The sequence below is a fragment of the Corapipo altera genome, unplaced genomic scaffold (genome assembly GCF_003945725.1).
Source record: "Corapipo altera isolate COAL_440 unplaced genomic scaffold, ASM394572v1 61553, whole genome shotgun sequence".
Lineage (NCBI taxonomy): Eukaryota > Metazoa > Chordata > Aves > Passeriformes > Pipridae > Corapipo > Corapipo altera.
In genome coordinates this window covers 4,980,158-5,119,711 of record NW_020884918.1, presented here as the reverse complement: position 1 = coordinate 5,119,711, position 139,554 = coordinate 4,980,158, and the positions used below count along the sequence as shown (strand labels likewise).

Genomic DNA, 139,554 nt, shown 5'->3' with positions numbered 1-139,554 from the left:
TGGCCACAATATTCTGCAACTCTTAATTGCAAACAGATGGAGCTACAACTTGTTACTGAGAGCACCACTATTTGTCTGGACATCACCCAGTGCAAACAGGTCCATGCCCGATGTCCTCAGGCCACTGTTTCTAGATTTTGCTTTTTCCCTATCCACAGGAGATTTTCAGATTTTTGGCTTTAGTATCAAACAGCTTCCAAAAGCTGAAATGTACAAAACACTTCTAAAATTGTTGAAGGCTGCTGTGGTGGTAGCATGGAAATAAGAAGAGGGCTCAGGAGACCCTTTTGGAAGATGACATTTGAGGTAGAACTGGAAAAGAAATCTATCTGCAAAATCATCACATCCCGCAGTGGTTCTGCAAAAATATTAATGCACTTTTAGGCATAGAAATGTCTTACCATAAGGATCTTCTTTTTTTTTTTTTTTTTTTTTTTTTTTTAAAGCTATGCATGCAGTATCCATAGAGCTATTTATCTGCTTTCATTTGCTTAGCCCTATTTATAATGGAAAGAGAAACAGCAAGTTGTCAACAGTAGACTGGTACCTCTCAAAGCCCTGAAAATGGGCAAACCTTACAGTTCAGTGCCATGGGCTTCCATTTTCTCAAATGACTATAAAACTATAGAAAATGAAGAGGTTGATGCTGCTAGGTCTCAGCTCTTCTGCAGGGCTGGACAACCCTTTCTGTGGAGAAATTCACCATTATTGAGGAGACTAAGTAGGAAGTGGCCAGAATGATTTCTTAATTGCTCTGTTCACTTTGATTAGCACACCAAATCCCTGCTGAAGACATTAAGGAGAAATTTAACTGTTTGCTTCTGTTTAAAAAAAGTGCTTAAACTAAGAGGCACTCCAGGTATGAGCCTACGACTCATCTGCACAAACTTGGCAAACATCAGACATACCGTGAGTACCTCAGAAAAAAACCTGTATGTCCCCAACCCTGGAATGGCAGGAGAAAACAAAAGAAGGAAGCAAAAGCCAATGATCTAGTAGACGTAGAGCCCGTCCTCAGACAGACCATCAGAGAGAGGACTCCACGAAAAAGCGTAACCCAGAGACTGAATACGGAAAGTGAAGAAAACCAGACTCCCCAATCAGTTCAATTCTAAGCAGTAATGGTCACCCAAACCCTGCAGGGACACGTGGGGAAGGTGCTGTCTGGAGGCCAGTCACAGGTGTGTATCACACAGGGAAAAGTAACAAAGACAACAGTACAGTGGCAGGTTATTTTATGAAAAATGGGTGATGTTTACAAACACAAGGCTACATGAGCCCCTAAAAATGAGTGTACTTGCTAGAAGATGTGTACCAGCCAACAGAGAGAAGAACAAGGCAGGAAGCTGCAGAAGTACAGTAAGAATTCCAAAGTGTAATACTAGCATAAATAAGTAGGCAATAGAGGGGAAATCTTCTTCCACATAGGCCACTTCAGGTGAACTGGAGTCTGCTGGGCTACATCAACTCAAAAGCCACGCTGTCAAGCTCCTTTGAGAGTTTGTCCTCCAAGGCCTTCTAGGGTGAGAGAAAACAAAGTGGAATCAGTGACCGTGGAACAGTTTTCATACATTGCTGGAAAACAAACATATCTACAATGATCACACCCTGGGAGGTTATTTGCACTGATTGATTAACCCAGGTGCTGAGCTGGAAGGACTCTCTACTGCAAATTGCAGGCAGCTACAGAGAAATCTCCAAATGAATGGCTAAATGAGTTCAGTTGCCTTTCTTTTGTGCCCCAATGCGATATTGGACACCTTCCAGCTCCCAGAGGTGGGTATTCTGACCTGAGAACAGCCTGGCTAAGGGGAGCTTGTATTCCTGAACCAAAAGTGAGTGGCTTACCAACATGGGCAGGCTCACCTGAAAACGCAGAAAATGCTCTCAGCTAGCTGTGATTTTTGATCACAGCTTGAAGGCCCAGCACTGAACAACTTGTGCTTTGTGAGCAAGCAGGCAGTAGCCCAAAGAAACGACGACAGGTTTTATGGGGCTCAAACAGGGCCCAGCTCACCCCGTAAAGCCACGTGTGAACTTCCCAAACAGCTTTATGGGTGTTTCCCAACAACCACACCTGCAGACGACACAAGCACGGAGGAAACGGGCACTGTGTTTTACAGGGGAAGGTCCCTGTAGACTGCAGTCTACAAGGCAGCTTGTTGAATAAAATCTGGGCCCCAGAGCTCTCTGAGAGTTCAGCAGCAGCAAGGAACGTTGTGAGACCAACGCAGCTGAATGAATAAACATTCCAAGAGGGGAAGCAGGCAAAATCCATAGGGATGCAGCTACTTAATCCCCACTGATACCACTATGTCCAACTGCCTTTGCAGCTCAGACATCATTTCTCCACCATTTCCCCTGAACAATATGCACAGTTTCTGCCTTACCAGAGTAAATTTCCCCTTGAGATCATTAAGAACTACAGTATGAGGTGGGTAAATCTGTAATCAATTAATACATGTAACTTCTGAAAGATAAAAATAACCCTTACCAGTTCTAGTTTTGCTGCTTCAACCACCACTTTTGCCAGGGGAATACTCTAATGAGAGAAGATGGCATAAAAATCAGTATTTCAGCAGGAAAGAGTCCCTGCCCCTTTGCAAGGGTCTAGCCACAGGTGAATTCAATGATAATAAAACTAGTTTTGTGTACACCCTTCATGTGCAGAAAGTACTGACATGAAAAGCCTCGTATTGGTTTGGTTTGGGCAATCATGTATTTTACAAAAGTCTTGTATGGCCTAAAGTCTAAAAAAAACCCCTCAATTTAAGCAGTTTTCCAAACCTGCCAATCAAGGGATCTGATTTTAAACATATTTGTGCATGAATTTTCCAAAGCACAATAAGCTTGCACAGATAAACTTCCCTCCCTCCTGCTGCCTGCACCAGAAATGAGGCGTTGGGCTCTCCCTGTCCCCACTGACAGCCAGACATGAGGAGGGAACTGGAGAACCTAATTTAGTTTGAATGTCGTGTTCCACTTGAGGGAAGGAGGCAGATGCCTTGGGAGGAAGATGGATTAAACAGAGGAACAGTCCCACCCTTCAGCCTTTTTTTCTAGGAGCAAGACAGCAATGGTTGTGTGAGGGAGATGGGAAAACTGTGTTTCCAGAGAGCTGAGTACCCAGCGTCCTAATGAGAAATCAAAGAAAATGATGGAGCAGCCATTTTAGGGGACAAGGCCTATATTTGGCTCTTTCTTCATCACCCTTAAAATCTTGTTCAGAGCTCTAACCTCTCCACCACGTTCTGTGTCCATACTGACAGCCTGATGACACATAAAGCTAATACACTGGTATATATATTACATTTTCTTCACATATTTCTTTGTCCAATTTCTAGCTAATTCACCTCAACACTAATTCGCCTGGTAAATCTGTTCACTTTGTTAGAACAAAGTTTGCCTGGCAAGCATACTTAATTTCTTGGCTTTTATTAATAAATAGTCTTTTGTTTAAGTTAAGTCTTTGGTTAATATCATTAATAGACCTGTAGGTCATCCACCTGTCCACCAAAGCATCACAATATCCTTTAAATTCTGAAGTTCATTAAAATTAATCTGATTTACAAATAAAATAGAACAGTAGAATGAATAATTACGAAAGGTAATTCCAAGTAGATCTTCTGTTCCTTCTTCAGAGACGCAACTTTTTTCTCCACCGAAACCAGTTCCTGTGAAGAGAGCCAGGCAGATTATATTCTAGAGTCTTAAAGTAGAGATTAAATCAGTGGAATAGATCCACAATTACCTAAAGCATTTCAGAATTCACAGACGTTGTCAAGAGCTTTCATCCCCCTCAACACACATGAAAAACTAACCTTTTGCAACAGCAAAAAAACCCTCCCTTACACTTGCACTGCTTCGCTTATTTTGGTAACAAGGGGAAATAATTTCTCTTTGGGGCTGCAAATTGAGAACCTTCCACAGTCCTCAACTCTTTTCAAATAATCAAGGTTAAAAAAAAAAAAAAAAGACAAAGTCATTTGTGCTGCCCATTTCATAGAGCTCTTGACAAAGCAGATCTAGAAATGTCAGGGAGTCAAACCTTACCTTATGCTAGGTTTCTAGAAGACAACAAGCCCAGAAAATTGCCTGTGGCTTTTCAGTTGTAAAATTTCAACAAAGTTTAGTTGTGGTCAGTATTCTCCTAAACGCTGTGCAATGTAAGCATTGCCACCCAGTGCTGGTTCATGAGAACGACAGCAGGGAAATCAGGAAACCTGCTTTCATTGTTCCGCTCAGAAACATGCAGGAAAAGACAGCAAAAGAAATCAGCAGAAAGACCAAGTTCTCACTACAGTGACAGCAAAACATATTAAGATGTGGTGAGTGCAGACAGACCAACACAAATGTCACATGTACAAACGTTTCAGCCCAAAGCTAGAGAATCTTTAGGTACTAACTCAAGAAACGTGTTTTTTTCTTTAATACATATCCCACTGGGCTTACAAAACAGCTGAAAAATGTTACGTTTAAGAACACAAGAAAAAAATAGCACACAGTTGTTGGGAATTTGGGTTTCACTTGACCTTGTCCTCTTGCTTGGAAGTGCCTGAAAGTAGGTTTATTTCACATGAAGTAGGAGGAATCGTGGGTCATTCTGTCAAGAAACTGCATACACAGGTAGCCACGTAATGGGATACAGTCCACAGAATATCCACTCTGTTTACAACATGGATCAAGTAAAGGAGGCAGAGCACAGGCTGCCAATTTGCTTTCAGTGGTAGGAAATTTATTCCATGGAAATTCTCCAATAGATGCTTCTCATTTCATAGGAGAGAGAAACCCATCCAACAGACCCCAGTTCATGGGTATCCATCTACAGGATTTTCATTTGTGCTTTTTCAACCATGAACATTTGTTCAGATAACCAAACAGCAAACTGCATTTCCTGAAAGGGAAGAACAAGCAAGCCTAGTCTGTACCATTGTAGAAACAGCCATCCTGTAACCAAAGACTTACCTCATATAATTGCACCAGTGCCATGTGTGTCAGGGACATGTCGAGCCCACGGACAGCAAGCTCCTTCTGCAAACAGGAGAGAGTTCACTTGTAACTGAGGACAAAACGTAACAAGGAGAAAGATTTCACCATTGCCTCTTATTTTGACCTAAACAGGCAAAGAAGAAAGCAACAGAAATGGGCAATTTGAGCCACAGCCAGAGCTGCTGTACGAAGGCAGTTGCTGCTAAAATTTCTATCAATAACAAGTCTTTCCAGAAAACTAGAGGGAGAAGAGCACTTGGCCAGGCTTGAAAGAGGCTTCTTAGTAAAATGTCACCAACTGTAATACAACACTTTCCATCTCATATTTGTCAAGTTATCAGACAGCATCTAAGTGTTAAACAAAGCATTCCCATGTCCTTCATCATTTAGGAAAGGTGAGGGAGCAGGCAGTGCAGCATTTGCTTTCTGCATTTAATCATCCATTAATTTCCAAACCTGGCTATATTCAGAATTCTGAGGCACAACTTAAGCTCGTGGAATCAGCTGCTCTACTGTATTCTCTTATATGACAGTACCTCACAATAACCACAAGGTAATCCTAGCTAACACAGTTCTCAGGAAAAGAGGAGAAAGGCTTGTATTGATTATAGGATGTGTGAGAGACCAGCAGGAACAACTGAACTGCAGTAACATATTGTTCTGTTAGCTCAAGAGTTCTTGGTCCGAGCCTAGGAGGCTCCTGGAATATCTCTGTAACTACAAATTTGGGCCTGACCAACCATGGCTGTGTCATCCCATCACAATGCCTTGTCACAAAATCCTTTCCACCTACCTGAGCATCCGTGATCCTGATTTTTAATTCCAAACCTTTATCTGTCAGGTACGTCATGGTCTTAAGTTGTCTCTCTACTTCGACACGTTCTTTTGCCTGACGTTCCTCTGTATTCTCAATATGCCTTAAAAATAACACAAAAAGAAAAAAACTTTCACATTCAAAGAGACACCAGCATACCAATACTGTTACTTATCTATGCTCAAGCTAAACCCCTTAATACAACCAACACAAGAATGGAGAACACAGAGAAAAACTTGCACTTCCCTGTGAGATTTCCCAGTGGAAACATGTACAGCTGCCACCTCCAGAATCCCAAAGGCCAGCGAAAATAATGGCTAAGGGGAAAGCCATCTGCCTAAAAGCAAAGGGTAATAGTCTTGTGCACAATTCCCTAACTGAGTTAGAGATGTGTTATACGAGCTAAACTTCAGATCACAGAGAAGGACCACAGCAAGCCTGCACAAAGCATACAGGTTTGGTATCTCTGCTACAAGCAGCACTACAGTTACCACTCGAAAACAGACACAAAAAAAAACCCAAACCAAAATAATTAGACTGGAAGAGAGCTGTGGAGATCATCTGGGCCAATGCCCATTCACGGCTGGGGCTGATCCTGCTGTGCTTGGCAAAGCACTTCAGATTACATCCTCCAGGGAATGGACTTGATACTGAATTTTTTATATATATATAACATTGAAGTACCTCACACACTGGTTAAGGGAAATTCTTACTTGGGAATGGTTTTTGTTTTGCCTGGCTCCTTCACTCCGGCTACAGAGCCCATGTTAAAAGTGCTAGGAGAATCAGGTTTGCCCTCAGCCTCAGACAAAGGCAACCTGTGGCAGATGCAAGCTCATATCTGAAAACTGCTTATAGACCATTTATGTGTTAAAATAATGGGTTTGATGGTATCCCAAATCTCTTCCGATCACTGAATGTGTCCATGGTACATGGCTTTTCATAGATACCTCCAACTATTTTGAATTGGACATGTGCCAAACCCCTGGAAATTTAGTTATCTTTGTCAGTTACCACAACCAGTGTTGACCACGGCAGAGATCACCAGTACTGCTTGCACCTTTCCCTTTTCCTCATCCACTACTCACTCCAGTGTCTGCTTGCTCAACATCAGGACTGAAGTCAGTTTTTTCTTGGCGTTGTCCAATTTCCGCTGCATTTCTCTGGTTTTTCGCCTTGTTTCAAACCGCTCCGAAGTCATATTATTGATGGCACAGAAGAGGCTGGTGAAGAGAGAATCAGTGGGAATGCTCAGGAGTCAGCTCTTCTGAAGGTCAGAACTATTGTTATTCTTTTTTCCACACTTTACACAAATGACTTAGTTTTCTCGTGATACTGTGATAGGAGGAAATTAAAGTAAGTCACTGGGGTAATTTGCTTTCCTTAACTAACACAGATTCCGAATGGAAGGAAAAATGGGGCAGCAATCTGAGTAGGAGTAAGTGAAAAACACCTGGCACCCCGGTGAATAAAACCACTGGGTTTGAAACCACCCCCAGGCTCCACTGCTGCCTTGCCAAATCGCCTTTGAGAGAAACTGTATTCAGCCCTTGAAAACACACGGCCCTGAGATGTGCCCAGCAGCATCTGAGCCTCTCCCTAAATGGTTCAAAGCTGCTTTTCCCTCCAGCTCAGGAGGAGAGCTCTAAGAGCCAAGATCCTGAACATGACAGAAGAACTGGATTCCAAGGCAGATTTTGGCCTTTCCTTACTGCAGTGGTGCTGTGTCAGGGGCCAAAGCCAGGCTAGGGAGAGGGACCCAGGAAGACCAGATTAACAGATGCCATTTCTCCATGGCTGAGGGAGTCTCCTCATATGAACCAAGGCCAGATGAGAGAGAAGAATGAGGAGCTGAGACTGGAAGACCAGTCACAGTTCCCCAGTCCTTGCCTAAGCAGTGTGAATGCTGCTCTAGCTTGGGCTACCTGGCACAACAGTTTAAGTGGCAGCACCCTGAAAGCCAGTGGTCACAAAAACACGAACAAAAAAGAGGGATTTAATTCTGTCTGAGACCCTTCTCAGGCTTCAGAGCTTTCCTTTGCTGGGCTAACCTAGAGTCAGCACTTTGTGCTCAGTTCCTGTGTGCTCCAAAGCTGCCCAGTGGTGCAAAATAAGCTGGAAAATAAGATTCCTGGGGTCAAAGTGAAGTTTAAAGCTGCTGTTGTGAGAAAACAGAGAGAAAGAGCACAGACCATCACCTCAGATGCAGAGTGTAAAGAATTACCTGGTAAGAGACGTGTCCTTTGTTTGGAGTATCACTGCGCTTTTTGCCAGACTAGAGAGGTCCCTGGAGGCTTTTCTGGACAGACTGGTTGGGGAAAAACCCAGGTCTTCGAAAATTTCCTGCATTTCCTTAGCTGGAAAACAAATACAACCCAAAAATAGATATTTTTTTAATATTTGTGTTCTTTTAAGGAACTCTCCAAAGCTAGAACCTAATCTCACATCAGAAACTTGCCTACCTCTCTGTTGTCAGGGAAAGAGACACTTTAAAAGAAGGCTTAAACACCCCAAACTGCTGCCACGTCCCCGTTTGTCAAATAAATTCAGTGCATTAAGGGAGAAAGCACTGCTCCACTCCTTCCCTGACCAGTCTGTCTGAACTCAGACGAACAGGAGTCCACCCTTGTGTTACAGCAGTGACCACAGGTAGGTCTTCTCCCCACAGAGCTCAGTTTAAGCCTGTTCCTAAGCATGCACATGCTTGTCACGGCAAGACCCAGGAGGTCTGTCTCCATCACTGTTTGTTTGATAGCAAGGCACTAGAGGACTTGAAGTAACAAAACCAAATGTGTTTTTTTTTTTTTTTATGAAATCGTTTTTGTGTGTAGAATCTTCTCACAAAGAATTAAAATTCCTTCCTGAAAAAAGCCAGTGAAGGGACAATCCTTTAGTAACGGAGTTAAAAATGTATTATGGTTCCCTGAACCACTCCCTTTCTCCAAAAAACCAAGACGTTATCAAATACTCCATCTAAACTGCTTGAGTGTAACTCAATCACCTCCCTATTCTTTCAGATTCCTCCAGTGTTTTCCTTAACAGCAGCTTAGCACCAGATGCAGGGTTGCTTCCCTGTCTATCCAGACAGTATTTCCATGCTGTGCTATCCAGCCCAGCAGGTTAAAAGGTTTTAGTAACTAATGTCTTGACCAGCCTTATGTCACTACATAAATTTTGCTGAAAGGATGCATTGCAGTAAAAACTGTATCAGAACAAAAGCTGAGTTTGTTTCAACTACATATATATATATATATATATATATATATATATATATATATTTCTCAGATTCTAAGAAATACAATACAATCTTCAGGATCCCTAAGAAAATCCTAACCTGGACGGAACTGAGAAATGGAGTTTCAAACTCACTTGCTGCTTCATGCACTGCTTCCTGATGCTTCATGTCCTCTATCAGCAAAGAAACATCCCTCTCGTTGGCTTCACAACATTTCATAAGATCATGGAAGATATCCACCGTCCCTTCATTCACCTCGTCTGATGGAATAAAGTGATCCCCATATATCTTCTTCAGCCATGAAGAAACCTGCCAGAGAAGAGAAACAAAAAACCAAGGAATCATGTGAAATGACAGAAAATAGCTGATATATGTGACAAGTGTGAACTGCTGCAACCTCTGAATTCCTGAAGAATAACTCCTACTACATCAGTCCAGGCATGGGTGGGAAAAGGGGAGAAAAATTCCTTTGTCTCTTCTTTAAACACCCTGTGTGGTTTAGAAAACAAATTGCCTTTTAATCTGCCTCAGTTCTCTGGGCACTTCCTTATCCCCATGTGATTAAAATTTTATCTTTTTATTCACATGACCTGGTGGGTATGGACACACTAACGATCCAAGAGATGTTAAATGTATGTTTGGGAAGCTGGTAAAAACTGTGTTAAAGCACCCGGAATAAAACTGCCCAAATCATGATCACTAGGAACAGTCTCTGTGGGATAGTGGGACAGAAAGAGTCACTACAGTGTGCAGGAATGAGCCCTGCAAAGCATTCCGAACACTGAAAACAAGATCAGAAATGAGAGACTAACACAGTGCTGTCTTGAAGGACTGTGATTACAGAATCGTAGAGTCATTTAGGTCGAAAAAAGCTCTCTAAGATCACGGAGTCAAACCCTTCCCCCGCACTGCCAAAGCCGCCACTAACTCATGTCCCCAAGTGCAACACCCACAAGGCTTTAGATCCCTGCAGGGATGGTGATTCTACTACTTCCCCAGGAAGCCTGTGCTAGGGCTGGACAACCCTTTGAATGAAGAAATTTTCCCTAATATCCAATGGAATAAGATTAGAAAGGTTAGATTATGACTAGAAATAAGTGAACACATGGAAGCTCTACACTGAGAGAACATAAATTCTTTCTTAACGCTGCCTAAGAAACCTGATGGAGAAGGGACACAGCCGTGTAACTTTAAAAGACAGCTTTTCCTAGCACGTCCTTTATGCTTGCGCGCAGCATCTCAGCGACATCCACACACACACAACAGAGCAAACCATCGCACCGCAGGAGCGAACACCCCTAATGACGTGGAAATTGTAACACAGCGAGCAAGCCAAGCTCGGCAACAAAAAAGGACCCCGCGACTCCCGTTACCTGGATGAGTTTCGCCACCCGTTCGGGATCGGAGGGGTTCGAATCTCCCGCCTCAGCCTCTGTCCCGGCCTCCGCAAGCGCCGCCGCCGCCATCGCGCCCGCAGCCCGACGGGAGGGGGGCGGTTCGTGGGGCGGGACCGGCGCGGCGGGAACCGGGGGGGGCGGGCGATGGAAGGAGGTGGAGTTCGTGTTTTGCAGAGAAAAATAAAGTTTAAAGTGAATCGGAGCGTTAAGAGGTCCGAGTTAAGAGAAGATATTTTATATATATACATAAATATATATATTAAAAAAAAAAAAAAAAAAAGAACCAAAACCACAAAACGGATGCGAGAGAATTTCACAAGTACAGATGACCGGCGGTGAAGGGCCCTGTGGGCGCTGGTGGCAGCGGCTGGACACGAGCCCAGGTGTGCCCAGGGGAGCAAGAGGCCAGTGCCCCCGGGGCTGTCCCAGCCGTGGTGTGGCAGCAGGGCCAGGGCAGTGCCCTCCCTGTGCTGGCACTGCTGAGGCACCTCCAGTGCTGGGGCAGTTCTGGGCCCTCAGACAGGAGAGACATTGAGGGGCTGGAGCGTGTGCAGGGAAGGGAACGGAGCTGGGGAAGGGTCTGGAGCAGCAGGAGCGGCTGAGGGAGCTGGGGGGGCTCATCCTGGAGAAAAGGAGGCTCAGGGGGGACCTTCTGGCTCTGCAACTCCCTGACAGGAGGGGGGAGCTGGGGGGGTATTGGGCTCTGCTGCCAGGGACCAAGGGACAGGATGAGAGGAAACGGCCTCAAGCTGTGCCAGGGGAGGTTTAGATCGAATATTAGGGAAAATGTCTCTACAGATGGGGTTGTCCGGCCCTAGAACAGGCTGCCCAGGGCAGTGGTTGAGCGAATGTGTTTCTTTTCAGGCAGGTTTACAGAACGTGAAGTGACTACTGAAGTAATCAGCATGAGAAACATTGCTGAAACATCACATTTGCTACAACACATGCCAGAATAGCTCAGGATTTTTCACTTAACCTTTTCAACTCCCAGAAAGGTCTTCCAGCATCTGTGACTTTACCAACCTCTCTGTATTTACCAGGGGGACATGATCATGCTGTACCTCCCTGGGTTTCAGCACTTTCTCACTGGCAGACCAAACCCTGCCTCACATACAGGACATACATACTGCATCCCCAGCAGCAGGTCGAGCAGGGATTCTGCCCCTCTGCCCTGTTCAGGTAAGACCCACTGCAGTGCTGCCTCCAAATCTGGGACCCCGATATCAGAAGGCCATGGAGCTGCTGGAGCAAGTCCAGAGAAGGCCATGGAAATGCTCGAAGGGTTGGAGCCCCTCTCCTTTGGAGACAGGCTGGGAGAGCTGGGGTGTCCAGCCTGGAGAAGAGAAGGCTCTGGTGAGATCTTAGAGCCCCTTCCAGTGCCTGAAAGGGGCTCCAAGAGAGCTGGAGCAGGACTTTGTACAAGGGCATGGAGTGACAGAACAAGAGGGAATGGCTTTCCACTGTCAAAGGGCAGGGTTAGATGGGATATTTGGAAGAAATTACTCCATGTGAGGGTGGTGAGACCCTGGCGCAGGTTGCCCAGAGAAGCTGCCCCATCCCTGGAAGTGTTCAAGGCCAGGTTGGATGTGGCTTGGTATGGTGTCCCACCTTTAAGGGGAAGGGAGCACCCAGTATTTTAGATTCTCATGGCCAAAAGGAACCAGTTAAAGAATTCACAAAAGTTTATTAAGTTTCATTAGTAAATTACACATTTGGCTGGAAATTAGTGTGTTTGTCCCTCCTAATACAAGCACAAAGCAGTGGGTTTCGGATAAAGGAGTAGGGTGAAAGGGAAGAGAGTGGGATAGATTAAAGAGGAAGAAAGGAAGAAGGGAAGAAAGGAAGAAAGGAAGAAAGAAAGAAAGAAAGAAAGAGATCAGCAACCCTGGCTCCAGCTGATGGGGTGTCCAGGGTCCTGGGGTGCATGCACGCTCAGTCTTGGTTGGGGTGGATCTTTTACAGTTGTTTCTCTGCTTTGGAGATGAGTTTCTCACTTTATGTGGAAATTTATCATGTGCAGTCTGTTCTTCTAGACCCTTCTGGAAATGGGTCAGAGGACTTCAGGGGTCTTTGGTGGTCTTGATCGCCCCGCTACAGTCCTAGACCAGTTCTCAGCCTCATTCTTGTGCTGTGCTGTGTTGTGCTTATCTCCAAGAACTAGAACAAGGATGTTTGTCCTAGAAAAGTGCTGCCCTATCTCTGCATGGCCCCTTCTCCCTTTACATATTGTTCTCTCTCACAGCGTGTTTTTGCCAAAAGGGTTCCTTCTTATCGTCTGGGCTTCTACACTTGGGGCAACCTTGTCTAGTGGAATGTGCCCCTGCTGATTGCAGGAGGATGGACCTAGATGGCCTTTAAGGTCCCTTTAAGCCCAAACCATTCTGTGATTACCTGACTTGTTGCTAGGCTGCTGCCCTTGCTGTGGCAGAGAGCTTGCCACAAAGCAGAGATCCCTGGCACCGTGAGCACCACTGCCTCTTGCATTAGGTTCTACTCAGCTTATGACACTGTCACTATCCTTCTGATTGTACCTGTAGGGCTTTCAAATTTCACTGATTATGAACAGGCTGGCTAAATGTAAGGAAACCAACACGACACTGTGCATCTCATCCCTTTTACCCATTCCCAGAGCACATATGTGCTGCCAGTACTTCTCTCCAGCTGCTACTTTCCAGACTGGAGCTCCTGGAAAAGGGCCCTAAATACCCCCTTCCTGAGACCACTGTCCTGTGCATTGCAGCCCCTCACATCCCTACTCCTGCCCCTGCCCTTTTCCCTGCCCTGTGACTGCCCCTACCTCCTTCCCTAACCCTGATACCGAGACTCTCAAGATTTGCGCCCCTCAAGATCTAAACAGGGGTTTGAGTCAAACTTTGTAATTTTTTTTTAAAAATTGTTATTCAGTAGCTGTAGCTGGACAGTTATGATTAAGCAGTTGCATTGTGAGCATTGTGTGCTTGGTTTCAGGGAAAAGGGAAGACAATTCCAAGAGGAATGGGCTGTCTTGAGTGAAGTCAGCAGGACTGAGCAGTACCTGGGGGTAAGGTAATTCCAGCAGTGGGAGATCATGGCCACTGACTCATTGAAAGTTCTGGAGAAGATTATTCTGGGAAGTATTGAAAAACACCTGAAAGACAATGCTGTTGTTGGCCACAGCCAGCACAGCTTGAGGAAAGTCCTGCTTATCAAACCTGATTTCCTTCTATGATATGGTGACCCACCTGGTTGATCAAGGGCAGCCAGTTGATGTGATCTTTTTGGATTTCAGTAAAGCTTTCAAAACTGTCTCTCACAGGATCCTTCTGGACAAAATATCCAGCCACAGCTGGATAAACACATCATGTGGTGGGTGAGCAACTGGCTCACGGGTCGAGCACAGAGGGTGACAGTGACTGAGGTGACATCAGACTGGTGACTTGTCACTAGTGGGGTTCTGCAGGGCTCCATCTTGGGCCCTGTGTTCTTCAACATCTTCATAAATGACTTGGATACAGGACTGGAAGGGACACCGAGGAAGTTTGCAGATGACACAAAACTTGGAGGAGCTGTTGACTTCCTTGAAGGCAAGGGTGACCCTGCAGAGAGACTTCGACAAATGAGAAGTCTGAGTAATCACCAACCATAGGAAGTTCAACAAGGGAAAAGTGCTTGATTCTGCACCTGGGATGGGGCAATCCTGGATGTATGAACAGACTGGGAATGAGAGGCTGGAAAGCAGTGCAAGGAAAGGGACCTGGGGGGTCCCGGTCAGTGGCCAGCTGTCCATGAGTCAGCAGTGCCCTGGCAGCCAGGAGGCCAACCCTGTCCTGGGGGCACCAGGCCCAGCATCGGCGGCCAGGCCAGGGAGGGGATTGTCCCACTCTGCTCTGACCTGGAGCGGCCTCACCTCAAATATTGGGGCAGTTTTGGGCACCACAATGTAAGAAAGATATTGAGCCATTAGTGTCCAAAGGAGGGACACGAGGATGGTGAAGGGCCTTGATTTGAAGCCGTGTGAGGAGCAGCTGACGGCACTTGGTGTGTTCAGCTGGAGAAGAGGAGACTGAGGGGAGACCTGGTGACCTCATTGCAGTTACAATTTCCTGGGGAGGGGAAGAGGAGGGACAGGCACTGATCTCTGCTCTGTGTGACCAGTGACAGGACCTGAGGCAATGGCCTGAAGTTATGTCAGAGGAGGTTTAGGTTGGATATTAGAAACAGGTTCTTCCCCCAGAGGGTGGTTGGGCACTGAACAGGCTCCCCAAGGCAGTGGTCACAGCACCAAGGCTGATGGAGCCCAAGGAGCATTTGGATGATACTGTGAGGCACATGGTGTGACTCTTGGGGATGGTCCTGTGCAGGGCCTGGAGCTGGATTTGATGATCCTTGTGGGTCCCTTCCAACTCAATATATTCTGTGATTCTGTGAAAAAGGAACCTCAGACTCAAATGGAGGGAAGAACAGCACTTGCAGACTAATTAGTATACCAAGTGAGAGACATAGCTATCAAAGAGGGTCTGAGTAGCAATTAATAGAAAAGTTACACAATTTGTAACCAGTGAATGCTGATACCTTTGCTTGTTAAAATGTATAAATAGCGTAAAGTTTTGGTGATCGGTGTGTGACTTATGTGGGTTAACACCCAGACCCCTACTTTGCGCAAACTAGAGTAAGAAATAGAAATATTTCGCCTCAGTGCGTATATTGGCGCAGCGCACCGGGGGACGAGCCCAAAGAGAGGACAACAGCCCTGTCCCTGATCCTGCCCTTGCCTTGTCCCTGTCATTGTTCTTGTCTCTTTCTGTGCTCCTATCCCTACCCTTGTCCCCGTTCCTTTCCGTGACCTCATCCCTGTCCCTACCTTATCCCTGCCCTTGTCCCCGTCCCTGTCCCTGAGGTCCCACCTCCGACCGTCCCTCACTCCCCACCCTCCTGTTCCTCTCAGCAACCCCCGCCCCTTCCGCCCGCCGAGGGCCATTTCAAGGGCACCTCTCGCAGCGGGCTATTTCCTAAAAACCCTATTAAGATTTTTTTATTATTTTTTAATTAATTTCATTGCATATTACGTGTGCCTGTGTGTGTGTATATATATATTTTTAAGTATACCTCAGGGGCACGTGGAGCGGTTCCGCGGTCCGCCCCGCCCCCTGGGCGCGGCCTCAGCGCCAAAAGGGGCGTGAGGCGCCGCCGCCATTTTGTGAGCAGAGCGCGGGGCCGGCAGCCCTCAGCGTCCGTCCGCCGCAGCTTCCCCGGGTCCCGCCGCCTCTGCCGCCGCAGCGATGCTGTCCGCCCGCGTGGCCGCCGCCCTCGCCCGCTCCCTGCCGCGGCAGGCCGGCCTGGTGAGCGCCCTGCCCGCCCCGGAGCCGGCGGGGCCGGGGGGGACGCGCTGCTGCCGCCATCTTGGTGGCCGCGGTGACATTGAGGGGGAACATCGGAGTGTGGGGAGAGAAGCGGGGGGTGTCCCTTCAGCGATGTGGGGCAGACCCCGCTGAGGGGCGAGGTGTCCTTCACCGGGGTCAGGGTAGTGGCTGAAAGCTGCCAGGGCAAGGTCAAGGTTGGGGGTGTGAGGTGCGAGGGGATGGAGAGTTTTGTCCCGTGTTTGTGAGGAGAGAGAGAGCATGAGAAGAGCCGTCAAGAGCCTCTCACGCCCTTGTCCTCAGTAGAGGTGAACGAGGGAGAGGCCTGCCCGGCGTACAGGGCATTAAATAAATTGCATTAACGGTGCTGCATGGGACTGCACTGGGAACCTTGCTTGGGGTGCAGGAGTGTAATGTACTCATTATCACAGATCTTTTTTTTTGGGCACTAGAAAGAAATTTTTCACAGAAGGGGTGAATAGACATTGGAAAGGGCTTCCCAGGGAGGTGGTGGGCTCACTGTCCCTGGAGGTATTTAAGAATAGACTCTGCCATGATTAGTTGACGTGGTAGTGTTCAGTCACAGGTTGGACTCAGTGATCTTGGAGGTCTTTTCCAACTAATTGATTCTGCAGGTCTGTTCTTTTACTGGAGTGGTTTGCTTTTTTTTTTTTTTTGCTATATGTGTTAGCAATACCAAAACCACTACAGTTAGATTTTTCTTAGGAGGCACAATCTTATTTCTCCCCTGTGCAGAACCCTGAGTGGTGCAGTGATTTCTGTATGCCCAAGGTTCTGATGTTTAGCGCAGAGGTGCCAAGCAAGAGGGGGTTTTGCTCTGGGAGCTGCTGTAGTGCTTGATGGTGACATCAGTGCACTGCAGAAAAACTCAGCGAGGGGTTGGGAGCAACCTCCTTCACCATTTGTCCTTTCTTGGTGGTGTTGCGGTTGGTTCTGGAACTCCAGAACTCGTTCTGTAATTGTGAATGAGGTGCTGTGGAATTCAGCTCAAAACTGAGACAGATCATAAGCTCAAAATGATATATCCCAGTGTGTTATCTCTTAGCATGTTTTTTGCATGATTAAGGAAATCTCATTGGTTCTGAAGCAATTGCTTATTTTAGGTTTCCAGAAACACCCTGGGTGCAGCATTTGTTGCTACACGAAACCTCCATGCCTCCAAACCATGCTTTCAGAAGACTGGTGAGTCTGAGAAAGGTCTTGAGTGTGGTTTAAGAACTTGGTCTGTCAGACAAAATGGGAATTTGAATATGATGGGTGTTATTTGACAGCACTTGAGGACCTTTATGTTCTGACAGTATTTAACAGTGAAATGTTACACAGTCACATCCTGCAAACTGCACTTCAGTTAAAATTCAAAACATGCCCTAACCGGGGGGATACCACATGTCAGCTGGCTTACACAGGTACCTGCTTCATGAGGATTCCAGTCAGCCTTCAACTCCTGCAGAACTATTTGAAAAAAATTGCCCCAAGTTGGAGTTTCCTGTCCTGCTTGGAACAGTATGAAGAAGCAGATGACTTTCCCAGGCCTGCCTGGGTTTGACCTTGTGTCCTTGAGCACGGCTTTTTTGCTGCCAGCAGTTTGGTGTTTAGAGAAGACAGCTGCTCTGCGTGGCTGTGTTTTTGGCAGCAATTCATGTACGTTATTTTGAAGTGGTTTAGGGCAATTAAAGGTTATTGAGAAGTAACAGTTTCACAGTGTTATTTACTGTTCGTTAGATGTGGAAATAAAAGACTGTTGGAGGTATGCAGCCAAACAAATTTGAGGAAGACGAAGGATGCATTTTTACAGTTTATATTGAAAAACTTGAAACTTGCTCCTTAATTTTTTGTAATTCTTTTAGGTATGTTTGGGTCTTGGATTACAAATCAATTGACTGGGTGTTTTGATGCATTCGAGCCTAAGTAACTGCTCAACAAGCAGAGCAGGCATGCCTGTTCTCTCTGAGCTAAGGCTAATTAATTAGTCTAATTGTTTTCTAGGGAGAGAGATTGATAGTAGTGTAGGACATAATCAAGAAAATTGATAACTAAACAGCCATTTGTGTTCTGGTCAAAACTGGCGTGTAATGATGAGTTCAAGCTGCTTTTATTAACTGGGAGTACAGAGGCTGTTATTCATCTTATGCATCCTAAGTAGGGGTGTTGTTTGCTAGACTTTGTGGCACATTTTAGGAAGGGCACCTTGTGAATTCAAGACAAGCTTACTGGGTTCATACTGTGCCTTAATTTGCTTTTAACCTCTCTTTCCAGGTACTGCGGAGGTATCCTCTATTCTGGAGGAACGTATTCTGGGAGCTGACACCTCGGCTGAGCTGGAGGAGACGGGCCGTGTGCTCTCCATCGGTGACGGTATCGCCCGTGTGTACGGCCTGAGAAATGTCCAGGCAGAGGAGATGGTGGAATTCTCTTCTGGGCTGAAGGTGAGCTGTCACTAAAGCAGTTCCTTCAGCCCAGGCACAGTAAAAGTGCTGGGAGGTACCCGTGGTGTCATTGTATCAGCTTCATTGCATCCTTAATGTGTAGTAACTAGTGAAAATTTTTTAATTTGTAACACTTGGCTTTCAGTATCAGTATTTGGTTCTAAGCCAGCATTTGAGCTTTTTTTGTCTTCATCTGAGAAGTACTAGGACTAACCTGGCACTGGATTTTCTTTTCTTCAGTTTCAGGGTGGCTTTTCTATTTCTTGTTGAATAACAGCCTCTCTTGTCCAGTACAGCACGCAACTTGCTAGCTTGTAGTCTTAAGAGTGGGTTAAAAACCTGTTGACTGTTCCAAGAGTACTGAAAGAGCTCTTCCAGCATTTTTAATGACCTATCTCACCTTGGGCACTGAAGAAGCCAGTGCTTTTCTCTTGTCCAGCTCCTAGGCAAGAGAAAACTCTTGTACTTGAACCCTGCTTATCCTTTCCGGTTTTTATAGAGAGATTCAGTGCTAGACTGCTGTGGTACAATTATGGGGTAAGTTGAAAGCTTAGGCACGTTTTTAAGCACTGTGGAGTTAAAGAGATGCTTTGTATGTAAAAAAGCAGAACATTGACTGTTGTTACAAATAAGATTGAGGTAGATTTTTTGGGATTTTGTACACTGCAAAAGAGTCACTGTCACAGTTCTCACATGTGTTGGTATGGGTTTTGTAAGGATAATGTGATCTCTGTCCCAGGGTATGTCCTTGAATCTGGAGCCTGACAACGTTGGTGTTGTAGTGTTTGGTAATGACAGACTGATCAAGGAGGGGGATGTTGTGAAGAGGACTGGAGCCATCGTGGATGTTCCAGTGGGGGAAGAGCTGCTCGGCCGTGTTGTAGATGCCTTGGGCAATCCAATTGATGGGAAGGTAAGTGTATCTAAGTGTTAACTACCTCTGCTTTTATCTATGTGTTACAGACCTCAGCAATTTTTTCTTCTCTTTAAAGGGCGCTATTGCATCCAAGACACGCAGGAGAGTTGGCTTGAAGGCCCCTGGGATCATTCCCAGGATCTCTGTGCGTGAGCCTATGCAGACTGGGATTAAGGCTGTGGACAGCTTGGTGCCCATTGGTCGTGGCCAGCGTGAGCTGATCATTGGTGACAGGCAGACAGGGTGAGTTAAATGCCCAAGCCTAAAATGTTCCTTAAGCGGGGACCACAGGGCTGTGTAGGGAGTGGGAGAACCCGGGGCAGCTCAGCTTACCTGCCTCTGTGTTCCACAGGAAAACTTCGATTGCAATTGACACAATAATCAACCAGAAACGATTCAACGATGGGACGGATGAGAAGAAGAAGCTGTACTGTATCTATGTTGCCATTGGCCAGAAGAGATCCACTGTTGCTCAGCTGGTGAAGAGGCTCACTGATGCAGGTACAGATTTTGGGAGATGGCACCCGCTGACATCCTGTTCTCATTATAATGCTGAGTACTGCTGTGCCCTCTGGTGGCTGCAAATGTAGACAGAATTCTTATTAAATGAGTGAATTACTTGGCTTTGTGGAGAAGAAGCCTTTCTAGGCAAGTGGGGAAAATACCATTCTGAGGCCCCCAAACTGCTGAATTGAGTTGAGAGCTTCCCCTTTGCAGTCAGGCAGGCCTGGTGACAAATATTTATGGACTTGACATTTGTTCCATGTGTTCATGTGTTCCATGTGCCAGTCGATGTGAGTGGCAGCTGCAAATTTAGTGGGGAGCCTTCACAGCCCAAACACATTAAATGTTAGCATCCCTTCAGAAAATGGTCTCCATGACCAAGGCTGCACATGTAACAGAACTTGCAAGACACCAGCACCTGACTTCCTGCCTGCTGATCAAGCACCTTGATCGGGGAAAAACTCCACATTTTAAGGACAGTAATTGGTTTGGGACTATAAAGTAAAGGGTTTTGCAACAGCCTTGAAGTATCCAGGAAACCATGGGCTTTCAGCGTGAGTTACTTCTAGAACAAAAGTGTGTCAGCAAAGGTTTAAATTTCACTTTAAATGGGAAAGAAGTCTGCAGGCGTTAGGTGTTAGCTGCCACGATTTGCTCTTGGGACTTCCTGAGTTAGTTGAGCAAACAGGCAGGTTCAGCTGGTGTGGTGAACTTTCCTGTAGCAGTGTAGTGACACTGCCTGGGCGTGCTTCAGCACTGGTACTTGACACGCGTGTGTTGTGTTTGCTGACGTGGGGCATGATGAGGTAGCACACTCAGCGGTATGTCTCCCCAATCCTTTCCAGATGCCATGAAGTACACCATCGTGGTGTCTGCCACAGCGTCTGATGCAGCACCCCTTCAGTACCTGGCTCCCTATTCAGGCTGCTCCATGGGGGAATACTTCAGGGACAACGGGAAACACGCGTTGATCATCTACGACGACTTGTCCAAACAGGTGAGAAACACTGTTTATAGGCCTCGTGGTCTGGCCTTGGTGTGTGTAAGTCCAGCATGTTGAGAGAGGTGCCGAACTCTGACAGCTCCCTTTGCACCACTCAGGCCGTTGCCTACCGTCAGATGTCCCTGCTGCTGCGCCGTCCCCCCGGCCGCGAGGCCTACCCAGGGGATGTGTTCTACCTGCACTCCCGGCTGCTGGAGAGAGCGGCCAAGATGAATGACTCCTTCGGGGGTGGCTCCCTGACCGCCCTGCCCGTCATCGAGACCCAGGCTGGGGACGTGTCTGCTTACATTCCAACCAACGTCATCTCCATCACTGACGGACAGGTGGGACTGCTTCCTGTCCCAGTACCCCTGTGCAGCTTACTGGCTGGTCTCTGAGGAGGCCTCCAGGCTTCTGACCAAGAGAATAAAACAATTTCCTCCTACAGATTTTCTTGGAAACTGAGTTGTTCTACAAAGGTATCCGTCCAGCCATCAACGTTGGTCTGTCTGTGTCCCGTGTGGGTTCTGCTGCTCAGACCAGGGCTATGAAGCAGGTAAGTGTGAAACTGCTGCTCCTCCTCGTGCTGGAGGTAATTAATGGGTAGGCATTACAATCCATTTGATTCCGAAGATCTGTGAACAGGGAGGGAATAAAGCTTTGGATTCCTTAGCGTTACGAAATTATAAAAGGACCAGCTTTGGAGAACTCTTTGCTGTTTCTCTTGCCTGCTGAGAGAGGTGGGGGAGAAAGGAAAATCGTATCTATATAAAGATGTAGGATTAAGTTTTGGTATGCTGAAGTGGGTACTATCAAGTAGAAATAGAGAATGCTCACTTAACCCCGAGCGTTTGTACAGGCATGGAATTAGAGGGGTTTAATATGAACTGTTCCCATATTAGGGAGAAATAGCATGCTTATGTTACAAGGTGGGATTTTTAGAAATGTGTACGATCTACCAGTGTTTGTAGTCACCTGTCTGGTACGCAGGGCAGAGCTGACTGCTGACAGCTGTCAGCTGCAGATAACCTGCAGACTCTGCAACACCCCTAGAGGTGACCCTGCAGGGTCTGACCTGTGCCCTGTGCCGCAGGTGGCCGGTACCATGAAGCTGGAGCTGGCTCAGTACCGAGAGGTCGCCGCCTTCGCCCAGTTTGGCTCTGACCTGGACGCCGCCACGCAGCAGCTGCTGAACCGCGGGGTGCGCCTGACGGAGCTGCTCAAGCAGGGCCAGTACGGTGAGTGTCTGTGTTCCTGTTGGTGCTGTGTGCCGCAGTGACTGTGCTCATTCTGCGCACAGGGTAAATGCAGGCTCGCTTGAACCAGGCCGTCCATGCACAGCTGGTCTTCCAAGGGCTCTGTGTAGTTGTGATGTGTCCTGTTGTCAGAGTTCTGATGGAATGAGTGCTCTCTTCCTTGCAGTTCCCATGGCTATTGAGGAACAGGTTGCAGTCATCTATGCTGGTGTAAGAGGTCACTTGGACAAGCTGGAGCCCAGCAAGATCACTAAATTTGAGAGTGCTTTCCTCGCCCATGTACTGAGCCAGCACCAGGCCCTCCTCTCCACGATCAGGTATGGGGGTCTACCATGCTTCATCCCCAGGGTATTGACTTAATGGCTGGAGTACAGAGTAATGGTCACTGAACTGTTAATTTAGTGTATCCTAGAACATCAGGCCTTCAGCTGCTTGTGCCAGAACTGGAGGTTAAATTAGCCTTCCTACCATCGACCTTCCTCAGATTGGTGTCTTCAGCTCCTAGGAAATGCAGCTTATGCTTAAAGTGAACCTACTTGCATGTGGCTCCTCTGATCTGTTCCTAAAGTCACTTGAGTCAGTGCCCATATTTCTGACAGCTTTATGCTGTGAGTTAAGTGCTGCTGAGTGGATTGTTGGGGACTGAGTATTTCCATAGTTCCATCCAGGGAACTGGTCCTGGCTTGGTTTGTCATGAGCCAAATCATGTGCCTTCTGTCTCTGAGGCACAGCTCTATAGAAGGTGGAGCATTGTTGGAATACATACGTCTGTTCTGAAAGTATTTGTGGACAGACTTCAGTTCTTGAACAAGACTAACATTTTTAGGAGAAGGGATGTTTTGTCAGTGGTACGGTGTCATACATCAAACAGAAATGTATTAAATCATCTACTAGTTTTGTTAGAAATGGGGAGGTTTGTTGTGAAGCTTCTGTCTTTGTCTCGGGTTGACTGTGTATCTGTTGCTGTGTCAGGAGTTTAACTGAACTCTTCCAACAGGACCGAAGGGAAGATCTCTGACCAGACAGAAGCGAAGTTGAAGGAGATAGTCACAAATTTCCTGGCTACTTTTGAGGCATAAACTCTTAAAACTGTTCAGAGACCAGGCGGTTGTGATCCAGTGCTCCAGCTCCATCAGTGACTAAAGTATGTGCGACTTGAATGTACAGATCTCAGTGAGAATAAAGGTTCCCTGTTCTGAACAAGTGCCTTCTGGCTGGCTGCTTGCATCTGTAGAACACAGAGCTGAACTCCCCTGGACATCAGGGGGCATCTTAACTGTTGGGTGAGCAAACTCCCCTGACATGGAGCAGGAGGGTGACAGAGCTGAGAGATGTTCTCAGGGTGTTCATCCTTGGTGCCAGGCAGCTTATCCTGGAGAAGGGCAGTGCAGCTGGGGAGGCACCTGTGCTGTCTTGTCACGAGGGTAATTTGCTGGACCTTGCAGGAATCTCTTTAACTGCCTGAAACTGTGACAGAGTATTTCTTGGAATTGCTGCCTGGTGACCCATCCTGGTGCCGGGCCTTTGGAAGACTGGTCCTTGTGTCTCAGGACAACTGCAGGTGTAGCTGTTACAGTAGTAACAGTTAGAGATTAAAATACTAGAATCCTACAGTAGTTCGGGTTGGAAGGGACCTTCAAGGCCATCTCATTCCACCCGCCTGCCATGGGCAGGGACACCTTCCACTAGCCCAGGTTGCTCCAAGCCCTGTCCAGCCTGGCCTTGAACACTTCAGGGATGGGGCAGCCACAGCTTCTCTGGGCAACCTGTGCCAGGGCCTCACCTCCCTCACAATAAAGAATTTCTTCCCAATATCCCATCTAATCCTACCCTCTGGCAGTGGGAAGCCATTCCCCCTGTCCTGTCACTCCAGACCTTTGTAAATAGTCTCTATCTTTTCTGTAAGTTCCCTTCAGGTACTGGAAGGCTGCAATTAGGTTAACCCGAAGCCGCCTCTTTTCCAGGCTCAACAATCCCAATTCTTTCAGCCTTTCCTTGTTATGAGAGGTTTTCCATCCTAGTAATTCGTGCCTCCTCTGGACTTGCTCCAACAGGTCCATGAAGAGCTGGAGCTCTTCCATTTCCTGACTGCTGTGTGAGGCACAGGATCCCAGTGTTGCACCGATCTGGGATGGGGGATAGTTCAAAGCCTCTCCATTTTGTGTGGTGTATTCAGTCTGGTACAGTGGAGCGTGGCCCTTAATCCTCGTGGAGCCTGCACACCCACTGTCCCCAGTTAACTTTCCTGCAGGGGAGCATCCTGCCTCCCAGTGCAAACAAGCAGCTGGAAGCATTCTCACACAGCTCCAGGCTAACAAACAGGCTCTGCTGTACTGGGGAAAAATTTTTAGTCCAGGAGTATCAGACACCTTTCTGGGAAGAGTTAGTGCTGTGCTCCAGGAGGAGGGATTTCTGTTTTGTTTATTCCGTGCACAGATCCAGAACAGGTGGCTCAGGGGCTTCACAGGCATGAGGGAATGTTGTGGAACCTTTTTATTCTGACCTGGCCAACATCATTTGTCACTTCCAGGATAAAGTTTACAGCTTGTGACTCTGTTCCTGCATGTTGGCTGAACGCTGGTTATCTCTTGGTGTTGCTGTGCCATCTTCTGCTGACGCAGCTGGAAAGCACCGAGCTCAGGGGTGCCCTAGTCCAAAACTGCACAGAGATGTATCTGTTTCTAGTAACATAAGAGAGAAATATTCCAAGGTTCTGGTTTCTGCCCTGTTGCTGCTGAGATGTAGGAAGGCGAGAACTTCCTCATGAAAGCACCGTGTGGTAAAAATGCACCAGTCGGGTCAGAGTGAAGGGTTTTGGAGGATGGGTCCCAGGTCCTGAGTGGTGCTATGGGCTGCCCTGGCCACGGGGTGGGGCTGGGAAGCTGGGAAATGGCCAGTGGATCACAGACTCACAGGGTGATTTGGTTGGAAAGGGACCTTAAGGATGATTGACATCCAAACCTCTGCCATGGGCAGGGACACCTTCCACTAGCCCAGGTTGCTCCAAGCTCTGTCCAGCCAGTCCTTGGACACTTCCAGGGATGGGGTAGCCACAGCTTCTCTGGGCAACCTGTGCCAGGGCCTCACGATCCTCACAAAGAAGAATTCCTTTCTGATATCGCATCTAACCCTGCCCTCTTGTCCCTCTAACCCCGCTGTTCCCCCTTGTCCTATCCCTCCATCCCTTGTTCCAAGTCCTTCTCCAGCTCTCCTGGAGCCCCTTTAGTTGCTTGGTGATGTGGATTCCTGGTGAGGGCTTGTGCTCTCTTCTGTCAGGAGCGTGCACAGGCTCAGTTTGCCTAAATCAGCCTCAGGTTACAACTGAGCGTTTTATTTCAGTAAGTGGAAAATGCCTCTTTTTGCGTTAGTGGACCGTTTTAGCTGTCCCTGTGTTCACGCAGAGGCAGCAGGTCAGGGCAGTGGATGTGATTCAGGCATTCCAGCACACTGTGTTCTACCTCCTATTTTCAAAGCACTGTTCAGAGGTCGCTCACGCAGTGCTTTGTCTCAGGCAGAGGCCCCCTTACAAACTGTGGGTAACACGGGATGGGTGTGGTGAAGGAGGGTTGTGTTTTATGAGGAGCGTCTGAGGGAGCTGGGGGGGCTCATCCTGGAGAAAAGGAGGCTCAGGGGGGACCTTCTGGCTCTGCAACTCCCTGACAGGAGGGGGGAGCCAGGGGGGTCGTGCTCTGCTGCCAGGGAACAAGGGACAGGATGAGAGGAAACGGCCTCAAGCTGTGCCAGAGGACATTGTTTAGGTTGGATATTAGGGAAAATTTCTTGACCAAGAGGGTTGTCTATCCCCGGCAGAGGCTGCGTAAGGCAGGTGGAGTCCCCATCCCTGGAGGGATTTAAAAGCTGTGTGGATGTGCCACCTGGGGACAAGAGTCAGTGGTGGGCTTGTCAGTGCTGGGGGAATGGTTGGACTCGATGGTCTTTGGAGAGCTTTCCCAACCTAAATAATTCTGTGGTTCCATGAAACCATCCCAGAACACTCCGCCAACCCCAAGCCGGGCGGGCAGGGCACTGCGGGTCGCGCGGTGCTCCTGCTGCGCCCCGTGTTTCCTCCGCGAAGCCGCGCGGGTCCCTGGTCCGGCCGTCACGGGTGGGCTTCTCCCACGGAGCGCTGACGCCGAGCTCCCTTCCCCGCCGATATAACCCAGCACGTCCCGCCGCCCGACCCACGGAGGGTGTTCCCGTGCGTGGGTGGGGACTCGCCGGGCAGGGCCGGGCGGCGCCGGGAGCGGCGGAGCGCGGCGGTGGCAGCGGCAGGATGCGGGAGGCGCGGTTCAGGGACCACTTCTGGGTGAGCAGGACCGGGGCACCGGGGTCAGGGCCAGCCGGAGCCGGGGGGCACAGCCGGGTCGCGGGGGTCACAGCTGGAGGTGGGGGGTCACCCCTCTTTGGTTAGAGTGGGCTCCAAAGCGATCGTGGTCGTGGGGTGACTTTGCTGAAAGCTCTGGGCATCCTGGAGTGATAAAACAGTGGCACAGGTTGCCCAGAGAAGCTGTGGCTGTCCCATCCCTGGAAGTGTTCAAGGCCAGGTTGGACAGGGCTTGGAGCAACTTGGGTTAGTGGAAGGTGTCCCTGCCTGTGATAGGGGTTGTTGGAACGAGATAGTCTTTAAGGTCCCTTCCAACCCAAACCATTCTGTGATTCTGTGATCCCCAGCAGGCACTGCCCACCCACACATGTCCTGGGAGTTGTGGCTTTGCAACCTGCTCCGTGCAGCCAAAATAATCCCAGCAAGCAGGCACTGCCATGCTGGAGGAAATCAATGCCAGTCCGAGGGTCTGATAACATTAACTGGCCATCAGTGAACTACTTGGAGACACTATAGCCAAAAATGGTCCTTTGATGTGGAGCTAATCCCAGACTGGATGTGCTGGTGCTCGGTGTGCTGCTGTCAGCTGCTGAGCCGCAGAGGAAAAGCCGCACTTTGGGGAAAACCACAATTTATTCTTCTGAGTGTGAATTGTGCTTTTCTGAAAGGAGAAGTGCAGAAAAGCCACATATCTGCTGTGAAGCGTCAGCTCTGTGGCCGCTCAGTTCCTCTTGTTGTGGTAGACCTTTGTTCCAGGTATCGGCAACCAGGAAGTAAATTACAAAATTGTGTCTTTTGGGGCTGAAAAACCCCATCTGTGAATGGTGCTCGGGGTTTCTCAGATGTTCCCTGGAAGCAGCTCCCATCTTGCAGGATGGGGGAGAGGAGCACAGGCCCCAGGAGGAGCAGACACCACGTTTGGAGCTCCTGTGTTTTGTGCAATAAATGCAGAGCACCAGTGTCATTAGTGTTTTAATTGGCATAGAGCTGTCAAATATGCAAATCCCACACAGGTATCAAACCTGGCACGGAGAATAAAGCCGACTTTGCAACTAGCAGCTGCTTCTCAGCTGTTTGTTGCCAAGAAGTTTTCCAAGGTGTGCTCTCTTTGCTTTGCAAATGTGCGGAGGGAAGGGATGCAAGGGTGGTGGCAGCTTCTGCCAGGCTGAGGGGAATAACTGTGATGCCAGGAGTGCTGAGCAGGGATGGTTTGTGGTGCCTCAGTGGCACATTGGGCTGAAGAAGATCTCCTTGCCACAGGGCTGACTTCGGCCATTTCTGCCTGGTTTGTCCCTCTCCAGCCATGGTGTGGAGCTTTTTGAAGGAGGATCCTGGAGGAGGGGGCTCAGTGGGAGAAAATACCAGGGCCAGAGTAGCACCAAACCCCCAAGTAAGGAGGGGATGGGGCATGCCATGGAGTACTCACTCCTACCTCACCCCTTCTGTTGCAAACATGGCTATTTACTGAATAATCCCCAACTCTTGCTGAGCCCAAAACCATTGGTACTGCCTGAGATTTTGCTTGGTTTCTTCCCTTCTAAGCCTCTGTGCTTCAATCACTCCCCCCACCCCCACCCCCTGGCCAAGGAAACGTGCCTGGGGCAGGAGCTGGGGTTCATGTTGGACAGGAGGGTGGTGAATGTGACTCAGTGGAGAGATCGAGGCCCTGCTGTGGTGGTTCGGCCCATGGAAAACGCAGGTACCACCCCCAGCAATCGCCACACCACGTACTGGTGACTGTGCATCAGCTGTGAGGGCTGGGGAGGGAGGGGGGAGCAAGAGATGGGAAATAAGAAACCACATTTAGATGAAGTGTGGAGGTCTGCGTGTCCAGCTTCCGTTTGCTGCTGGGTGCTGTGAGTCTGCACACACTTCCTCCTGCAATATTCCTCTTATATTACCTCGCTTGAGGCAAAAATGGAAGCAGAAGTCTTTGCTGCAGCAAGTGATTTCTTAGAATTATAGAACGGTTTCATTTGGAAGGGACCTTTAAAGGTCATCTAGTCCAATCCCCTTCCACCTTCCACTGTCCCAGGTTGCTCCAAGCCCCATCCAACCTGACCTTGAACACTTCCAGGGATGGGGCAGCCACAGCTTCTCTGGGCAACCTGTGCCAGGGCCTCCCCACCCTCCTCATGAAGAATTTCAACAATTTCTTCCTTCTATCAAATCTGAATCTCCCCTCTTTTAGTTTAAAACCATCATCCCTTGTCCTAGTGCTACAAAGAGCATGGTGAGGCACAACATTCATCTTGAGTAGGTTCTTGACCTGTCAAACAAGGTGAGATCAAGAGGACCATCTCTGCATGATCCTGGGCAGGTGGCAGATGCTGCCACACACACCCTGTTCCTTAATGGTGGTGCTGGCTCAGCTTCTTATCTGATGGTCCAACAAAATGTCTTTTTTTTTCCCCCCCAAATTAAACTCACCATCACACTCTACCTGCAGAAACCCTAAATACTGCTAAAAAAGCACTTTGCTCTGGTGAGGGGCAATTCTGTAGTGGTTAGGACAGCTCAATGAGAAAGCAAGACTTTGGCAGAGCTGCAGAGGAGGGGTGCCTCAACTGATGGGACAAAGTCTGAAAATAACCAAACCCTCCAAAGCTAGGCCAGTTTTGGTATTGGATCTTCCAGCTTTGGAATGTGACTGGTTGTGAGTGGTGACCACCGAATTTCTTTGTTGGGATAGTGAACTTTTGTTAGTTCTTTATTGTGAGGGTGGTGAGGCCCTGTCACAGGCTGCACAGAGAAGCTGTGGCTGCCCCATCCTTGGAAGTGTTCAAGGCCAGGTTGGACAAGGCTTGGAGCTAGTGGAAGGTGTCCCTGCCCATGGGAAACTAGATGGGTGGTTTTAAAGTCCCTTGAAACCCAAACCATCCTGGGATTCTATGACTCTATGATAAGCTGCAGCCCACCCTTTTCTCTGTCAGGGTAGCAGGGCTGTGCTTCCAGCCTCACCTGGGGACTGACTGAGCTTTAAACCACATCAGTTCTGGTTTCTTTGATGGATGCTGTGTGTGTTCCTGCACTGGAGCCTGGTCCCTGCTGGAGCTGACGACATGATGCCCATGATTTGGGAAGGCACAGGGCCACTTTGCTCTCTGCACTCGAGTTTGCTCATGCTCTTGGGTGTCAGCACAGGATGGTAAACTTCCTTAAATAACGAGTTTTGCTCTCTGCACCCTGCTGCAGCTCCTGCTCTCCCAGGGACTGAAGTCCAGACATGCCTGAAGCTGAACATGCATTGCCCTGAATGTCCCCACTCCCGTGTTGGTCCCTCCCACAACCTGTGCTTCCTGCATGTCTGTGAGAGAGCTGTGCAAAAACAAAAATACCCAAAAGCTCGTGTTTGTTTGCCCTTGCCTGGCCTGTAGTGATTGCCACACGTTGAGCAAGCATGAGGTTTTGTTTTCACTTGTTTTTGCAACCTGCTCTTCTTCTTTCACTATAGGAGGTCTTTTCTCACAGTTTTTTCCACTTTCTTAGTACACGTCTAGCTCTCCACAAGCCTGCTCTTCCACGTATTTCAGTTAACCCAAGAGCAAAGCTTTGGGTCTCATCAGAGCAATTTTGTCCTGTAAAACTGTGTAGCAAAAACAGAAATGACAATAACGCTAAAAACCACCTCAGTTCTGATCTGTGGGCTGACAGCTTGCAGCTTGGAGACTGAAATTTTGGTCATTTTGCTTTTACTGAGACAATGCTCTGCTCTCTGCAGTGTATTTAGTAGATGCTGCTAAAGCAACCCATGGCTGGGGAACTGCAACCCCAGGCTCCTGGATTTATTCCCTGGCTGCTGACTCATGGTGTGATGCTGGCTGGGCTGTTTCACTTCCCCTTTTCCCTTGTTGTCCTTCTCTAAACGGGGACTGGCTTGGTGGAACTAATCAGCAGCGTTATGAAACCCTCAGGTCGTCCTTTCAAAGGAACAAGGTGGGGTTTGTGGGGAGAGATAATTTCACGAAGGCGGGATAGTCCATTGCTGATGGAGTCTCTGGAATGAGCAGGAGAGGTGCATTGGTGTAGGGGAAGGAAACTTCAAAGGGAAAATTATTAATCAAAAAGTAATCCTGCTTTTTGCAGGGTGATGGTCTCAGGTGGGTGAATTTGCAGCGAGTCCTTTTCCTCCTCACGATGAGTTTTTGTCTCTCCTGTTGTGCCCACCTGGTTTTGGGGTGGGTAGGACCTGCAGCCTTGTGCAGCACCTCCTCACCCTGCTCCCTGCAGACACCAGCACAAGCATTTCTTTTTGTCTCAACCTCTGCAGGACCCTGAGCGATTTTGTGGCTATGCGGACTCTGAGCAAGGACAGCACAGCCAGCATGGTTGCACTGTGTTTCTGTCTGCTAAAATAGTCATCCAGCCTCTGGTGTGTTTCTCTAAGCATGTAAGGCTGAGGACATACACTGAGAGCTCAGCATAAATACATATCTTCCTAGAGATGGTCCATGAACAGTGTGTCCATTTGGGAAGGTTGGGACAGAGTGATGGAGGGCACAAAGTCTCTGCAGAGGGATCTGGGCAGGCTGGATCAGTGGGCTGAGGCCAACGGTGTGAGTTTCTACAAGACCAAGTGCCAGGTCCTGCCATTGTGTCTCAATAGATCCCTGCAGCTCCAGGCTGGGGCAGAGGGGCTGGAAAACTGGGAAGGGCCCTGTGGGTGTTGGTGGCAGTGGCTGGACCTAACCCAGCTGTGGTGTGGCAGCAGGGCCAAGGCAGTGCCCTCCCTGTGCTGGCACTGCTGAGGCACCTCCAGTGCTGGGGCAGTTCTGGGCCCTCAGACAAGAGAGACATTGAGGGGCTGGAGTGTGTGCAGGGAAGGGAACGGAGCTGGGGAAGGGTCTGGAGCAGCAGGAGTGGCTGAGGGAGCTGGGGGGGCTCATCCTGGAGAAAAGGAGGCTCAGGGGGGACCTTCTGGCTCTGCAACTCCCTGACAGGAGGGGGGGAGTCAGAGGGGGATTGGGCTCTGCTCCCAGAGAACAAGGGACAGGATGAGAAGAAACGGCCTCAAGCTGTGCCAGAGGACATTGTTTAGGTTGGATATTAGGGCAATTTCTTCACTGTAAGAGTTGTCCATCCCTGGCACAGGCTGCCCAGGGCAGTGGTGGAGTCCACATCCCTGGAGGGATTTAAAAGCCCTGTGGATGTGGCACTTGGGGACAAGGGTTAGTGGTGGCCTTGTTAGTGCTGGGGAAATGGTTGGACTCGATGGTCTTTGAGGGCTTTTGCAACTTACACAATTCTATAATTCTATGTTTCTCCAATGTCAATATTTCGTAGGGTGTGTGTCTGCAGGGGTTTTCCATGTAGAGTGGGGCAGAAGATGGAATTGTCAAGCTCAGCAACTTGTCTTTCAGCTGTGACTCAGCCATTTCATGTTTTCACATCCCCACTAGAGCATTTCAGCCCCTCTTTTGCCTGCAAGTGCAAACAAACCCCAAAACATTACAAGGAGCACTCAAAATCCTGCTCCTCATCAAGCCTGTTGGGAGGATGGTGCAAATCCAGGCAGCAGATCAGGAAGGGGGATGCACATCCTGTGGGCTTGGGAAACATCAGCTGCTGCTTTGTCACCTTGAAATCATCTGTTTGTAGTTTCCATGGGCTGTCCTGTAAATAGCACATGGGCTCAGAGCTCTGCCCAGCAGGAAGGACCAGGACAGCTGTGGGAGGGCAGGAGTAGAGATCCTTGTCCCTCTGCCCCACTTTGTTTTGGCAGGGCTAGGTGCAACCCCCACCCTCCATACCTGTCTTGGGCTTAGTCTGTTATGCTTTTAAATCTTCTGTGCCCGTGGCTCTGTGCTCTCCGTGTTGCACTTCCTCTTCCATTGCAGCAGCCAGCCCTCCCTTTGGGACATCCCATGGGCAGTCACAGAATCCCTGGATGGTTTGGGTTGGAAGGGGCCTTAAAGCTCATCCAGTTCCACCTCCCTGCCATGGGCAGGGGCACCTTTCACTAGAGAAGGTTGATCCAGGTCCCATCCAACCTGGCCTTGGACACTTCCAGGGATGGGGCAGCCACAGCTTCTCTGTGCAGCCTGTGCCAGGGCCTCAGCACCCTCACAGCCAAGAATTCCTTCCCAATATCCCATCTAACCCTGCCCTTTGGCAGTGGGAAGCCTTGTCCCCCTCGTCCTGTCCCTCCAGTCCCTTGTCCAAAGTCCCTCTCCAGCTCTCTTGGAGCCCTTTTAGGCCCTGGAAGGGGGTCTAAGGTCACCCTGGAGCCTTTTTTTCTCCCGGTGAACACCCCCAGTCATGCTGGTCCTTTTGATTCTCTCCGTACCAAACTTGTCCAGAAGGTGCTGTTAAGGCTGGTTTCACAGGATACAACCCTCCCCAGCTCCTTCAGAGTCAGGAGCTCCTCCTGCCTGGAAACAGCTCTTTTGGAAACCTCCCATGGAGGGATTTAAAAGACATGTGGATGTGGCACTTGAGAACATGGATGGGAACATACGTTGTTGCTGGACTGAGCTCTTCTTTTTTCTGAAAATCTTGTCCCATACATCGTTCTCATCCAGGAGTCTCTCCCACCCCTTAAAAAGAAAGATCTTATTTCATAAAGAGGCACTTGCACACTTGCTCTCCCTGAGCCGTTGCCTGAGCAAATGCCTCTGGAGGTGGCAGTGTCCATGGACTGCACTGATGAGGATGTGACTCCTGTGTTTTCAGAGCACGGATCTGACAAGCACCGTTGGCTACGACAGCATCATCCAACACCTGAACGATGGCAGGAAGAACTGCAAGGAGTTTGAAGACTTCCTGAAGGAAAGGTAGGGAGCTGCCTCTGATCACGGGTTGGGTTGAGCCTGGGAAGTGAGGCTGTGGCACTACTCCTACTCCTGGTACTCCCAGTTTGATTTCTGTTGTGTTTAACTGTCCACTATGTTAAAATGCTCTGCCATGAAGCTCACCTTGCTGTTCACCTTGCTGAAGATCAGGTGAGAACTTTGGCGTAGGAGAGGCAGGGCCTTGTCCTGAATTTGTCTTTGTACATTAAGAACAGCTCATAGATTTAATGCTAAAAAGAAGTAGCATTAGGTTTTGCCTTTATTAATCAGAGAATATGACTTAAGCAGAGGTTCTGTGGCTACAAAAACAACTGAGAGGGTCTGGCTTTATGGTTCACCTGGTTAGCAATGGCTAAATATGAAGAGCATTGTAGAACAACCCTGAATTAATGTAATTTTGGTAATGAGAACTGGAAAAAAACAACCTATGACTGGATGACTTGGTGCAGAGCAGCCTGAGGCAAACATAATGGGGGTGAACAGGAGGGGAACCTGCACTTAAAAGTGTCTAATGCACCTACATCTCTTTAGGCTATAATTTCATGTTCCAGGAAAATTTGGGCTTTCCAGCTGAGGAACTGGACCCTGAGAATCGTGTCCCCCTCATTTGTGACAAACGTGAGAGAGTGCCAAAAGCCTCCTCCACACCCTGTGTCCTCTTTGTTCTTGAAGTAGGTGTAGGTTGCCACCAATGTGTCTTTCCAGAAGGAGATTAGAGGCTGGACCTGGACTTGCTACTGGCACCTCTCTCTAAACATGGCTCAGTTCTCCGTGTACAGCAGGGCTGTTAACACAGTTCCAGCCATGGAGAACGTGCCTGTTGGATGCTTTGTCCCAAATGAAGTTCATGTGAATGTTGTTAGACAGAGGGGAAAAAAAAATCAATTTATGATATTTATCTTGTTCCCGTTTCTCTACAAGCTTTGGGAGCTTCTAAAGAGTTAAGCCGGGTGAACCTTCACTGCCAGACTCAAGAGTCGACAACACAGGTGTTTGCATCTGTGTTAGGAGATACAGGCATTTTAGGAAGCTATTTATTTTATCCAGTAGACCTTCTAATGCAGCTTTTAGCAGGACTTGTTTCTTTACACTGACTGCAGACAGTTAGGGTTGCCTAGGTTGAGATACCTACATTTGACCAAGCAAGTCCAGCCCTGGTTGTCTGTGCTGAACTTCAAAGCAGCTGCAGAAAGCTGGTTCTTGTACTGCAACACATAGACTCTCTTTCCCCCCTCTCATCCTTTCAAGAGGGGAGGACAAAAGGATCTCTCAAAGGTGATATTTCTGTTACCTCACAAGATTTGGCCTCTTCTTCAGGTGTTCTCCGTAAGGATCAGAGGCAGGTCCAGAGAGTACTTATTGTCTCATTCAAAAAAGCCCTGAAGGGCTGAAATGCCTGAGCTGAGCTTTGGGGTGCATGCCCAGTGGCCAAGCTGTCTTTGAGGTGCCCGCTCCCTTCCTGTCTCATTTGGTATAAATCAGCCAGGTCAGAGTCAAAAGTACTTAGTGTGGACAGACCGAGGGATCTCAAAAGCCCTGTTCCATAGGAAACTGAGGGGAAAAAACCTACCTAGGTGAGTCACCTGGCTGCATCTTCCAGCCAGGCACAGGCAGCTTAGTCCTCCATCACCTGTGGAGGTGATCCTTGAACCCATCAGCCCAGGGGAGATGGGCAGAGCAGCATATCGGGACCACAGACACAGCAAAGCCAAGTGTTTCCACTGGAAAACCTGGTTGGCACAGGTCAGGAGTTCAGAGCAGGTCTTGACCTCCACTGCTAACAAGTCTTAGTTTCTGAATTAGGAACTTTCTCTCACTCCTCTCTTTTCTCAACAGGGCAATTATAGAAGAAAAATATGGCAAAGAGCTCATCAACTTGTCGAAGAAGAAGCCCTGTGGGCAGACGGAGCTGAAGTAAGTTCACAATGCTGTGTGTGTTCTGCTTTTATGGGTGTCCATGGAACAAAGAAGGAGGAAGAGAAGGAAGGAGACTGTGAGAGACAAAACAGTGTTTTGAAATGTGATTGGGACGCCCAGAAGATGAGCTGAAACCATTCTCATGAATGAACAGTGCCCCAGCTGGGTACTGCTTTGCTTTGAGCCAGACTCCACCAAGTTCCCACCAGCCATAGACTAACCAAAGCATTGTGGATGCTCAGGTGAGGTGTGGACTGGTGGTTCAGCAGAAAGCCGAGGATCATGAGACCCAAGAGTTCACTCTTGACTGGTTTTGTAGCCAGGGGGAAGTACAGGTTGAGTCCAACCATGCAAATCTTCAAAGCCCGGCATGTTGTGACCACCGTGGCTCCATGAGTGGGTCTCCATTTCTCCAGTGACCCTCGGCACCTTCTGCTCCCTTTTTTTTTTCTCTACTTTATACATGCCGAGTCTGACATTCTCTGATCATTGTTTTTACAGTTTTGTGTCACATAAAATGTTTCTGAAATTAACAGGGAGAAAAGTTCTCTAAGTTTCCAACCACAGGCCAATGCACCATGTAGAAGGTGTTCGTGTGCCCAAAATTATGCTTCAGGAAGGTTGCCTGATACACTCATCATGAAACTTAGAATTTTGATAGCATCCAATGTTCAGAAAGATGTAAAGGAGATCTCAAAGCAAGCGAGCTGTGCTATACCTCAGAGAGAAAAAGCCAGAGGTATAAAGAGGGTAAATAAACCTACCTTGAGTTGCTTTGACTGTTTTGGGAGGGACTGTTTTGGGAGAGGTGCTCTGCTGATACTTGTGCCTGGCCATGTTTTTCCACTCTTTTCAATGCTCCTCCTGTGTTTTTCAGCACACTGAAGAGATCCCTGGATGTTTTCAAGCAACGTAAGTAATTCTTCATGCTTGTCAGGACACTTGGTTGTGCCAAAGCCTGAAGGCAACTTCTTAGGAAGAAAATGGCAGGGAAACCTCTAAAGTTGTGGTGATGGGGTCCGGCATAGGCTGTACTCCTGGACTGGCTCATCCCAGTGCATGGGGTTGGGACAAAGTGCTCCAGGGCACCCATGGGAGAGGAGACCCATAGGGTGTCCTTTTGGGGATCTCTTGGACTTTCAGGTCTGGCTGCAGCTCAGAGGTTGTGATTGTGTTGTGTATCAAAGCTGTGCATGGGAAGCTCACTTGGGGTTTATTGGATAGGCTTGTCCTCTTCACACACACACACACAGTAATTCACACTTTGAATCTTGGGGGCAGTTCTGGGCCCCTCAGACAAGAGAGACATTGAGGGGCTGGAGCGTGTGCAGGGAAGGGAACAGAACTGGGGAAGGGTCTGGAGCAGCAGAAGCAGCTGAGGGAGCTGGGGGGGCTCATCCTGGAGAAAAGGAGGCTCAGGGGGGACCTTCTGGCTCTGCAACTCCCTGACAGGAGGGGGGAACCAGGTGGGGTGTTGGGCTCTGCTCCCAGGGAGCAAGGGACATGATGAGAGGAAATGGCCTCAAGCTGTGCCAGGGGAAGTTTAGGTTGGATATTAGGGAAATTTCTTCACTGTAAGGATTGTCTATCCCAGGCACAGGCTGTCCAGGGCAGTGGTGGAGTCCCCATCCCTGGAAGGGTTTAAAAGCCATGTAATCGTGGCACTTGTTGACACTGGTTAGTGGTGGGCTTGGGAGGGCTGAGGGAATGCTTGGACTTGATGATCTTAAGTGGGCTTTTTCAGCCTAAATGGTTCAGTGGTTCTAATTGGAACATGTAAAAGATGATGCTTTGGCCACCATACACAGTCCCTTCATCTCCCTGTGTCACAGCCTGCCGGGGTACTGGGCAGACAGCACCTTAAAGGCAGACAGCACCTTAAAGGTGAGCACTCTGCTACCCTGTGCCTGCCAGCTTTGTCAGCTGCCCTTGTGGACATCCCTGACATGGCTCTGCCCTCACCACTGCTGACTATTCCAAGCTGTGGGTTTGGAACAGCTTTGGAATGTTGAATCACGAGCTGCCATTTGGCTCCGCTGCCTCGGTGACCCGGCTGGGGTGGCATTTCGTGGTGTGGCTGCTCACCTTCAGCAAGAGGAGCCTGAGATTTTTTTAGCCTTAGTTTTTCTGTGCCCCAAGTTGCTGCCTGCTGGCCTGGGGTAGTGCATCCTTCACTCAGCTGTGCCAGGGTGCGATGTGTTGAAACGCGCCCAAATTCACCCCCATGAGGGGGAGATGTGACTGTGCTTGTTTGAGTAACTTCTCTCAGCTGGAGTTTCCTCAGACTTGGGGGCAGGTCCCAGAAGGATTGGTCCTTACGTAGGTGAGCGCTGCTCCGAGGCTGCTTCAAACAACCTGCTGCTTTTTCATGTTTCTGAAAGGGGATGTGTGACGTGGGGCCAGTTTGATGTCAGTTGAATTGAGAAACACGGTCTCTTTAGGAATATGTATCTATATATATCTATATCTATCTATCTATCTATTTAAGTTATTTTTTCTTTGCAGAGATAGACAATGTGGGACAAGGTCACATCCAGCTGGCGCAAACCCTTCGGGAGGAAGCAAAGAAGATGGAGGACTTCAGGGAAAAGCAAAAACTGCATCGGAAAAAGGTCGGGTGCTGTGGGAAGACGTGCCTTCCCACAGGATGTTGATCCTGCCCCGGCAGTGGGCTAATCCCAGAGCTGTGTCCTGCTGTTCCCCAGCCCCCTCTGTGCCCCCCGTGCCTGCTGCTGCTGGGAAGTCCTGAGTTTCTTCCTACATGTTGCAACCATGTTGGTGAACTGTGCAGCAACCTCCAACTTCCTTCTTCTCATCGCCACATCCTCTCCTTTGGGTGGTTTTTGGGGCCAGCCACAGCAGGGGCTCAGTCCCGGGGATACCAGCCTCACCTTGGAATGGTTTGAAGCATTCATATACAGCACTGTATGATCTCCATAGGGTCTGATAAAATGGCCAAGTCTTTTAACTTTTTTCTTGAGATTCCTTTTTCTGGAAAATGAAGGAAACCAGGGGCTGGTTTGGACTAGCAGAGGGGAGTGGGCTTCCCAGCTTTGTCAGAGCCTGTGGAGATGACAGAGTACTATACATTGCTATATATTTAGTTTGTAGAGCTCCTTTGCATACACAAGTCAAGGCTTAGACAGAAGCATAAAAGATGAGTTTTGTGAAGATGCTTTGGGTGGATGAAGGTTCTTAAGCCCATCTCAGTCTGTTCTGTGACTCTTTCCCAAGCTGTGGTAGAGCTTTGATGGTCAGTGATGTGCTGATTCTGGGCCTGTTTTCTTCACAGATAGAGCTGATCATGGAGGCGATTCACAAAAACAGGAATGTGCAGTACAAGAAGACCATGGAGGTAAAGCAAACCTGCTGCTGTTTCTTGCCTTGTGGGTTAACACTGCTCAGTCACAAGCACAGAGCTGGGGCAGGCTTAAATGAGAGGGTTTTCCTCCTCTGCTGTGACACTGGATGCTGAGTCTGTGTGAGTGGTGTGCAGGGTGTGTTCAGGGCACACCAAGGACACAGAATCACAGAAACACAGAATATGCTGAGTTGAACGGGACCCACGAGGATCATCGAGTCCAGCCCTTAGCCCTGCACAGGACCATCCCCAAGAGTCACACCATGAGCCTCAGAGTATCATCCAAACACTGCTTGAGCTCTGTCAGCCTTGGTGCTGTGACTACTGCCCTGAGGAGCCTGTTCAGTGCCCAGCCACCCTCTGGGGCAAGAACCGGTTTCTAATATCCAACCTAAACCTTCCCTGACACAACTCCAGACCATTCCCTGGGGTCCTGTCACTGGTTGCTACAGAGAAGGCACGGCCAGTGGTAGCCTTTCAGGGCTGGATAAATGTGATTTAGAATGACAGAGTTGTTCAGGTTATAAAAACCCTTTAAGATCCTTGAGTCCAACCATTAACCAGCACTGCCAAGCCCACCACTAACCTATGTCCCAAAGTGCCATGTCCACACCCTTTTTGAGCACTTTAATGGATGATGACTGCACCACTGCCCAGGACAGCCTGTGCCAGGGCTTGACAACACTTTCTGTGAAGAAATTTTTCTGAATATTAAATCTAAACCTTGTCTGATAAAACTTGAGGTTGTTGCCTCTTGTCCTGTCCCTTGTTCCCTGGGAGCAGAGCCTGACCCCCACCCGGCTCCCCCCTCCTGTCAGGGAGTTGCAGAGCCAGAATGTTCCCCCTGAGGCTCCTTTTCTCCGGGCTGAGCCCCCCCGGCTCCCTCAGCTGCTTATCACCAGACTTGTGCTCCAGACCCTTCCCCACGCTCTCCTCTGGACACTCTCATGGACTTGGTTGCCATGAGCTTTCCATCTGTAAATGCCGCTTGTCTTGTGAGGCTTCCCCTAAGCCACAGGGCACCTGGGACCTTGTGTGCCACCCCCTGCTTCTCTGGCAGCCTGTGCCCACCTCTGCCCTCGTAGGCTGTTCTCTCCCCCAGAGCTCCCACCCGAGCTGTGTGCTGGTGTCTCTCCCAGGCCAAGCGTCTGTACGAGCAGCGGTGCCGGGACAAGGACGAGGCGGAACAGGCCGTGCACCGCAACGCAAACCTGGTGACGCAGAAGCAGCAGGAGAAGGTACAGAGAGGTGGGGCAGGGGGAGAAAGGGATGCCTCTTCTTGTCAGCTCTCCCGCCCCATGGCTCTTCTCCCAGCTCTGGGTTTTGGGGTGAGACAGGAGGGCTGGTGGTGTTCACCAGTGGGGCTGCAGCGCCCTCGGGGATGCACCCAGGCGCTCCTCCACCTTCCTTCTCTCTCCCATTTTTGGCAGCTGTTCGTGAAGCTGGCTCAGACAAAATCAGCTCTGGAGGACTCTGGTGAGTGGAAATGCCATGTTGGGAGGGCAAGGGACATGTTTCCAGGGGCAGGTGGTTGTGAAGCCATGGCATGGCTCGTGGGCAAGCTCCAGCTCTTGGATCAAGCACAGCTCCTCAGAAACACATGCCCAAGATACCAGCGATGGGCACCTGCCCTGGAGAAGCCTGCATGACACCACCAAGGCCATGTCCTTCCACTTTATCCTTGATGTCCTAGCCATTTCAGGCTTCACATATTACCTTCTAGTGAAGGGTATTTACATTAATGTTAATCATGGAATCAGTGAATGATTTGGGTTGGAAGGGGCCTTAAAAATCATCTCATTCCAACCCACCCTGCCCGCTGACCCTCAGCTGACACTGTGATTTCTCTTGCAGACAGGAGCTACCAGCAGAATGTGACCATGCTGGAGAAGGTCCGGGAAGAGTGGCAGATGGAGCACATCAAAGCTTGCGAGGTAAATGCCCCCAAACACCTTTGCATGGCAGTGTGGTCCTCTGGGTGTCCACCCCTGTCTGCAGGGCCCAGGGACGGCACAGATTTCCCTTCTGTGTATTCCCCTGGCAATGAAGCAGCAGGATGTGTTGCAGCTAACCCTGTGTGTGCCTAAAGCTTGGCTTCTTGATTCAAGGCCCCACTACTTCAAGGTTTCCACTATTTTTTAATTATTTTTATTTTTCCACCACCTTTTAAAATTGACAGAGTCAAGGTCATGACATTTTGCCCATTACCTACTTGCATGTTTGGCATGGCTGTCACTTTGAGCCATCCAGAGCTGCCACTCTGGATGACTCACCATCCAGAGCCATGGTTGCCTCTGGATACTCAGTGACTTGAGGCCAGTATGTCCTAGAGCCTCAGCAACACCTGGAAGACTCTGCCTGAAACTCTAAAAGACTTTCCATGGACAGGGACTGCAGAGACTGAGGTTCTATCCCAGGTTTGCAAACAGCCTTCCCATTCCCAGCTGTGCTGATTCCTTCCCAAGTTATTTCTGATCAGGGTGCGATTTTACTTTTCTGTTTTGAACTGGAATTTGCTGTCTCTGTTCTGTGGTGTGCGTGACTGCCTCAATGACGGTGTGCTTTTGGTGTCTGGGGTCTCTGGAAGCCTCTATGATGGGGACATTTCAAAAGGTATACCTGTATTCAGATTTCTGGTATGCCTGATTTCAAAAGGCTTGGGTTGAAACCTGCTTGGAAAAGGGCTGGGCAGGAAAGAGGGAGAAGGCCAACCAGTCAATGCACCTCTGATTTCATGCATCCCCACTGTTTATTTATTTCTCCATACCCGGAGCCTGGAAGTGTTAAAAAGACATGTAGGTGTGGTACTTGGGGCCATGGGTTAATGATCTCCTTGGCAGTGCTGGAGGATTGGTTGGACTTGATGATTTTAGGGGGCTTTTCCAACCTAAATGATTCTGTGATTCTAGGACACCTGTGGAAGGGAAGTGAGATGGGACCACAGGAGCGTGGGGTGCCTAGGGAACATGTACTGCCTTTAGGAATCTGGCTTGTTCTCCCCAGAGGTGCTGGGGGACCCCCTTCACATCGGTCCTGCAGACCTTCTGAGCTTAACAAACACTTAACACTCATCTGGGTGCACAAAGGGATAATTTCTCTTCTGGGCAATCTGGAGGATGCGCTGTTTCCTTGTTTCCTGCAGAGGACCAACACCATCTGCTCCTTGCAGTTGTCATTTCATGGCACCTGGCAACGAGAAGCAGTAAGGGTTAAGGAGATTTGCTCTCATTTCAAAGATGATGTGGCCGTTTTTGTCTTTTTTGTGTTGTTTCAGTTCTTTGAGACTCAGGAGTGTGATCGGATCAGCTATGTCCGTAACGCCCTCTGGCTCCACGTCAACCAGCTCTCCCTGGGCTGCGTCCAGAATGATGAGGTACCTCAACTGAAAGTCCTCGTTCTTCTGTGTGGAAAGCAGAGCTCAGTTTGTTTTCCTGTGCTCTGAGCTGTGTTATGTGTGAGTTGGACTGTGGCCCTTCGTTGGCCACCAGACATCAGCATGAGTGGGCAGGCAGAAGGTTTGGCCAAAACTCTGGCAGATGAGCTTTCCTCTAGGATTCACATATTTTTTGAGTGTGCTGAAACACTGGAACAGGTTTCCCAAAGAAGCTGTGGCTTGCCCCATCCCTGGAAGTGTTTGAGGCCAGGTTGGATGGGGCTTGGAGCAACCTGGTCTAGGGGTTCATGCCCCCCATGGCAGGGGGTGGAACAAGATGGGGGATGGGCTTTAAGGTCCCTTTGAGCCCAAACCACTCTAAGATTCTGTGACTGCCCTGTCACTGCAGCTTGTGCACTGGGTGAATTTTGGGATTTCTCCCCATGTCTAATAGACAGTTGGGAAAAACCCTCTTGTTTTTTGACCTGATGTAATAGAAATGCATTTTATTTCCCTTTTGCAGAAATATGAGGAAATCCGCAAGAGTTTAGAAATGTGCAGCATTGAGAAGGATGTTGATTTTTTTGTAAATTTGCGCAAGACTGGAAGTTTGGCTCCAGGTAAGATCTCAGTACAATCTCACAAAGTAGTGCTGACTGCCCTGTACTCCTCATGGAGCTGCTGCTCAGGTCAGCATCAGCTGGGGTGCAAAAAACATTGGTTTTGCAACATTCCTCCTTTAGTTCACTGCCATGCAGCACTAGTCTCTGCCAGTTTCAACAGTCCCTGAAGATAGCACTCCCCGTTTTAGTTTCCTGGTCAGGCATTTTCACAGAGAGGGGAAAGACATAGGAGCTGACCGCTGGTATGAGAAGTATTTAATGTCTATAAAAGGCCTGTACTTTACTACTGTTAACTTTTCCTAGCTCCTGTTGTTTATGAAAACTACTACAATACACAGAGAAATGTGACTCCTGCAAGAAGTCCAGTGCCTGTACCTATATCAAGGTAAGGGACATAACATGTACAATTGCAATTGCTATTGCAAGTGATGCTCTCCCCCTCCCTCCAAGAAAAAGGCATATTTTATTCCTTTTAGTCTATTGGAAGCTTGACTTGGGAGTATTAGAGGAAAATATTTCCTTGCATGGTTCTTGTTGTGATCTGTCCATCTGAGGAGTGCTAAAGGCATGTGTGGGGAGAGGGAGGAACTGCAGAGCTGAATTCACTCCCTTGGGACAGAAGCTAGGCTGGGAGGACAGGCTGAAGGGTGTTTCTGCCACGGGCCAAGGCAACAATGAGGGCCAAAGACTCGTGCTAAGGATGAGTGTGCCACTTTGGCTGCCACACTGGGAGAGGAGCCCTGTCCAATTATGGCTTCCTGATGTCTCACTCTGGGCAAAGGCATGTACAAAGGCATACCCTGAGGCTCACCTATGATTGTGATTTTTTTTCCCCCAGCTTAGTGATTTTTGGCTGCTTTTTCCTCTCCTGCACCATATCAGCTTCAATTCCTGTGTTTGCCAAGCAGGCTGTGGGTGGTGAGCCCACCATGTCTCTATAAAGCCCAGGTTGCCAAACCTCTTGCCTTCCCACCAGCTCTGGGAGGTCAGCTGGGAAGTGCAGAACCAGGGCAAAGGGAGTCCTGTATCCATGCAGATCCTCACCTCTGTGTTTCCTTTTGTGCAGGAGGGGACCTCTGCCCACCCCGACCAGTGCACCAGGTGAGTTATTGCTTTATGGGCTTTCTGGCCCCACAGAGGAACTATCACTCCAGGCCCTTGTCCCAGGTCCCTCTCCAGCTCTCCTAAAGCCCCTTTAGGCCCTGCAAGGGGTTCTCAGGTCTCCCTGGAGCCTTCTCTTCTCCAGGCTGAACATCCCCAGCTCTCCCAGCCTGTCTCCATAGGACACCTCTTTGAGACTCATTCACCCTTGCACCCCATCCCTTTAACATGGATGGCCAGTGTGTGAAGCCTTGTAATGAGCACTTCTCATGAGGAAACCTATTTTTTTTGTGCTCTCTGTTTCAGGGGAGCCTGATTACGCCACAGTTGATGGCTACAGCTTGGTACATTTCTAGCAGTCACAGTAAGTACTCACTTTTGATGAAGAAAGGGGGCTTATGGGAAAGAGGGAGAGGGATTTTTAACCTGGGCAGATAGTAACACAACAAAGGGGAATTTTAAACTAAATGAGGTTAGATTTAGGTTAGCTATAAGGAAGAACTTCTTCCCTGTGAGGATGGTGAGACCCTGGTACAAATTGCCCAGAGAAGCTGTGGCTGCCCCATCCCTTGGAAGTGTTCAAGGCCGGGTTGGATGGGGCTTGGAGCAACCTGGTCTAGTGGAAGGTGTCCCTGCCTATGCCAGGGGGGTGGAACGAGATGAGCTTTAAGGTCCCTTCCAACCAAAACCATGTTGCGAATCTGGACCTACCTGGAAGAGGGACAGTGGAGAAAGAAAGGCCACTGGTTAAAGGGTGATATTTGAGGGGGATCACTTCCAACTGGAAGTAATGCTCCTGCCCTGCCATCACTTCTCTGAGCTGGAGCTGTGGTTTAGACACTGTTGATCCTGTCCTGTAGGTTTTCCAGGCAGAAGACACTGTTGGTCTGACCAGCGTGGCACAGGTGGTGTTTCCCATTATTCCCAGACACTGAAGTGTCTGAAGTGCTTCTGCTTTTCAAAAACATATTTGAGGACTGATAATTATTTGTACATCCAGAAAGTGCCTACTAAAAAATCTGTGCCTTTGATCAGCAAACTTCTTGGATGGATATCCTATCTTCAAACTCAGAGGAAGAAAAGGACCAGACACAGGGGCGATTTGTGTCGGAAGAAGTGTTTGATTTGAAGTTCTTCTAAAGTGCAGCCACTGGGAGCGGCTGGAGCCTCCCACTCTCCAGATAACTAGCTCATATGTGCCAAAGGGAGTGCTGCATGATGCTTTGGGCACGCTGGCTTGTGTTCAGGGCACCTGCATCCCGCTCAGATGTCAGGTTACTCTTTCGCCTGTCTCTAAAGTTTCTCATTACTGGGGATGAAACTTGTAATTTAGGTTTAATTTTATTCTCATCTTTCGGGGATCTCACTTAGGGGAGCACCAACAGTTACACCGTGTGTCTGGCTTAGCTGTAGGTGTGCTCCAGGCTTAAGTGCCAACACTGGAATTTGATTTGTGTCTTGCCTGGTGCAGCAGTTCACAGCACGGCTGCCCAGTGAGGGGCTGTGCCACCAGAAACCTGCTGGGAGGTTCCACATCCCATGGTGTTGTTGAGGATCAGGAGGACATTGTTCAGATCTCCCAAATGCCTCTCCAATGAGGGGTTTGTGAGTTTCTAGGTTCATGGTACAGCTTGTCCCTGGAAGGCTCTGGGGACCAGGTTGGACGGGGCTTGGAGCAACCAGGTCTAGAGGAAAGTGTCTCTGCCCACAGCAAGGGGTTGGAACTAGATAGTCTTTAAGGTCCTTCCCAACCCAAACCATTCTACAGTTCTGTGATTCTATGATTTAATTAGCTTTTGACAATCTCTAAACTTTGGACTTGTTCTGACCATGCACCACTGGAAACAAACTTAGCTACTGCTGGAGCCATGAAACTTGTTTTCTGACCAGATCTCCTCAAACTTCCTGCCCTTTCTATTACCATATATATATATATATATGTATCTTATGATTATGACTTTGATTCAGAAGCTCACATGCTTCGGGGCTGCTGATCTCTCTGATGTCCCTGTGTGCAGTGCTGCTTGACCACTCCTCAGTGCCTTACGACACTGGACACAGGGACACAGGACATGGGGATAAACACACAATTTACCAGTCTAAACCCGGTGCCAGGTGACTGACCTGGAGCAGCAGGATTTGCTATTTGTATGACGTTTTTCCAGCTGAATCTGCACGGCTTCAGCGCGTGTCCCAGCCTGTCAGTCCTTGGGGCTTTTTACTGTGTTTTCTTGTGTGGGGAAGATGACAGTGAGCTCTGACATCTGCCCTCCTGCAAAGTGCACGTGCCAAGGAATCAGCTATCCTGTTTTATTTCTGAAAGACCAAGGACACAAGTATTATTCCGAAGGAGCCTGCTGTAGTCTTAGTTGTTTAAATACATATTTTAAAAAATAAATGTTGAGTCTCACGTGTTGGGTATGTGGGGTTTTTTTTAAAGATTGTCTTGTTCACTTTCTGTTGGGGCTGGGGTGGGACACCTTCAGAGCATATCCTCGCTCAGCCTTTTTTTCAGTCCTTGCTCAATACCAACACAGATGTGGCAGAAAACACCCCAAAAAAGACTGGCACAAGTACTTGCTATTAGGCATGCACAGCTGACCACGTAGGGCTGTTTGCCCTGGAAGCGTGTCTGCTCTGCAATACGTGGCATGGTTTCTTTATTGGGGCTTTTCTGCTGACTGAGCACAATAGTTGCTGTTAGGCTTTTCTGGATGCAGAGGTCCCCAGTGCACATTCATTAAATGCACAGAAGTGATACCAAAACAGGGGTGCTGGGGAAGGGTCTGGAGCAGCAGGAGTGGCTGAGGGAGCTGGGGTAGCTCATCCTGGAGAAAATGAAGTTCGGGGGGACCTTCTGGCTCTGCAACTCCCTGACAGGAGGGGGGAGCCAAGGGGGTGGTGTCGGGCTCTGCTCTCAGAGAAGAGGTGATAGGGTGAGTGGAAATGTCCTCAAGTTGTGCCAGGGGAGGTTTAGGTTAGATATTAGGGGAAATTTCTTCCCTGAAAGGGTTGTCAAGCTGTGGCACAGCTGTCCAGGGCAGTGGTGGAGTCCCCATCCCTGGATGGATTTAAAAGCTGTGTGGATGTGCCACTTGGGTTAGTGGTGGCCTTGGCAGTGCTGGGGGAATGGTTGGACTTGATGATCTTGGTGGTCTTTTACAACCTCATTGGCTAGGATTCCATGAAAACACCAAGTGTTCGCACAGACCTAGGCCAAGAAAACCCAGCTTTGAAGAGGAGTGGCCAGACATGGAGCTACTGGGAAACAAGTTTATGTGTCCATGGGTGCCAAAATGGCTTTTTGTCCTCATAAGCTCCCCTTCATCACCTTCCCTTGCCTCATGGCTTTCCAAGTGGTGCAGAAGACTTTAGCCTCCTCCCAGGCCCCTGTGGAGGAGCCCAGCCTGCCCCGGAGCCCTTTACTGAGGGTGAGATGACTCACAGGGGGGTCTGGTGTCTTCCAGACCCTGCAGGAGTGCCTGGCCTCCCTACAGACCCTGGTAACCAGTTGTGCAGTTCCTGCCTTCTCTCCTCAGGGTGCGAGAGACAACAAACGCCTTAGTAAGGCAACAGCTTTTATAAGACAGAATTAAGTGAATAGGACAAGGTGGAACAGCTTCCCACTGCTAGAGGGCAGGGCTAGATTGGGAAGGAATTCCTCCCTGTGAGGGTGGTGATGCCCTGGCACAGGTTGCCCAGAGAAGCTGTGGCTGCCCCATCCCTGGAAGTGCTCAAGGCCAGGCTGGATGGGGCTTGGAAGTGGAAGTTGTCCCTGCCCATGGCAGGACAATTGGAACTGGATGAGCTTTTAAGTCCCTTCCAACACAAACCACCCTGTGACTCTTTGACTTACACGGATTGCAAACAAATCTGACATCCTTCAGGTGCTGGGCACTCTGCCTGGAGGCAGAGTCGACAGATCTCTCTCCTTTTCTGATCCTGCAAGCTAATTCAGAAATTATCACAAGGAAACAGCTCTGTTTGTAAAGGAAGTTCCCATGAGGACTTCTTGCTGGATTTCCAGCTACAGACAAGGCCAGGAAGGTGGTCAGGATCAATGCATCCCCCCTATACCCACAGATATTACACATTCCAGGTTACACTAGTAATGCAGGGGCTTCTCAAGCCCCAAGTGCAGGATCCCACAGAGTGAACACTGCCTGTTCAAGGCCATTAAGTCGACTGTGATGTCGAGTGAACCTTGTGAGGGCTCATCCATCTGGGCACTGGGAGAAGTCACTCCTCCTCCCTGTGGAGCCTGGGCTCTGCTCCAGCCGTGGCTCTCTTGGGATGGCTGGGTGCCTGGGCTGGGATCTGAGAGGCAGCAGTTCCTGGCCCGGGGTTGAGCCAGCATTTCCACTGTGCTGGAGGTGCCTCAGGAGCTGAGACAGGTAGATCTCACACCTGCCATCCTCGCTAGTGGGGGTTTGGCTTCTCATCTCACATTCCTTTGGGCAGCAGCCTGGGCTCCTCCCAGCCCCTATGGAGGGTCTGTCGGTCTGTACAGGGGACCTTGGCCCTATAGTGGTGTGTGGGTCCAAATGGACAGTCTGTGTGTCCCTACTGTGGACCCTGACTTCCCCCAGACCCCTATGTAGGACCTGTGGCTCCTTACAGCAGACTCCAGCTCCCCTATGGAGAGTCTGTGGATTCCTTTAGTGGACCCTTCTCCCCTATGGGCAGTCTGTGAGTCGGTCCCATGAATGGTCTGTAGGCCCCCATGGACATTCCGTGGGTCCCTATAGCGCTCTGAGGGTCCCATGGATGGTCTGTGGGTCTCTATGGATGGTGGTTCCCTGTGGACAGTCTCTGGTTTCCTAGAGCACTTGGAGGGTCCCACAGTTGGTCTGTGGGCCTCTATGGGCTGTCTTTCCCCGTGGGCGGTGTGTGGGTCCCTACAGCACTCCGTGGGTCCCTATGGCAGTCTGCGGGTCCCTATAGTGCTCCGTGGGTTCCTGTGGACTGTGTTTCCCCATGGACCCCATGTGTGGGTCCCTACAGCACTCCGTGGGTCTCTGTGGCAGTCCGTGGGGCCCTACAGGGCTCTATGGGTCCTATGGACGCTTGTAGGTCCCTATGGCACTCCATGGGTCCCTACGGCAGTCTGTGGGTCCCTACAGGGCTCTATGGGTCCTATGGACGCTTGTAGGTCCCTATGGCACTCCGTGGGTCCCTACGGCAGTCTGTGGGTCCCTACAGCGCTCCGTGGGTCTCTGTGGCAGTCCGTGGATCCCTCTGGCAGTCCGTGGATCCCTAAAGGGCTCCGTGGGTCCCTATGGCAGTCCGTGGATCCCTACAGCGCTCCGTAGATCCCTCTGGCAGTCCGTGGATCGCCCTGCCAAACCGTGCGTGCCCACAGACACTCTGCGTAGCCCCTCTCCCCTCACGCCCGCCCCGCCCCCCTCGGGGCCCCGCCCCCTTTCCCGTACCGCTCTCCCATTGGCCGGTGCCCGCGGGGGCGTGTCCCGGGCCCGGTCCGGTGCGGGCGGAGCGCGGGTGCAGCGGGGCCATGGCCGAGGCCGTGCGGGCCCCGCGCCGCGCCCGCGGCCGCGCCAAGGTAACGGGGCACGGGGGGAAGGGGCGAGGGGGAGAGAGGGGGGGGACGGGGCGGTGAGGGGTGTCCCGCGGCGTCCACACGCCCTGCGGCCACCGGGGTGGGTCCCGCGCCCGGCGGTGTCCGCGCCAGGCCGTGTTTACATCCGTGTTCACATCCGTGTTCGCGCGGCCCCTGATGGTGGAGGAAGGGAGGTGGGTGGGTGGGTGGGGTGGAGGGGTGCGCGTGTGTGTGTTGGTGTGATGTTGTTGGTTGTCGTTTGCTGTTTGTGTTATAGAAAGGGTTTCTGCTGCTCTGCGCTCCTAGTAACGCGCGTTTGGAGTAGCCGGCGGTGTGTGATAGGCCCTGCGCTGTGGCAGGATGTAAACAGGGTGTTTACTCTGTTGTCCCGCGGCCTCCTCAGGTGTCCCGTGTCCTGTGGGGCGGCGGGGGGAATGGGCAGCCGTGGAACTTGTCAGCATTGACGGGGTTTTAGTGTAGTGTCCTGCTGAGAGAGCTGGGGGTGTTCAGCCTGGAAAGGGAGGAGACTCCAGGAAGGCCTTGGAGCCCCTTCTAGTGCATAAAGGGGCTCCAGGAGAGCTGGAGGGGGACTCGGGACAAGGAATGGAGGGACAGGACAAGGGGGAATGACTTCAAACTGCCCAAAGGGCAGGTTTAGATGGGATATTGGGAAGGAATTGTTGGCTGTGAGGGTGCTGAGGCCCTGGCCCAGGCTGCCCAGAGGAGCTGTGGCTGCCCCTGGATCCCTGGAAGTGTCCAAGGCCAGGTTGGAAAGGACTTGGAGCAACCTGGGATAGTGGAAGATGACCCTGCCCATGGCAGGGGGTGGAACGAGATGGTGTTTAAGGTCCCTTCCAACCCAGACTATTCTGTGATTCTGTGGTCCTACATCTCATTTGTATAGAGCTGTATTTGAAGTGCTGAGAACATGAGGCCATGTGTAGCACATGAGAATGCTGCTTCATCATCAGTTGGTGCTACAGTTTTTGAGGATCACTCTTCCTAGGCTTTAATGCTGTTTTAAGTGTGTTCCCTGCTCATGGTGTTAAGTGTGTTCCCTAACAGCTTTCTGAAGGCTTGATTTTCTTTACACAGAGTGTCAGTAGTTTCTTGGGAATGATCTGAGCTGAAATATCTCACCTCACCCTTAGCTTCTTAGCCTCTTTCTTGTGAACTGCACATCATAGAGCAAGGGCATTAAAATAAAAAAAAGTTCTGTGAAAATGATTAATTTGTTGACTGGTATTGTGTAAAAAAAGGGTTAAATTTAAATGGCTGTGATTCTTGAACCAAAGGCAAGTTAAAATTGGAGGGAAAAGCAGTCCCAGGAGAGTGAGTGTGCAATTGTTTTGGTTTTGATTCAGCCCCGTGGAGTGTACAAGGCAGTCAAACCCTAAAACTGCTGCCTCAGAGAATTGCTTCCCTGCAGGAAGGCAGTGAGTCATGGGTGCCACTGGTAGTTCATTAAGGATGTGTGTGTGGTGACTCCCATCCTTAGCCCTCCCTTCCAGGTGGAATTCACCGTGAAAAAATTCAGTGGCCGTGTCACATGTGAGAACCCATAATACTCCAGAGCTGCACATGACCCATTCCTGGTGTTTCTGTTGCTATTACTGTGCTCACCTCTGTTCGTACCCAGGCATGCCTGAGGATGCAGTTTGGGGGTCAGTCACGTTAAGGACTTTTCCGTTCCCATGCCTCAGAAACAGCTGTAATCCTCTGAAAGGCTGGAATTCTTGCGAGCTGGGAGAAAGGCTGGCTCAGCTGCGGAGCTGCCAAGTGGTGGAATGGAGCCCAGGGCTTTCTGAAAATAGGAGCCCCAAAGTTAAGCTTGTGCAGCACCAGTAGCACCAGGCTGATTGAAACACAGTGAGGTGGCAAAGCCACCTGGAACTGGTGAAGAGGAGCCTTTGTGTCTGCTTATTTCTGTGGGTGGCACTCAGTTACTCTGGGTGTGTTTCCTGAAAGGTTGCTGGTGTCCTCAGAGCTTGAGATGCCATTGATGATGTGCAAGGAGAGGAGAGTTGTCAGCCATGGGACAAGGCTAATGAGCCTAGTCATCTTCCCACCCCTGGAAGTGTCCAAGGCCAGGTTGGATGGGGCTTGGAGCAACCTGGTCTAGTGGAAGGTGTCCTTGCCCATGGCAGGGGCATGGAACGAGTTGAGCTTTAAGGTCCTTTCCAAACCATTCTGTGATTATAAGCCATTATTTCTTTTTAGCTTTCTTATTTAGTCGTGCAGTGCTGAGCTCATCACCTAAACTCCCTCCTACCGTAGCCAGAGAGAGGAAGTTCACTCTGTGATTCTTTGACGTGTGACTTAAGGGTAAACCTCAGCATTCTGGTAGAACAGCAGGTTTTGCTTCCATGTTAGTTCAGAACCTGATTTCTCCCATCTTCGTCCTTTCTCAGATGAAATCCCTGTTAAGGATTATGGCTTTTTTTTTTTTTTTTATTGCCTTGGAAAGTGAGAGCTGAAAGGCACTCCGTAAAGTTTAAGTTGTTCTATCAAACAGCAGCGTTTTGGAGGAATACAGGATACTGAGAGATAAAGGGAGTTTATTTTACACAAGGACTGCAAGAGGGAACTTTGAGACTGTAGAGAGGAAAGCACCAGCACGTATTTGTGGAGTATGTGGGTTGGTACACTGTCAGAAATGTGATTCAGTGATACAGTATCCTGTGGATATTACAAACTTCGAGTTAATTGTCAGGAGATGTTTATTATGACAAGTCCCAGCTTTAAAAATTGCGCTGATGTATTTTTAACCTCTCGCTTGCAGCTTTAGCTGGCCTTGGAGTGAGTCAGAGCTGTTTTGTGATCAGAACTGCTTAGAGGTTTTGATACACTGGAGAACAGTCTGAAAGCAAAGCCGGAGTGTTTCTGTTTTGTAAAGGAGCAGTGAGCATCTGTGTGGAGTAAAATTAGGCTTGAGATCAAGGTTGAGCTAGTGCCTTGTTTTGAGCTGTTTTCATTTATGCTTTCTCTTAAGGCAAAGGTGTATCAGATGTTCGGTAAAAATATATGTGACACTGTCAGCAAGTTTCTAAAACAGTCATCTTTTCCCCAGTCATGAAGGGATATTAAGAGCTTGTACTAGTTTCACCTTAGTTCTTTGTCGCATTATCTGGGCCATCCAAAACTGGAGCACTGTGACCTAACTTGTCAGTTTCACTCCTAATAAACTGGTAGGTGTACAGACACAATTTACAAATTTTTTTTTTGTTTTACAACTTGGCAAATGATTTATGAATTATCAACATTTTTTTGGATTTTCTGTGCTGCGCTTTGGGAAGGAGGCTATTCTACACCTTGGACTAGGTTTATGGGAATTACTTACACTACTCTTAATTTAAAATTGATTTACAATTTCAGTGGCATTACTAAGTTTTTCATCGTCTCTAGGGTGTATTACCTATTGAAAGTAGGTGTTTCAGTAATTGTTCAGATGTTGTGATGGTTTTAGGATGTAGTTAGGGGTTATATTGCAGACTTTGTTCTGAAACTGCTTTTTTGAAAATATTTTTCTATTCATTAAAGTGTTCTGTAAAACTTGAGATGGATCACAAACTTTTTTTTCTGTAATACAGTGAAATACAGTGACTCTCCTTAGAGGTCAGGGTACTGCTATGCTGATTATTTTCTATGTTAACGAAACATTCTGTCCTGTGATATTTATAGATATTTACTTACAAATGTTGAAGCATTGTGCAAGAACTGACCAAGAAAATACACAGTGACAGTCAGTCTTCAAAGGGCAACTACAGAACAAAGATCTGTTTGGTATATTTGTTTTTATCTTTAATATGTTATAGGCTTTTGGAGATGTGATGTTGACAAATACTGCTTTTGGTGATGGTGGGATTTGGGATGCAAGGTGGAGAGATTCACTTGGCAGTGACACTGTTAATTTTTCTTTTTCCTAGGAAAAAAAGAAAAAAAGTACTGAAGAGTCCCAGGTACAAGAGCCTGATGATGTCTTCCTCCCTCCTCTGGCAGAAGGGCCTTCTCAAGCCAGGAAGGTGCAAGTGGAACATCCTGGAGAATTTACAGAAATTCGGCTCAGAGATGAAGTAGAGGACGGGAAAACTGTAAATGATGTGTGTGACATCCCCCAGAGTCATTTACCTTCAGCAAGTGAAGGGGCTCTGACAGCGACTCTGGAGCCTCCCACAGGCACAGAAGGGTTCAAAGATGCTCCTTCCCATGAGGAATGTGTGGGGGATGCTGAGAGGAGTGGGAAAAGCGAGTTGGACAAACCTCACGGCCCCCTGGAGGTGGTTGCCAGTGGATCAAGAAATCCCGATGTACTGAGCAGTACCTTCCAGCCAGGTGCTGCTGGCTCCCAGACAGTGCTGGGCTTTGTGCGGGACAGGGGAGCTGAAAACATGCAAGATGCTAAAAGTCCTCTTGCTTGCTCTTCAGAGAAGCTTCCTCCCAGCACTTCCCAGCTCTCTGAGAAGTCCAAGGTGCGTGTCCAGCGGCCGGGACTGAGGTCGGTCTATCCAGACCTGTCGGCTGAGCTGTCCTATGAGAGACCCACCATCATGGCAGTGAAACCCCTGCTGCACCACGAGAGGCTGTACCCAGAGCTCCCCAGCGAGCCAGAGCTGGTGCCCTTCACCAGGGAGCAGCTGAAGATCTTTGAGCCCTGCTCGTGGCTGGAGAATGTCGACTCCTATGCCGAGGAATTCGAAAGCGTGGCCCATCAGGACAGGCACGAGTTCTACGAGCTGCTCCTGAACTACATGCGCTGCAGGAAGCAGCTGCTGCTGGCTGAGGCAGAGCTGCAGGCCATGACAACTGACTGCCAAAATGTGAAGGGGAGACTGTGGACTTTCAAAGAACAGCAGAAGACTGTGCAGGTGCTGTTGCTGAAGCTGCTTTTGAACCCAAACTCTTTGGATGTGATTCCGGAAATTTAATTTTACTTGCTGCCGAGTTTATCGTGCTTGAGCTGTTTTGCCTAAAAAGAATCACAGAATGTTAAGGGTTAGAAGGGATCTTTAAGATCATCTAGTCCCAACTCCCTCTGCCATGGCCCGGGACACCTCCCACTAGACCAGGTTGCTCAAAGCCTTACCCTACCTGGCTTTGAGCACTGACAGAGTTGGGGCCTCCACAGCCTCCCTGGGCAGTCTGTTCCAGTGTCTCACCACCCTCACAGTATAGAGTTTCTTCCTAATATCTAACCTAAATTTCTCCTCTTTCCATTGGTACCCATCACTCCTTGTCCTTATCACTACAGTTGCTGATGAAGAGTCCCTCTCCAGCTTCCTTGTAGACCCCCTTCAGGTACTGGAAAGCTGCTATGAGGTCCCCACACAAGCTTCTCTTGTCAGCTCTAACTTTCTCAGCCTGTCTTCGTAGGGGAGGTGCTCCCCTCCCCTTACCAGTTTTGTGGCCCTCCTCTGGACTTGCTTCAACAGTTCCACATCCAGAGATTATTGCCTTTGCTTTCTGCCTCACCGCTGACCCCCAGTGTTTTAGAGTATCATCCTGCTGAGACTTTAAGGCAGTTTGTTGTTTGATTTTTAACCTCTGATGAGTGTAAGATGGTGGGATGTGTGTTGGTGGTCCCTTTTGGGGTCAGTCTCACGTCTGCAGTCAGTCAGAATGAGCTGTGTGTGCCCAGTTCTGCCCGTGGTGTCAGGTGAAGTTTACACCACAGCATTCCAGGCAGATGGGGGGGATACGTGGTGCAGTGACTGTAGCAGTGATGTCCCATCTCGCCTGCTGCCTGCAGGGACAGTTTCCATTGATGTCATTCCTGCTGTCAGAGCTGGCAGCTGCAGAGGAGCTCCAGTTATGCTTGGGGGCAGCCTTGTTGCTCAAAGCAGAGAATGTGAGGGGTCCATCCACCTTTAATAACTCACTCTGTAAGTGTAGCTGTGGCTTTAGCTACTTCCAGGGTGGTAGTGGTACTCTGACACATTTTTGTCTGCAGACTGGAGGGATTTATGTAGCTCTTTAGGGCACACATCAGAAAAGGTTTCCCCTAGACTTGTTCTGTGTCACTTGTCTTTGGAGCTCAGCATTGCAGTGGGAGTGAATGAAATTGTTCTGACCCTGTTTATAGCCAGCACATCATCCAAATTGTCCAAGGGTGCTAAATACCTATGCACATGGTAGCTTTCATTGGTGTTTCTGTGAGTGCAGCTCCTCAGAGCTGAGAAACTGAACAGTTCTGAATCCTTTCCTTTTTTCCTGGGGAATAACCCTGAACCTCACTGGACTCTCAGTTTCGTGGTGATCACTTTCTACACTGAAAACAATTTTGGCTTCACTGTTACATCCCCACTGGTCATCAGACACCTGGCTAAGCTTTCTACTTGCTTTATTCCATCCTGATCCACTATATATTTATTGAATGTCTTGATACCAATTTGAAATTCTTATTCTAGAATTTAGGAAACACAGGAGTACTTTCAAGCTGTGTTTCCAAAGTGCTGGTTCTGAAGAATGTTTTCTGGGATGTTATTTATTGAAAAAGTAACAGGAATGTTATTTGTTAAAAGAATAATGGGAATGTTTTCTATTGTGGTTTTCTCATGCTGAAGAATTAGAGATAGGGCAGAGGAAAACTGGACTCAGCTTTTGATTTCAGTTTGGGACAAAGAGTGCAGTTAATTTCTGAAAATTTTAAACATACAGTGGGGAATTGCTACAGATTATCAGTTCTGGGAGCTTAGAAAATACCTTGTTTCTGTGCATGTTTTAGCTTTTAAAATAGCAGATCCGAGTAGTTGTGGAAAATCTATAAACTGAGAAGCAGGTGCAGTCACTGGGAGTGAGACATCTGGTTTTGTTCACATCTCTCTCTGCTGCAGAAAAGCCACTTCATGACCATTTCTAGATCTGAGTTACGGAGGTATGTAGAGTTTTTTTAGAAGTCAAAGATACGAGTCTGCAGTAACCAGCAGCTCTGAGAAGTGTGAAGGATGTTCCCAAACGTTTGTCTTTCCCCTTTATGGAGCGTCCCCTTTCATGAAAGTTTTGAAATACATCGAGGAGAGGGTTATATCAGAGTTAGTTTCCTTTAAGCTTGACCCAACAGGATGGCAAAACCTCTCACATGAAATACCTGCTCTCCTTTCAGGGTGTCTGTGCAGACCAGTGCAAGGTGACGGGTCACCATCGCTACCAGACCGTGGAGCTGAACGAAGGCGTGTTGGGGGAGCTGAAGAAGCTGTTTGAGGCCAAGGCAGAGCACGTGCACCAGACCCTGGCCCTGCACTCGTACACCTCGGTGCTGTCCCGGCTCCAAGTGGAGTCCTACGTTTACAGGCTGCTCAGCAGCTCGTCCCTGCTGAGGTCTGTGGCCCTTCAGCAGCAAGAACAAGGTGTGTTGGTGGTCTGGACCACTCCCCGTGGGGGTCAGGGTGCCCAGCACCTTGTTTACCTGCAGTTTTGGAGTCTTGTGGTGGGATTTCTGTGCCGGAGTGTTCCTCCTCTGATTCAAAAGGCTGTTGATCTTATGTAGGGATCAGTGAAACTTTTTTCTCACAGGAAAAATACTTCAGCTCTCTTAATTTACTCTCCTGGAGAGTGCAAACTGAATGCAGGAGTGACTTCTGTCTGAGCTGCAGACTGACACTGATTACTGTATAGAAACATCATGTGGATGGGACACCCAGACTCCCAATCTTTTCTTGTCCAAGGCAACATTAATAATAGAGTTCTTTTTCCAAACTGATTGCGCGCAATTCTAAAATGAGCTGGATATTTTTCCTGCTTTGCCTCCTCTTGGAAGGCCATTTAAAATCTTACGGCTGCAATACTTAGAATTATCTTTTTGTTTTTCATTCTGAGTGTTTCATTTGAGTTTGTGCCAATGTAATCTTTGGGCTAAAGTATTTCTCCTCCTCCTGCCCCAGATATTTTTTCTTCTTAGTCCTCCTCTCTTTCCACCCCACCTCCCAGATTGTTTGTATGTATAGTTAATGGTGGTTCTTGCAAAGTTAATCTTGAGGGAAGGCCTTTTGTGCAAGTAACCATGGTATAGTCTTATAATTTAGTGTCTAGAGCTTAATTATAAACTACTTAAATGAAGTACTCTATGTAAGTGTTCTTCTCTGACAGATTTAGCAAGCAGCTGCGTTGAAATGTCTTGGTATCTAGAGATACAGAGAGCAATTTTTTATGTGGCCCCAAACCCACTGCTTGTGCTCCTACTTGATTGTCAAAGCTTTTTAATTCTGTTCTTAATTTACAGTTTCAAAGCAGTCAGAGAATCTTTCTTCAGACTTGAGCCACCTGAAGGAATGTATCAGTGTCCTCTTCAGCTTCACTCGCAGAGTTATTGAAGATCCTCAGTTTCAGAGTGACCTTCTCATGTGGCTGCAGAGACTGGTGAGGGAGCAGGCATGGATATATCTGATCCAACATATGGGATGAATTCAGGAGTCATTTCTGAGAAAGTGTTGTTGCTTCTCCCACTGTCCCATGGGCAATGATTTTTTTTTTTGTTGTGGTTTGTTCTACTTGAGGGACAGAATACGTTAGCAAATCTTTAGAATTGATTCCCTTGTTTGATGAAGTCATGCAGCATTAATGAGGACTGACACCTGAGCAGCCAGTACATTTTGGACTTCATTATCCTTTTGCTCATTTGGAAATTAAAACTATTCAGACTTATCATGTTTGAGAAACTTATGTTCTTGCTGATTTATAAACAAATTAATAAATTATAATAATAAATAATAAATAATAAATTTTAATGCAGTTGTAGAAAAGTTAATTGTTTTACACCAAATAAAACAGTTTGTGGCTCATAAGCCAAGCAAACAGACTTTTAAATATTGTTCTCCTGTAACATACTCTGAAAATTGAGGTTTGTTAGAAAACATGGGAAAAGAAATGAACAAACAGTATTACTTTAGTTAGCAAGACTATAAATAAATTAACTTCGAAATTATTTACATGATTCCAATACACTTCCCTTTAGGGTTCTGTACTACAAAGAATTGGCTGCCCAGGTGACCATCTCTTCCTCTTCAACCACATCCTTCGGTGTCCAGCTGGGATCAGCGAGTGGGCTTGTCCATTCATTCAGGTGTGAATGTTTAATTCTTTATTGTCAGAAAGTGGGATTGGGAGAGGGTGAGAGAGGAGAGTGTCTCCTGCCTAGTCAGTCCCTGGTGACTGACACTCCTTCCTGGTGTGTGGAATCGTGGTGATGGTGAGGGGTTTGTCAGAGGATGAATTTAGCCCTGATAGCCCAACCCTGTGCAGGTTAACAGGGGAGCACACTTCACTCTTGACTAGAGAGATTCCAGGAAAGAGAGTCAAGGGCTTGCCATGGGCCTCAGAAGGCCTCCTGCACCAGGTTTTGTGATTGTTCTCCAAGAAGTTGAAAGAATATTTAGACTTGAAGCAGCAGCTGTATATGAGACAAGTGAGCTTGGAGGCAGCTCTGTGATGTGTAAGGGATGAAGAAGAACAGACTTTTTTTATCCTACACATGGAAATGGGATTGGTTTCACTGCAAAGTTTATTAGTTCATTTCAGGGGCAGAGGAAAGGGTTCCCTTTGTATAGATCAGAGGAAGTGCAGATATCCAAAGGCACTGGTGCATTCTTTTCAAAGAACATATTTGCTCCTCCAGGAGGAGAAAATGTTGGAAATCTAGCCAGAGAAAAAGGACTGCAATTGCACGAACAGGAAAGGCAAATGGTGCAACGAAAGCATTGAATAGAGTCATTTAGGTAGGAAAAACCCCTTGATATCATTGAGCCCAATCATTAACCTAACATGGTAGGATCCCAACTTCCCCTGTGCTCAATGTCTGAATTCCCCCTGCTGCCCAGACCTTCATGTGGAACAAAGAGAGGCATTTTCTTTCTTTGCGGTGGTTTGGGTTTTTTTTTTTTTCCCCTCCTGTAATTTTAATAAGTATTTCTTTTGGACAAGTCACAATATTCTTCCATGGCAATACTTTATCCAGTGTATGGGTGCTGTCTTTTATGGATATGTTTCAGTCTTAACAAAATGCGAGGGAGAAATGTGAATTTCTGTGCTAAAACTAATTTGCCCTTTGTTTTACTTATTTGGATTTACTTAAGATTTTTGCATTTAATTTCAGATCAAAGTCTTGGATAACCCATCAGGTGTCTTTCATTTCATGCAGTCTCTTGCCTTGCTGATGTCTCCTGTCAAGTGAGTATGAACACGCTTTTATAAATATGTTCTGATTATTTAAGAGTAGAAAACGTGACACACAATCTACTTGTAAAAACTCTGGAAGTTCATTGCAGGCAAAGTCATAAAAGCAGGCACAAGTAGAGTCACAGTTTAATTCAAACTCTGTTTACTCATTCATCTTAAAATTCAGCCTTGGCAATACCTTCTCCTGCTGTACACAGTAGGATCCAGCTTGCTTTCAGCTGCGAAACAGTTTGTGAACACTGACAGATCTGCAGATTTTTTTTACTGTGACTTCTGAAATAGATCTGGCCTTGCATGGTGGCCTGTTCTGTCTCTGCAACAGAACCCCCTTAGTAAAGGTGCTAAGCTGGTATAAACACTGGCTGAGCTTCTTCATTTATTCTTCATCCTCCTTTTTTTTTTTTTTTAATCTAGAAGGAATATGTGGTGCTTGGAGAAGCTAGTTAATGAAATCAGTCATTAGTGAAAACTGTTACATGCTTCAGATAAAATGTATAGCCTACATCTCCCACTGCCCAAATTTTAGGGTCAAAGAATCAAATTGCTGGTATTTGGGGTTTTTGTTGTGATCTTGAAACTCTGGCCCCGAGTTAAGTGGAGTCTGTTTATTCGAGGCTGTTATTTTCAGCAGTTTTATTTTCACATTTGCCTTTTAGAGCTGCCTGGGGAAACCAGTGTATCCTGAGGAGTTGTGGGATATGTGTTGCCAAAGCATTTTGATGCTTCTGTTTTGAACAAGGGCTGACTTAATATGTCTGGGGTGATGCTCTCAGCTGTTGATACCAGAACTCGGAGCCTGCACGTTGTCTGTACTTACTGGTAAAGGAGCTGAGTCTGGTCTTTTACAGCTCCTGCATGTCAGGAACAAGTTTGAGTTCTGAATTTGGTTTATGAGTGTGAATTTGGTTTATCAGTATCTTAGAAGTTGTATTTAATTTTTAATACATTCATGTTATCAGCGTGTAAGTTCAAGGAGATCAGGAAGGTGCTGCCACTCTGGAGTTCTGTGACACCGTTTGCAGAGTTCTGCTGGTACATTCCAGGTTAAAATTGTAGCATCCGACTTCCATCTAACTTTTTATATAACCTTTCTGTACTTTAGGCTGGTTTGTCTGAACAGCTAGGGATTTATACAGATTACAGTCTGAAAACTAGCATCCCAGTCTTAAGGTGGTCTAACACATGGAACCTAAACTGGATTGATTTGAGGCAGCTCTTTCAGGGAGGGTCTTAAGTTGTGGTAGCTCAGCTTACATAGGACCAGTCTTAGGAAAACGTGTGTGGTGTCCAGCTAATGCAGCTTTGAAGTTATAGTGTGGAGCTGGCCTGCACCATCCTGCTTGCTATTGATTCATCGGGTGATTATCCTTAAATATTGTAGAGTATCTCTTCTGAAAGATGATATTCTTCTTTTAATTTTTTTTTTTAAACATCATTTTTCTTACACATCCGCAAGAAGAGTGATATTTCTTGCATATTTAAATGACTGTACAGGGCTGAGAGCCATTTATGTTGTCCTAGATACTGGGAAGATAATTTACTAAAGGTGTGAGTCTCTGAGGATATCAGGTTATCAGAGAGTCATTCACAATCACAGAATTGTTCAGGTTGGAAAAGACCTTTAAGATCATTGGGTCCAGCTGTTAACCCAGGACCATGGTGTTTGCTGCTAAACCATGTCCCAGGTGCAAACATCCACATGTTTTTTGAAGACTTGAAGGGATGGTGACTCTGCCACTGCCCTGTACAGTCTGTCGCAGTGCCTGACCACCCTTTCCATGAAAAAATTTTCCCTAATAGCAAATCTAAACCTCCCTTGTTTCAACTTGAGGCCGTTTCTTATTCTTTCACTCGTAACTTGGGAGCAGATCCCAATCCCCACCCGGCTCCCCCCTCTTGTCAGGGAGTTGCAGAGCCAGAAGGTCCCCCCTGAGCCTCCTTTTCTCCAGGATGAGCCCCCCCAGCTCCCTCAGCCCCTCCTGCTGCTCCAGACCCTTCCCCAGCTCCGTTCCCTTCCCTGCACCCGCTCCAACCCCTCAATGTCTCTCTTGTCTGAGGGCCCAGAACTGCCCCAGCACTGGAGGTGCCTCAGCAGTGCCAACACAGGGAGGGCACTGCCCTGGCCCTGCTGCCACACCACGGCTGGGACAGCCCCGGGCCATTGGCCTCCCGCCCACCCGGGCACACCTGGGCTTGTGTCCAGCCGCTGCCACCAGCACCCACAGGACCTTTTCAACTTGGGCAGCTTCCTGCTGCACTTGTTAGTTTCTCATTCTTGTATCTGGTTTTTGGTTTTTTTTTTTTCCAGTATTTTCTCTTAACTAAAGATGTTTCAGAGTTTTTGATTCTCTACATTTTTTTACACTTGATTTTTCACTTTAAACCAGAAATCGTGTGGACTTCATGTGCCATATGAAACCAAGTGAAAGGAAAAGTTCCTCTTCATCTGGGAAGGAATCTGGGAACTGGACCCTGGTAGACGAAGGAGGAGAAGAGGTACAGCAGATGACTTACTTTTGTTTCTCTTTTTTTCCTTTTCCACTTTTGCTCAAGCTTATTGATCCTTGTGAAACGGATGAAGAAAAACTGGCTTTTTAAGTTAAAAAGCATGATTTGAAATTTACTTCTGTTTTACTCTGCTTTTATCCCTGTAGAGCGTGGAGCTTCTTAGAATGGGTATTAACGGATAGAATTCAAAATGTTTGGGTTACTGCTCTCAAAACTGTTATTAATACAGTAGTGAAGCACTTTTACCATTTGTTTTATTGTGAACCTACTGAAAGCACCTGTGTTTGTCTGTAGGATGAGGATCCTGAAACAAGCTGGATTCTGCTTTCAGAAGACGACTTGATTGCTCTGTTGTCACAGTTTCCATTCCATGAACTCTTTCAGCAGTTCCTCGGGTTTAAGTCTGGAGGTAAATCAGTTGCTAAAGAGTTATTCTTAATTTTGCTTGTGCTAATTGTATTAATGACTACCACTACCAAGAATGCTGCTGCATTTTGAGACTCTGTGAGTGAAGAAATAATGAACCTGAGCAACAACTCACAGGCTAAATAAATAGATGAGATGCAAGTATATATGGAAGGGTATATATGAATTAAAAACGTGCAGCATTACTAGCATTGGAATCTTTTCCCTGAGTTTGGATCTGGTTGGTAGTTAACTCCCAAAAGTGCTTCCAGAAGTGTTTTCCCCCTTGCCTTTTAGCTGTAATCTTACTGTGATTTTTCTCAATTTTTTTTTTTTTTTTTTTTTTTTTTTTTTTGCAAAATCTTTGGACAAGTGCATGAAGATAATTTCTTGCTGGAAGTCTCTTATAACCTGCATAGTTTATTTGTACTTTGATACTTAACAGGTGTTATTGTTCATTTCATAAACAAAAACGTACATTTCAATTCACTATAAAGCTGGCAAATAATGCACTATTTGCCAACCATATAGTGAATGGTTGCTTTGAGTGCTTCTTAAGTTATTTAAAAACCCAAAACTTACACTCTCTTTTTTTTTTTTTGATCTTATTTTTCTGTCTTTGTCTTAGGTGCTTATTTTCCTGAGAAAACAACTCCCCAGGAGATGATGAAGATTTTTGCCTTTGCAAACTCCTTAGTGGAACTTCTGTCTGCAGGGTTAGAAACATTTAACAGAGCACGGTACCGGCAGTTTGTGAAGAGAATTGGTCATCTCATCAAGTAAGAGAACATTTTCTCTGTGATGTGACTCAGTTTGTTTCATACAACCTGGTTTAAAGTTCAGAGCTGCTAAAAAACCTCCTCAAACCAACCATCAAACAACCAAAAAAACCAAAGTAAATGTAATTAAGACCTAAAAGTTGCTCTTTATTTTTAAATCTCTGTCATTCCCTTACTATGGCTTCTAGGAGCATGTTCTCACCAGGCAGTACAGTTAAATTGGTAACAAACTCCTTTTTTCTTCTTGTGTTATGTGAGCAGTAACTTTCTCAGTATAATTTTTCTTGAATGAGCTTTCCGCATGTACTGCCATTTCCTTGTGTACAGTTATCTTAAGGCTCTGAAGGTCACACACAAATTCATTTGCTGTAACAGAATAATTTGCATTGTTTGCCTGCAAAACCAAGGAAGGAGAATGCAGAAATTTTAGATTAATGGAATTTCTGCAGAAATCTCTGGAAGGCAGAGGGCAAAGGGTTGGCTGTGTCTCTTGTGACCCGACTCTGTTCTGGTTGGCCTTGTCTGTGTTTTCATGTGGTGATGACATACTTAATGATCCCCCTTTGACTTTGTTTGTTCTGCTGTGTAGGATGACTCTTTGTCATGTGAGTGACCACTGGGCCCAGTATGTTAGTGCCAACAGACAATATGGATCAGTAGCACATCCCTACTCTCTGGAAAAATTGCAACTGGAGTTTGATGAGCTGTTTTTTAGGGCTGTTCTACATGTTCTGAAGGCCAAAAGGTGGGTTGTCCCATGTGATTTATACTGGCTGCATCTTGGAGGAGTTATATATTTGAAACTGGGATTTGGAGTAGCTTTAAATGCTTAAATGGTTTAGACAAGGCTGAAATACGTATGATTTTTTCAGTGCGTTGGTAGCATCAAGATGGGGAGGAATTATGCCATTGATTGTAGCACCTGGCAGAAGCTCTGAGAACTTGCTCAGTTCAGAATGATGTTAACTCAGAATTTGAGGTGCTAATACACATCCTCACATTCCCAGTTCTGTTGTATAGCAGAAATGTGTGCGTAGGTCTCCTTTTCAAATGTTGGGATTTGTCAGGGTGAAACTGTTTCTAATTGCCTCTTCAAATCCAACAGGTTGGGAGTCTGGTTGTTCATGTCCGAGATGCCTTATGGAACACTATCCAGCAACATGCTTTGGAGGCTCTTCTTTGTCATGCACTGTGCTGAGAACGAGCACCTGGAAAAGCTCTGCTCTGCTCTGCAACCTGCTGACTGCAAGCAAAGGCTCAAAGGTAAAATTCCTACACACGGGACCGCTACTAATCCATTCAGCTACTGCTGCACCAGCTGTGGGTTTAATTCTTTGCAGGTTGCATTGTCAAATACACCCTCAACAGCATGTCTGGTCCAGTGGCCTTAGAAATGTCTTGGGCAGTTCATGGTTTTCCAGTACTTGTTTGCCCAGACTCTTATTTTAACAGCAATTTTCAGATCTACTGTCCATTTATTTTTCTCTCTGGCTGCTTCAGAGCTACAAGAGTGCCATGCAGTAGGTACATCTTGTGTATTCTTGTACCACTTCTCATCTTGACTTTCAGGAGTATTTGGAGAACGAGGTTTAAACACTAAAATAGAGAATTCTGTATCACTTAGTGTTAGTTTGGTAGTTTTTTGATTGGGTTTGTTTGTTTTTTGTTTTTTTGTGTGTGGGTTTTTTTTTTTTGTAAGCTGACTGTTGAACTCTTGACAGTAAAATAATATTTTTTTAGAGTTTCCATTTTTTCCCCCCCTAAACCTCCTAATTTTGGCTTCAGTAACTTGCATTGTGGGAGATCTGCTAGTCTTCCACAAGTATGTGTTTCCCTTATCTCAAACCTTCTTTTGACACGTTTCTTGTCCTAAATGGCACCTTTTCTTTCTATTTCCTCTTACCTTCTGTCCTGTGTTGATCTCCACAGTGACTGTAGTGGCTTAAACTGTAGCAGAGTTGTTTAGAGACCAGCTGGAATGCTACTTTCCCTTTGCTGCTGCCTTCATGGAAAATATTTCGGGACTTGACTGACAGGGGGACAGGTAAACAAAGCAGGAACTCCCTACTTCACAGCCTCTTTGCTGTCTTGTGGGAGAGCAGATCTCATTCTTGTCAGTTGTACTTTTCAGCTGGCTGGTAGGCCAAGTGGCTGTTTTGGTGGAGAAGCAGAAGAAAACAGTGATCTTGAGAGGTCACTGAGTGTCCTGACTCTGTACAAGCTCAGCTAACATTTAAGGCAATTTACACGGAGTGGGAGAGAGGTATCAGAACTGTAGTTGTGTGCACTTGATGAAGTGCTGATCTGATTAGCACTTTGCAGCCAAAACAGCAACAGTAACACTGTTTCAGTAGAATGTCTTTATTTTTCTTTTTGCTGTACAATTTTTACTGCATCTCAAAGAGAAAGTAGTATGATGCTGTGAGTTGCAGTAACAAACACTGATTTATTTTAAAAATTATTATTTTTTCAGGTATTATTTTGCTTTTGGGTAACTTTTTTTGTTTTAAATTCCCTGGTATGCTGATGCAGGATATTTTTATCCTCTTCATTCTCCCCAGTGGGTGATGTCAGCACAATGCTGTTTTTCACCAATGTCTAGACAGGGAATATCAACAGTTCTTTCAGTGAAATCCATCTAATCTTCTGAAATACCTTCTTTTGACTGACATCAATATAATGCTTAATTTACTGTAATTAATACCCTGGAAGACCATGACATTAACATTCCCTTGGGAGAGAACCTTTTTTATTGCTTTTCCTTCCCAAATTAAGCTTGAGAAAAGAGTGGTGAATCTACAGGAAGCCTGGGTAATTGATGGAAGCTTAAGCTTACGTATGTAGAGGTGGGAGCATAGTTGCTTTTAAGAAATAGTCAGAAATTGCTTGATGAAATGGAGTGCTGTGAGGGAGCTGAACTTACCAGGACAACCTCTGGACTATGGACATATCAGGTATAATAAAATACCCCCATGGGGAATTCAGTTACTTGAGGTATTCTTGAGTATGCTAATAAACTTACTGTGGATATCATGTTTTCATTGACAAGCAATGACCAGGTAGTTTCTCCTTGATATTTCAGACCTGTGTGATTACAAGGATGTGTTCTCTTAAGTTTTATAAATGTAAGATGAACAGTTTTGTCTTTACTTCCATTGCAAATGACTGTGAGAACCTGATGAACAGCACTTGCTCAGAGAGGCTGTGGCTGCCCTGTCCCTGGAAGTGTTCGAAGGCTGCTTAAATGGGGACCTGGGCAATCTGTTCCAGTGAGTGGCATCCCTGCCAATGGCAAGGGGTTGGAACCAGGTGATCCTGAAGGCCTCTTCTAAGCCAGACCGTTCTAGTATTCTAGGATTCTGTTCCTGGTCAGTTTCCCTGCTGCCAGTAGCAAGATTTGAGGAGCCACTGATTTTTAGGGTGTCTCTGAACTTGAATTGTAGTGTGGTCTGAGGAAGAGAATTGGCTCAATTGGCAAGTGCGTGGTGAAAATGTGGTGGCCCCACTGTGAGATGACAGGATTTAAGTGGAGGATGACAGGATTTCTTGCCTTGTTCCTTTTCCCCATCCTTCAGTCTCAGGCAATGGAGCCCACAGACAACCCCTTCCCCACGCTGTGGGTCAGTGTGCTGTGCCTTTAGATACAGTAATGGCATGGTCATTTTTTTCATGTCCTTCTGCATTACCCTAAAAAACCTGCAAACAACAAGAGAATGCATTCCTCTATAACTTCTGTCATAAGGATGAAATATAACATTAGGAGAGGGAGGCTGATGGATGAGACATCTCCTCTGTGTCTACTGTATCTACCAGGAGTGTAGTTTATCTTACTGTATGGAGAAACTGTTCCTTAAATTGCACAATCCTCCAGCCTGCTGTTCATGAGGTGCTTTGCCTGTACAAGCCTGACCTTCTCATGTTGAGGTACAGTTGCAAAATTCTTGAAAGCCCTTAAAATAGACTGTAACTTAAGTGCAAGTGTTTAATCACAAGCCCGCTGAGCACGTGCCTGTGCAGGTTGGGTAGCTGAGTGCCACAATAAGTGCTTTTTCTATATATTCCACTGCTATGGTAAAATCACTGTAAACAGTGCTTACTGGCATGCTGTGCTTCAGAGGAGGCAGACCACTCTCCAAACCTTTTTGCAGCTCAAATGCTGTTTTCAGTCCTTGCTTTGCTGCAGAGATTCTATTTAGTTATATGTTATTTTAATTTTAAATTATTTTACTTTAAATAAAATATTTTAATATTATTTAATTTTAAGTTATTTTAAAGCCCCGTGGAGGTTTCCTTGTACCCTTACCTTCCTGTTGTCCCCCACCCTTAGGAAAGGAATATTTATTTGTGTTTGGCACCATCTCAGTCGGGTTTAAAGAGGAAACCTACCTTGAATTTGAGTGAAAGCATCTCTTAACCTTCCTTCCTGTGCAGCTTCAGTTCTCTGTTTTCAGAGATATGCTCCAAACAAGTGCACCCAGTACTTTTTCTTGTATTGAATTTGAGAAATTGAGTCTCGCCTTCCCTTGTAACTCTTAGGCATAATCTAAGACCAGGGCAAAATACTTGCAGTATTTTTATTTGTAATCGGCATAGAATGGTCTACCCAGTTTAATTACTGCTTGAGATCATGGGATGTGAAATGGACAGTGTCTCTCAACTTGATCAAAACCTCTCTGCTGTGCCTGGATGGACTGAGTTTTAATCTCCTGGCCGTGTCCTGATTAAAACTAGAATCCTTTCATATGATTTGGGCTTAATCTGTGGAATTAATTGCTCTAGTAAGTAATGGAAGCCAAAACTGTGATACTGTTTTTAAAAAGCAGAAAGATTCAAGCAGTTCTTCCTGTGGATGACTGACATGGCATAGTTAAAATAATATTAAAAACTGAATTCCAGCCACTCCTGAAGAGAGGCTACTAATATACAAGACTCCAGTGATTATAATTCCTTTGTTACTGGTTCCTTCTCTGGGACTGGAGTGTGAGTAAGTGTATAAATGTTGATATCTGTCCTATGACACTTCTTTTATCATGTTTCTTTCACCTGATTTTTTTTTTTTCCCCTAGACCCACAGCACCTCGAAAATTTTGAAAAGTATCTCCAGTCAATGAACTGCTCAGAAGAAATCTGTCTACTCACCACATTTGCTCAGATGGCACAAACCAAACGGGCTGATGTTGATGAGGATTTTATCAAAATCATTGTTCTGGAGATATATGAGGTGAGTGATGTTACTGTTAGTGATGTCTCCATTCAGGAGAAGGATGGAAGTGCTCTTTCCATTTCTAACAGTGGAAGGTGTGGAACTTGCTTGGCTTCTGTTGTTTATTCTACCATGGAACTAAGAAAGGGCTACTTCTGAGATTTATAATTGGCACTGAATTAAAATAGCATGAAGGACTTGTTTTTTATTTCTGGGAAAAAGAACAACTTTTCTGTACACAAATCCGAATGAAACAAATGAAGAAAAATGTTTTTTTTTGTTGTTGCTGTTTTATTTTTCTGATGCAGATCTAACCTGTAGCTCTGAACTTCCTTGTGTGGTGTTTTTTCTGTTGTGGTCTCTAGATTTTGGTGGTAATTTTTTTAGTGTGTCGTGGTGTTGGTCCTGTGCTTAATTTTGGGCTTTGTGTTTATATCTGTGACATAGCAGTTTCTTTGTCTTTTGGGGCAATCATTTTCATTTTAATATTGGCATTTATGAGTAATCTTTGTGCACGATGACCAGTTACTGAGCAATTCAGTTCTGTATTTTCCAAACGACATTTTATTTCAATGCCAGTGAAGGTCAGCCAAGACCAGTAACTTCTTCCTGCTCATATTCCCAGGTGTCCTATGTTAGCCTTTCCACAAGAGAGACATTTTCCAAAGTCGGTCGAGAACTCTTGGGAGCCATTGCCAGCATCCACACAGAGATTATTTCCATACTGCTGGATCGAATTAGAGAGACCATTGAGAAGGTTGGGATGGTAAGTGACAATGTCCATCATTTAAAGCAGATACGTCTTGGCATGAATGGATTGTGTAAAGACCTGTCTGTGGGGTTTTTTGGTTGTTCCACTCTTTAAGACAGAAGGGCATAATGCTGATTATTGTGTTGAGTCCTCATTATCCTTTTTTTTCTGTCCTCAAAGGTTTCCTTGTACCTGTTTAAAGAGCTACCATTGTACCTGTGGAAGCCTTCTCCATCCGAGATAGCGCTGATTCGTGACTGGTTATTAAATTACAGCCTGACAACAGTGGAGAATAAGCTTGCCTGCATTATCCTGGAAGGGCTGAACTGGGGATTTGGGGAGCAGGTATGTATTGAAAACAGTTTTGAAAACTCCTCAGTTTTTCAGAGCAAAAGCTTTACTCAACTTGGGATTAGAAATGAACTGGAAGACAGTTAATTACATGCATTATATAATGTCTGTGCACTTAATAGCACAGGATGGGAACTTCACAGTAATTTTACAACGTTCTGCTTTCTTGTAGCTGAGATTAAAAGAGACATTTAAGTGAGTGTTTCCTCTCTCTAAACAAGAGGAAACAGCTGACAGGACAATTTTTATGGTTAAGATTAAGATACCTGTGGCTGCAGAAATAGAGGAATCTTCCAAGGAGTGTGTAGGAGACTGGTGTGGCTGTGGTTTGGTTGCTGGTATCCAGGTATGTCTTTCACAATGCAAGAAAACTAATGATTGAAATGAAAAATTTCAGAACCCTGAGCATTATTTAAATGATTAGAAATTGGTCCATATATTGGATTACTCCAGGAGCTTTGTCAGTTCAGGATCCACTCGAGGGTAAATGCTATTTTAGAGAGAAACAGAAATAGATTGGGGAAAAAAAATCCTGTTGTCTGTGTTCTGTGATCCATTTTAGCATTGCAGCCTGGGCATTTGGTCATTCTGAACTCTTCTCTTTGCTGTGTTGATGCTTGTACAAAAATACTGACTTTTTCTCCCTGTTTCTTGATGACATGTGAAGAAAAAGGGAAAAGGTAGGGAAAATGAACAGAGAGATCTTTGCTGTGCATTAACAGGGCCATGTCTGTGCCTTTTGATATGGAGAAAAACAGTTCTGTAATGTGGCAGTTGATAAGAGGAATTACTGTGTTTTCATACAAAAAACATGGTGATGTGGTTTGGGTTTGCTTTTAAAGGGAAGAATTCCAGTTTCTGTGTTACGTAGTTTAAAATGGCATCTATGGATTTTTGGATTAATTGCTATAAATTCATGAAATGCACATGGAAAGTGATTGTGATCAACTTTTTTTTAAATAATGTATCTGTGTATTGCCCAGTGTGAGCCCAGAATTCTTAAACGTTGGGCTGAATTTTTCTTATGGGCAAGATTTTGCCTGGATATCGCAGTATTTGATTTGAACTGTCAGAAGGAGATTAAGATTTATTTCCCTGTAGTGCAACTGAATGATGCAGTTGTAGAGACCTTTTAAAATGACATAAAGTTCTGTGTTCTGATTCTGTATTTAGCAGACTGCTCTTCATCTGGATCAAGCTGTCCATTCTGAAGTTGCACTGATGGTCCTGGAAGCGTATCAGAAATATCTCTCCCAGAAACCCTATGCTGGGCTGCTTTCTGAAAGCATAAAGCAGGTATCCCTTCTTCAGAATTACAGGGAATAGCTTATGGATGGTGATAATCAGGAAAAACTGCAAGTCAAGACCTTGTTTTCTTTCTTTTATTTTTTTAAAGATGTTCTATCTTGATCCTGCTAGAATACCATGACATACCAGCATTCAGTATTGTCTGAATTTCAGAGCTATCTGAAAACAGCTGTTAGGCTTATGTGGAACATCTGTATGAGAATCATAAAATCATAGAATGGTTTGGGTTGGAAAGGACCTTAAAGATCATCTGTACCACGGGCAAGGACTATCCCAGGTTGCTCCAAGCCCTGTCCAACCTGGCCTTGGACATTCCCAGGGATGGGGCAGCCACAGCTTCTCTGGGCAACCCGTGCCAGGGCCTCACCACCCTCACAGGGAAGAATTTCTTCCCAATGTCCCATCTAACCCTGCCCTATGTCAGTAAGAAGCCAATCCTAATTGTCCTGTCACTCCAGGCCCTTGTAAATATTCTTTTTCCATGTTTCTTGAAATAGACATTTTAATTTTAACCCCTATGTAGATCTGTAGTTGATTAGTCACAAGCTGGAGCAGAAGAGACATCCTCCCTGTGATTCCAGCTCTCTTAGTATTACCTTATTTGAAGACTCAGATGTTAATCCCTTTAGAAGCTTTTCAGTCAGTGCTGTGTGACCTGAACACCCCACAAACGTTTGTTACGTTGATTTTACAGCACATGGGTCTCTGAGGAAGGGATAGCTCCAAGTTACAGAAGGGGAATGGAAGGATAGAAAGATCAGGATTAAAAAAAACCCCTATTTTCATTGTTCAATCCAAGATGCTTCTATTTATTTATTCAGAGCTTTTAGCACTGTGCTGTACTTTGTCTTCTCAGTATTTCTTGTACAGTGTTTCCCCCTCCCATGTGCTTTTCCTCCCCGTGTTTTCTTCCCACACTCTTCATGTTCCTTGTTCTCTCTGCTCTTTTCTGACTTGCCCCTCTGCACTACTTGGCCATGGTTTGTTGTTTTGTGCCAGATAGAGGAGTTGTCTATTTTAAGCCTATTTCAGCCTTGGCTGCCACTTGTACTGGGGAATCTGTCCTGACTTGCCTGAACTCGTAATTGGAATTAGAGAGAAAATAGTACTTAGGTTTTTGTACCCCCGTTCTGAGAGGGTGAAATGCCTGCATTGCCTCCCAGCTCTGCAATTTACACTACTGTCAGAGCATGTACAATATTTTGTTTTCCCCAAGGTTTATAATTCTTTCTAATCTAGACAGGATCTTCATGACCACAGACACATGTATGTGGCACAGACTCTGCCTGTCCACATTACAGACTTCTTTCTAAGGAGAGGCTGCTAGGTTTTAGTTTGGTTTTTTTTTTTTTTGACATATGCTACTTTTTTTACACTAGCTGTCCTAAACGTTGTAAACATTGTGGAAGGTTGTTGCGTGGCTTTCTTTTTTCAGTAGTAAAATCAAAATTCAGTCCAAGATCCACATCCAACTTGGAAAAATCTAGGCAAACAGTGTTGACAGCCTTTACTAAAAAGGATGGGAGGGGTAGGGAGAGGAGGTGGAAGTCAAGGCAATAGGAACAGAGTGTTTAGATAAACTACATGGTGTGTCTAAAGGATAACTACTGCTGGTGTGATCATAGAATTGTAGAAGGTTTGGGTTGGAAGGGACCCCAGAGATTATCTAGTGCCAGTTCCTGTGTCACAGTGTTGTGATAGAAGAGCAGACCCATCCAAGCTGCCCCAGGTCCCCGACTGGAGCCACGTGTGCTGTGTTGTTTCATCTGTGCTCCCTCTCATTTCTGCTCCTGCTGCTCTGTCCCAGGTCTCCTACTTAGCCAGCATTGTTCGTTACGGAGAAACACCGGAGACTTCCTTCAACCAGTGGGCTTGGAGTTTGATTCTGAGGCTGAAGCTGCACAGGAACGACCGGGGGGTGCAGCAGGGCGGGCAGCCTGTGCCCGTGTGCGACAGCGCGCTCGACGCGGCCGAGTCAGTCGCGCTGCACCCCCTGCTCAAGGCTGTGAAAGCAAACATCCCCATAGGCTGCTACCTGGCACTGGCCATGACCACCCTGGGGCACAGGTGAGTGCTTCTTGTGTGTTTGCCTTGGATGGGTGGCCCCAGTGACTGGCCTCAGTGACTGAGCAACCTCCCTGGTGGCGAGATGAGGGTTGTTAAAGTTCTTCATGCCTGTTTGAAGAAAAAAGGACTTGTGATGCAAGGCATTGAGGAGTCTGTTGGGGACAGTGTCTCTCTTCTGAGGAGATACTGTGGGAGCTGGGCTTGTTTAACATAAAGAAGACTGAGAGAGGATCTCAGTAATGCACGTAAACATCTCAAAGGTGGGTGTCAGACGATGGTGCCAGACTCTGTTCAGTGGTACCTAGCAATAGGATGAGGTACAATTACCATAAAAATTGCCACAAGAAGTTTCACCTCAACATGAGGAATAACTTCTTTATATTTAAGGTAGCAGAGCACTGGAACAGCTGCCCAGGGAGGTCGTGGAGTCTCCCTCTCTGGAGACATCCCAAACCCACCTGGATGCCTTCCTGTGTGACCTACTCCAAGTGACCCTGCCTTGGCAGGGGGATTGGTCTAGAGGATTTCCAGAGATCCCTTCCAACCCTAATTATTCTGTGATTCTGTGACTGTAGTTGGACAGAATCACAGAATCATTTAGGTTGGAAAAGACACCTGAGATCATAGAGTCCAACCTTTGACCAAACACCACCATGTCACCTAGACCAGGGCACTGAGTGCCACATCCAGTTGTTTCTTGAACACCTCTGGGGATGGTGACTCTACCACCTCCCTGGTCAGCCCATTCCAATGCCTGACAACCCTTTCTGTGAAGAAATTCTTCCTGAATTCTTCTTTCAAAGAACACGATAGTTCCTTTATTTTGCTAATAGTAGTTTTTGCCTTCTGCATGTTAAGGTGAAAGTAGTCATTAGAAACAGTACAGAAACTGGGGGGTTAACAGGATTTCTCTGGACAGGAATAACTTTTAACCACACTTACTGAAAGGGCTATTCTACAGGTAATTTTTTTTAGCAGAGCTGCAGGACAGCATTCGGAAAACAGCGATGACAAAAAGCGCATTCATATTGGGAATGATAAATAAAGAACTTTGTAGCCTTGAAACTGAACCTCATAACTGTGACTGTGTTTCAACACAGTCTTAACCAGTGCTGTCAGCTTGTTTGTAGGTAAGGCTTTTGGGCATAATCAAATATACTGGTTGATTAAGGTACAGAGACACACAAAATTTAATCAGTCCTTACCAGATCTGTTTTCCCTGAATCTGTGGTCTCTAATTATCTGTTATTCAAAACTTTCACTAACTTGTTTTCTGTGTACAATATTGTGTTACTCTTTGAAGAGAAATTGTCTGAGTTATCTTCTCCTTCTCCAAGTCACAGCTTGATGATAAGATTATGCCATTATAGATACTTCAAAGCACTGGATTAATTTGAGACTGATATGGAGGTATTCTGGTTGAGGCTGGCAATTTTTCCATGACTTGGAGCGTGAAATAAAAAACCAAAGAACCTCTTTAGTTTGTCCCCCTGTACCTTCTCGGTTTGGCCTTGCAAAAAACCATTTGATATCCTTCTACTGTATAAACATTAACACAGGTATTAATTGCATGCAAAAAATCAAAACCAGTTACGTTTGTGAGCAGAAGAAACAAAGTGCTGTACTGTGTGTTTGTGACTTAATACAATATTTCATTTTCATGACCTCAGAGTAGACACAGGATTCATGTTTTGCATCTTTTTCCAATGTGCACCTTTTCTCAGTCAGCAAAACTAATGCAATGTGCCAAACAAGTTGCTGCTACTGAGTTTTCTGGACACTTAAGAGTAGAATTTATCTCATCTGGCTGTGACCATCTGAGTACCTGCTGTAAGGAAACCCTCTGAGGTCCATCTACAAGTAGTGAAGAAAGATGTGCAGACCATCCTCCGAACTGAGGAGATGTCAAAGCCAGAACATGTGAAACTCCCTTTGTGGGTTCTTCTTTTGCCCAAACAGGGAGGCGAGTTGGTTGGGTTAGGGAACACACCACCAAGCTTTAAACTGATAGGTGGAGGAAGGCCTGCATCTCCAGGGATTTTTGGAAGATGGGACACATCCACAGAAGGGCAGGAAATACTTACCTAGTCTGTTGAATGGCAGCAGTTGAATGGCTCCTATAGCTGAATAAAAAGCTCTGGAATTAGCTGTTTAGTTTTTCAAAGATGAAGTGTAAAGTTATGAATGTATTTACATCTCAGTTTGTAAAGAGTAAATCAACACCCAGTCTTTCTTTCTACTGATAGTCAATGTGTTTTTCATAATTATATACTTTTTTTTTTTTATAGCATTGAGAAGTTCTGTGCTGAAGGGATCCCTCTTTTGGGTGTACTCGTCCAGTCTAGACATCTGAGAACAGTAGTGCATGTGCTGGATAAAATTTTACCATTGTTTTACTCTTGCCAGTATTACCTCCTGAAGAATGAACAGTAAGCATTCTATGTTTGTGATACATTTATTTATTTATTTTATATATTTATTTGCTTAATTTATGATAATTGCAATGAAAGTTAATCTTAACTGTTACATTTACGTGGCTTCATGCTGAGTTTTGCATCCAGTGAGAACATGGTGGTGGAAGTACATCTGGTTTCTGTGCTGAGTAACTTTTTGGGATTGACTGTGGTTGAGGAAATAGTTGTAGAAGTGTGTCCTGCTGACACCACATATACAGCCGTTGCTGTTGCTGCTGCTGTGCCACAGAAGTGTTCTTCAGGCAGCTGTATTTCAAGTAGCTGTGGTGTTAAATGAGTGAGAAAGACCAGCTGGCAGTATCAGCAGGGACACAGTATGTCCAGTACTGGACTTCAGATGTCTGTCCTGGTCAGTTTGTAATGTGGTCACCGAGGCGCCTTTGTCTTGGACCACTTGACAGTCTCCCAGACAACTCCTGGGCTAGATTTGGGTGCTGATGTAGATCAAGGACTGCATTTAGTCCTGAGGAGCTGCCTTGAATTACGGTCTGCTGTTAAATGTTCATACTGTGCCCATTATATGGCTAAAGTGGAGCAAATAAATCTGCATTGTGGGTGTGACTCAAAGCCCTGGATATATCTGTCAGCAGTGCTGTTGAGCTGGTTTTAAATTCCCTAGACGCAACTTTTCTATTTGTTACATAGTAGAAGATATTTTAGAGTTAATTTCGTTTGTTGACATCCCTAGGTTTTTATCTTACATCCAACTGTTCCTTCATCTGGACAGTGGAGTCCCTCAAGGAGTTACCCAGCAGGTTACCCATAAAGTGACACAGCACTTGACAGGTGTGAACTATGGAGAAAACGTTAAGCTGCTCAGTAGTATGATACAGGTAAGAAGATTATTTAAAAAAAAAAAGGAAGGGGGGGGACAGTATTTAAAACCAGGCTGTTTTGTACCAAACTGGTGTTTAAGGTTGGAAAGGGTACTGAATTTGGCAGTTTTGCAGCCAGGGAGTGCCCTGCATCAAGCATTAAATAGTTGGGTTTGGTTTCCTGGAATGCTTCTGCTTAAACTTGCCTAAATCTGGCAGTGCATCTGATACTGGACATAACAACGTTTCCCCTCCAGACTTCTTGGAAAATTAATTTTCCAATAGCAGGTCATGCCTGCCTAAAAAAAGGTAATGTAATATGCAGCACTACTTTCTTATTTGTGTTATTCGAGGAATGCAGCAAATGTATTAATGTTTGAAAGCTTTGCTTTTTGCCGTTCATTTGGGGCTGTGGGATGACAAAAATGTTGCTGTGTGAGGGAACAGTAGTATTTTTTTTAAGTGCAGAGAGGTCAAGGAGCAAGGTCATCTAACATTAGAGGAGGGTAAGGGAAACAGACCTACTCTGGGAAGTCCTTTTACAGGAACATCAGGTGACACTTAAGAAATAGATGCTATTTATACCTCCAGGTCACCGGGGTCCTGCTTAAGGCTTTTATGCCTGTTTTTGCTGCTTGCACAAGGTGCTCTGCTCTCCAGGCTGTAGAGTTTGCAGGGGTTTGGAGGCTGGAGTTGACAAAGCTGTCCTTGCTTAGGTATAGAGGGCACGTACTTGAAGGATAGGCCCACAGCCTTATGCAAGTTAAACAGTTCTTCAATAGATGCTTAACCTTTAATCGACGCTGCAATCTGTTGACGGATTTTACACTTTTATTTGGCAGACTCACATTTTTGTAAGTGACCAGCCAAATGGAGTGGGGCCAGCTGCAGTACTGGAGTTCTGGGTCCAGGTCCTCACCAGCCAGCAGCTGTGGCACCGGGACAGGGCAACACTCTGCTTGCTGGATGACTTATGTAAAGCTGCTTTTCAGTACAGTCAAGAGGACTGTGTACAAAAGCTGCTTTACCAACAGCACAAGGTAAATAGTTGTGGTGTACTGGTGTGGCTGTTGAGTAAATAGTCAGTTTGTTTGTTGTTCACTCTGATTTTGATGTGAATGTATTTTCCTGAAGTGCTACAGAAATAGTCATAGGATCCTGCCTTGGGCAGGGACACCTTCCACTAGACCAGGTTACTCCAAGCCCTGTCCAACCTGGCCTTGGACACTTCTAGGGATGGGGCAGCCACAGCTTTTCTGGACAATCTGGCATAAGTGATAATGAGATTATCTGATTTTCTTCTGAGTGGGTCAAAATCAGTGAAATGTCTGATATTTTGGTAGTAATTATTAAAACCGATTTGTAACACAGTTTTCATTCATATGAGTTCTATCACAGTTTGTGTTCTTTGCGTTCCAGATGTTCAGTAGTGTGTCTAGAACAAAAATGGGACTTCCTCTCCAGAAAAAAAACAGACAGTGTTCAGTAAAACAAGATATTTTCACTGAAAAAAGAAATTAAGTACAAACAGGCATCTATCTCAGTGGTGCCTGGCTGAGCTAAGATGGGAAAATAGCAATATGAGTCAGAAAGGAACTTGTATGAAAGTAGTGACATACCTAAATCTTCTAAATAGAAATACCTAAATCTTCTAAATCACCGCTTCTTACAAAAAAAAAACAAAACCCAAATGTTTTCTGTTTCTGTGCAGAATGCTTTGGGCTATCACTGTGACAAAGGTCTGCTGTCTTCCCTTGTTAGCTGGATCGTGGCAGGCAATGTGACACCATCTTTTGTGGAGGGCAATGCCAATCCCTCTCAGGTAAGTGATGGTGTTGTGTGAACAGCCCTGTGATAAGCAGTGTAGAGGTGTCTTGAGGGCTCTTTTTTCCCTGCTTTTGCGTGTTTTTGCAGATTTTTTTTTCTCGTTCCCTTTTTCTTCCTTTCCCAGAGTGATTTTTATTTTCTTTTTTCATTTTCTTGTGATTAAGTCCTAATTTAGCCTAAGAGAATTCTGTGGTTTATTACACTAAAGGGAACATGGACATTTTCCATGGAGAGAGTTTGTCTAATCTGTGTCCAAGAATTCATATAATAGGATTTAGTAGTTAGGTTTTCTTTCTAATCTTCAATTCCCCTCAATCTATTTAATAAGAGAAAATATGTGAAGCCTGACTTTTCTATTAGATCAGTCTTTATCTGATAAATATTTTGAATTTTAGTTGCCTTCTCTCTGCCTGAGTTCCTTGTTCAAGCAAAAGGAAGAAAAACCCTGCAGTACCACAAATGGAGATGTGTAGTGCAGGTGGGAGAGAGGAGATCTTATTTTACTGAGTTTGAGAAGTTTGTTTCCTCCAGAACTGTCTGGATAATTCTGTCTGTTGTCCCTGCTTTTCCCTTTCTGTCCCAAGATAGTACAAAATATGAAGGGGATGTTTTAATGTGAGGATAAAGAGGAAACTGGTTTTCTTCTTGAGATGTGATACTGCCTTTTCCAGCTTTGTAATGGGTACTGTCAGACATTCCTCTTAAGAAAGTAGCAAGCTTCCTGATCCTATCCCTACTGTTTTCTTATCAATGTTTCTGTTATTTCTGTGTTGTCCAGGTCTGGTTTTCATGGATGGTGTTAAATATGGAGTCAATATTTGAAGAAGATTCACAGCTTCGCAGAGTTGTGGAGGGGGAGCTGGTTATTAATGCTTTAACTCCTGATCAAGCTTTGAAGGTGAGAGAACTGTCCATCCCTTTTTGTTAGAGAGAGAAGTGTTCCCTTGTATCATTTAGTTTTATCTTACGTACTTTTTCTTACCAGGATAAAAGAATAAATAATGCTTTATCTGTCTTTACAGGTGAAAATATACCCCAGGGAAATTTTCTTCTACATTTTGAGTACATTTGAGTTGTTTTACATTTAAAAGCTACCATGCGAATAATACAGAAAACTTCAGACTTCAGTTACTAATTTGTGCTCTTGCATGACTTTCTGGGTCATCTGAATGCCTCATGACTTTTAGTGGATTTACTCTATACCACTGGGGTGGGGAGTGCTTATTTTTCAGGTGGGAAAATGAGTCTATATTTCAAATAGATGATTTCTCAGATGATCTGAATTTTGCCTCTACTTTTCTCTATTTTCTGAATTATTTTCCAAGGCTTTCAGAACTGTTTAGGTCTCTCCCTTAACAAGGAACCTAATCAGGTGTATTTTAGGCCATGTTGCAAGCTTTTTCCAGGTTCTTTGACCTAATTCTGTTAGAAATTCTGGAGCAAAGCAAGTGGAAAGCAAAGCTGTCCAATCTCAAAGTGTGACTTTTACCCCATCTTTCATCTCAGCTGTTTCTGTTTTTTTAATGAAGCCCCATGAAACTAGGTTTGCCTGGGCTCTGTCCAGGCTGGTACCTGTCTTACATCCTTGAAGTGTAGTCTGGAAAACATTAGTCCTTTGGCTTGCATGTCTTGATTTAGCCAAGTAGGATGTGGGTAGTGTGTGGAAAAAGGATGCTGAGGGTTCCTGAGGTCTGGTGTAGGTGATGAGGTAGTGCCAGGGTCTGCTCTGAGGTTTGGGAACTGGGGAAAAGCCTTGCATTGCCCTGCATCAGGCACAGTCCAGGAGGGCTTGATGTGGGACTGTTCAATGATTTAGTGGGTCCGTGCTGTTGCGAATACGGGGTGTTGCTTTGTCTTCGTTCTGCTTTTCCTTCTGTATTCTTTCTTCACATCAGTTTTACTTTACATTTCGAATTTTCACTGGAGCTATATGGAATGTAGGCTGGTAAAAGATAAAAGTAGCATGCTGGAAGTCTAAAACAGGAGCATCTACCTCTGTGAGGAAGAACAGTAATTAGCTGTAATTAACACCAATGGCCCATATGTTGGCCTTGCATCAGAACCGTCATGCTACTTTTTTTTCAGCATTGGAGGTGTAGCTCTGCTCTCCAGCATAACTGTGAGCTGGGCAGCTCATCCTTCAAGACCTGGAACAGATGTGTGACTGTTCCCAAAGTTTTCTCCTCTGTAATTACCAACTGTACATGCTGTGTTACTCTGTTAAATTAACCTGTGACAGCCTGTTACAGCAGAACACCTGTCTGAAAGTGTTGTTTCTGCAGAAAGCCCAGGCCCAGCTGAAGCTGCCCATCGTCCCTTCCCTTCAGAGGCTCATGATCTACCGCTGGGCTCACCAGGCCCTTGCTACCCCGGCAGATCACCCTCTCATGCCACTAATCTGGCAGAAATTCTTCCTCCTGTACCTGCACCGACCAGGACCACAGTACGGGTGAGTCTCACCTGCTCCTGCAGATCAGCAAGCAGAGATGCTGATTTGGCACTTGCAACAAGACTTAGCTGTGCTTTTCTTGACTTGTTTTTCAGGTTACCTGTAGATGGCTGTATTGGGAGGCGTTTTTTCCAGAGTGCAGCTCACGTGAACTTGCTGAATGAGATGAAGCAGCGGTTGATAGAGGTGGCAGACTTCCACCATGCTGCCAGCAAAGCACTGAGGGTGGAGAGCCCTGCTGAGGGCACTGACAGGTCACCAGAGAAGGCCAGCTGCTCACCTGAGTACCTGACTTCACCTGAGCTGCATAAGGAGCTTGTCAGGTAAAAAAAGCTTGCCCGGTTCCATCTTGTTCTGTGCAAATGCCCAAGTAACTACTACAGCACAGTTGTAGCTGTGTGAGATGTGAAGGAATGCGACCTTAGATGTGCTGCAGGAACTCGTTATATACATAGAATCATAGAATCATTCAGGTTGAAAAATTCAGATCATGAAGTCCAGCCATTAACTCAGCACTGCCATGGCCACCGCTAACCCAACTCCCCAGGTTGTGGTCAGATCAGTTCCTCTGTTGGTACAATGTGTTCTGTTGGAGAGGGGACTGATTTTACTACTAAAAATAAAACATTGTTAACAGAGTTGTCACCCCCCTTAGGGGAGGAGCTTTGCTTTTTATATGAATAGTCGCCCTGTGCTGGTAAAATATTTATTGTTTAGGCATATCTGCTACCTGCTGTAAATGTAGAGTGCTACTTGGTGTGTATACATCTCTTTGTCACAGACCAGGGCTTAAATTTATGTTAATTATGATGATTTCATCAGGAAATATACTGGGGACTTGAACACATGATTCACTTTGTGCAGTTTGCTTGGTTAGCAAGCTGAAGGTGAGCTGTGCCAAGGGCGTTCTGTGCCACCTGAAAAATGATAAGTCTGCTTAACCAAAGCCTTGGCACAAAACTCTGTTTTTGTCTTGGAGTAGGCTAAGGAGAGTGGTATAGTCACTCACTGCCACTTACCTGCTGATCCCTCACTTTTGTAAGGGATGGTAACTTCTAAGAGATGCCTTATGCACACTAAAACTGAGGCATTGCTATTCCAAAGTCAGTGGTTCTGTAACACAGAGACTTTTGGTCTGAAAAGTCCTCCATAAGAAGTGTTTGCAATATGGCAATATTTGAATAGTCCCAGAAACCAGATGAAAGAATTATTTGGAAAGAGTCCCTTATTCAAAGGCTTTGGGTGTATGGAATCTGAGCTCCTGGTGGGTGCTCCCCTCAGCAGTCAGTAGGTACTGTACCAACAAACAAGGGAGATCATAAATCCTACTTGGGCCTTTGTGAAAAATAGTCTAGAGATGCTCACTGGGTGTGACTTGATTGATATTTTAAGTCTTTCATTACAGAGAAGTTCCCCACTCCAGTATAAATACAGACTGCTCTACACCCAAGTAAATCTTAGGTTAAGGAAGTTTAACGACATGTCTAGTTTCCTAGACAGGGGGGAAATTATTGGTAGGGCTTGTAAGGGCCGATTTCTTGGAACTAGACTACTCCCATTTTTTCACCTATGTCACTGATGTAGGAAACAGGAGTTTGCTAGTGATATTTAATACCGCAGTGTGAAGATTTAATGGCATTTTAGTGCTTCCTTGTCAGGAAGGCTTGGATGGTATGATTAGAGAAAAGGTACCACTCAGTGGAATGATGTCAGCTGAAGAAATAGGTGTATTTATGTAAAAGTACACTATTAGTGGAGGAGGAAATGGGAATGAACTAGCCATGAATGAGACTCTGAAAAAAAACAACTTGAAGAATGTGACTTAACTCAGATGTGACCTTTTGGAACAGGCAGTCTAGAGGAGTCACGGGGTGAGAAGTCAAACTTGCTCACACGTACTCTGTTTTTTCCTGTGGTCTTTTGAATTGGATTGTGGTGAGATTCCCTGACATAATAGACTATTCCAGTCCTGGGTCTTATGCTAATTGGCATAAATGTTTTCCTTTTCAGAATTTGTCTTGTTACTCTTTGTTATTGCTCTTTGTATTTTTCTAAGTGGCTTCATGTCAGTGATGGTATTTGAACTGACAGTAAACTACTCAAAAAGCAACTGAAACCTCAGTTTTGAGCTATTATTGTAGCATTATTTGTTGCCTTAATTCTGAACCCCAGAACAATCGAAGTTCACACTGATATATTTTTTCCCTTTTTTTCTCTTTTTTTCTCAGGCTTTGTAATATTTTAGTTTTGTGGTTGGAAGAAGAGAATTTCCAGAAAGGAGACACATACATTCCCTCTTTACCAAAGCAGTATGATGTACATAGACTTGCTAAAGTCATGCAGAATCAACAGGTAAAGTGCTAATAACCCTGAAAATCTGGGATCCAAAGTTCACTTGTTAAAACGAGTCCCTGAAATCAGTGAGAGACTTGGTGTCACTAGCCTTGAACACACATACAGCAAACTGCCTTCCTTTGTGTTTGAAAGAGGGCTCAGAAGTAGATCCCTTACATATCTTCATGACAACACAGTCCTTATTCTGTACTGCTCTGTAATTTCCATTCTAAGATAACATTAGAGAATTGTTGAAGTTGGAATTTTAAATAACAAAAGACTGGAAGCCAAAACCTGCTCATGTTGGTAGTCTGTAAAATGTCAGGTTCGAATATAATTTTGTGAGTGGGAAGTGTGTATTATTCTGTCCATCAAGCCTAAAGAATTAGTATAACTAAAAAACCTGTAAGAGGGGAGGTTTTGGAAGGGCCTTTCCTTATGCTTGCTTTGTTTTTATTCCTCCAGTGTATGTGACTGCTGGAAATGCAGCAGTTAATTATGCCATGATGTTTTAGACTATCGTGGTCTTCATGTTTGCTTTTTAAGAACAGATTTTTAATAATCTGTACCCTTCGTCTCTTATTTGTCAGAAATTATACTGTGTCAGATTTCTTCTCTACATGTCACTAATGCTTTTCAGTAGCTTCTGTATATGTGGTAAGAATTCTTCAGGTTAGGTTGTTTTCCCCCTTAATAATAAACTTCTTACGACTTAAAACTACAGGATCTGTTTTTATGTACTTATTTTAGTTCCATTTTAGTTCTACTGGGATGAATGCACAGTGTATGCTACTGATCAAAATAGTAATGGTAATTTAATTCTTTTGTTCAGGATTTGTGGATGGAGTTTGTCAATGTGGAACTCATACACCATGAGTTTCAGGAAGCTCTAAACCTTTGGCTGCAAGTTCAGCTCGAATCACATACAACCTGTGTTCCTGCAGGGCAGACAGATTTCACCAACCCTTTATCAGGTAAGAGATAAGAATATTATTAATGGAACTGCACCATAAAGGACTTTGAGGGTGTCAAAGCCCTGGTTTCTTTAGGAATTTAATGATGCCCGTGAATGAAGATGTTAGTACAGTTTGTTTTCTCTCGGTACAGTATTTTGCATGAAGTTGTTGTGGTTTCCCCACTAAGATTCTCATGTGAGAGGTTAGCATGGATGGCTTTGGCTTCAAGTTTGCCACATCACAGAGCAGAGCTAGAGCTTCGTGGGTGAGCTCCTCAAAAATTCCTCTGCACAGAGCATGTCCCACACAGGCTGAAGTTTAGGTAGAGACGGCTGCAAGCAAAGGGAAAACCCACTGTAATTGAAAACAGTGGATTTTTTTGTGTGACTGATTGAAAAAGGAGGGGGAGGGAATAGAAGGAAACGGGAATAGTTTCATAGGCAAATTAGTTTGGACAAAGAAACTGAGTGGGAATCAGCAGGAGGAGAAGGCTGTCCTGGGGAGAGGCTGTGCTTTGGGGAGGAACTGGAGCTGACAAGACAAAAGGTGAGAATGAGTTGTAGGGAAAGGAAGATGAATTTTGCTTAGACTGGATCTGGAAGCCTCTGTCAGATGAGAAGAATAAATGGGGTGATATGAGGAAAATAAATGGGGTGATATGAGGAAGGTGGGACTGGTTGGGGGAAACAAGGAAAGCTGTCGGGCTTTTGATCCTAATGTTTGTGTGATGGAGGAGCTGGTAATGAAAATTAGCTGTGTAAAATAGACTTTGAGAAAAATAGGAAGATTAGTTGAGTGTTTTTTTTTTCCTTTTTAAAAGGAGAAACCCTGAGAAATACTTGTCTGCTGCTAAAAATGTTTCATGCCAAAAAATTAATGCTTTTGTTGAGCTTCCCCTGAAGTTTTCTCATTGACAGAACTTACTTCTGCTTTCTTTTTGTAGCCAAAGAGAGGATCATGAATAATTTGAAGAAGTTTGATACTCCCAAGCCCCCTCTCCCACTCCAGACAATGAAAGCCCCTGTGCCAGTCATTTCCTCTGCCAGTCTAGTGAGTCAGAAGGAAGCAGTTCAGCTCATGCGTACGGACCTGAACATCCTGCAGCAGCATGCCAAGTAAGTCATAGCTGTGTTCCTTCTGCCTCTCTGGTGTGTCCAGCAGTGTCTGAGCATCATCACAGAATGGTTTGGGAAAGGACCTTAAAGGGCATCCAGTCCCAGCCCCTGCCACAGGCAGGGACACCTTCCACTATCCCAGGTTGCTCCAAACCTCGTCCAGCCTGGCCTTGGACACTTCCAGGGCTGGGGCAGCCACAGCTTCTCTGGGCAACCTGTGCCAGGGCCTCACCACCCTCATAGCCAGGAATTTTTTCCTAACGATACCCTTCACAACAACCTCATTTGTGGTGTTGGCACAAGACCCATCAGTACTTGACTTTCTTATCCTATTTGTTTTCTCTTTCTTCTTGTCTATCGTGTTGTTATTCTACTCCTTCAACTGAGACAAGACTGCACAAGTCTTATCTAATGTCTGAGTTTATATGATCCAGCATCTAACTTCTACATTTTTCTCATTTGGCATACTTTCTGAAATAAAACCTCCTTTTAGCCTAAATTTCTTGACAATGAGTTACTTAACCCTTTTGCACTAATGTAGTAGTTCCAATATGATGCACCAGAGCCCCTGAGAAAGAAATCTGATTTCTGGTTCTGTTGGCTTTGTGAGTGAAAGAGACTCTCTGTTTTTAATATTCTTAATCAGAGAATCCAGCTGAATTATTTTCAAACACAACTGATCAATCCGTAGCTGTTCTTGCCCAGTGTAGTCACTTAATAACGATATTATGAACAAAAAAGTATTAAGCCCAAGAGATTGTGTTGAAACAATTCCAACGGCGATTTTAGGTGGGTTTGTTTTTTTTCCCCTGACTGAATCATCCCATGGTTGAGGTTTTTTGGGTCTTTTTCTTTTCTTTTCTTTTTTTTTTCTTCTTTTGTGGAAAATTGCATTTTCTACAGAGGATATTCTATTGAGTTTCATTCCAGGTTGTCATATAAAATAATTCAAAGGAACTCATGCGTATTTGAGTAGTTTTGCTCTTATGAACCTGTTTTTTTTTATTACTTTGAAGTGCTATTACTTTGAAGTTTTAACTCAATTTAATGTAATAACCTTTTATGTTTTCTAGGAAGGTGTCATGAGCCTTTGTACAGCACATTAAATTGAGATTTCATCTCTTGCTTATGAGTTCTTAGCATTACCGTTTTTCAATACAGATTTTGGTAATTTTATTAATAAATGGTTTTCAGAACTGCAGCTCTCTGGGAATCGCAGCATGTTGCTCTCAATAATGAAATACTGGACACGGTGCCTAAGCTGTTTGTGAACAGGGAAGAGCAGATCACCCTCCATTTGGAGTGCCGGGGGACTTCCAATAAGGGCTGTCAGGGAGCAGCTCTGCTCACCATCCAGGTGAGAAACTTGTGTCATCCCTTCTGCCTGGGTGCTGCTGGACAGAGAGGATGAATGTGAGGTGTCTGAATCATTACAAGAACGGTACCAGCTGACCAAATAAGTCCATGCACGTAATAGTTACCTGAGATACCTCATATGCAGTGCTCAAAAGGGGCAGATCAACAGCTGGAGGATAAGTTGCTCCATAACTTGTTTTGCTCGTGGCATCCACCTTAAACTGTTTCCCAGTGCATGGATATGGGAATATGCTCGCTGACAGGAACAGAAACATGAAAATGTTTATAGAAATACTCCCATGTTGCTTGGCAAATTAATTTCTTGATCCCCTCTAAGTTTCAGTCCCCGGGGATTAAAAGCCTTACATGAAAGACATGAATTATATTAGTGTGTGTGATAATTAAGGAGGAACATGACCAAGGATGTGTGCTTGGGCACGATGTGCTAAATCTGATCAAAGCTCTCGGTGGGGGAGAACCATCTGTATGCAGAGTCCTCTTACCGGATTCCGCTTCGTTTTTACAAATAGGTGTGACACGGAGGAGCTTTAGCAAAAAAAAAAAAAGTGAATTCTGAAGTGAATGTTTGTCTTTTTTTTTTTTTTGGTCACTTAGTTTGAAGGGAAGCACAAAAACGAGGCGGTGAGCCAGCAGCTTCATGCTCTGCGCAAAGAAGTGAGACAGCTGCAGGCAGAAGCTACGAAGCCGCCTTCCCTGGGCGTTGTGGAAGCAGCAGTGCACGTGGAGAATTTTATAACGTAGGTTGTTCAGACACTGCTTTAGGCAGTGATGTTTTGTATTTCTCTTCCTGTATGTTAAGAGTTAAAATGTGGAACCTGTTTTGTTGGTTTTTTTCGCTGTGCTTATCAGCTCGGGTCAACAACAGAGACTTGTGTGTTTGTGACACAGGCCTCCAAAGGAATAACTCTGTTATCAGGAGGTCATTCAACCTCAGTAGGCACACAGTAGTGTTTTCTACTTATGTTTATTGTTCTGTGTATTTGAATAGCCCTCCTAACCCTGCAAAAGCACACTGGATGATGGCTGGGATGCTGTGTTAACCTTTAGGGAGTGGCAAACTTGTACCACAAGCTGTCTTAGCCATAGGCTAAACTGTATGTTTTTAATATTTCTCTCTATGGGTTTTTGCCTGTTATAGTGCAGGACATAGTTCTTTTAATAGAGAATTATGATTTGAAGTAGTTTTTCAATATGTGAAACAAAATTGTGCAGTGGAAGAGGGCTATGTAACACCACTTTTCTGGGTGGTGTGAATACATGAGGTGGTCCAGGGCCCTCTTCCTCTTGAAGACCTTTCAGAGTTCGTCCCAGAGGTCCGGTTTTGCAACTTGGTTCTTCTCAATCTTCCAGATTTCTGCTGGGATTCTCTTAGTGTAGCTGGTTTACTACTGAGTGCACTCCTTCTACAAGTGAAAATATTTGCTCACTGTTTCTACGTGTTCATTCTTGACCACTGATCTGAAAAATTCTGTGGATGAACTAGTTCTTGGGACTTACATCTCTGGAGTTGCATGTCCTTCAGATTCTTTAATTCAGACTCAGTGAAGATGGGGGTTTGATCTCAACAAACATGTACTTGGCAACACTCAAGAAACGATTCTGTTTTAATCCTTTTATTGTTGAGCCTGTGAAGTAAAAGAGGTAATTTTTCTTGCAGTACAAGTGTAGTTGAGATGCCTTAAGAATGTGATGAACACGTGATTAGAGGGAGAAATAATCCTTTGGAACTATGCCGTGAAAATCTTTCAGTGATCACTTTCTGACTCTGCTTATGGAGACTTTCTAAGGTTTGGAGGTACCCATTTCAGGCAGCAAAATTACTTGAGCTCACGGAGCATCAGAAATACCCCTCTCAAGTCCCCATATTGGCAAGAAACCTTTCTTCATTGTCACAGGTTATTCTCCACACGTTAAATTTAATTCGCCTTTTGAATTTAATTTCTTTTAGGGCCTTAATAAATATCTACAAGGTGCAACCCATGCCTGCAATTAAGAAAGTTGGAATTAGTTTGTTTTTTACGTTGGTGGAGTATGTGTGTGATGAAACTCAGCGCAACCCTCCCACAAGGCAGTTCTTCACGTCCTGCATTGAGATTCTGGGCCAAGTGAGTTTACTTTTGGAATAAAATTTTACTTTTGAATGCCTAATGCTTATTCCAGTTGCTTGCTGGTATTGGGGGTCTGACACATTCAGAAACCTGAAAGTTCTAAGCTTGTATCCCATTTTCTTTTCAACTAATCGTTATAATATACAGTCTTTAGGAGAGTTGAAGCTTGCATTTAAGCAAAAATGAAAAACTCTTGCTCTGAGGTACCTCCTTAGTGCTAACAAATGCTCACTGTGTTAGCTAAGTGCTGGATTTTTGGGCAGGTAACAGAAGTTTAGGTACTTTCAGTTCATAAAAGTGTGTTTCAGCATATACTTTGCTTTCACCTGTCACTTTCTAGTTGATGTATATCTTGTCAACCTCAGTATTTAGACACCTTTATTCTACAGCCTTGCAGTGTTCTTTGTGTAGAGAATTTGCCAGAAGTTTTCTGGTAGAGAATAAAAGTGCTTTTGGTTGGTGGTAATGTTTTCTGTGGGAAACACATTATGTGGGTTCTCTGAGAAAAAGCTTTGGGTCCAGATATACATTTTCATCTCTTAGATACAGTTTGTTTCTATATGCAGATGTTTTTAAGCACCTCTAACAACTGAAGTGCTGAAAAGCTCTTCATAGCTGTAGTTCTGTTAAATTTTTCCTGTTATTGAACAGGGCTGGTGAAATCTGGATTCATTTTCTTTTGCTATCCCATCAGAAAAATAGTACTTCTAGGTATTTTTAGACAGCATATGTGATCACAAGTGCTGTTCTAAAATGTACTAGGGAAACATGTTTATTTTGCTTTATGTCATAGAATCATAGAATCATAGAATAGATTGGGTTGGAAAAGACCTCCAAGATCATCAAGTCCAACCCCTGATCCAACTCCAATTACTATATCATGGCACTAAGGGCCACGTCCAATCTCTTTTTAAAAACCTCCAGGGATGGTGAATCCACCACCTCTCTGGGTAGGCCGTTCCAATGCCTTGTGGAGTAACAGTGTTTAGTTGATGTTAATCTGACACAGTCTTTTGTTTTTGAGGAAAAACTTCCGTTTTTATAGAAGGACCAAAATTATGCTTGTCTCAACAAAAAAATCCTTAATAGGTGTATTTTTCAGTCGATTCATGCTGGGCCATTTTTCTCACCATTCCCAATTTTCTCAGGTGTTCATCAGTGGGACCAAGTCAGAGTGCAGACATCTGCTCGAGACCATCCTGCAGAACCGAAGGCTCTGTACCCTCCTTTCTCCTTACTTCACTCCCGTTGCCTCTCCCAGTGAATTTGTGACTTTGTATGAAAAAGTCGTGGCCTTTCTGAGTGAGGACAACAGTGATGTTGTCTTCATGCTGCTGACAAAGGTGAGGTCTGGTTTGTGGGTGTTTTTTCCCTAAAGACTCTGTTTTTAGACTAAGGAACAAAGAGGTGCAAAATCTGGTAATTTAAAATAGCATTGACAGGTTCTGTAGAGCTGAGTTGCCCATCCTGAATGGTATGTGTTGCATTTAAATTCAAGAGGGGCTAGAGTCAAAAGCAAGTGGCTTAAATATCCTTTTCTAGCACAGATAGTATCAGTATGTGCTTCTCAAGGTTTACTCTTGAAATTAAAGCAGGCTCTCAGTGGCTTCTTCTGCCTGATATCTCTGCAGAGACATGCATCCAGATAGCCAGTGAATCCCAGGTATCTTAACAATCAAAACAAAACCAAATTTGGAACAGTGTCTGAGTTTTCCACCTCTGTTTGGCACCCATGTCCTTCCTGCCTGTCTTAAAACATACAGAGTTAGATCAGAGCAAGTGACCTGCACATCTCATTTCAGGGCTGTGTGATACTGCCTGCCTCCATGGTCAGTGGGGAAATTAGTGTTACACTTGGGCTTTGGTACCAATCTGATTCTCTCCTCATTACTTACACAGAAAGACAGGGCTCGACAGCTGGGAGCAGCAGGCAGCCTGTTTTGGGATATCTGTAGCAAGGAGTGATCAGTGTTGTGTCCCTGCTCACAAGAATCTGAACAGATGGTGAAGAGGCTACGAAGGCTTTTCACCTCCACCTGAAAATTTATGGACTGTGGAGATCAGTCCAGTGTAATGCTTATGATTGTTTGGCAGTGGTACTGCAGTGTGGAAATTGGGACACATCTTTATGAATCTGAGCATCCCTCGCCAAGGGCTGTTTCATAAAGCCAGGGGCTTCTGCAATATGATAAATCATAACCTTTAAAGAGTGTCACCTTGGTTTGGAGTTAGGGATAATGAGGTGAAAATTCATTAGGTTTTTCTTAAATATATAAAAAATTAGAGATTTTTCCCCAATAATTTCTCCCTTCTCCTAAAGGTGTTGAGGCTGTTAAAGTTTCTGCTTACAAATGCTTCCTGTCCTCTGCTCTAGTTTGACCTCGTGCAGTGGTTAAGCCTGGCTAAGCCACCTCTTGCTGAGCGTACCAAGCTTCTGGAGTCTATTCACTTGGCTCTCAATGCATGTGGCCTAGAACCCGAAGAAGACATTTTGATGCCATTTAATATCTTCTGCAAGCATTGGACTAACCTTCTCCAGTATCAGTTCCCTGACCACTACAGTGATTTCCTAAGGCTGTTCGTGCAAAGTGAGTACCTGAGTTGATGCACACTAAGCCCTTTGTGCAGAACCCTTCTGGTTTAAAATATGAACTGCATGCAGTAGAGTTAAGCAGCAACAAATACAGAATGATTTAAACTTTTTAAATTTTCTATATGTATTTCTGTGTGGATGCTGTGTGGTGTGATTTTATTAGAGGTATTGTAGCTCTGCTAGAAAGAAACACCCCTCTGCAGGTCAAAGCACATGCAGCAGTGACAACAGATCTTTAAGCCCATATAACAGGATTAATAGAAGCACCTATTAATTATGATAAAGTCTGTGTAGAATCCTTGTTCTTGAGCACCCTTCAGTGTCAAACTGAGAACTGGAGTTATGGAGACGTGGAACTGATACTGAAATCTGCTGGAAATGTCCTGGTTGACATTAGATGCCATCCGTAATCTGATGTGCCTCTCCAATGAGAACACAAGTACTTCCTTTTGTCAAACCACATGTGCTGAGGCAGCAGCTGTCTCTTAATGAGCGTTTGTAGCCAGAGATGTGTGAAGTGCCTGGGAAACTCTCTAGGAAGAGAGCATGCAGATGCCAAAAAGAACTGTTAAATTAATTGCGTTTGCAAATTAGAGACATCTCTCACCCTTAAACTTGGGATTTTCAATTTCATGCCTTACCTAATTCTTTTTTTTTTTTTTTTTTTGGTACTAGGGAGCTCTAATTTCAACCTTTTTCTGACTCTTTTGGAGAAAGGGACCAGTATCTTTCTGGTTTTCACAAATGCATTCCCTTGTCTTTCTCCCTAAGGCTCATCAGAGCAGCTCCTAAGCCCTGACTGTTGGAAGGCATCACTTCAAGCTTTGGGGTGTGATTCACCAGTGGCTGAGCAGGGAAGCTTCAGGAAGAGTGATTCTACTGAAACTCCTGCATTGAGGGATGCTGGAAAAACTCTGCTCTCCACAGAACAGGTGGGTGGTTGGTTTATTATGTTCTTCAGCTGAAACAGATGCCTTCCAGTGACAAATAACACTGCTGTGCAGCCTTTCTGTAGCTGATTAATAGTTTCCTGCCTTTTAACAGGTTAGAGAGACAATAGAATGGCTTTCCACATCCTTCTGCAAACTCCGACTGGCTTCAGTGGACTTCAGGACTTTTGGCCTGTTTTCAAAGTGGAGTCCTTATGTGGCTGAAGTGAATGTGTTCCTGGAGTATCTTGTTAAACGACTTATTGACAGTGAAGTTGCTAATTTATCCCAAGAACCTGTGGGCAGCAGCACAATTCTAGCAGGTAACGTGTCTTAAAAGCAAATTACTTAAGAACAGACACTCAGTTTTTCCAATTTCCTCTGTTAAAGGCAATTTAAATATACAGTAAGATCTTCTTATTTTGCATTTGTGCAGTGATGAGAACATTAAAATACAGACAGGAAATTTTGATGATACTCCCCAGCCATTTGGACTTTATGCTTTAAAATTTTAAAGAAAGCTTTTTTTAATTTGAGCTTGCATTAAAATTGTTTTATGAAGAGATTTTACTTTCTTCAAGAAAAATACAGTCTTTTGCACTGAGCAGACACTTGGGAAGGAGACACTGCTTAATTTGATGTGATTTTGATTTGGAGAAAAATCACCTAAACACATTAGGTTTAAAGTGTGAATCATCCTTACCTCCACATTCTCTGATGTGTTATTAAAGTGATACTAATAGAACATCTAAAAAATGCAAAATGCTTATGATTGTTGTTAAAACAACCATTTTGTTAAACAGAGTTACTAGTAAGCGTATTAAAGTTTTATTTGACCAAACGAACTGATTGAATGGTTGGACTCAATGATCTTGGAGGTCTTTTCCAACCCTAATTATTCTGTCATTCTATGAATGTTAGAGTAAGCAAAGGACATCGTATGCAAATTTGGAAAAGTGTAATATATCCACTGCTGTTGATTTGAAGAAAAAAAAGGAGCTTTTGTTTTGTTTCCTTCTAGCCCTGCAGTCTTTGTATTCAATCATTGCTGGACTCTTTAAGCCATGGATACTGGTCTTGGATAAGGAAGATGCAAGGTATGTATTGCACTTTAAAATTAAATGAATTTTTGATAAAGTAAGGACGTTAGCCCTGTGAGAATGGCTTTTGTTATTACGTGGTTTTTAATCATTCATGACTGTCTTATGACCTTCCATTTAAATAGCTCTTACTTGTCTCATATCCTTAATAATTATGGAACTAATTCATGACTTACATCAGATTTTCCAAGGTTTGGATTGAATAATTATCTTAGTAATTATTATTGCAAGAAATATCTTGTAATAATAGTACGACCAGAGCTTGATGATGGCCAAGTAAGTATTGCATTCTGTTCTGAAAACAGTGGAACTTGAATTTTGGATTGCTTTTCTTAACTTCCATAGTATCACAAAAGAAAACCAAATACAGCCCCAAATGTCAGTGGTGTGTCAAGAAACTTCAGGCTAAATCAGTCCTATGATGATCTGCTGCCTTGTGTACCTCTGTCTTCACATGAACAACTATTTGTACTGTTATATATTTAAATTTTGCTTTCTTTCAAAACTAAAACCTTCTTTTGATTTGTGAGTGCACCTTCAGCACTTATATTAGAAGGTTGACTGCAGATGGTATGTAATGTCATTGAGAAATTCCAGTCTTTTGGTTTTTAATTCTATTTTGAAACATCAAGTTATTTTGGTTTACTCAGTGTTATTGTGACTCTTCACTGGGTTACTGAAATATGCATCTCTTCTAAAGAAGAAGAAGTCAATCCTAAAGAATTGAGTTTGAGAAAACTACCTATACTTGTGCTGTACTGACTTTCTGTGCTTTAGAATGTTTAAATTGCTGAAATGTTTATGGTCAGGGCACTGAAATTTGTGTCGCTGCCCTTGTGCTTCTTTGCAGTAACCAGCCCTGCTACCCTTGGCTGGAGAGTGACACCCCTGTAGCCTCCACTGTGGTCTCTTTGTTTACAGATTGCATCAAGCTTTTGCACGAGAGCTTTAAAGGTGGGTGAAAAGCTGTTTTAGTGAAGTGGCACTTTCTGTTCTACCAGAGTAAAAAAAAGATTTTTGATTGAAATGTGGGACGGGAGGGGATTTTACTCAAGATGACCACTGCAGTCATATCAGGAGCCCTTACTTGTTTCATCCTTAAGAGGCACCTTTTTTATCTTGGCAAGGGTAAATAATGTGATTGATAGATGCATGTTGGTCAGATAACAAATTAATATAAAGGAAAGCCAGACAGAGTAAGCTGTCATGAGAAGTGTGTGAATTCTTTCCAGGTCTGTGTATTGTTCCCAAACAACATATGCAGTAGCATGTCACCATGACCAATACAAGTTCTTCAGTAGCTGGTTTGGGGAGTAATTTAATCTCCAGGATTGATCATTTTGAGCTCCTGTTTAGCATTGCTTGTTGTGCCTAATGGGTACTTAGATATAGGAAAAATTTAATTTCACAATACCCTTTAACAGCTTTTAGGGATGAACTAGATTCAAACTTAGGTGTCATTTTTAATTATTTATTTTTGCAGGATAATTGCATTTTTATAAAATTCGAGATGCATAAGATACTCTTTATAAAAAAGCAAAATGGACCAACATAAAAGCAGTTCAGTTCTACATTGCAGGAGTATTTTATAACTTCAATTTATTGTCCACCAGCTGTTCAAAAGGGCAGGTCAGGGCATGCAATCATAAGCCTCCCCACTTGTTGATTTTGAGAAAAAAATCTAAAAGTTTAATATGACTTCTTTTTTTTGGATAATTGCAGTTTAGTGTAACTTACAAGTTTTTTTATCACCAAAATTAGACTTTCTTTTGAAATCCAACTTTCCCTGAATTTTTTTTTGTATTGTTAATTCAGATATTTTTCTTTGGTTCTAGAAAAGCTGTTGCCAAGCCATCATGGGGCTCTCTGGTTACATCTCATGCATTACTGTGAGTGTTGCACAGCCCCCAAAATGCCAGAGTTTATTCTCTATGCCTTCCACACTGAGTTCAAAAGGCTTCCATGGAAGGAAATGCATCCAGACCAGATGCTGATGGAAGAGTTCTTCAAAGTGAGTACATGACATCTGTTGAATTAAGTTCATAGTCATTGTTGCCCTTGAAAATAACTGGAGAGCTGGAGACAGTTCTTTTAGCAAGTAGGCTTTTAAAGTTTGTTTGTAACAATCACAGCTGCTTGTTTTGTGGTGGATTTTTGTGAAGAGGTGTATTTCAGTCTTAGACAAAATTGTGGGAAGCTGTAAAGCTGCCTGTGTTTGTAATCTGCTGTTGCTCTATCTGAATGTCTCATTTATTACATATATATTTAATATGTATTTAGTCAGATTGAAAATATTTTACTATTGCCATGGTTTTTTCACTTCCAAGCTGTCTGAGACAACATAAAGCTGACCTAAAGTGCTGCTGGGGATTTATAGTTGACTGAGGAACCGAAAAATGTGAAAGTATTAATAACTTACATCATTTTATGCACCTGTCTTTTTTCCTTTCTCCTTCTTAGATTGAAAGGGGCAGTCCCAAGAGTTGTTTCTTATTCTTGGGTTATGTTTTATGTGAAATAAACTGGGTCAGTGTCCTCTCTGATGCCTGGAATCCCAACCCTCAGCCTCAGACTCACAACATGATTGTCTGTTTGCTGTATATGATGGTCCTGTTGGCAAAGGAGGAACAACTTATTGGTGAAGAGGTAATTTTTAGAAATGTTCATACCCATCAGTCTTAAAAGAAAAATAATACTTCACTAAGAAGGACGTAGGATGGGACTCCTTCCTCACTTGCAGAATGATTAACTGAAGTGGGTTTTGCATGTGTAAAATACCCAATAATGTATTCCAGAGGTGGCCAAGAGTAATTCTATAGCTGAGGCATTTTGTATAACTTGTGTGAAAAAAGAGAAGAGCTGGTGTCCGTTTTAAGAAGCTTCTTAGGTGCTGTAATCCAGTAGTGTTGGGAGGAGTAAGCAAATTAATACAAGCAGTTTCCCTGGAGTTATAAAATGGCAGTCTGGCTTTTGGAAGGAACAAATATGTTAGTTTCATTAGGACAGTATTATATATACCTTAAGGGGAAGCTTTTTCTGACAGCCTGAGTGAGAAGAGTGTAGGAGCAGCTCTCACTCTGCCTGGATCACCTTTTGGGAGGGCTCACTGAGTCACATTTATTCTGTCGAGGCCAGTCATGTAAACCTCATGCGTGCCTTGCTTCTTTTTCTGAGTGGCAAACATGACTGTGTGGAGGGATGGTAAGGAATCATCCATCTATGGAAAGTTTAGGGCTGGATCTGAGTCTTACTATGCGTGTTCCTGATGTTTTCCAACTTGATCAACAGTACTGGTGACACAGTGGTTAAGCGCAGCTCAGCAGTGGGATTAGTCCCTGTGAGGTTTGGAGCAGCTCTTGATCCCAGTGTAGTTCTTTCTGTAGCTTTCTAAAAGGAAAATACGTGTCTGCTGGAACATGTTTTCTCAAGGGTGAGAGCTGTTCAGCCCTTACTCAGAACTGCTCTTGCAAACGTTTATTTCTTACCATAAAACACTCCATGTGATGTGATGACAAATCAAAATGATGTAATAGCATCTTGAAGACCAGGTATGTCTTTAAGAAGCTTGGCACTATCTGCATCTGATGAGTTACTGGGATACAGAGTACTTCACCTGTTGAATCTGAGGATGAGCTTTCTGGTTCCCTTGCTCCACAGGGGGATTGGATCATCTCTGATTTCTCAGTGCCTTTCCCATTTACGGTTGCATTCCAATGTTTCTGAATTGTAATAGGGTAGAGAATCAGTGGGCATTAGGTGGTACTTTCCAAATCCTACCCTTGCTAAGAGCTCTTTGAGGGTAAATCTAGCACAGTCTCATCCAGTCTGTTGCTTCTGGAGGGCTCTTCCAGAGGGACTGGATCATCTGCAGGAAGTCCCATTTCACGTCTGTCAGCTTGCTTCCACTTCCAGCATCTTCTGTTTTCCTCTGAGGCACTGAGAGGTGCTGCATCAAGATGTCACCAGCAGCCTTTGACCATCATTGTATTTCAGTTTAGGAAAACTACCAGAGTTCATGTGCTTTGACCTGAATGTATTTGCTTATCAGAAGCTTCTCAAGCTTCAGAAGATACCTGTTTGCACATGATGTGAGTCAGCCTCAGGAATTCCCTCCTACCCTCCAGCAATGTGTTAAACTGACACACTGTCAGGAGGTTTTTGCCTCCCAGAAAGCCCCTGTAACACCTTGACCTAGATCTCAGACTTTCTCACCCCTGTGTTCCCAAGCACAAGCAACTTAAGTACATGTTGTACCAGTGTCATGTCCTCGTTGAAATAGTCTAATTTGGGTTAGTTCTGAGTTGTCAGCACAGTTCCAGTATTTGTTCATTCTAAAACATGTAGAATCGTAGGATAGAGTGTAGAATGTCCTGAGTTGGAAGTGACCCACATGGATCATTGAGTCCAAATCCTGGCCCTGCCCAGGATACCCCCACAATCCCACCTGAGAGTGTTATCCAAACACTCCTTGAGCTCTGGCAGCCTTGGGGCCGTGACCACTGCCCTGGGGAGCCTGTTCAGTGCCCCACCACCCTCTGGGGGAAGAACCTTTTCCTGATATCCAACCTAAACCATCCCTGACACAGCTCCAGCCACTCAGTGTTTCTCAGTGTCCATGGGGACCCTTTTTTACTGCAGGTGTTTAAGAACAGGTGATAGCTGCTTGTGGACAGAGAGACGTTTCCATCTGCAGACTTGCACTGCCTGTGTGAGCTGGGGGTACTGAAGGCTGCTGTGCTGTTCAGGGTGCTATTTCTGAGAATAAGCACTTGGGGAGTCCCTCAGGTTGGTAGATGACTCATTGAATGGAAAATTAAGGGACCCTGTTTCTACTGCGAATTTAGACCAATCTAAATATGGTTTTTTATATGATATTTTAATGTCTCTTTTAAATCTGTTCAGAAGTGCATTTAACTCGCAGGGTCTCCATTCTTTCTTGCTGTCTTCACATGTTTACATGTTAAATTTTAGTGTTTCTCCCTGACTTCTGTGCTGCAGCAACCTGAATGCTAGAGATGACATACATGTGTTAACTTATTGCTTGAATAAGGACTTGCTTTTCAGTCAGACTCCCATTGGTTGTCTATCTCTGTGGGGGTTTTGCTCCATCACTTTCAAATTCTGGAGTAGGGGCTTCCTTTCAATGCTGAGTACTGTGAATACTAATTTAAAACTGCAAAGAAGGTGTAGCTTAGACTGATGTCTTTAAATCTTCAGGAATCGCCACTCATAAATCTTCTTGGACAGACCAGCTCCCTGCCTTGGCAGCTTGTGGGCATTTCATCTTATCAAAGCATCATCAGCTACTGCAACAGTCACTACCCTCCCTCTGTTATCCTTGCTAAGGATGCTGCAGCTGAACTGATTGTGAAGCTCCTGAAAATCTCAGCGGGCTTTGGGGCATCTTCGGATAGTCACATCCACCTTGTGAGTTGAACGGGTCTTGCAGTGTCTCTGAGCTGTTCGTGGCTGTTCTTTGCAACGTTCTGGTTGTGTGTATTATGGAAAGTGTTCTAGGCACGATGATTTTTGTTTTTTTCTAATCGATTTCAATTCTGTTGAACAGGACGCAACACTGAAGTGCCGAGCGTACATTTGCCAGGTGGTTCAGTTCCTCAGCGCCCTGGAGCAAAGTGGAAAGATCACCCTTGCAGTTTTGGAGCAGGAAATGGCCAAGCTGCTGGATGATGTAGTCATCTTTAATCCCCCAGGTTTGTGTTGTAGAAACAGCCAATTGCTTCAAGGCTGCCAAGATCCTATACTCTGCTGCATGGATTGATGAACGTCTGTGACTGTGTAATTACTTGCATTACTATAATGTCTCCTAATATACCACCTATATATACATGTCACCAAAGCAATTATGTTGCTTTGTTGATGTGTATATATAAGTGGTATATTAGCACATAGCAAAAATATGAATTACCCCGTAGACCTATCAAGAGTGACACAACCAACAATTAAAACAGGGCTTATGTTGTGAGTGAAACAGGCTGATATCCAGGAGCTTGAGGGATTTTCTTTGTTGTCTTTTTTTTTTTTTAAATTTAACTTAATTTAAATTTATTTATTTTTTAATTTTTATTTTACTTGTTCATTTACATCCATTTTAAAAGGAAGAATGGCAGAAATATATTCTCTTGGTCCTGAGGGATTAGGAGTAAGGGGTACAAACTGAAAGAGAGGAAATTTAGGCCAGATATTGGGAAGAAATTCTTACTTTTAGAGTGGTGAGCTGCTGGAACAGGTTGCCCAGGGAGGTTTTGGATGCTCCAGCCCTGTCAGTGTTCGAGGCTGTGTTAGATAAGGCTTTGAGCAACCTGGTCTAGTGGATGCTGTCTCTGCCCATGATAGGGGGATTAGGACTAGATGAAGTTTAAGGTCCCTTCCAACCCTTAACATTCCATCATTCTATGACTGGGCTGTCAGAAATGGTTCTAAATTGTAGAACTGGGAAAACCTGAGAGTACTGAAGTATGAGAGCTATACTGATGTGCACTAGTGGTATGGTGTATCCACACACAGAGGATTTATATCGATCTGACTGTTAGCACTAGTCCCATCCCGAGGTTCCTCTATGAAGCTGTAACTTCAAGTGGAATCAGTTGTCTCACTGTACTCCACAGAAATGCTTGTCAGCAGTTGTGTGGGTCACGCGCAGGAAGAGACACAAATGTGCTGGCAACCATAGACAAGGAATAGGGGCGTGTAACAAGCCAGAGGGTTTTCCCAGTATCTGCAGAAAGTGTCCGGTGGTGAAGCTGAATTTGGGTTCCAGTGTTGATTTATTGACGTGGTTCTCTGCTCTCTCACCTCCAGACATGGACCTGCAGACGCGCCACCTGGCCCTCAGCAGTCTCTTCACGGAAACGCTGATGATGCTGAACAATTCCAGCATCACCACGGCCGAGTCTCTCCGGGGGACCCTACGGAGGTGGATAGAAGGCAAAGTGCACGGACTGCTGGCCATGCCCCTGCTCACAGCGGCCTGCCAGAGCCTGGCCTCGGTGCGGCACATGGCCGAGACCACAGAGGCCTGTATCACTGCTTACTTCAGTGAGGGTAGGGGCCTTCTCTGCTTTGTCTCGGGAGCTTGGGCCACCCTTGGATACCACTGAACACACATCGTCTGGAATCATGGAATGGTTTGGGTTGGAAGGGACCTCAAAGATTGTCTTGTTCCAACTCCTCTGCCATGGGTAGGGATGAGGGGGGAATGACACACTTCACACTGACACAGGGGAGGGTTAGAGGGTTATCGTGAAGGAATTCTCCCCTGTGAGGGTGGAGAGGCCCTGACACTGGTTGCCCAGAGAAGCTGTGGCTGCCCTATCCCTGGGAATGTCCACAGCCAGGTTGGACGGAACTTGGAGCAACCTGGGATAGTGGAAGGTGTCCCTGCCCATGGCAGGGCAGTGGAACAAGATGGTCTTTAAGGTCCTTTCCAACCCCAAACCATTCTGGGATTCTGTGATTGAGATTTGGGGTTTACAACTGCTCTGTGTGTTTTCTTAAGAATTATACCTGTCTGTCTGAAAACTGATTTGCTTTTTGTAGTGTTGCCATTTTTACAGCTAAAGGGGAGGACTTCTTAAAAAAGGAATCATTCCAAGAGAACAAAAGACATTTGTGCCCACCTGTAGTGTTCTGTAGGCTAATTTAAGAAAAAAAAAAAAATCCCGTTTGGGAAAAAACTGGAAATTCCGGGGGGGGGGGGGGGGTTTTTTTTGGGTGGGTTTTTTTTTTTTTTTTCCCCCTTCAGTTTACATAATCCTTGTGGAACTACATTTTTATTTCTTTCGCTTTCTGTGTGGAAGATTTTAGTGTACCTGAAGGAAATACTTTTAATTCCTTGCTAAAATGTTCAAATTCTAGTCCTGTCTGAATACTGGGAAAATATCTCACCTTAACCTCAAGGAGATACCCTTTGATAGTGGAGTTTTTCTTTTCTCTCCACCAGAGTTTCATGACATGCTGATTACCTGGAAAACAGCTAAACCAACCCAGATTCTGTAAACAGTAGCCCTGATTCTTAGGTTTTACTACGTGCTGCTTTTTCACACTCTTTTTGTTCTTTCCTTCTGTTTTCTTCATAGATTCTCCTCACCACCAGGATTTAGGCTGGGGCCCTATACTTGCCTCCCTCCAAGTTCCTGAGCTAACCATGGAAGAATTCCTGCAGGAGTGTCTGTCTTTAGGAAGCTACTTGACCCTGTATGTTTACCTGCTGCAATGCCTGAACACTGACCAAACTCTCAGCAATGAAATGAAGATCCTGCTGACCATCAGCAAATGGCTGGAGCAGGTGTACCCCAGGTATGAAGCTTGGAGCTTCTGAATGTGCCTTGACTTTTAGATCAAGTTTATTTGTATTTGTATAGCTGAGATAATTAGGTGTCTCAGTTAATTAGGTTAATTTCAACAGGCTGCTGGATGAAATGGCCTGTCCTTTTTTATCCAGTAATTAAGAGTTTGTCCTTCTGCAGTACCAACGCTAATAATTGTGATGGTTAAACAGAAGAAGGAATTTAATTCGTTAGAACACTAGTGAGTTTCAGTCATTTTTCAATCAGAGAAGCTCGATTTCAGTGACAGGATTTGTGCTCAGTTAAAATGACTTGAAGCAAACCCTGAATCACTCAGGGTTCCACTTTTCAGCATGTCCACTAGGTGGGATGAGTTACATGCTAAATATTCAGCCTGGCACTCTGGGAGACCTGGTGTTCCAAGCTGCTCTATGGGGCCTGATCAGCAGCTCTCAACCAAATCTGGAGCCAGTGGGTCTGGTGGAGTGCCCAGAGTCAGGGGCCTGAATGCTGTAAAACAACTTCCAAGATGACTGGGTTCTGGGGGGAAAGGAGGCATAGCCCTGGGGTCAAAATAAAAATCTTCAAAAGTATGTAACAATTGTATTTAGAGTTGCTGCTGAAATTGCCAGGATTTAGCAAACACGATGAATATCTTTCCATATTAATGTTGATTATGTTAATATTTTCTGTGAAAGAATGATTTGGAAAAATTTGTGTTCTCACTGTTTCTTGAAATTCAAAAAGCATTCTCTCACTGTGGTCGGTGCTGTAGTAATTTGATTGCCAGAGTGTGAAAGAGGCAGCAAAGCCACCACACAGAGCAGATAAAACCTTGCTCTGAACATCGGAGCTGAGATTGCCTGGGATGGGAAATGACTGGGTGGGGTGATATGAGGATAGTCTGATGCAGGAAACTCGTGCTGATGCTTTATGTGGAAAGTCTGAGGCTGTTAACTTAAGCTGCAAGCTGTTTTTGGAAAGATTAAAAATATCATAGGGGGAACTTCACTTTGTACTTTACTCAAAAAAAAACATTCAACGTTTCCTTTTTTTCAAAGATCATATTAAAAGTCCAAATTGTTGTGGAAACAACAGCTAGTGCTTCCTAAAGTGTTTTATTGGTAAGTAAAGAAAAGAACAAAAGAGTAGAGGTACAGCTTCTTTCCTTTTATACCAATTCTTAATCAAGTTTAAATCCACTTAGGACTGCAGTATCATTTATTTCCAGTTGTAAAGCTTAAAAGGAAGCGCTGTTCTTTGTCCTCTTACAGGCTCTTAAAACCTGCTAGCTGATGGCTCAAATCCACAACAGTAGCAGTTACAGTAGTGTAATAATTGGTGGGGTGTACAGCCGTTTTATCCTCATACAGTAGGAGATTACTGTCACTAATTAACCATCTGAATTCTTCGTGGGCCTGGCGGGGAGAGAAACAGGCTTCTTAATCTATGAAACTGATTCTTTAATTTATGTTTTGTTTTATTTTATTCTTTAAATCTCACCTAAAGCTCAGCAAAGGAAGAGGCCAAGCTGTTTCTTTGGTGGCATAAGGCCATGCAGTTATCCCTGATTCAGATGGAGCAGGATGATGCTGTTCTGATTGAATCCGTCATCCGGACACTGCTCTCCATCCAGGGCAGGCAGAGCCAGCTGGCTGAAGAGAGACTGACTTCTGGAATACTTGGTGCTATTGGACTGGGCAGGAGGTCTCCTTTGTCACCCAGGTGAGGGATGGAGTGTGATAAATTAATTGCTTTGAGTCATCGTATTATAGAAGCAGCCTGGGTCCAGACTGCCCAGTGCAGTGTCAGAAGATGTTCTGAATCCAAGCTTTCCCCAGATCTATAAAGTTGTTTGGACCAGTCACAGGAAAAACACAAGGAGTGTGATAATCTGGTTAAGAAGTGAGTGTGAACTTCTGTAAAGTCTGTGGTGGAGAAGGAAAGAAAATGCAGTTGTGATTTTGACTTAGTGTCCACCTCCAGCAAAGTTTGTAGGCAGACTGTTGGTTAGAGGAAGACACTTCCACTTGGTCTGTAGAAGACTTTCAGTTGACCTGACAAGGTTTTGTATAATAACATACACTTTGCCCTTTCTGTTTTAACCTTGAGGTATTGGAAATGTTAAGAGAAGCTCAAGGAAGCATATGCTTGCTTGTTGTTCACTTTACCTTCCAAAGAGAGACACCAAGTTTGATGGCTAGCTGTTAAAAACAAGTTCACTGTGGAGAGAATACCAAGGAAAAAACCATAAATGCTTATGGAACACCAATACCTAAACATAAGTTTGAGTTTATAAGGATGCAGTCCTGTTGAAATTACTCTGAATTCTTGGTCTCATTCAACTGATCCCTCGATTTGGGTGGTGAGGATGTTTCACAGTCTGTGAAGTGAGGAGTGTTTCAGATGTGGCCTCAAGGCTTCAACTAAGCTTGAAGCAGATGTAACATTTCATATGTATCATATTATATCATCCTCTGGTATGTATGATATCCTGTTATATGTGTATCCAGAGAAGTTGGATCCACTTCCATCCCTGGAAGTGTTTAAGGCCAGGTTGGATGGGGCTTGGAGCAGCCTGGTCTAGTGGAAGGTGTCCCTGCCCATGGCAGGGGGTGGAACTGGATGAGCTTTGATGTCCCCTCCAACCCAAACCATTCTGTTTGATATGATATTCATCATGATATGAACCCATGATATTCAAGTGACTTCTTTTTTTCTAATGCATTGGAGATGGTCATCTAAAGCCTCTACTTTGTTCCTCATGCAAGAGATACCCCGTGGCGTAGAACTCCCAATGTACCTCCTGTTGAGACCTGCAAATCTGACGCCCTCTTCTCTCTCTGTGCTTCCCCCACGCAGGTTTCGGGTGGTTGCCCGCAGTCTGTCTGCTTTCCTCTTGGTGCAGATTCCTGCAGAGAGCCAGGTGCGCCTGAAAGCCGGCTCGGAGCCCAAGCTGTCTCAGAAGGCTCAGCAGGTGAGCTCTGCCCATCTCTGGCTGCTTGACAGTGCCCTCTGTGCGTGCATGACAATGCCCTCTGTGCTTCTTTAGCTTTTTGGGTGAAGTAATAAGAATCACTACAAGCATTTCTTCGAGCTAAATCCTGCCCTCACCTTGTTGCTGAACTTTGGCAGCAGGACTGTGTGTTTGAACTCTGTCCTAAGGTGATCCTAGGTAAAACTACTTGTACAATATTCTGTATTAATATAAAGGCATCAGTTTCTAATCTTACACACTGAAAAAGGAGCAGATGAACTTATGTCTGTAAACCTTGACTTCTGAGAGTTTGGAGCATTACAGACGGAAGGAATTGAAAACAGACAGGAAAAAACAGTGCTGCTGGTGATTGCACTGCTTTTCAGTGATAAAGCATGGCTGCATTCACACTGACATTTGTTTATGTGAGGTCAGGGCTTAAAAGCCCTGTGACAAATAAACATTCCTGCTTTAGCATGTGCACTGACCATGATAGTCTTTCAGTAAGCATGTGAGAAGAGGAAGGAGTTGATTAGAAACCAAAGCAAAGTAGCTTGGTACAATTTGTTTCTCTTAAGAAAAGAATGAAACTTGTTCAGAAATACGTCCAACATTTGCTCTGCCTACTACTGCCAACATAGACTTTTATATGTATAATTTTTAACTTGACAGTCAATACCTAAATTTAATGTTATTAACAGGAGTAAAACAATACTGTTACGAAAGTTAAGATGTTCATAAGAACAGCATGAAGCAAATATCAAGTGTGTTGCAGTTCGTAGTTCAACATAATTTCTGTGAAACCATTTCTTTAGTTCACAAAGTGAATATTTGGAAATATTTGGGTTACAGAATCCTAGTAAACCTTGATAGGATAGTTTTTGTCCTGATCTTGGGGAGTGACTCGAATATACGATATATCACTGGAAAATACAGGTGACTCGAAACACTGTTATGTGATTATGTTTTACAGCTGTTTTGTACAGAAAACTCTGGGTTCTGTAGTAGGTAAGGATCTTCTGGGGGAATTGTGCATATTGTGGCTCATGAACTGGCTTGTTACGGACCGGAGTTCATCTAACAGAGTTCTCCCTTCTACCCACAGGCACTGAGCGCTCTTGAATCCATGGCATCAAACAAGCAATATATGGAATACCAAGAGCAGCTCTCCCAGGCTTCTGTGTTCATCAGGCATCCAGAGCATTGTCTTCGGGATGGCAACAACCTGCTGGCTCTCCTTGTCAACACCCTGTACCCAGAAGTGCATTATTTGGACACCATCCGGTAGCGGCGCTGGGCTCGCAGGGCCATCACTCAGTGCCCATCACCCTGGTTTACAAACAGTGTCCCTGCTGCACAAATAACTTTCACCTTCAGAGTTCCACTTAGTAACTAAGTCAGAATTGTGAATGGGAGCGGCATGCTGTCAAGCTTTTCTCCCTTTTAAGGTTTTCTTGCTTCCCTTTTTAGGCCTGAGGAATTGCTTTTTTTTTTTTTGACTGAAAGCACTTGAATATCCTCCTGTGTGTGGTGCACTTCTGAGAGGAGGGTACTTGGGGATAGGTGTACAAATCATTAGTCAGCAAAGCTCATCCTGGAGCGTCTGGAGTTTTTGCTTGGTGCCTTTTTTATTTTCCAATGTGTCATCACTCAGGCCAGTTCAAATTTACAGGGGGATTGTGTGTAAAAGAGGTTTGACTTTCTTAACCAAGGATACCTCTGAGTCTTACCTGAGTGTGTGTCTAGTGATTTTTGTGAAACCCCTGTGTTTGAAAAGATGGTACTTCAAGTTTTGATTTCTTTTTGCTATTCCACAGAAATCTGTAGTTGAGAGGCATGCCTACAATCTTCACCCACTTCTGTAAATATTAACAAAAATTGTAACTGAAGAACTTTGTTTTTTTCCTGTTTTCTAAATATTAGTGTGTCTGCATCTATATTGCTTATATTAAATGCAAGTAACTTCTAGCCAAGTTCAAGGGGATTTAAATCCAGAAACAGATTTTCTGGATCTCTAGTGTCTGGGAGGGGAACAGTCAGGTATGATCATGTTAGGTAGGATTCTTTAATTATTAAAGTCTGGTTGTTTAGGAAATACTGATTTAACAAGTGTCCACTCACCACTTAAGTTTATTTTCTTCTGCCTGGCTGGGCATGACACCATGAGATTTTAGAGGATGCTATGAAGAGGTATTTCTGTTGTATTAAATTTGGTGATCACTTGTTAAAATTCTGTTGCCAAAGCATGAACCACGAGCCTGTAAATCTGTCGTTTCAGCTGAATGATCACTGTTTTTGTTGCCTTGTCTGATCATAAGATGCACTTTTGTTTAGGGAAAGCAGAAGGTGAATTTTTCCCGTTGCTTGTTTGACGTCCCCTTCATCACTGATGTGTTTGAGGTGGCCCAAGGTCCTACAGTCCCAATCCCTACACCTGTGTGAAGGAACTGATCGCTTTTTCTCTCCCTCCATTAATTGTGCCTTTGTGTTTATGACATGGTTGCACGTTAAAACATGAATTCTGATCACTAGGGGATAGAAATGTGCTGCCTACTGTCTGGTCAATGATGCTTTGATCTGTTCCTCCCAACGGTGGTTCTGGTGCTGCAGAGCAGATCAGCTTTTTCTTCTTGCCAGATTCTGCTAATTATGCCAGCTGGGTCATTAGATCACCGTCATATTAATGTGGTCTTAGAGTTCTTTGCTCTATCTGCGAGCCTATAAATAGATATACATATGTACATCCCTCTGTATATTAACCAGATACCAAATGCAGCATGTTTTTTAAGACTCTTTTGGAAAATTCGTGTCTGGAGGAATACATTTGGCCGCTTTCCCCCCCTCAAAGACTTAAAAGCACTGGTTTTATTAGGTTCAGTGTTATTGATCAGTTGCATATAAATGTGAAAAAGTCAGAAATACGTGTTTGAGATGCACTTTCAAAATGAGGAATTGTTTCAGCTGTTGAGTTTTTACAAATGTTGTATTTATAACATGCTACGTCTGCAAAGACCATGCAAAAATAAAAACAAAAAATCAAACAATTTGTGACAGACACTGTGATGTTTTCAAGTTGCTGGAAGAATACACATCAGGTAACACATAACTGCTGTATGTGTCACCCACAGACCAGTCTTCTGGCTTCATGGTCAGTGTGGTAATGGCAGAAGTCTGAACCTGTTCTTTCCTCAAACACACGGGGGCAATTTTGTTAACTAACAGATCCACTGGCAATTCTCTGTGCAAATGTGAACTCGAGAGCCTGGGTCCTTATTTTCCAAATTGTGCCCAACAGAGTGACTTTTTATTTCTTCTAGTTTTACTGGAAAGGCTGTGGCATTCCCAGCATCTCCCACTGTCTCTCGTGCCCAAAACTACAACGTTCTTGTTCACATCATTAAATGTCACCGGGTGCTCTCAGAAGGAAAACTGAGTTTTATGTTGGTTTTAACGTTGTAGATTGCATGGAAAGGGATGAAATGGCTATGTCAGCTACTCAATAACAACTGTGCCTGTTGGATACTTGGTGCAGTTTAGTTGGAGAATGAGTATCTGTGGCTTTTTGAATGTTTTACCTCACGCAGCAGTTGTTGCATTGGGATGAGTTGTTGCCTGTGGGTTGCAGCTCAAGTATTTATTAATAAAATAAGGCCAAATAGGGAAATGGACGTAACAGCTGAATGTGGCATTAACTTCACTCAGGGGAATGGAGAAGCAGAAGTTGAGCAGCAAGGTGCCTGAAATGTGCAGGCAGTGCTTGCCCTGCAGGCTGACTGCTCAGCAACCCACAGGGGCTGTGGTGATGGGAGATGGCATCATTTATCCTGGGAGAATAGAGGGCAGTGGCCAAATCCTCCCCAAACCCTGAATGTGCAAAAACTGAGCAGTTTAAGAGGAGGGGAGGAACTGGGACACACTTTTTAGGCCAAGTGAGTTCAACACTAGAAGCCTCCTGGCATGTGCTCTGCTGTGTTTTGACCTTCTAGTTTATCTTGGCTTGAGTGGGTGGTTTGAGTCTCCCATGAGGACCAGGGGGCACGAGTTGGTTTTGGGGCACAAGGTCTGATGTTTCTGTTTGGATCCAAACTAATTGAGTTAAAGAGGTAGTTTTTGAGAGAAAAATCCCGTGAGCCAAGCGTGAATCCCATACACAAGTGGGAACGGGTTCTTTGTTGTTCTGTATCTGTAAATCATAAGGGCTCAGAAATTCAGTTCAGTTTGTCCAATATCCCTGAGATCTCTTTCCTCTGTGACACTAGTGAGACTGAGCTTATAGATCCCTGACTACACTGCCTGCTGTAACTTCCTTTTCCTCTTTGCATCCCTTCTTATTTTTATTAAACCTGGCTTTCAAAAAAAAATTAAAAAACCACAGATACTGATTCTCCAACTGGACTGCACTAAGTATCCAAGTCACTGCTGGGACTTTAAGCTGGGATTTAAAATATCAAGTTCAAATATTTCCTTGCATTTTTTTTCTTTATTATCTTGGCCAAGTCATTTAAAATTGTGCTTTACTTTCCCAGCACAGGTATTATGAAGAAATGAACTTTAAAATAATAATTGATTGAGCTTGCAGGCAGGACCACAGGCTTGATGGTAATTCAGTAGCAGCTTGGAATCCCAGCCAGTGGTGGTTGTTACCAGGAGCAGGATCATCTGGGGAAGAATTTTGGAGCTGCTGCACTGGAATGGTTGCACAGAGCCACTTGCAAGTCAGAACTTTTCTGTGTAACACAGAGGTGGAAACTGTTTAGAAATAAGTTTTTTAGCTTTAAAAAAAAAAAAGGCAAAAAGGCAATTTGTTGTATTGGAACATTTTCACAGTGTACTTATCACAGAGCTCTGGGCACTAGGTAGAGTAGTAGAGTTAGAGACTAATTAGACTTTGCATGTCCTGCTTTCAGCTCTACCAGCTTTTGGAAAACCTCTTACTTTTTCTTGGACTCCTCTTGAAAGTTAAGGTTTCCTTTAAACTCTTAAATAAACTCTTCTGGAAGATAATGGATAATAACAATGACTAAAAAAAAAAATCCCCAAAACCACTAGCAGAAATTCCAGTAGTGTTCTGTCACAGCTGGTGTTTAAAACATGACAGTAGCTCACTTGCAGGCTGCAAGTGGTTGGACAAGTGGAGTTGTGAAATGACATTTGAAAATTGCCAAAGCAAAAAGATTTGAGAAAATTTTATACTGTTACCTGCTTGCTAAATATGATCTGGGCTAAAAACGCACAGATTGATTAAAACTGACATTCTGTGCAGATCCTCCTCTGCTCTTCCAGCTCCACCCCTTTTTTATTTCTTCTCTTTTGCCTTTAAGGGCTGCTCTTGCTTGTGAGCTGGAAGTCATAGCATATAGAATGGCTTGGGTTGGAAGGGACCTCAAAGATCGCCCAGTTCCAACATCCCCACCGGTGTTTGGCCTGTTCGTCGGCCAACATGGGTTTTGTGTTCCCTGGGAGAGAGGACACTTGTGCAGGGAGCAGGTGGGGGTGGGATCTCCTCAGCTGCACCTGGGCACTGCTCTCCCTCCTGGCAGGGTCTGGCTCCCTCCGTGCCTGCGGTCAAAGTTCTCGTAGGTGCAGTCTGGCAGCTGTGGCCTGGCAGGAGGAGAAGGGAATAAGGTGAGGACACATCCCTGGCTGCTCTGGGCTTTGTAAGTGGCTCCAGCAAGCAGCTAAGGAATGTTAGAGCACGTGTCTGCAACGCTCCGACATGGGCTGTCCCTCTGCAGCAGGGGGTCTTTAAGGCTCTGAGTTGCAACTGATGTTTTACATCTTAAAGCATCCAGAGCGATCTCCTGCACCCTTAGCATTAACTGCTGCTGCAGTCCTGCTGCTCAGAGCCTTGGGAGGTTGTGACAAACCTCTCCTGAGAAAGATCTTCTCATGGGAGTGTTCGTTTTTAAGCTTTCCTCTGCGTAGGTGTCTATACAAAGACAATCAATGGTACAGTGTCATTTAGACCCTGATAAATCAGCAAACCTGTACTTTTTGCAAATAGTCATTACAGATTGGAAGGGAGCAGCGCTAGGCAGATGTAGTTATACTGATCTCAGATACAGTTTCTTTACTGTTAGACTAAGGGCTGTTTTTTTTTTTTTTTTAGTTTTTTTTCCATCCCTTTCTAGCTCGGCCACCCCAGCTGTCAGTATTGTCCAAGATCAGCGTTGTGCTGGATAATGGGAAATGCCAAGGGTCTGTGGGAGCACGGTGTGGATGCCAGCCAAGGAATGAGGCCCTGTCACACCTGACCTGGCTCTCAGATGGGCTCTTTGGTACCTCCATACTTTCCTCCACTCTTGGCTGAGCTCATCAGTTTTGGTGTGGGCACTTTTTCTTCTCCATTAGAAACTGGGGTCCAGAGGGAGGGGAAGGTGTTGTCAGCACAGACATCCCCTCACCTATCCCTGGGGTGGATGGTCCACTGTTTAATGTAGCACCATAGAACCACAGAATGGTTTGGGTTGGAAGGGACCTTAAAGCTTATCTCATCCCACCCCCTGCCCTGGGCAGGGACACCTTCCACTATCCCAGGTTGCTCCAAGCTCTGTCCAACCTGGCCTTCAACACTTCAAGGGATGGGGCAGCCACAGCTTCTCTGGACAACCTGTGCCAGGGCCTCACCACCCTCACAGCCAGGAATTCCTTCCCAATATCCCATCTAACCCTGCCCTCTGGCAGTAGGAAGCCATTCCCTCTGTCCTGTTCCTCCATCCCTTGTCCCAAGTCCCTCTCCAGCTCTCCTGGAGCCCATTTAGGCCCTGGAAGGGGCTCTCAGGTCTCCTTGGAGCCTTCTCTTCTCCAAGTGAACACCCCCAGCTCTCCCAGCCTATTTGCATGCCTGACTGCAGCCTTCCAACCGTGCTCTGGGCTTATGGCACACCTAAATTTCCAGTTGTTTGCTTGTGCAGCATTTCTTTGCCATGGTCTCTCCAACCTGCTGCCCCAGTCCCTTGTCCTCACATCACTGGGGTCTCTCCTCAGCTGTGCCCAAACCTTGTTCCCTCTCCTTGTCCCAGGAACCTGCTCTCAGGCCAGAGAATTGTTACCAAGACCACAGACATGCTGCATTTTCACCCTTAACCATTTCCACCCTCCTGTGGGATGACATAAATAGAAGGCAGGACATCCTTACCTGACCAGGCTGGATGGAGCAGAGGAGGGACCTGTGGAGTGGGAAGGATGATGTGGGTTAGCAATGAGGTCAGAGTGAGCTGGGGAGCCAGGACTGACCTAGAGCTGTTGGGAAGCCGCACTGGGTGGTTGTGACACTCCAGTGACTGGGGAGAAGACCTGATATCAGGCCTGTGGCCCTCTTCATGGGTTTGGGAATTAGGTACTGGAATATAAGGAGGGAAACATTTTTGGTTGGTCTAACAGCTTCTGCTGTTCAAGACAAGTGGTGGCTTCCATGGGTGTGACATCAGACTGTCCCTACAGACAAGTCACAGTGATCTCATCTTGTCCAGACTAAGAGGCAGAGTCCTGTGTCCCTTGGTCCTCTCCTGCTCATTCCTGCCACTGCACAGCAGGAATGGCTTCCTGGGATGTCTCATCCCTGAGTCCCTGAAATGATTCTCATCTCCTGTAGGCGGGGCATTCCCTGCTCTCATGGCCTCAGAGTTGCTGGGACGTGGGATTTCACCAATGATGGGAAAGCAGAGGTGTGGTCTGTAAAATGAGGATGCCCATCCCAGGGGATTAAACTGTTGTGTGGGATGCACCAAAGGTAAACTTTGGCCATAGGCTACAGGGGAAGAGGTAGTAATTAGCCTGCTCCAAGGCAAAAAAAGAATTGCAAATCTAGTTGTGTAGGCAGTGTGTTCTTCACTAATTGCCCATCTGTTAGTTTATTAACCTTTCTCCTTGGGCACACAGAAACTCCTTCTCCCTCTGTCTTTTCCAAGGCCCCTTCCCAAAGGAGACCCTCTGTCAGCAGGCTGAGACCAGCCAGCCACGAGCTCCATCTTACTTGTACTTAGATTTCCCACTGGAAATGTCCTTCTCCTAGGGTAGAAAATTAAAAATCCTTAAAAAAAAAAAAAAAAAAAAAAGGAAAAAACCCACAAAACCCAGCCAAACCCAACCCCCTCCTGCCTGCCTTTATCTGCTGCACCCATCAGTGGGTACCAGTGAGACAAAGGGAAGTCGCGACACTGACCTTCTCTGGAGAACACAGTGAAGCTCAGTATGGCCAGCAAAACGAGCACTTTGACTCCCAGTGGCACCAGGACCAGGATCATGAAGAAGGAGCTGTCGGATGCCTTGAATTTGTAGAAGTACACGGCCCCCTCGGCCCTGCCGTGGCTGTTGACAGCAGTGCAGGTGTATTTCCCGTCGTGGGTCAGGTACCGCAGCTCCTTGGTGACGCGGTGGCTCGTGCTGGTGGTGGAGGTGAGGTTGGGGTAGGGGGGCCCAGTCCAGGTCAGGGCAGGTGCTGGCTCCCCCTCGGCGGTGCAGCGGGCCTGGAACGTGTGATCCCTGTTGGAGCTGACCGTGATGTTGATGATCCGGGGGGCAGCTGTGGGAATGGCGACAGGGGAGGGAGGGAAAGCGTGTCAGGCTTCAAGGGCAGGCACAGTGCAAGGCACCTGAAATGAGCTCTTGGTCTTGGTGGACCCTGAGTGGGTTATATCAGGGTAAAATTGGGTGACAGGTGCTGGTGGGTGAGGGGTTGGACATGACCCAGTGATGGGAACTTGCAGCCCAGAAACCCCCTGTGCCCTGGGCTGATCCTACAGTGTGGGCAGCAGGGAAGGGGGGGATTCTGCCCCTCTGCCCCCTCAGGTAAGACTCCCCTCCAGAGTTGCCTCCAGCCCTGGGGAACAGCAACAGAAGGATATGGAGCTGCTGGAGTGAGTCCAGAGGAGGCCACAGAGATGCTCTGAGGGCTGAAGCCCCTCTGCTCTGAAGCCAGGCTAGGAGAGCTGGGAGTGTTCAGCCTGGAGAAGAGAAGGCTGCAGGGAGACCTGAGAGCCCCTTCCAGGGCCTTAAGGGTCTACAAGAAAAATGAGGACAATTTTTTTAGCAGGACCCGTTGTGATAGGACAAGTGGTGATGATATTTTTCAAGTAAAAGAGGGGAGATTTAGATTAGATCTAAGGAAGAAGTTTTTTAAAATGATGGTTGCCCAGAGAAGTTGTGGCTGCCCCATCCCTGAAGGTGTTGAAGGCCAGGTTGGATGGGGCTTGGAGCAACCTGGGCTGGTGGAAGGTGTCCCTGCCCATGGCAAAGGGATTGGACAATATGAGCTTCAAAGATCCTCCTCAACCCAGACAATTCTATGATCCTATGAATGTTGGCATCAGCCCTCCTTCCTTATTTTTCTCGGCACCTTCTTCCCCTAGATTTCCTCCCTGCCTTTGATGGACAGAGGAGCAAAGAGATCCACACAGCAAAGAGTGGGTGCGAGGATGCTCTGTTTGTGCTCTTTTTTTTGTACTCCATTTGTGTTTTATTCCTGTGATGCCTCACACAGTTTTCTGAGCTTCACTCAACTCCAGCTGTTGTGACCTTCCACGATTGCAGAGGGCAAAGAAGTGCCATCCACCAAATAGGCACAGGTGGTGACCTTTTTAGACTCGCTGCATCTCCACATGGTCGAGGACATGGTCACCATGGTGGTCTCCACAAGCCTCTCTTGGCTGTTCCCTTGGTCTCTGACCTCCACAGCACACATGGATGGATCTGTTTGTGTGGGTCCTTTGCTCGGTGCCTGAGACTTGCCAGATTTGACAGATTAGTGTTGTAGAAGAAAATTTCTACTTCTTGCTACGACCTGTTTTTGATGTTTTTCTCCAACCCTGTAGTGACCAGGTCACTTTCAGGTTGGACATTAGGAGCAATTTCTTCACAGAGAGGTTGGCCAGGCATTGGAAGGGGTTGCCCAGGGAGGTGGTGGGGTCCCCCATCCCTGGAGGTGCTTAAGGGAAGACTGGATGTGGCATTCAGTGCTCAGGTCTAGTTGACATGGTGGTGATCAGTCAAAAGTTGGACTCAGTGGTCTAGGAGGTCTTTTCCAACCAGTTTGATCCTGTGGCCACCCAACAGCCAGTGTAGGTTCCTGGTTGCTTTTGGGTAATGCTCTCACACCAAGATAGGGCCACTACTTTTGTATTCTGTATTTGTAGTATATGGGATTGTGTGACTTAATGAACATTTAAATATCAATTTTGTAAAGGTCAGTTGGTAAAGACCATTACAAGGATGCAAAATATCAAGAGATATACTGTTGAACATGTCACTGTCAGTCTAGTCTGCTAAGGAAGTGTAGCTGCTGTGACCAAGCTTGTCTTACCCACCAATGCTCTCCTCTTAGCTCTCCTGACCCATTTAGTGCATTTGGTTCCTAAAGGTGTTGTGAAAAGCGAAGGGAGCTACATGAGTGCCCTCACAGAGGAAAAGCAGGAATTCATTTTTTTTTTTTTTACAGGCTAAACAACAAAAATATCTTTTGCAACCGCCTACAGCACATCTTCCCCCTTGTCTATGTAATGCAAGAGGAGTTTCAGGTGGTGTGTCATGTGCCTGTGTGTTTTGGCGTCTTAATTAACCCTTTAACCATTAATTAGCCCCTCCCAGTCATACTGTCAGGGTCCATTCCCAAGCAAGGTGCAGCCTGGGTGCTGTGTCTGTGTGTGTTATCATTCCTTATGGTGTGGAAGTCTGGACAGCCCAAGAGAGACAGGTCTTGCTGCCATCATGCCCTGGTCATGCTGTGTGTGGGTGTTTAGGAGCTGCTCCAAGGGAAGGAGAGCCTCGACTACGCAGAACTTCCCAAGAAGTAACCGAGCTCAATCTCAGAACCATCTGGATGTCCACGGTGCACAGCAGGCATAAGGAAGTTCCCTCTCACAAGCAAAACCATCCAACCTCATAACATGGGTAAGGTCTGAGTCTGTTTCCAAGGCCACTTGGCTCTCACAGCTCTCCCTTATCTGTGAGCTCACAGTTAAGGGAGCAGTGGGATTAGCATTTGACATTTGTTGCTCCAAGATGTTTTTTCTAAGCTGTTTGTTTTTTTTCAGGCTGTTTGTACCCTTATTGTTTCCTGCATCCAAAGTGGGATGCCCAGGTTTTGGTGGGCTCTTACCCCAGCTGCCAGAGCCTCGCTATTTCCTTACCAGTTCTGTTCCTATTCCCTCCCCTGCATTGTGTTCATTGCTTCATATTGGAATACTGAGGAAGACAGTGAATATTCCCTGCCCAAATGCTCTAAACTGTCCACAGAGCCAGAAGAGCCAACCAGTCGGAAAACCATCTCAGGTAATCTCCTGTTACCGTCCCATCAGCTTCCACACCTCATGGCTCTTGTCTTCCTACAGGATGGCTTTTCCTCTCATGGCTCTCATGCCCTCTTACGAATCAAATGTGGCTTTTTCCCACTCCTCTTACCAATCAAGTGCAGCTTTATACCACTCCTGCTTTCATACTTGTCGTGGATGTCTCCGGCCAGCTCCACCCTGCAGAAGTATCTGTCGCTGTCGCTCCAGGTCAGGTTGTCAATCCTGATGGAGAGGTCCTTGTGCCGGGGGTTGCCCAGCAGTTTGTACTTGTTCTTGTAGCTGATGGCAGTCTTACAGAGCTCACTGGTGCTCTGGCTCACACACTTGAACACTATGGTGCCGTTGTAAGGCTCCTTGATCCTCCAAATGGCAGTGAGGGTCCGGTCAAAGGCTTTGTAGGGGTGTGTGAAGGTACAGGGCAGGATCACCATCTTCCCAAGCTCACCAGTAACATCAGATGGGACGTGAACGGACCAGCTGTTGGACTGCACACCTGGGAGCAAAAAGACATCATGGAATCACAGAATGGTTTGGGTGGGAGGGGACCTTAAAGACCATTTTGTTACACCCTGCCATGGGCAGGGACACCTTCCACTGGAACAAGTTGCTCCAAGCCCCATCCAATGTGGCCTTGAACACTTCCAGGGATGGGGCAGCCACAGCTTCTCTGTGCAACCTGTGCCAGGGCCTCACCACCCTCACAGGGAAGAATTTATTCCTAATATCTAAATGTCTCCTCTTTCAGTTTAATATATAGGTATGTCTGTCTACCCCTTGTCCTGCTACAATCAACAGCTGTAGCAGCAGACTGTGGTCTCAGAAACATCTGTGTCTATGTTCCTGTCTTATAAAACTCACTTGACAGCTTCATTAAATCAGCTCTCCCCTCAGTAGCTGAGAATACCCATAAAATGTAAAGGTGCCCTGTAAGCAGTTCCAACCCTGGTCTAGCTGGCTTCACCACGTTTTGTGGGCATTCAGCTGTCAGATTAATCCTGTAGACTCAAAGATAAGATTTGTTTTTTGTTCCTGTGTCTGCTGTCCACAACACTTGACAAATACATCGGGGGCAGTGCAGCTTGTATTAATCTATTGTGCACAGCACAATGGACAAAGGCCATCCCAGGGCTGGTTCTCTGCTGTTCATTTATTTACCTGGAATCAGCTCCAAGCCAGTATTTTGATTACTGAGATCTGGAGTCGGGCTGCCCTGTCTTTCAACAATATGGGCACCTTTTCCTGCCCAGGTAATCTCATATACAAAGCTAGAGGACTGCAGGAGCCTCAAGAAGCTCGTGGACTTTAAGCACAAGGACCTGGCAATGAAAATATAAGTTGCTATTGTTTTCTAGTTTATTTGTCCTTGTTCTAGTTATTTTACAGCATGTCACTGTAACCTTTACTTCTTGAGAACTGCAGATCATGTGCTTTTGAGTACCTGACTTGCTTTTCTCTGTCACCTCTTTGACTTGTTTTTTTTTTTGTTTTAAATCTTGAGCAAAGAACACTTTATTTTTCTAGCACATAAGCCTCCCCTTGCCTTCCAGATGAAAAATAATGTTAAAAATAAGTGCATCTAATGTTACCAGCTCCACCCATTTCCATGGAAACACAGTCTGCCTATTTATGAGTGGAGGGAGTTGTCAACAGTCTGTGTATAATTTACCCTTAACCTTGAAACTTCAGGTCTTCCATTATTCCTTTTGCTAATACCCACCCTCCATTTGTTCCTGGAATTGAAGCTCTTATAACAGAGAGAGAGAATTTCATGGGAAAATAACCTGCACACCTCACAGAGGGTAACTCCCAAAAGGAGTTGTCAGGTCAGTGCACCTGCTGGTTGTCTATGGAAAGGTTGTGAAGACAACAGCAAGAGCTGCAGACCACCCCAGGCACCACCCTTGCTCTAGCAAATGCTGTTTGACAGTGTATCTAAGCAACTCCCATCGAGTTTAATGGAATTTAAGTGCATGTTGAAGTTAAATGTGAGCTTAAGTGATCAGTGGAACTGGAGAAAATCGTGTCTGCTGCATAATACCTCCTAGGAACGTGAAGCAGCACTTCTGGGTGGGGATGGAAATGCTACATCTACATGACAAAGCTGGGGAAAAGTTAGATGAACTCCATGCACAGGTTAAAAAACCAAAGAAACACGCAAACCACCCCCCCACACCCACAACTCGAAGACCTCTCTGACAACTGCTGAACCAGGTCTGAATTTTTCCAGCGTTCTCACATGCACCTGGAATTTCATGATCCTTTTAAGCGACATGATGGATGGTTCAATCCTTGGAGAGTTTGTTGCATTAGGGTGACGCCCCTGGCACTTTGTCTAGAGCAAGGGGAGAAGCCCTGATCACACAGGGATTGCTAGCAATCTCAGCAAAGCTCAGAACTCACCCTTCCTGGAGATGCGAAGAAGACACAGGAGAACCAAGCCAAACTCTCTCATGCTGGTTGACCTTCTCCCCTGAGGTGCATCAGCAAACCAGAACTGCCTCATTACATCTGAGCTGATGGCCTTGCAGGCACAAAAGGTTTTTCCAGGGCTGGAAGAAGTTGTGGTTTTCCTGTCCTTGGAGGGAGTGAGCTGTTTAGCTGAACCAGCTCTGGGTTCAGATATTAATAGTTCTGTGGTCAGTCATATGAAAATTACACCAGAGGGAATCAGGGCATTACGATTTTCCAGCTAAAGGAAGGCGTTTGCAGGTTGGGGCTGCAAACACCCACACCAGGTGTGTGATGGGGCAGGAGGGAACTCCTTTCCAGTGCCACCAACTCACTAGCCTGGAGGAAACCCTTGCAATCTGCCTAAAGGGTTGCCAAGCCAGACCCTTTCTCTCCTGGTTAGAAGCAGTTCCCCCTCCTGAACCTGGAGCCTGCAAGCCATCTATGCTTTACCCCTTGTGCTCACTCGTTGTCGTAAAACAAACCACCCCAAAACGCACTTATTTTGAAATCATCTGAGCACTCCTGCCAAGGTTCAGTGGTGGGTGAGTGCTGGTGCTCCCGGTGACCCTGCTCTGTCCACACCCATATGACCCTGATGAGTTATGAGTCATTCCTTGCTTGTTGTTAACCTGCGTTTGAAATAAGCTGAATTCCAGCTTTTGCCCAACATCCCTGTGCAAATGCTCGCTTTTTTCCTTCTGGGTTTAGCTTTTCTCTCAATTTACTGTGCAGTTTGCTAATCTGCAGAATTTGGAGCTTGTGGAGAGCTGACTGTGCTCCCCTTAAGTCATCTCCCATATGGTGATCCCATGATTTGTTTATATTTAACCTTGGGGCGTGTATTCCCTGTCTGGGTTTAGCTTGAGGTTTGCTGCCTTTGCCTTAGGCCAGGGAAGACTGATATCTGCCTGATTAATCTCCTGGGTGGGGACTGGGACAGCAGCACCCACAGGATTCACGGTCAGGTTGGACAGGGCTTGGAGCAACCCGGACTAGTGGAAGGTGTCCCTGCCCACGGCAGGGGGCTGGAACGAGACGAGCTTTAATGTCCCTCCCATTCTAAACAATTCCATGATTCCCGCTGCAGGCAGCGGTGGGCTCACAGCCACTGGAGGGCTCCCAGAGCCAATGCAAGACGCTGCCGAGTCCCTGCTGCCACTTTCGCTGTGCCAGGAGCCAGCGCCTTCCCCCCAGCAGGGATGCCAGGGCTCCCCTTTGCTTCTCACCCCTTCTCCTGAAACTCTCCCCGTATGTTCCCTTCTTAGCTTGTGCAAAATCTCCCAGAAGAGGGACTTTTGAGATCTGGTAGCGTGAAGTGTGTTTGCTGCTTTCTGAGCCCTTTCTTTGTCCTGGTCAGAGTCTTTGTGAAGGAAAGGATTTCTTTTTCCCAGACGTTTTGGAGGAGGCTCTGAGAGTACCCAGATTTTATGTATGGTTACTATTCAGCCAAGGGTGGTGTTACTTCAAATAATGACTTAGAGCCCTGTGCAGTCCCTGTGCATGCCATCCTTGAGCGGGAGAATCAGGACCCAGGGTCTAATTACTTTGCAAACTGTCCTTATGAGCTGTAAAACATAGTTCAGTCCACCAGCAGCAGAGAAACCTGAGGCTATGGGTGATGGAAGCAGCAGATAAGAGACCTGTATCCTTATCCCCTCTGTGATATGTGCCTTTTCTGTATATTTTTACCTTCTTTTTCCTCCATATACTCTTTGATTTCATCTACTTGTGATGTGAGGTTTTTGGTGTTGTGACTCTTTTTAAGCATTTCACCACTAATGGCACAGTGGGACTTAGTGGATTGAAGTAAAAGATTAAAGTGAAATCCATGCTAAAAACATCTTTTTACAGTGAAGCATAAATGATTCATATGAAGAACAGCTGCAGTTAACACTTAGTATGAACCTCTTCCTCTCTAATGTTTGACTCCAGCATCTCCTAAAAAAATACCTGGTCAATCAATGTAGAAGTACAAATCCTTTGAGTTTTCTCTGTGGGCTGATTTTCTTTTGGGACCATGTGACGGCTATTTGAAATGAAGCATTTTAATGTTTAAAATACAGAGTTGATAATGTATAGCTGAAAATATTTACTACCTATTTGAATCAGCCAAAAAATTTTGTAAACAACATCGTCTGTGGCTGTATAATCCACAGACTCTGTCATGTCTTTTTCCAGGTCTGTGCTTAAATTATATCTAAGATTTCTGTAAGGAAGCTTGCTTTTGTTCCAACACCAAAACCAGGATGCCTTCCGTATTAATGTTTCTTTTCACCAGTAATAAGCAATAGGGTGGGTGGAAATGACCCTAAGTTGCATGGGGGGAGGTTTAGATTGGATATTAGGGAAAATTTCTTGATCAAAAGATCTGTCCAGCCCTGGCAAGCTGCCTAGGGCAGTGGTAGAGTTCTCATCTCTGGAGGGATTTAAAAGCCGTGTGGATGTGGCACTTGGGGACATGGGTTAGTGATGTCCTTGACAGTGCTGGGGAACAGTTGGACTCCATGATCTTAGAGGGCTTTTCCATCCTAAATGTTCCCATGGCTCTGTGATTAGTCGGTGATGATCTGCACCCAGGTTGCAGCACGTGGCTGGAGGTGAGCACGGCACAGCTCGACCCTCCTGGTCCCAGGTTTGTCACTGAGGATCAAAACAAGGAGTCTTATATCTGGCTGTATCTGCGCTGACAATGCAGCCACTTAGTGACCAGAGTGAAGGCAATTGTTCCTCCTCTCTCCCTTTGGGTCTTGATATCAGTTTCAATTACTTCAGCAGCATGTGTGAGTCCTCCCCAGTCCTCCCCAGTGCCAACCCGCACATGTTCAGTGCAAAACCCTTATGTTTTGTCACATCTGGCTCTCTGCTCTGAAGGGATTGGCTCTGGGAAGTGCTGGGAGGGCAAGCTGGGAGGCCAGAGGAATTTTCCCTCTGTCTGGTCTCTGCCAGTTGAGCAGGAGAAAGTGGAGCTGTGCTCCCCTTCTCAGGGAGCTGCTGTGGGCGGCCCATCTCCCCCCTGCATCCACTTTATCCTGGCCAAGCTGGAGGGAGAAAAACAGCAACAGGAAAACCTGCAGTGCAAGGAAAGTGGAAAGGGTGGGAAGGATGGAGAGTATCAAAGCCAGGCACCATTGTTGTAGGTGACACTGATCCTGCTTCCTGGCATTGAGTGTTGCTGCAGAACACAGGCACCACTGTGTCAGGCTCCTCCTGATCCACTTTGAAAGTCTACAGGCTCAGCCGCTTGCCTGTGGTGTTTGCTCAGCCCCTTACAAATGCCCCTGACCTGGGAAGTCCTCCTGCCTTTCATATCATTGCTCCAAGGTCTGGAGCTGTTCCATCACCAAAGCTAGGTGGGTGAATCTGTGGAGCAAGAGCGGGGGTGCTGGTGAGCCCTCGTTGCCTCTGTTGAACAACAGCTAAAGAAAATGAAATGGATATTTGAGTAATGCTCTTCTAGTGGGTAATTATGGTTTGAAAAGCACAACTTGTGTTATAGGCAGAGCATTGTGGATGGAAGAAGACACAGGAAGTGTTTGTAAGTTTTTTGTGCCACATCCACATGGCTTTTAAATCCCTCCAGGAATGGGGACTCCACCACTGTCCTGGGCAGCCTCTGCCAGGGCAAACAGACCTTTTGGTCAAGAAATTTCCTCTAATTTGCAATCTAAACCTCTGCAGCCACATCCAAATATTGACATGGAGAACAGACCTGATTTCCCAGACCTGTACATTTCTGTCCCTGCTACTACCTGTTCAAATCCTCTGCTATGAAGAACTATGTTTGGAACACCTGCAGACAGGTGGTGATGGGATGTTTTCTATTTTGCCCATACCAAGATAGGTCAAAGCCATTGAGAGGATGATGCTGAGGCCACCAGTGCTGACACCCACCTCCTCCAGGCAGCACAAGATCTTGGGATCAGGCAGCTGCTTACTACAAGCTTGCAGAGTGGGGTTGTTCCATCACAGAACTGGTCTTTGTCCCAGGCCCAACCAACAGTGTAGAGACACCTGATTTAACCACTGATTTGTCCTGACAGTCCTGATATGGCCATTCATTGTTATGGGAATGCTAAGAGACCTTTGACTCACATTGGATACTTGCTTAATGACAGCAATGGAATATTTTAGGATCAAACCCAGTGCTTCTCAGAGCCATGTGACCTGACCAGCCACCAAGTGTCCTCTCCTACCCTGGTCACTCTGTCCTCCAAATGAGCCCTGAAGGTCTGGTCTGGTCTGTATGTGATGCTGGGATTAGCCTGAACAAGGAGGTGAGCCAGCTGGCAAGACACAGGCACTAAACATCCTTTTAGACTAATCCAAATGACGTGTCTGATTAAAGGCACTTGAAATGCCACCAGAAAAGAAGTCCCTGCCAATCCTTCTTACTAAAAAGGAGCCCATGGAGATTTATGTGCTCTGTCTTTCCCTGCTGAATGGGCACAGATGGTGATTTAAGAGTTTTATGCTCCTCTGGCTGTAGATTTCATAGCCCTTCTCTGGGATGAAAATTGCACCCTCGGGAAGGAGTGTGGGCTGGTTCTATCCATCAGGCCACATGATATCTGAAGCACATCCTGAACTTTTCCTTGGCAGAACACTCTTGGCCAGTGAAGGTGTGGGACTGGTGCATGGGCTGAGCTCTGGTCACCACCTCTGTGCTGTCTCACAGACTCCAAATAGATTCAAATAGACTGAGACCTGTGGTGATGAAGGTGGCAACTCTCTAGGACATGCCTCTGGACAATAACCCTCCACCTCTTGTTTTCACTCTCTTCCTGCCTTGCCTGAGATCCCGTACCCAACCTCTTTAGAGTGATGTTTATTGTGGCATCTTTTCTGAGAAATGTACTGTTCTGTTGTCCTTTATCCTTCCTATTGTCTGATAACCTATGTTTCACTGATTCAAATGCAAAATATAACCAGAATGCTGTTGTTATTGTCTTTTTTTTTCTTTTTTTTTTTTTTTTTTTCATTTTTAACCTTGGTGGTTAAACCTGGATTGTTCAGCCATTCCTCCTTCCTTGCCGGAGACCTTCAGCTGAATTTCTCTTCTTGGCATTACCTGTTGCTGTGCAGATTCTGAAGTGCTTTGACTGCTTCTCAGCATCTGTGAGCATCAACCACAGGTTTTCCATCCTGCAAGGGTACCTCGCCATCCTGCTTGCCCTCCAACAGGGCCCAACACGTGTTTGAAACTGACAGCTTGAATAGCCAGAGAGGACCACTGCATCAGCTAACCTGAGCTGCTATACAATCTCTAGTATGGCATGGATTGTTTTTATCCATTTGCTCCTGAACCGAATTCCAAAATCTGGATTTGACCTGGGTGCTGAGTTACCATGTATGGTGGGGAGGAGTGAGGGGAGGCACAGCTCCTGCAGCCCCTGTGCTGGGCAAGCGTGGGAGGAGAGGTAATTGCAGACCTGAAGCCAAGATACTGAGATAATAAATGAGGCAAGGATGGGTGATCACTCTTCCCAATGAACTGTGTCCAGAGGCAACGTTCTTTGACAGCCTTGACCTGGTTGTCCCATGATTGTCTGTGTTGCAGTTAAATCTGCGGCTGAGTTGTAGGCAGAGGGAAGTGTATTTCAAGGGCATTGTAGGCACTTGTGCCTTTCAGGGGACCTCTGCAATTTTTGTAGGTACCTCATGACCTGTGTGAAGGTGTAGGTACTATTGAAACATGAGACCTCTACTTGAATTCTTGGCAGAGCCTCTCAGTGCAAGATCAGCTCCTTTCTACCTGGGACAGGAATTATATGAGGTGAAGGAGCAACTTCTCCTGCCTGGATGGAGTGACCTGACCCTGGAAGAGACAAGGGAAAGAGTCACTTTTACTCTATGTCAGGGGTTGTCCAGTAGGCAGATTTATGATGAGATTTTGTTGCTGTTTAATTTTACTTGGGTTTGTTCTTCTAAGAGTTTGGTTTGCTCAATAGATGTGACAGATAATAGATAATAGATGTGATATCAATAAGGGCAGCAGAGCTACATAGGACATATCAAAACAAGATCACAGAAACACAGAACCACAGAATCAGTGTACCTACTCTTTACCTTAACCTCAGGAAACATTCCTGGTGGAAAATGAAACATTTAGTGGCAACAGATGGAAAAATGTGGGTAGGCGCCTGAGGCCAGCTGTTTCTGTTTCTGTGTTGTTGGTACAGGGACCTGCTGGATGGGAAGGTTCCAGCAATGGAAGTGCAGGAATTGACATGTGAATTGTAGCATGTAAATGCATTTATAGAATCAGAGAATGGTTTGGGTTGGGAAAAGATGTTAAAGATCACCTCATTCCAGTCTCCCTGCCATGGGCAGGGACACCTTCCACTATCCTAGGTTGCTTCAAGTCCCATCCAACCTGGCCTTGAACACTTCCAGGGATGGGGCAGCCACAGCTTCTCTGGACAACCTGTGCCAGGTCCTCACCATCCTCACAGAAAAGAATTTTTTCCTAATATCTGATCTAAACCTACTCTCTTTCAGTTTGAAGCCAACTTTTCTTTTTTTTTACCTTTGCTTGCTCTGGTCTCTGATAACACAGAAGTGTTCCCAAAGAGCCAGTGCTAACCCTTTCAGGCCAGTGTAACCTTTACTTAATTGCACCACTGCCATAACCTCACATGTCCCTACAGATACTGAGTGAGATAACAGCCCTGCCTAGGGGAGCTCACTCTCATTAAAAGTGATGGATTATGGCATTGACTCCTGGGATTAAGATCAGAGGCTGATAACGTGGAGAGGTGCTATGGGGAGTGCATTGTTCACCTCAGCTCTCACCTCGTGAGGGGTTGGAGCAAACAATATACAATTTAAATTCCTTAATGCTCCCTGCTCACAACCGTGTGTGCACGTGGCTGCTGGATCACTGGCAGGAGGACCTTGTTGAAAGCTCAGCGTTCCTGTCCAGGCAGGATTGGAAAGTGAAGCTTTGCACCCGAGGAGGGAAGATGCTTGGCACACAGGTGGCAAAGTGAGGGAGGCTGAGGAAGCGTGGTGGGAACCTGGAGTGAAGAAGAAATGCAAATTTGGGTTTGGGCAAAGATGATGCTACAGTGTCAAGGATCAGCAGAGCCTGGGAGATGAGGGGGGGATGGCCCTTCTGTGAAGTGATGTAATTCCATTGAATTATAGAATATCCTGCATTGGGAAGGACCCACAAGGATCATCCAGTCCAAATCCTGGCCCTGCACCCCAACAATCCCACCCTGTCCCTGAAAGTGGTGTCCAAATGCTCCTTGAGCTCTGGCAGCCTTGGTGCTGTGACTACTACCCTGGGGAGCCTGTTCAGTGCCTGACCACCCTCTGGGGGAAGAACCTTTTCCTGACACAGCTCCATGCCATTCCCTTGGGTCCTGTTACCGGTCACCAGAGGGAAGAAACTGGTGCCTACCCTTTCCATACAATCATTTCTCTGATCCTGAATCCCCTTTATGGCTTGTGATCTTTGGTCATGGTCCCTTAAAGCACAGTAGGGCGGAGCCAGGGCATCAGCACATTGAAATTTGGTCACGCTGCAGGGTAACTAAACTGGTGGTCTAAAGCTGGGATCAGGCAGAGCAGGTGCTGTAGAGAATGTGCTGGTTAGGAGTGTCCGTGACGATGGGAATGAACAGCTAATGGCACTTCTTGGCAGACGGGGCAGGTGGGTTTCTCACAAAGGCTTGCTTCTCACGTGAGAAAGAGAGGTCTCTCATCCTCAGAGACCTTAACGCAGTTAATGAGAGAGGCTCTGCAGCCTCTGAGGGTAAACTCTTCCCAGGGTTCCCCCAATCCATTGGGTTAGGTGTGAGTTTATCTTGGTGTGTTTGAAAACCACTCTGCCTTGTTGCAGTATGTCCTTAAGTATGCAAAGAGTTACAAATACGTGACCCTGAACTGCCCATGTTGTAGTTCCCAGTGTGTAAGAAGGGAAAGGAGGTTTCTCTTTCCATTGAGGAGCTGGGTGACTAAGGTACATCCACAGGCAGGCTTTTAAGGAGTAGGATGCAGGTCATAGAATCAGAGAATAGTTTGAGTTGGAAGGGCCTTTAAACCTCCTCTAGTTACAATCATCCTTCCAAGAGCAGGGGTACTTCCCACAAGACCTGGTTTCTCCAAGCTTCATTCAACCCAGTCTTGAACACTTCCAGGGATAGGGCAGCCTTCTCTGGACAACCTGTGCCAGTGTTGTCATACAGAGAAGTTTTGATAAGGTCCATGTTGATGAAACAGAGACAAGTTCTTGCAGACACAAATCAGATAATCATATTGTGGAAAGATTAGCCCGTGATTTAGCAAGGGGAGAAAGAACAGACATGTGCATCCTGCGAGGTACTATCACTCTTTACCTGTCAGGCTTGATTATTTTGAATAATCAGGGCTTTGGCCTTTTTTGTCTGAGTATATAAACAATTCTTAGTTATCTTTTGAATGATTTTGGATAAGCTCCCAGAAGAATTAAAATCTTGAATGGCTTTGTGACATGTCTGTAGGCAGCTGTCTTCTCCAGTAAATGTTTGTGGTTACCTCTCCCATGACCAGAGGAAATCAGGTTATGTTAAATCTGTACTTGAGGAGCACAAGAACAGCCCCACGTGTCTGAAGTCAGACTGTTCGGGTGCATTTCTTTTGCTCTTTGCTCACAGCTTCATCTAAAAGCACCTATTTCTGCAAGTCTTACAAATAGCCATCATTCTTTGGAAGGACAGTGGAACAAAGGAATGTGCAAAAATTGCTGACATGATTATCAGTCACTTCACAAGTGGGGCTTCTGTTACTTCCTCAGATTTATTACCTAAATCTGCCGCATACAGGTTGTCAGCCTCCTTTGGGAGAAGGATTGTTGTACCAACAATGTGACTTCCCTGCACAGCATTCTTGTGGACATTCCTCCTCAGCCATCTGGGCTCAAAAAATTCATTGGCCTGTCATGTGCTCCAGCTTGAAGGGTAGCACTGGTTTTGCCTCTGTAGGAGCCTTGTGGATCCCTTGCAGAATTGCTGCCCTGGGAGGCAGTGAAGTGCTTAGAGCTGTGGTTTCCAGCTGTATTGGAAAGGAGCTGATGGATGGTTTGATTTGCTGCTAAGGACCATTCTGTAAAGTTGTAGCAGAGTTTAGGCTGGAGCTATGCAGCCTAACTGTGTAATTCCCCTCCTGTGTAATTCCTCCTTTGGCACTTGCTTGTACTGAAGATGAGAGACAACTTTGGCTTTCAGGAGTTACAAGTTAGGGGAAAGATATTCTTCTGGAATTTTCATTGCAGACAAAACATGCAACAATAAACACTTCTGTAACAAACAAAGAAAGCCTTTGATATTCAGTGGGGAAAGCCAGTTTCTCAATCATGTTGGATGTAACCTATTTCTGTGACACGTCTCCTCTTCCCTTCAGCACATCTGCAAACACCTGAGGGATAAGCATAGACCTCCTTTTCTGCTCTGTTCCTGCTATTCTGCTCTTATTGCCTAGCAGGACTTTTCAATTCACAACATAAAATCATAGAATCCTTAAGGTTGCAAGAGATCTCCATGATCATCAAGTCCAACAGTTAACCCACCACTGAGTTCACCACTAAACCAGGTCCCCAGGTGACACATGCCTTTTGGACACCTTTTGGACATGTCTGACCACCCTTTCTGTGAAGAAATTTCTCCCAACATCTGATCTAAACCTCCACTGGTGCAGATTGAGGCCATTTCAAACTTGTGTCATTTGCTATGTTACTGGGCATTTGCCCTTTCAAAAATCTGCTTCCTCTCTCTGTGTCTTGTATCAGCTTTCAGCTTTGCCTTAGTAGAATAAAACACTATAACATGGCAAATTCATCCCAAAGCTGTATCATTCATGTTTTGTCTGTGTGTAATCTCATGCCCCCTTATCTCTCCTTATAATCCCTGCTACATTTTGGATGGACTGGTCTTTCTGATGTACTGCTGCATGCATACTTTCTTCCCTGAATCCTTTTTTTTTTTTTTTTGTAATTTCCAGTTAAATTAATGTAATCTAACAGTGTCTTCTATACTGTGTGATTGAAAGGTGATCAAATGGCATGTAATCTGCCTGCATGAAACCTTTTCTGAATGCCTCAACAGTTTTGCTTCTTTCCTACCTCTTTGGGAGTGCTGATCCTGTACCTGGACAGAGTGAGCCTCTGGTGCTATGGAGTCTTTTGCCCGGTTACATATGTTTCATCATTCTCCACCCCACAGAGATGTAATCCTGTGCCTTTAGGCGTTGCAGGAGAGAAATGAATGGCATGTACTTTCCAATGAGCTGCTGAGGGCAGCTGGGTTCGAGTGAACTCTGGTGAGCGTCCTGCTCATGGATGGATGGACGTGGCTGTGGCAGGAACATGGGTGCAAGGAGACCCAGAATAAACTCTGCTAGGAACTGGAGGGTGTTGTGCCTAAGAAATTTTAAGCATTAGTGAATTTGAAGTGTTTAGTGGTGCTGGAGTAGCCAGAATATTTTGCCAGAGGGGTCCCAGTGACCATGTCCACCACCACCAACACACTGTGAGCAAATCAGGACTGGGGAAATAGGAAAAGGGTGTGATGGCTTAAAGAGCCATCATGGTGGGATAGCCAAAAAGGGAAGGGGTTTCTTGGGGCCAAGAACAGAAATTAAATATTCAATACCCCCTAGGAGGCTTTTTTTTGTTTGTTTGTTTCTTGGATAAAACTTGAGTTTATTATATAGCTCACTGCTTAGAGGGCCTGGTCGAAAAGCTACAAAGAAGTGCCTCTTGTTACTAGGCCACCATGACATGACACTTCCTTTTATTTCCCTCTAAGGAGGGAGAATTTGTACTTTAAGATATTTTATATGTAGGTAGGGCTGAGTCACCTCATACAGTTTAGATAAAGGGTAAGTTGAAGGTAAGTGATGTATTGGGTTATGCTGAACTGGAGAAATGTGCCAAGGAGATTCCGGATCCTTACATCCAGGTGAACACTGCTGCGCTGCCTGCAGAGAGTGCATGAACTCTCTGCCTGGGAGTAATGCCAGGACATTCCAGACAGCAGAACGTGGCCAAGGATCCTGCATTTGCTGTCAGATGCTGCCACTTGTCGTAGGTGTTCTCTGTCACGTGAGTAGATGAAAACAACAAAGAGCGAAGGGAAGATGGGGATGAGCTGGGAACCTGTAACAAAAAATATATCACAATTCCAGATACAGAAAGTTTTCTTATTTTCTTGTTCAACAGGCAGAAGAAAGTTCACAGGGAGAGAGATGTGTGTGTGTGTAACACAAGCTACTGCTTATGTGACCTCTTTGCCATAACTAACAAAACCTCATCTATCTTTTTTGCTCACAGAAATGGTGATTAATATCAGATTGGCTAATGAGGTGAATGACCAGTTCACAAGGGCTGGCAGATGAGGTGACAGCATTTCTATAGACCATCAGTGAAGAGGCCTTAGACAGATGCCCCTTTACAGTATGCTGAGAGACCTGTTTGTGTTTTAGCATCTCAACACAAACAAATCAATCATAGAACGGTTTGGGCTGGAGGGAGTTTAAAGCTCAGCCCATTCCAACACCCTGCCATGGGCAGGGACACCTTCCACTACACCAGGTTGCTTCAAGCCACATGCAGCTTGGCCTTGGACACTTCCAGGGATGGGCCAGCCACAGCTTCTCTGGGCAACCTGGGCCAGGGCCTCCCACCCTCAAAACCAAGGGCTCCTTCCCAATATCCCGTCTAACCCTGCCCTCTGGCAGTGGGAAGATAGTCACCCTTGTCCTGTCCCTGCATCCCTTGTCCCAAGTCCACCTCCAGCTCTCCTGGAGCTTCTTTAGGCACTGGCAGAGGCTCTCAGGTCTCCCTGGAGCCTTCTCTTCTCCAGGTGAACACTCCCAGCTCTCCCAGCCCATCTCCACTGAAGAGGTGTTCTTGCCCTTGGAGTACCTCCGTGGCCTCCTCTGGACTTGCACTACCTTATAGAGTATCACATTCTCCCTCACCAAATCACTATACCACAATGTGTTTTACAACTGCTTTGTCACTGAGGCACCAGGATTGTTTGCTGGAAAATTCCACTTGAAAAAAACTCTCTCTTTTCCTTCGCAGTGCACCATTCCAGGGGCACGCTTTCCCTAGAATTATCTCTCTAAGTGAACCAATTAACCAATCTGATCCTTAACCTCCCACTGATCTCACCCTTCTCTGATTAAACTGATGACCAATTCAAGAACGTTTAAGTGAGGGGATTTCTGGTTTGTCAGTTTCCTAAGCCCACAGCTCCCATCCTTGTTATAATCTATACATTCTCATGAGAGGCAAAAGGAAAGAAGAGGTTTCTCAGAGAAGTCTTTCCTTTGAACTCCCAGTTTTGTAATCACGTGCACATGTCATTTTATTTTACTTAAAAAATTAACATTGTTGACATCACCAGGCCTAAAAGCAGAAGCAGTTGCTCCAGTGTTCCAAGCACAGCTGAGCTGTATTTTCCCTCACAGGTGTTTCTGTTAGATTTCAGCACTGATTTTGTTGCTCCTTTCTAAGTGTCTGAATTTGTTATGGGAAATCCTCCTCATGCCAATGATCTTAAAGGTCTTTTACAACATAAATGATGATTCTGTGATTCTGTGAATATGCCTCATATCTGGGGTCAGCTTTCAAGCTGCATCAATCCCCAGGGCAGGTTGAAATACTGGTGCTGTTGGCCAGATTCCATCCGGCTTCAGGCTGGATCTCGTTGCCCCAGTCTCTGAGGCTCTTGCCACAGCACAAGTGATATGATCTCCTCTGTCACAACCTTGCTCCTTCAGCCTCCCTTTTGCTGGCTCTTGCTGGTTTCCTTCTTCAGTGATACCCTTGTGTGATGCCCAGAACCACCAGGTTGCAGAGTTACTTGTGTTCCCCCTCCCTCTTCATCTCTCTTTCTACCCCCAGGTGAGCATTGCTGTGTCCAGCAAAGGGCAGGGCTTCAGTGCTGCTGTATCCTGTTGTGTGTGCCAAGGACATCTTTGTCCCAGATGCCAAGGGCAGTGTGGGCAGCAGGAGCTAAACCCCAGGCTGTGCTGGACCTGGAGGTTGCACTTGCAAACAGTCAGACATGAAAGAGTCCTTGCTGATGGAATGTACAGGAACACTGAAGCTGAGGTGTTTTATTTTGCTTTGAGGAAACAACCTCAAGAAGGGAGGTTTAGATTAGATATTAGGGAAAAAACTTCTTCACTGAAGTTGTCCAGCCCTGGCACAGGCTGGCCTGGGCAGTGGTGGAATCCCCATCCCTGAAGGGATTTAAAAGCCATGTGGATGTGGCACTTGGGGACCTGGTTTAGTGGTGGCTTTGACAGTGCTGGGGAAACTTGATGAGCTTTTCCAACCTAAACAATTCTGTGATTCTATTCTATGATTCTTCTTTGCATTGGAATGCAGTAGTAAGTCAGGAGGGTTCAACCTCAAGATAAGTAATTTACCCTTCAGAGCCCCTTTGCAAATAAAGCATCTTTAAATATTAGCTGTGCAGGAAATGTGAAGGAGCCAAGAGGTGTCCGTGCTGACTGCTGAGCTCTGTCTGGGCATGGCCTGGTGGATGCTGGTTGGCAAATGCTGGGACTGTACCAGGGCACGTATCCTCTGTAGAGCAGGATGGGTATCTGTGCCAACACCTGATTATTTTCATTTTCCAGCATGGACATAACCTTTGGGGACCTAAGATGATCCTTCTAACCCAGATCTATGAAATATTAAGACTGCCAACTCCTGTTTAAACACTTTCTGTTTCAATGCATGTGAAGCTAATTACTGTGGTCTACCTGTACCTTTGAGAATAAGCAGGGTGAGGGTCTTAAGTCACTGGGATGTATTGGCTTTGGCAGTTATGCAGTTTCCTCATCTCGTTCCAAATCTGGAGTAAGCTAAACCTCTGATAACAGAAAAAGGCTTTATCACCTGAGGGCAGTTTTCAGCGACAAGAAAAAGAGAGAAAGCTTCAGAGAGGTGTTAATTTGTGCCTAACAATTCACTTGCCACAGTGATCTTTGTGGTGCTTGCACTCTGAGGGAGAGGGAAATAATCAAGCACTAATCAAGCAATGATCTTTCCAATGCACAGCACTGCTTCCTCATGGGTAGCATCTTTCTTAGAGGGTGAATTATTCCTCACTGTGGCCAAATTCTGTGTCAACCCTTTACACTGAATGTCAAGATTCAAGAGATTAGATAACAATCAACACGAGCATTCTTTATACCGTTTATATTTCATGTGCAGCACGGTAAAACCAAATAAAACCCGCAGCAGTGCTGGAGGATCAGATAAAGGAGATTTCATTGTTGCACGTCCCCAGATTTAAGCATCTAAAAGGCTGGTGTGCAGCAGTTCATACCTCGGGTTTGGTCCTGCTTCTGCAGCTCTTGGGTCTGGTACTCAGGTAACCTGGGATGAATGTTTCCTCCTGCCAGTCCATCATCATCATCATCATCATCAAGGATTCTCTGCCTTTGCTGCATGACTGAACACTGGCCTCTTGAGCCCAAACCAGATACTGGTTTGCTAGGGGAAGGGGAAATGAGTGTCTTAGAATCACAGATGTATGTATTTTATATGTATGTGTTTATGTATGTATATATGTATGTATTTATTTTAAGAACTGTAAACACAGTGACAACTCTTTTGCTGTGTTATGCTGGCACTGGGAGGGAGGTAGTCCAGGAAAATACCCCAGAATTCCTGCCTCACCTAAGTGTTTCTTACTGAGCCTGGTTAACACCTGAGTGTCAGAAAAAGAATGAAAAGAGAGTGCTTAAAAAAACCCAAACAATCAGGTGACTTGAATAGCATTTATTTGATTTAAAGGAAAGAAAAAAAGAGTAGTTTCAATAACAAGATAAATTAGTTCTGTTAGCAAAGACTGTGTTATGAAGGATAATGGGAAGAAGCATGACACACATGTTCTGACTGATATACATGTCAAATTACCAAATATCTGTTCTTTTGTGAGGGGTGATGGGAAGAACAAACTCTTTAGATAGTATAAAATGTAGGATTAATTCTGAATGACGTGCAAAATCTTTCTAGTGGCTGAGACATGGCCTTCATCTTTTGTTGTTTTTCAGTTCTGTGCATATGATTTCTTTAAGGTACTGCCAAAATGTCCCTGTTGCTCAGCAACAGCAAGCTGGAATAGCACCAGTTGGAGGAAATCTGCTGATTTACACTGGCCATAAAGTGTGTTCTCTTACCCGAGTGCAGATTTTGACATTAGAATGAAAGCAGGCTTTGTAGCTTTGGCTCTCTGGGGCACACATGGTCCTGGGTGGGGAGGTGTCAGTTCATACACTAAAATATCATTTTGCATTTCAGTTTGATAAATTCTATGATTTATCCAGAACCACTGGATGGTTTGGGTTGGAATGGACACCTGAAGGTCATTAGTCTAAGCCCCCTGCAACGACCAGGGACATCTTCAAGTAGACCAGGTTGCTCAGAGTCCTGTCTAGCCCAACCTTGAATGTTTCCAGGGATGGAATATCTACCATATCTGTGTGCAACCTGTGCCAGTGCCTCACCACACTCATTATAAAAAATTTCATCCTTATATTTGGTCTGAATTGACCTTCTTTTAGTTTAAAACAGTGACCTCTTGTCCTGTTGCAATAGGCCCTGATAAAATGTTTGTCTCCATCTTTGTTAAGGGGACCTTCAAGTGCTGAAAGGTCTCCCTGGAGCCTTCTCTTCTCCAGCTGAACATCTCCAGCTCTCCCAGCCTGTCTCCAGAGCAGAGGGGCTCCAGCCCTTGGGGCATTTCTGTGGCCTCCTCTGGACCTGCTCAAAACTTACTCCAGGCAGAACATGACCTCATCTAGACCCAACCTGTGATCCTGTGCAGTATCTCCCCTAGGAATGAGTCACTACCTGGTCTATAGGAGGTTTTTAAGCTCTGCTGGCCCCAGCACTGTGCCTTTGGCTGATTGTGCCTCCTGTACAGAGTTTGCCTGTTACATGTAAGAAGGCATTGATGCAGCAAAATGCCAAAAAACTGAGAGAGTTGGGGGTGTTCATCCTGGAGAACAGAAGGCTCCAGGGAGACCTGAGAGCCCCTTCCAGTGCCCAGAGGGGCTCCAGAAGAGCTGGAGAGGGACTTGGGACAAGGGATGGAGGGACAGGATGAGGGAGAATGGCTTCATAAGTACAGAGGGCAGGGTTAGATGGGATATTAGGAAGGAATTGTTGTCTGTGAGGGTGGTGAGGCCCTGGCACAGGTTGCCCGTAGAAGCTGTGGCTGCCCCATCCCTGGAAATGTCCCAGGCCAGGTTGACAGAGCAATCTGGTCCAGTGGAAGGTGTCCCTGTCCACGGCAGTGGAATAGAACGAGATGGTCTTTAATGTCCCTTCCTACTCAAACCTGTCTATAGTTCTAGGATTCTGTAATAAGCACAAAGAGCAGAAGTTAAGTTTCCTAAATATCTCACATACACTGACTTAAAAACTGTATTTTCCAATGTCTTCCGCACTACTTATTAAAAAGATAACATGTCTTTGGAAAGCTTAGTGATGATAAATAGAGGGAAACTTATACCAAACTCAAAAAGAGATGAATATTTGTTTTAAAAATTAACTCCACACAATATTATATAGGAATTTATTAATTAAGACACCATAAGTGGTACGTTTTTACAAATGGCCTCCGGAGTGTCAGTCATACAGAAATACTGTTGAACATCTGAAAACCTGAAACTTCACTGGAATATACTGCCAGCGATTTATCCCAAATATTTTACACTCAGATCTCTGCAATGCTTGAAAAACAACATGTTTCTTTTGTGGTTCCCCCCCCCAGCCCCCCAACTCAGAAATCGTCAGTAGCACTATTCACAGGTTGGATTTTATTTAATCTGCTACAAGAAGAGCAGGGTTTGATTTGCTTTTCCTGGAGCGACGTTACTGCACGAAGGGTCATGCCAACTGCAAGACCTTAGGATATGGAGTATTTTTGGTGAAGATATCATCTTCACCACGAGATGGAGTATCTCTGTGAGCCAGAAAGGCTGAGTTAATGCCCGATGAGGTGGCCAGTGCTGTTTAGTGCAAGGTCAGCTTCTCCCCTTCTCCCCCTGCAAACCCTGGGAGCCTGTGCAGAAGTGGGATGTGGCTGGTCTGCTGCAGAGCTCTGCTGCTCTGGTCCCCCAACCATCCCTTTCCTATTGGGGGACAGAGAGAAATGGCAGAGCAGCAGCTTCATAGACTCTTTTATGTTGGAAAAGACCTCTAAGACCACCCACTCCAACCACTCCCCCAGCACTGCCAAGGCCACCACTAAACCATGTCCCCACATGCCACTTCCACAGGGCTTTTAAATCCCTCAAGGGATGGGGACTCCAACACTGCGTTGGGCAGCTGTGCCAGGGATGGACAGCCTTCTCAGTGAAGAAATTTTTTCCCAATATCCAGCCTAAATCTCCCTGATGCAACTTGAGGATGTTTTCTCTCACCTTATTCCTTGGGAGCAGAACCCAACCCCCCCAGGCTCCACCCTCCTGTCAGGGAGTTGCAGAGAGCCAGAAATCCCCCCTGAGCACCAGCAGGAGGTTGGGACAGAGCAGCATTTTACTGTGTTTGATACTGGTGGTCTGAGGGGGACAGTGCAGAGAGGGAGGTCAAGGAGATCACCTCAAACTGGTTCTACTTTTCATAGACTGAACAGACCCATTTTATTGCACAGGAAAGGGACAGCGGTGACTTTTTTTGCTGTCCTCTCCTTTGTTAACCCATCACCAGGTTCAAGTATTAAGAAAAATCATGAGATTAACACAAAAATCATGAAAATCATCCCCATCTTATGTTTGATGGCTGCTAATGCACAGTTTTCTCCACGGGGCTCAAGAGGTCCTCCAGGTAGAATTCTTCACCCCCTGTTTCATACTTGACAAAGGGTACTCTTTATTCCACTTCTCTGCTACTATGAAGCTATCTAAGATGTATCCTATTGCTGTCATAAGGTGGTTTTAGCCACTTATTAGGATTCCCTTCAGATGCTGAAAGATCCTCTTCATTGCTTTACATCTGATTGCTGTGCCTTCACTTTCACAAAGAGATTTTTCTTTATGACTTCTAAGTGATTTCCCCATTGTTTTATTATTCAAATGTCTTTCCAGACATATGTGCTTTAAAATCATTACAGGCTGGTTGGTCTTGGAAAAGGTCCTTCCAACACAGTCCTATCTAATAGAAATTTTGTTCTAACAGAACAAAGAAGACGTGGTGGAAAAGGTCTCTCCATTCAGAAGGTGGTGTTTGACTTTGTAGCACACAAATAACATTCTATTGGGGAAACACCTTGTGGTCTTGCCTTAAAGTCTGCCAAGTATCTCTCTTCTTGGGTCTTTATGCCTCACAGGAAGACCTTTGATGTTTCCTCATCTTCAGGTAATAAGCTCGGTTGGCTTCTGGGTAGGCAACTTTGGAGAGTGGCATCTTGTAGATGGCAGAGTTGGTCGTGGTTATTAGCAGGAAAGTCAATGCAGACAAGCAAAAAGACCAGGTTCCTGATGGCACCCCATACTGCAAAGAAAAATAGCAAACCACCTATTCACTATGTGTCTTTCTTTTATTTGAATAAAACCCAGAGCCAGGCACTTTGGAATAAGGTTTCTCAAGGAAGTCTAGACCTGGTTCTGCATTGAGCCTTTCCCTAGGGAGACAGGGTTTCTTTATGAGATCTTGAGACTGTGCATTAGCCTGTAATATCTATCAGCTCTGGTGAGAGAGCTGCCTTCTCTTTGTGCATCTACCCTGGTCTCAGAGGGACATGAGGCAGGAGTGGGTGGAGATGAGGCAGGAATGGACACCAGAAGCATTCAGCTTTTCCCTGGGCTGTTGTACTGATTGTCCTTTGGCAATTGAGAAAGGGAATTAAACCCAAATGTAGTATTTCTTTGCACATGTGGAGTGCCCTTTCTCAATCATTATCAGGCACAAAGTATAGAAATGTAAATATCTGAAAGAGAGGAGACCTTATAGCAGCCTGCCAGTGCCTTCAGGGGCTCCAAGAGAGCTGGAGAGGGCCTGCAGTGACAGGACAAGGGGAATGGTTTCACAATGACAGTGGCAGAGGGCAGGGTTAGATGGGATATTGGGAAGGAATTCTTCCCTGTGAGAGTTGAGAGTGGTGAGGCCCTAGCACAGGTTGGCCAGAGAAGCTGTGGCTGCCCCATCCCTGGAAGTGTCCAAGGCCAGGTTGGACAGGACCTGGAGCAACCTGGAATAGTGGAAGGTGTCCTTCCCATGGCAGGGGGTGGAATGAGACGATCTTTAGGATCCCTTCCAACCCAAACCATTCTGTGATTCTGTGATCTCATAAGTGTTGAGAGCTGAGCTGTGGAAGTTCATTCAAACTCTGAGGAAGAAAAGTGATAAGTGATGATTCTAAGTGACCTATTCCAATGGTAATCACACCACCCCCCTGGGCAGATAATAAATTCTCTTCTGGACCATGTCTGCCTTTGGCTGAATTCCTCTCCACATCTGGGTGTTTTGCCTGACAAGCCAGGAAAAAATACAGATCAGCGCTCAGATCTCTTGTTAGAAACCAGACCTTAACTGATACACTACTTACCACAGACAATATGCTGGTCACTGCTGCTCCCAGGTAGGCACTGAAGAGTGCTGTGAAAAAGAAAGGTAGTTCCTGGTGAGTTCAGTTGCTCATAGAGTAGGACAGCAAGGACAAACATCTCTCACCCTGCCTTGGGTAGTTCAACCAGTGATCATGACCCTGCCTCAACAGCTCTTTCTTTAGCACTGTATCTCCTCCAACCTGGAGCCTAGGGAAAGGGTGAAACAAACAAACAAACAAACAAAGAAAATAACTGGAGTGATGAGAAATGTGCTATGGAATCAGAGGCTTTTGAAAAATGCACTGACATGGAAAGTATGTAGCTTGATGGATGGGGTTAAACAGGAAAATAACCCCTCCACCCTCATCTGTCCTGCCTCTGGGGCTTGAAGGTGGGTCAATGAGATACAAAGCTAAATCTTTTTTATATGAGCACTGAATGAACAACAGTTTCACTCCCAGCTCACTCTGATATTGAAATTTCATATGGAATTGCCTTATAAATAATTCTTCAATCATGCTGTGTTACCTAGCTCATGCCTTTGGTATCCATTTCAATAGAATGGGAATGTGTACTGTCTAACTACAGCTGTGGTCTGATCTCGAGCTCCACTTTTCTCAAAGTTTAGGTATGTCCTTCGTCAAAGAAGGAACCTGAGCTGGCATCTGTGATTGGAAAACCCACCATGATTCATCCAGCAACGGAAGAACAAATACAATTAATGTCTCAAAATGAATCGCCCAATTTCAAGGGCCTTGGTTAATCAGTGTCCACTGATCACATCTCTTGTTTTTAAACACAGCTCTTGGCTGAAAATAAAAGGACAGCTTTTATTCTGTCAGGTCAGGTTTAAAGCCACGGCTCCAGCACCCGGCTCCATCATTTGTCAGTCTCACCTAAGTCCATCTGCCTGCCTGGAGGTGCCCATCTGGCTCCATCCACCTCTGCTACGAATGCCTCTTGAGTCACTTCAAAAGGAAGAGTGGCTGAGGTGAGAACACATTGGGTACTTACCGCAGGCAATCGCCAGCAGATGTGTCTGCCAGGTGAGGGCGTAGAACATGCCCCCGATGGCAATGCAGGAGAGGGAGCTGTTGTAGCCCCACAGCCCGGAGTAGATCTGGCTAAACGGTGTTGCCAAGCTCAGCCCTGGAAAAAAATAAGCCGAAGATGTTGTCATTCCTTGGCCAAAGAGGTGAAAGCAGCGGAGGAATGGCAGGAATCCAGCTCTTCAAGGGTTCTAGCCAGCATATGTGCGTGGAGCTCCTATTTGTGGTCGTGTTGTTCCAGTCTAACGCCAAAGGCACTTTAATCTGATGAATTCATGGCAGAATTTCCCTGAGCTGAATCTGATGATGTGATTTCAACAGCGGACATATGAGCCCATGTGTGAGCCTTAAATGCATCCCTGGGGCCCACACATCCACACTGATGGCTATGACTTTTATTAGTCTGCTCCTAAACCCACCAGAACATATCCAGAAATTAAGTATTTCATGGTAAAAGTTCATCTCAGCCCAACACACACTTCTGAAGATTTTCACCATCACAAAACAAGGTAAGAGAATGGGGAAGTCAATCAAAAGAATTCTTAAAGCAGAAGTCTATGTGTGTTTTGTTTTCAAGCAGTTGTTCTCCAATGGAAGAAAAACTTGTGACTGTAAGTGCTCTGCTTATTGCAGTTCCTCTTTTGTTCTCTATGCTTTTATACAAATCTGTGACACAATTCAAATCCTTACCTGCCAGCATCCCCACTGCTGAGCCAATCACTGCATGCAGACAAATGAGTGGGGAAGAGATAAATAAAGCCACCAGGAAGATTCCCCCAGTCCAGGGATTGTCACAACCATAAACCTGACCCACGCCGACTGGAACGGATTGCAGGAGCTGTAAGAATTTAAAAAAAACCCACAAAACTAACAACAAAAAAACCCAAAAAACCAAAAAAACAAGACAATTTGTTATTTGTTATCAGTGTTGTAACTTTTTGGTTTTTAACATATTTTTCTTGGCCAGTTTCGTGTTTGGCATTTACTGGATGCAGTCTGTCTTCCTAAGTGGAGCATTTGGATGCCTCTCGAGAGACAGCAGGGCATTTCCACAGGGTTGCCCCTTCAATGGAAATGAGTCATGACTTGTTCCCTAGCCATGAGCTCCTCTGCCAGGTTTTTGGTCTAATATCAAACATAAATATTTTGTGAAAGGGTTTACTCATCGTATTTGCACCTGCTGCTGACTTGGCCATTTTTCATACCCATATGAACCACGACAGGGAGCCCAGGGCATGGAAGTGTTCAGGTAGATGATGCCTTTGAGAGGACATTCCCCTCTGACTGGGCAGATCCAAGGGTGATATGGCCAATAATGGCTTGGTCAGAATTATGAGACTTTAACTCAGAAAAGGCTTTATTCTCAGTTTAGTTATATACCTGA

The 139,554-nt window shown here is 45.6% G+C and overlaps 6 protein-coding genes across 12 annotated transcripts in view; 3 read left to right on the top strand and 3 right to left on the bottom strand.

The window, feature by feature from the left end:
* Positions 1-1,218: 1,218 nt before the first annotated feature.
* On the bottom strand, positions 1,219-10,546 carry HAUS1 (HAUS augmin like complex subunit 1). Its single transcript, XM_027656100.1, has 9 exons — positions 10,412-10,546; positions 9,173-9,347; positions 8,028-8,160; positions 6,892-7,026; positions 5,783-5,906; positions 4,966-5,031; positions 3,603-3,674; positions 2,495-2,542; positions 1,219-1,518 (listed from the first exon to the last, which is right to left on the bottom strand). The coding sequence occupies exons 1-9, from the start codon at positions 10,502-10,504 to the stop codon at positions 1,459-1,461; spliced, it is 906 nt and encodes a 301-aa protein (XP_027511901.1). The 5' UTR covers positions 10,505-10,546; the 3' UTR covers positions 1,219-1,458.
* Positions 10,547-15,616: 5,070 nt separating this feature from the next.
* ATP5F1A (ATP synthase F1 subunit alpha) lies at positions 15,617-23,080 on the top strand. The gene is made up of 12 exons (XM_027656069.1): positions 15,617-15,753; positions 16,896-16,974; positions 18,049-18,218; positions 18,958-19,131; positions 19,211-19,377; positions 19,487-19,635; positions 20,484-20,635; positions 20,740-20,964; positions 21,069-21,176; positions 21,714-21,858; positions 22,043-22,193; positions 22,874-23,080. Exons 1-12 carry the CDS (start codon positions 15,694-15,696, stop codon positions 22,953-22,955), a joined length of 1,662 nt encoding a protein of 553 aa, XP_027511870.1. The 5' UTR covers positions 15,617-15,693; the 3' UTR covers positions 22,956-23,080.
* A 3,029-nt stretch (positions 23,081-26,109) lies between these two features.
* PSTPIP2 (proline-serine-threonine phosphatase interacting protein 2) lies at positions 26,110-45,763 on the top strand. 2 transcript variants are annotated; one of them, XM_027656067.1, is made up of 15 exons: positions 26,110-26,182; positions 32,873-32,973; positions 34,828-34,905; positions 35,786-35,820; positions 37,414-37,520; positions 38,201-38,263; positions 39,409-39,507; positions 39,700-39,745; positions 40,124-40,203; positions 41,544-41,642; positions 42,166-42,262; positions 42,569-42,650; positions 43,332-43,366; positions 43,673-43,730; positions 44,402-45,763. In XM_027656067.1, the coding sequence occupies exons 1-14, from the start codon at positions 26,150-26,152 to the stop codon at positions 43,720-43,722; spliced, it is 1,005 nt and encodes a 334-aa protein (XP_027511868.1). In that variant the 5' UTR covers positions 26,110-26,149; the 3' UTR covers positions 43,723-43,730; positions 44,402-45,763. The 2 variants fall into 2 exon arrangements, with proteins under 2 accessions (XP_027511868.1, XP_027511867.1); XM_027656066.1 differs by having other exon boundaries at positions 44,227-45,763.
* A 3,112-nt stretch (positions 45,764-48,875) lies between these two features.
* EPG5 (ectopic P-granules autophagy protein 5 homolog) lies at positions 48,876-106,862 on the top strand. Of its 3 annotated transcripts, none has more exons than XM_027656063.1 (44): positions 48,876-48,926; positions 52,850-53,788; positions 56,023-56,266; positions 57,139-57,275; positions 57,871-57,978; positions 59,008-59,081; positions 61,478-61,586; positions 61,893-62,007; positions 62,632-62,782; positions 63,372-63,527; positions 63,888-64,045; positions 67,849-68,003; positions 68,611-68,751; positions 68,917-69,081; positions 70,264-70,383; positions 72,203-72,462; positions 74,751-74,891; positions 75,625-75,769; positions 76,594-76,791; positions 77,463-77,573; positions 78,357-78,476; positions 79,861-80,027; positions 80,123-80,350; positions 82,256-82,379; positions 83,194-83,335; positions 84,261-84,432; positions 85,627-85,789; positions 86,404-86,546; positions 87,758-87,914; positions 89,066-89,260; positions 90,292-90,505; positions 91,282-91,442; positions 91,555-91,762; positions 92,461-92,536; positions 93,390-93,493; positions 94,375-94,550; positions 95,000-95,185; positions 97,757-97,966; positions 98,106-98,250; positions 99,359-99,601; positions 100,636-100,855; positions 102,355-102,570; positions 103,708-103,822; positions 104,928-106,862. In XM_027656063.1, exons 1-44 carry the CDS (start codon positions 48,879-48,881, stop codon positions 105,108-105,110), a joined length of 7,743 nt encoding a protein of 2,580 aa, XP_027511864.1. In that variant the 5' UTR covers positions 48,876-48,878; the 3' UTR covers positions 105,111-106,862. The 3 variants fall into 3 exon arrangements, with proteins under 3 accessions (XP_027511864.1, XP_027511863.1, XP_027511865.1); XM_027656062.1 differs by having other exon boundaries at positions 70,261-70,383; XM_027656064.1 differs by lacking the exons at positions 48,876-48,926; positions 52,850-53,788; positions 56,023-56,266; positions 57,139-57,275 and having other exon boundaries at positions 57,891-57,980; positions 70,261-70,383.
* Positions 106,863-108,649: 1,787 nt separating this feature from the next.
* SIGLEC15 (sialic acid binding Ig like lectin 15) lies at positions 108,650-117,601 on the bottom strand. The gene is made up of 5 exons (XM_027656084.1): positions 117,511-117,601; positions 115,220-115,603; positions 111,987-112,346; positions 110,961-110,991; positions 108,650-109,423 (listed from the first exon to the last, which is right to left on the bottom strand). The coding sequence occupies exons 1-5, from the start codon at positions 117,560-117,562 to the stop codon at positions 109,327-109,329; spliced, it is 924 nt and encodes a 307-aa protein (XP_027511885.1). The 5' UTR covers positions 117,563-117,601; the 3' UTR covers positions 108,650-109,326.
* Positions 117,602-135,000: 17,399 nt separating this feature from the next.
* Positions 135,001-139,554, bottom strand: part of SLC14A1 (solute carrier family 14 member 1 (Kidd blood group)) — a 14,393-nt gene continuing 9,839 nt past the window's right edge. For all 4 annotated transcript variants that reach the window (XM_027656098.1, XM_027656095.1, XM_027656096.1 and 1 more), the window contains exons 6-9: positions 138,861-139,008; positions 138,136-138,270; positions 137,121-137,170; positions 135,001-136,066 (exon numbers count right to left, since the gene is read on the bottom strand). In XM_027656098.1, the coding sequence (XP_027511899.1) occupies positions 135,890-136,066; positions 137,121-137,170; positions 138,136-138,270; positions 138,861-139,008 (510 nt within the window). In that variant the 3' untranslated portion in view covers positions 135,001-135,889. The remainder of the gene's footprint in view (positions 136,067-137,120; positions 137,171-138,135; positions 138,271-138,860; positions 139,009-139,554) is intronic.

Bases quoted from the DNA above. Each gene is read 5' to 3' on its own strand.
- PSTPIP2 (XM_027656067.1), top strand. From the start codon at position 26,150: ATGCGGGAGGCGCGGTTCAGGGACCACTTCTGG. The intron at 32,974-34,827 runs GTAGGGAGCTGC...TTTTCTCAACAG, and splicing joins GAAGACTTCCTGAAGGAAAG to GGCAATTATAGAAGAAAAAT. The intron at 39,508-39,699 runs GTACAGAGAGGT...CATTTTTGGCAG, and splicing joins CGCAGAAGCAGCAGGAGAAG to CTGTTCGTGAAGCTGGCTCA.
- SIGLEC15 (XM_027656084.1), bottom strand. From the start codon at position 117,562: ATGAGAGAGTTTGGCTTGGTTCTCCTGTGTCTTCTTCGCATCTCCAGG. The intron at 112,347-115,219 runs GTAAGAGGAGTG...CCATTCCCACAG, and splicing joins TATAAAGCTGCACTTGATTG to CTGCCCCCCGGATCATCAAC. The intron at 110,992-111,986 runs GTCAGTGTCGCG...CCCACTCCACAG, and splicing joins CACTGTGTTCTCCAGAGAAG to GTCCCTCCTCTGCTCCATCC.
- HAUS1 (XM_027656100.1), bottom strand. From the start codon at position 10,504: ATGGCGGCGGCGGCGCTTGCGGAGGCCGGGACAGAGGCTGAGGCGGGA. The intron at 5,907-6,891 runs GTGAGTAGTGGA...GTTATTTTTAAG, and splicing joins TTGAGCAAGCAGACACTGGA to GCATATTGAGAATACAGAGG. The intron at 2,543-3,602 runs GTAATTATTCAT...TTCTCTCATTAG, and splicing joins TCTACTTGGAATTACCTTTC to AGTATTCCCCTGGCAAAAGT.
- ATP5F1A (XM_027656069.1), top strand. From the start codon at position 15,694: ATGCTGTCCGCCCGCGTGGCCGCCGCCCTCGCCCGCTCCCTGCCGCGG. The intron at 18,219-18,957 runs GTGAGCTGTCAC...TCTCTGTCCCAG, and splicing joins AATTCTCTTCTGGGCTGAAG to GGTATGTCCTTGAATCTGGA. The intron at 19,636-20,483 runs GTACAGATTTTG...AATCCTTTCCAG, and splicing joins GAAGAGGCTCACTGATGCAG to ATGCCATGAAGTACACCATC.
- EPG5 (XM_027656062.1), top strand. From the start codon at position 48,879: ATGGCCGAGGCCGTGCGGGCCCCGCGCCGCGCCCGCGGCCGCGCCAAG. The intron at 68,752-68,916 runs GTAAGTGACAAT...CTGTCCTCAAAG, and splicing joins CCATTGAGAAGGTTGGGATG to GTTTCCTTGTACCTGTTTAA. The intron at 82,380-83,193 runs GTAAAGTGCTAA...TCTTTTGTTCAG, and splicing joins AAGTCATGCAGAATCAACAG to GATTTGTGGATGGAGTTTGT.